Genomic DNA, 102,515 nt, shown 5'->3' with positions numbered 1-102,515 from the left:
ATGCATCCCTGTCTCCTGTCCAAGCTGTGAACCCAGCAGCAGCATGCAGGAACCATGTTGGGCTAAAGCCATGTGATAATGACAGGCTCAGAGAAAAGAGTCTTAATTACATGCCGCCATGCTAATTGTGTGTTGGTGTGTTCCTGGAACAATACACTTGGAAAGGCAAGGCTCAGCAGCATGGGATAAGCATGGTCTGTTAGCAGAGCTTAGGTTTAGTTTGGTAATGAAATCCTTTTGTGATGAGGTTGGATCTCCAGCCCTCCCACCTAGACAGGACTGTCCTGGCCATTGCACTAACCCCAGCTGCATGATGCCCTCTGCAGTGAGTTGGGGCTTTTGGAGGTACCATCGAGGGGAATCTACATGTGTGATGTTGACTAATAAACAGGGACGACGCCAACACGTATACCCACTCCAGCTAATATAAGGAGAAATAAATTATTAAAGACATTTTTCTACGATACTTATATATTTCCAAAGAGGTGTGCTATATTCTCAAAGATAAATAGATTGCTTCTTTTAAATGCACCTCCCCCTCTGACCATCACCTATTACGAATCATGTCTATCGCTGTGACTATCAGATGAGTTCAGAAATGTGGCAAAATAAGAAAAATTGTCAAATGATACCTGTCACTGTGCATTAATATTCTAGTACCTGTCTGTCGCATGCGATCTTTCCCTAACCCTGGAAATTGTGCATTTTTCTATGCTCAGCATTATATACTGGTGTAGCCTAGTGCATTTAAGTGCACAGCTGTGAAGCTGAAGCTGACCAATGAAAACTTTATATATTGATTTCAAATCTATATAGTCATTTTTCCCTGCATGGAATCTATGTACAGCATCTATTGATCTGTACTGAAAATAAAAATGGCGAAGTATCATTGAGGAAGGGCATAAATGATTATAACTGTCAGAAAGGGATCTGTCTGATCATCTAGTTGAAGTCAGAAGCAAGTTGCCCTCATCTGAGGCACATACTTCACTCTCTTGCACTGGCTCTATGCACACTCATTGGACTCTACCCACACACATACTACACTGACACTCCAACACACACACACTACATTCGCTTACACACACAAAACACACACATGCATATTGACACCACACTCACATAAACACACTTTCACACGGTTTATTATCTATCCTGATTGCCTAGTCACTTTTACCCCCACCTATATTGTATGTACTGTACAAATGACATCAATGACATCAATTACCTCGTACCCCTGCAGATTGACTAGGTACCGGTACTCCTTGTATATTGGCTCCCGAGTGGCGCAGCAGTCTAAGGGACTGTATCACAGTGCTAGAGGTGTTCGATTCCAGGCTGTATCACAATCGGCAGTGATTGGCAGTCCCATAGGGCAGCTCACAATTGGCCCAGCATCATCCGGGTTAGGGTTTGGCCTGGGTAGGCCGTCATTGTAAATAAGAATTTGTTCTTACCTTACTTGCCTAGTTAAATAAATATAGCCTCGTTAATTTATTGTGATACTGTTTCCTTTTTTTATTTACCTACTTTTTCTTACTTTTTAACTGCTTTGTTGGTTAAGGATTTCACCGTTAAGTCTACACCTGTTGTGTTTGGCGCATGTGAGAAATACAATTAGATTTGATTTACTGAATGATTCATAGTAAACAGATCTACAATATTATTCTGGAGGAGTGGCACAACAGAAAATACACTACATGACAAAAAGTAGTGGACACCTTGTCGAACATCCAAAATCATGGGCATTAATATGGAGTTGATCCCCCTTTGCTGTAATAACAGCCTCCACTCTTCTGTGAAGGCTTTCCTCTAGATGTTGGAACATTGCTGCAGGGACTTGCTTCCATTCAGCCACAAGAGCATTAGTGAGGTCGGGCACTGATGTTCGGCGATTAGGCCTGGCTCGCAGTTGGCATTTCAATTAATCCCAAAGGTGTTCAATGGGGTTGAGGTCAGAGCTCTGTGCAGGCCAGTCAAGTTCTTCCACACCGATCTCGACAAACCATTTCTGTATGGACTTCGCTTTGTGCATGGGGGCATTGTCATGCTGAAACAGGAAAGGGTATTCCCTAAACTATTGCCACAAAGTTGGAGGTACAGAATCCTCTAGAACAGGCCTGGGCAACTCCAGTCCCCGGGGGCCTGATTGGTGTCACACTTTTCACCCATCCCTAGCAAACACACCTGATTGAAACTAATTGCATTTTTAACTGAGGATCATGAATAGTTGATTATTTGAGTCAGGTGTGTTAGATGGGGCTGGGACAAAAGTATAACACCAATCAGGCCCCCGAGGACTGGAGTTGCCCAGGCCTGCTCTAGAATTTCCTTCTACGCTGTATAATTAAGATTTCCTTTCATTGAACTAAGGGGCCTAGCCCGAACCATGAAATACAGCCCCAGACCATTATTCTTCCTCCACCAAACTTTACAGTTGGCATTATACATTGGGGCAGGTAGCGTTTTCCTGGAATCCGCTAAACCCAGATTCGTCCGTCGAACTGCAAGATGGTGAAGCGTGATTCATCACTCCAGAGAACGCATTTCTCCTGCTCCAGAGTCCAATGGCAGCAAGCTTTACACCACTCCAGCCAACGGTTGGCACTGTACATGGTGATCTTAGGCTTGTGTGCTGCTGCTCGGCCATGGAAACCCATTTCATGAAGCTCCCGACGGACAGTTATTGTGCTGACATTGCTTGCAGAGGCAGTTTGGAACTCAGTAGTGAGTGTTACAACCGAGGACAGACGATTTTAACACGCTACACGCAGCACTCGGCGGTCTCGTTCTGTGATCTTGTGTGGCCTAGCACTTCATAGCTGAGCCGTTGTTGCTCCTAGACGTTTCCACTTCACAATAACAGCACTTATAGTTGACCAGGGCAGCTCTACTGACTCGTTGGAAGGGTGGCATCCTATGACGGTGCCACGTTGAAAGTCACTGAGCTCTTCAGTAAGGCCATTCTACTGCCAATGTTTGTCTATGGCGATTACATGGCTGTGTGGAGATTTTATACACCAATCATCAATGGGTGTGACTGAAATAGCCGAATCCACTCATTTGAACGGGTGTCCACATACTTTTTGCTATACTGTATAGTGTACATTTGGAGGGAAGAAAAGTTTCACCATCATCTTTTCTTCCATGCCCACAATTTCTTTCTCTCTGGCTTTTCATTCATTTTCTTCTCTTCTTCTTTTTTTACTCTTGCCCTCTTTCCTTTTACTTTAACTCTTCTTTCCTCATGTCCTCCCTCAGCCCTCCCTCTTCGTCTTTCTCACTGAAACTCCTATGGACTTCTGATCCCCTTCTCTTCTGATGCAATCTGACAGGCTTTTATCTGTTTGGGGAAAATATCATTGATGTTGTCGACCGCGTGTCAGCATGCAGAGGCTTGATTGACAATCCAGCAGTCTCCAAGGGCCTCATTAGAGCCCCACTCCCCCTGTGTGTGTGTGTGTGTGTGTGTGTGTGTGTGTGTGTGTGTGTGTGTGTGTGTGTGTGTGTGGTTCGCACATACGTACCATATCACTATGAATTGCAGGTATGGTGATCATGAACAATAGACCCAGCTTAGAGTTCCACACATGCAGATTCATTTTTGCTCCAAGGGCTACATCCCAGTGTCTTCTTGCCCTACCGCATGCCCAGCACATAACACAAAACCCTTTCCCCATGATGCACAGGAAACTCTTGCTCTATTGTATGTCAAAATGGATAACCTAACCACAACCCCAATACTTACTCCTACCGATTGTTGGCGCTTACACAATTTTTCAGGCATAGATTATTTTAGACAAGTCAATTATCATGAGGAAAGGTACAAATTATTTTCTATGTTTTATCCAATTGTTTTCAAGGATTTCAATTTCTAATTGAAGGGCACCTTGCATCACATTACATAATAGTCCTTTGACTCCTTCCAGAGTGTGTGGTGTGTGTGGTGTGTAGTGTGTGTGTGTGTGGTGGTTGAGCAAGCGTGAATGAATGTGTGTATGTGATTTTGATCCTGTGTCCCAGTAGACATAACCACACACTTATGAAGGATTTACCCAATCAAATATTTAATTAATTAATTACAACGACCTAGATTTTAGGTCTTAGATCGTCCTGAACCAAAAATCTCCAACACACTGACAATTCTCATGGATGCATCAATGTCACTGAGCTATGAAGTACTACTTCTGAAAAACATGCTGTTATACACGTAAGAACCAAAAGCAACACACTGCGACATAGCACTTATACCTGAACGATGAAGTGAAAACTCAAGGGAGTATACAGCAATGTAATGATTAATACAGTAGTGCTTCATTAATACGTACTATATATTCTTGAATAAATTGAAGGCTCTTTAACCCATTACAGCACTTCTACAGTTGATAATAGAATCCCTCTCTCTTCTAAATATCCACTCTTATCATGTTTTTCATCTCTCATTTTCTCCATGTCTTCCTTGTTCGTGAGGGATTTGTTTTAACTGGGAGCTCATGAGGGGTCAGGAGAGATGCGAACAGCCACAATCTTAGCCTGAGGGCAGATCGACTGGTGGCCAGAAAATGTATTCAGATGGTGCTGTCCCTGCATATGCCTTACTTTGAAGTTGTTCTCTAAACTCTGGCTTGTCTTACGTGACTTTATGCCCATTTTTCCTTTCTGAAGAGAGAGAGAGAGAGCAAAAAGTGAGAAATAGAATGAGTGTGTGTGTGTGTGTGCGAGAGAGGAAAAGAGAGAAGGGGTGGGATACTCTGTGCCTATCCATCCTTGCTTAAGCAAATTCAAGGTCATTCTATTAGGTTTTGCCGATCTTCACTCAGTTTTCCATCAAAGTAATGTTTAATTCAGAGCTAATTCCGGCCTCCTAGTCACAAATTTGCCTCACTGTTTTCTAGGTGCTCTTTTCTCTGCTCTGATCTGCAGTGTTATGTTGAGCACATTATGGCATGCAGAGCCCACCTAGTCACTGTGACATGTATGTATGGCTGGATAGAGACATGTCAGACTCCACACTGGCTGTCCCCTCTGTCTCAGTCCTTACAGGCTCAAGTCTCACTCCACTGTCCACAACTTCAAAGCTTTCCTAAATGTACATGTTGATCCACACATGAACATGACACATGTGTTATTAACCCTTAGGGCCATTCAGTGTGTCACAAATTGAACAATGAAGCCAGTTAGCAACTGTGAATATAAAGCAGGTTGAACTTATTCAACTGGTTTCACAGGTGGAAAAATTAATAAGTTGTTCTTTCTGTCATACTGATCTTTGATTTGATTTACTTCAGAACGTACAAGTTCTCTCTTCAAGTGGGATTTTTCCGTAACACCTTTATTGTTATTCAAAGATCTTGTTTATTAGAATTGTTGCTGGAAGTTACTCAAGCATTTTCCCTTAGTTATTCAGAGGCAACCACATATTTTTTCCACTTCATTGAGAATGTTTTCTGATGTTTTGTTGATTGACAGGACTACCCGCAACTCATACAGCCATGTCCCCATGTTTATTTATTTGTCTAACTCCCCCTCCTATCTCCTCCACAGACAGCACTCTGACTTTTAGTGGGAGTGCCTCATGCAATCATATGTTTTATTAAATAACTTCATATCCGTTTTCTCTAAAGAAAGGCCCCTTTTTCAAGCTGGTAGGGCGTACGTGGTAGTTAAGACTGTATGATGAGACTATATTAGATGACAGTTTTTACTGCCAAGAGGGTGTAACTGAAACACTAAACTGTGCAGAGAAGAGAAAATCAAATACTGTTTCAGCGTTTTATTCATTCAGTTTCTCTTGTGTTGCCCTTAAAGTATTCATTTTCAAAAGCTATATTTTTCAAGATACTGTAAGGTGTTTATTTCTACATTGATTTAAACTATGTTTTGTTCACACTCAAGATTCACATTATCTCTGTCTAAAAACAGTGAATCTTAACACTGAATATAATCCCAATTTAGCCGGTTTTAAAGCTCACATGAGCACGTTTGAATTGTTCATACTGATAATCCTGTCATACATGATACAGTTCTGCTTTAGAAGACTCCCCAAAAACACAGTCAAAAAGAAAAAGAGGAAACCTGTATCAGTGCATCTTCCATTGTGTGTTTACGGTTTACATGGCTCCCTAAAATTGTGCCCGGTCCTTTGATTTAAATACCTTTTTGTGTTCTCTGTAATGCAGAGGTTTCTTTTAAGGTGCATTATTGCCAAGAACTTCAAAGCCTGCCAAATGCACTCTCCTCTCCTCTTAAAAACATCCTTATATTTTCCAAATGGACAGGAAGAGGCACTCGCTGGTATTGAGGTAATGTTAATGCAGTGCAGCGCTTGTTTTCCACATAACCCTGTTTGTCCCCGGTGACTGAGCCAGTACTGTACTCTGCACTATTAAGATCATTCATGTACAACTCTAGATTAACCCTATTTTCACTCCAATGAAAACTGAAAAGGGAAGAGTGCCATACATGACAACAATTTTACTAAATTGCTTGAAGCAATTCAATATTTTAAAAACTGCAAAAAGCTCTGGTACACAATGTTAAGTTTTACAATCCATTACAAAATGTAAAGTTACAGTAATATTAACTATACGCTCTGGCTAGTTTATTCCCAATTAGTGCAGTTGGCATCCCAACGCAAGATTACTGTAATTTACCTAAATCACTGTTAAAAATGTAATATACTCTACTTTCCCCTGTATTGAACTGTGCAAAATAATTGTAGTCTCTCTCCAGATATGGGACTCTCCCATTCTGCCATCACACATTTTATTGATCCAGTTAGCAAGGCAAGCACTTCTGAACTGTCTGGTGTTTTGTCAGCTGAGGATGCACAGCAGAGCTCCTTGGAGGATTGGAGGTCCTTTCCTGTGATGTAAACCCTATACAAGTGAAAGAATGTTGACTCCATTTAATATGTCCGCCAGATTTGAGGAGTTTTACGTGTATGAGATGGTTTTCATTATGCATGAACCATACGTTGAGCAGAGGCATGCATAGCTGTAGACAGCTGGAAGTAACTCGAGACTCTCAGTCACTTATCAGTACTGGCATCCCTGCCATTTCCCATAGCCATCCTCAACCACGAAGAATCCACCCATTGTTTTCATCTCTGTGGGCCCTGTGTTAACCCAGCAATGCCTTGCTGATTGTTGCAGAGATATTTAAGAAAATGGCTTTGTCCACATAAACCCGCATCTTGTGACATTCAAGCTGTGTGTGCGTGTGTTTGTGTATGTGTGTGTGCGTGTATTGAGGGAGGTTAGTTGATAGGGTTTGAGGGAGCAGCTGCACCTGTCCTGTATGTCAACACAGGGGACTGGAGCAGACACTGAAGTAGAGAGATGGTTTTCACACCACTGCCCTCACTAAATTTGCTTACTTTGCAAAGACAACAATAACCATGGTGCTCTGCTGTAGAATGGCCAAGGCCATACTACAACACCATTAACTGGGCGCCTGGTCTGTGTGGGCCACGGATTATCTCTTGACTGAGCCCTGCTATGTACAGGCTTACTGGCCTTCCTCATGTCCCCTGATTCTTTTGGGTTTAGAGTTTCCAGGATGCTTTTTGACTGTCTGTTTTACACATAGAGACAGGATCCCCCGTGGGGGTTGTTTAGAGGTTACAGGGGTAGTAAAGAGGTCAGGGAGAAACTGTCAGACTATTTCCTTTCTCTGTCCTTGGGAAACAGCACCACAAGTCGTTTGCATATTTTTAGTGTCCGAGCTGTTTTTCTCAGAATGAATCCACAGGAGAAGTTGCAGTTATTCCCAGTTTATAGGATCTTTCATTTCTCTCATGGATTACTTTTTATAGTTTTTTCTTTCTTTCCCTTTTTCACATAAGATCCTGTCCAATATAATGGACAGTCTGGAAGCCATCATTTTTATGTGTTAGTGTGTAAAACTCTGGACCATAAAATTACTACACAACCTTCTACAGGCATTTGCCTCGTGCTCCTGGGTACCAACCGTGTGTCTACAGCTGTGATTTGGGTGTGGAAGGAATGAATGTTGTGGAAAAATAGGCCTGTGTTATTTCTAGGCTTTTCTCTCCACCTTCGGTGAGACTATACTAATGGGCACAGGAAAAATCTCTGTATGCTGATCTACGATAATACAGTATCTTTATTTATTAGCTCAGAGAGAAAACACTCTAGGTGAAAAATAGATACAGGGGTTATTTTCTGGTGATGTGGAATTATACTGAAGGCTCTCTTCAAATGTCGAGGTCATCATGTTTGAATGGACAACTTGTTTTTATTTTTCAGCGTTTAAATGCTGGCATAGATATTATGTTTTGGTAAAGAGCAAACCAGGATATTCAGTGAAAGGCTGACCCCCTTTCCCTCTGTGACGGATCAGTCCTTCCCAAGGCCTTGCCAAGTATCGAGAGGGTGCATTCAGATGTGAAGGTACTCATAAACCTGCTGAGCGGTCATGCTCATTCACATTCAACCTGTCTGAACCGTCTGACCAATCGCATGGAAGATAGTCCTACCTGCTGCTCCACATTCCTTCTTTGTGTTTAGGAATCACACATGCATCACAATACCTCCCACTAATTCATCATGTTCTGTCTTTATCTGATGATGGACACACTGACTAATCACCCCACAGTAATAGTTGATAGTGTTAAAAAGAGTAGTTGATTGTGTTAAAAAGAGCTACTGTAAAAAAAATTTAAAAAAACATATACATATTTATTTATATTTAAATGTATATATTTATTTACTAACAGCATAAAATACTCCAAAACGCCCCAAAACAGAAGACATATTTGCACACATTAAAATTGTCTTAGCCAGACTGTTGTTCTTTTCTCCACTACTTTTGCAACACAATTATCACTTAGTGAAAGGGATCATACGTGCCAATAAAAACAAGTAATTTCTGCTTAGCACTGGCCTACTTACTTTTAAATGCTTGGCTGTGCAGCTGCACCGTGCTCTGAAAAACAAACAGCGCTGTGCAGCTGGGCTCTTCAAGACACAGCAAAAGGGGAATTTTAATCCCATGTTTTTTTTGTTCTTTGGCACCGGTCAGATTTATTTGGTCATAAAGAGAGTAAAAGCACCCCACCATCTGAAGGGGCTGGGGAAGTGGGAAACCAAGTCATGCCAGACCCAGTTGTAGACAAAGAAACACAACGGGCCAGGAAATGTATTCTGAGGGGTCAAAGTGCACCCAGAATATTCAAACCATACATAGACTAATCAGCTCAGATAGTGGCACATTACTAGCATACCTGGAGATTTTAGGCAGATAGCCCAGACCACTCATGATGATGAATACTACTCTGGGTTTGTTATCAGTGTAGAACAGATAACATGCAGAAATACAGCTTTTATAATAGTGACATCAATGACAGTGTTGTTTGTCTCATTAAACATTTGACAAAGTACTGAAACCAATAGTAACATGTCTCTAAGATCCATTTCCTGCAGCCTGATATGAAACTAAACTATCCATGGCCATGGGTGAGGGCAAGAAGGGGTGAGGGTTGGAGACTCGAGGAAAATACAAGATATGTAACTCAAACTACAAGTACTATGCTCCGAATCGCTGTTGGATGAAAAACAAGCCGAGTGTAACACATACACTGAATCATATTTCAGTTGCATATAACTTTAAGCCTTCACACAGATACAACTACAAAAAGCACTCAGAATCATTTTCTGTACGCAAAAAGTTTGACTGCTTGTTCAAAGTAGAATTTCAATCTATTGAGTAGCAATTAGTTCATAGCAGTCAGAGCTTTAAGGACTTTGAGAGCTGCAGTATTATTACACAAATACTGTTAACAAACTATTTTGCATCTTTATAATTTACTGTAATGTACCATAACAACCTGTGTGTTGATGACACAACAGATAACATGTCAAGATAAACATGCAGTAACCTGACAATATCCTGACCAAAGAGCATCTGGAATATCACAGAAAGCTCAAGTCCTAGTACCATAAAAAAAATATGGATGTGTCTCTGAGAATGTCCAGAGACCGCACATAGACTCATCCAAATCCCTCAAGACAAGGTTTGAGGACAGACTGGAGGTCTTAAATCTCTCTTTGGTTAAAGTGCACTAAGCTCAAGGGCAAGAGCATGTGTACACTGAGCAATAGAGAAATAATTAACGTATTCCCCTGTAAAGCAAGCAGGGCATTTGAATCCCACATCAAGCTAATTTTAGATTAGGATATGCACAACAATTTATGATAAACAATTTAAACATTGTGCTCTACTGATTTAGATGTATTCTTAAACCTCTGCACCACAACCACTCTGGCTGTCATACACTTCTGCCACTTCTGTCTCTCTTTAGAAAATGACTCTTACCCTTGTATATTTGGCTTCCATTATTCTGATTTTACCTGAGGTACCCACTGTGGCTAAAAAAGCTCCTATGCACTTCTATCCCCCTGTACACTTCAGTTGAGTGCAAGCATAATAGCGTTGGCATACACCTCAGCTTGAAGAAAGGTCTGGGAGTATGATGTGTTATTGTTTAGATAAATGCAAATTATTGGGAGAGATCATTACATTATCATACTGTATATAGGTATGCATGACCGCAAGCAGTTACAGTCAGCTGCTGTGCATCAACCTTAATTTTGCAAAGCATAGCAGTTTCAAGAGAGAGCAAGTCTGAGACATTTCTCCGATTTTTGTAATGGTTGTCTGCTTCTTCTTTGTATGTACAATTCCAAGTCATACTACGAGATTCAAAAACGAGCTTTGTATACACAATGTCACACATTGTATTTAATATTCTGTTGATAAAGCTGTTAATTTATCAACTATTCAGCATGATTTTCAGACAGGACCTTCCAGTATAGACTTTGCCAGGCCTGTCGTTCTGTAGCTGAGGTATAAGCAGCATTGTATGCTAGAGAACCCAAGACACAAGCAGTCCTTTCTTAGTTGTTTTTTTCTATTTAATGATCTGCATTACCTCCAATTTGGTCAAAATGTAATTCCCATACTTTTGTGGGAAAGCATGTATACTATGTCCCCCTTTGAAGGAAATCCCTATATTGAAGTACCTAATTAAGACATACATAGAACGCGAAGAGGGAAGAGTGGTCTACTCAGATGAGAAAATAACTAAAGGCAGTAAAGTCAGGAAGTTTATTAAGAAATGGTCAGACGTTCTATTCTAACCAGAAACTCTACTTTAGTTCGAACAAAACTCTTGAAATAACGGTGTTTCAGAATAAAAGAGAGAAAGACAAGAGAGCAAGAAGAGTACATTTTAATGTTTTCTTTTCTCTAGAGGGGAAGGCTCTTTATCATGCTTCACATCCAACCTCTCACCTCCCCCTTTGGGCCTTTAGAAGCATCCTGTGACCCCTGACCCCTGGACAATAGAGGCCAGGACATTTCCCAGTGATCAGCGACGTAGCCAACAACAGGAACATGAGGGGTGCTCCTGGGAAACAAACTGTTTATTGTGCGACAGGATGGACAGGGCCCTCACTTACTTTCACACAAACCCATACACATACACACACACACTCACAAATGCCTCCTGTTGATTCATAAAATGCAAGAACAGCTCCACACGTCTTGTCAGCTGATGTATGCACCGTCCAAACCTGCTGCTCTGAAATTAGCTATAGATTACTTAATGTTTGGATGTGCTATTGTTACACTAAATAGGGACACGCCCGTCACTTATCTGTGGGCTTCAGTGTCTGCTCATATGGGGGATGGTCCCTGGTAAGGAGTGTGTGGGGGGTAGGGGTTAGGGGGACAGAGAAAGAGAGAGAAGAGAAAGAGAGAGAGTAATAGATGAGGACATGGCTAGGGAAGACATGTTGTCTCTACTCACAAAAGATTGCATCCGTCAGAGTGCATAATCTAAACAAGTTTAAGGATTTTAGTTATTTTCTTTTTTGTTTGCCTTTTGCCTTTCTTTTTGTATAGGTTGATTGTGCCCTTTTTTTAAGGTTGACTCATGAAGTAATTGGACTTTCTATCTTTTGTTGTTTTTATTCAACAAGACATAAAAAGCCCTCTGTCATGGACACAGTCAATGGAGAGGGTACTTCTTTTGTTGAGAAATAAAGCGCCTTTTCTTACCAACCCCCCTGGTTCATATAGAATATATCCAGTTGAGAACTACATTTGTCCAAGCACTACATTTGAATAAGTTGACGAATACGACGGCCAATACATATTTCAAAAATTCTGTCCACCCTTTTGAAAAAATATAAACATCATCAATAGGAAATACGAGTAAAGAAGTAAATCAAATCTTCCAAATTCCACACTTGTGTGGTGGTAGTATTCAGAAACAGATCTTCTCAGAATGGAAGGCGAGAGCGGCAGCATGGTGTCAATAAGCACACGGAAAAGTGTACTAGTACCGCCTTCTTTCTGCCTAGCACCAAAACATGCCTGAGAAAACGAAGATGAGATGTACTCTGGTCTCATGTTACTGATTTTTTTTATTATCACGTGGCTGGGTTGGCTCAGGTAGTCAACCGTTTACATCTCTGACTGATGTTTTTTCTGATTAGACTAGTACCAGGAGTACTTACTGTTTGAGAGGAAATCCCTTCTTTGTTTCTCAAGGAAGCTTAGCGAAATGAAAACCTGAATAAGACATCAGAAGTCAAACGGCTGGAAAGCATTTACTAATGCTCAGGCTGTGATGGTTCCAGATACAGCAACAACTGTCTTAGTTAATGCAAAGGACTATACCTTACCTAAGGCTCTGGAGACTACTCATAGCAATGGCAGTGTAGTAAAACAACTTTTCCAGCAGGCACGTTGTCAGCTTTGCAGTTAAAGACAGACAGAAAGACAGACACAGGGGGTACAAGGCTCCTCCCTAAAATGATTACCCCCCAAGGATCACTAGCTATGGTTGAGTGTGTTTAAAGTTTTCCTCCTTTCTCAACATGCTCAAAGTCTGCATGTGGTGGGTTGAATATCAACATTAACTACCGTTCAAAAGTTTGGGGTCACTTAGAAATGTCCTTGTTTTTTAAAATAAAAACACATTTATATCCATTAAAATAACATAAAATTGATCAGAAATACAGTGTAGACATTGTTAATGTTGTAAATGACTATTGTAGCTATAAATGGCAGATTTTTTAATGGAATATCTACATTGCCTACCCAGGTGGTGAGGGTAGGCAACAACATCTCCTCCCCGCTGATCCTCAACACTGGGGCCCCACAAGGGTGCGTTCTGAGCCCTCTCCTGTACTCCCTGTTCACCCACGACTGCGTGGCCACGCACGCCTCCAACTCAATCATCAAGTTTGCGGACGACACAACAGTGGTAGGCTTGATTACCAACAACGACGAGACGGCCTACAGGGAGTAGGTGAGGGCCCTCGGAGTGTGGTGTCAGGAAAATAACCTCACACTCAACGTCAACAAAATTAAGGAGATGATTGTGGACTTCAGGAAACAGCAGAGGGAACACCCCCCCATCCACATCGATGGAACAGTAGTGGAGAGCGTAGCAGTTTTAAGTTCCTCGGCATACACATCACAGACAAACTGAATTGGTCCACTCACACAGACAGCATCGTGAGGAAGGCGCAGCAGCGCCTCTTCAACCTCAGGAGGCTGAAGAAATTTGGCTTGTCACCAAAAGCACTCACAAACTTCTACAGATGCACAATCGAGAGCATCCTGGCGGGCTGTATCACCGCCTGGTATGGCAACTGCACCGCCCTCAACCGTAAGGCTCTCCAGAGGGTAGTGAGGTCTGCACAACGCATCACCGGGGGCAAACTACCTGCCCTCCAGGACACCTACACCACCCGATGCTACAGGAAGGCCATAAAGATCATCAAGGACATCAACCACCCGAGCCACTGCCTGTTCACCCCGCTGTCATCCAGAAGGCGAGGTCAGTACAGGTGCATCAAAGCTGGGACCGAGAGACTGAAAAACAGCTTCTATCTCAAGGCCATCAGACTGTTAAACAGCCACCACTAACATTGAGTGGCTACTGCCAACACACTGTCAATGACACTGACTCTACTCCAGCCACTTTAATAATGGGAATTGATGGGAAATGATGTGAATATATCACTAGCCACTTTAAACAATGCTACCTTATATAATGTTACTTACCCTACATTATTCATCTCATATGCATACGTAGATACTGTACTCTATATCATCGACTGCATCCTTATGTAATACATGTATCACTAGCCACTTTAACTATGCCACTTGGTTTACATACTCATCTCATATGTATATACTGTATATACTGTACTCGATATCATCTACTGTATCTTGCCTATGCTGCTCTGTACCATCACTCATTCATATATCCTTATGTACATATTGTTTATCCCCTTACACTGTGTATAAGACAGTAGTTTTTTTGGAATTGTTAGTTAGATTACTTGTTCGTTATTACTGCATTGTCGGAACTAGAAGCACAAGCATTTCGCTACACTCGCATTAACATCTGCTAACCATGTGTATGTGACAAATAAAATTTGATTTGATTTGATTTAGCCGTACAGAGGCCCACTATCAGCAACTGTCACTCCTGTGTTCCAATAGCACGTTGTGTTAGCCAATCCAAGTTAATACAGACGCCTCACAAGTCCTCAACTGGCAGCTTCATTAAATAGTACCCGCAAAACACCAGTCTCAGCGTCAACAGTGAAGAGACGACTGTGATGCTGGCCTTCTAGGCAGAGTTCCTCTGCCCAGTGTCTGTGTTCTTTTGCCCATCTTAATATTTTATTTTTATTGGCCAGTCTGTGATATGGCTTTTTCTTTGCAACTCTGCCTAGAAGGCAAGCATCCCGGAGTCGCCTCTCCACTGTTGACGTTGCCAGTTGAGGACTTGTGAGGAGTCTGTTCCTCAAACTAGACATTCTAATGTACTTGTCCTCTTGCTCAGTTGTTCACCGGGGCCTCCCACTCCTCTTTCTATTCTGGTTAGTGCCAGTTTGCGCTGTTCTGTGAAGGGAGTAGTACACTGCTTTGTACGAGATCTTCAGTTTCTTGGCAATTTCTTGCATGGAATAGCCTTAATTTCTCAGATACTCAGATACTCAACTAGTCTAAAGAAGACACGTTTTATTGCTTCTTTAATCACCACAACAGTTTTCAGCTGTGTTAACATACTTGCTAAATGGTTTTCTAATGATCAATTAGAATTATAAATTAAAATTAAAAATTAAAATTATAAACTTGGATTAGCTAACACAACATGCCATTGGAACACAGGAGTGAAGGTTGCTGATAATGGGCCTCTGTACGTCTATGTAGATATTCCATAATAAAATCAGCCGTTTCCAGCTACAATAGTCATTTACAACATTAACAATGTCTACACTGTATTTCTGATCAATTTTATGTTATTTTAATGGACATTAAATGTGTTTTTCTTCAAAAACAAGGACATTTGTAAGTGACCCCAAACTTTTCAACGGTAGTGTATATAGAGAGGATTTGGCTCCCTCTCTCCTCATCCAATGTCTAGGAGGTCTGTGTAGGGCCGTAATGTGCATAGCTCCTTGGGGGGGATGGGTACTCATGTCTGTCTGAGACTATGAGGGTCTGTCAAATAATCTTCAGGGAGGGTGGGGCGGCTGACTGGTCTTATTGTTGCTACAATGGTCTCCCTGATGAACATGCTGATGTAATCCTGTAGAGGACAATGGCCTCTTATTTCACAAAAAGGTGCTAAAATTGTTTCTGATGGCCTTGTTTGACTTGGCCCACCTCCTCTTTTGCACATCCCTTCTTCACTTTGTATTAGTCAGTTATGGTGTCATAGATTATACCTTTCAAGCAAATGGTGTGTAGGCTAGTTGTTTTTTGCATAACATATTTGTAACACTTTGAACTACCAATGTGTAATGCATTGCCATATTATAAAAGCCCATGAGTTGTTATGATTTGTTATAAGAAGTCTTACATTGTAGTGCAATATGGGTGCAGTAGAACGCAATATAGATTCATTAAACAAAGGCGGTTGGAAGAAAGTGTTACTTTAAAAAGTTATCGGAATGCTTTTGATTGATCCAATTATGAACGTGTAAGCACAAGAATGAATGAAAAGCCTTCTTAAGAAATGTCCATATTGGAATCTCCAAAGTAAATAACATACCCCCACTCCTACAGGGGGGAGCGGTCCCGCTGAAACTATGAAAATACCAGGGGCAGATAGCGGGTCTCACCCCTGAGTTATGTCTATAAATGGCATGTCTGGGATCATGGGCTTTTAACTATGTTAATCAGGGAAACAAATAAATGAAGTGTTATTGGGCAAGGACCCCTGCTTCTAAATGAGACACCCCCGCAACTGTTCACCAATTAATCCAATTAAACACTGCAGAGTTCACTCTGGTAACTGTTAAAGCAAATAATGCCATTTAATGAGTACATCCCTGAGGCCATAAATGTTTACACCACTGTATCATAACAAGATTTGAACATGCCCCTCACACAACAAACCAATGCAGGCTAATGCTTAGTCCTGCACCAGCTGGTTTGAATTTCCATTGTCTAAGATAGGGAGTAACTTCTGTAGACTTTTATATTGCACCATTAAAATGGATATTTGAAAATATATACAGTGCCACAAAAGTTGTCATCTATGCCTTGGAAATATTTGTTCTATTGTTTTGTCATTTTCATACTTCACAGTAATGTGTGGTATGATGTCCCATGGTCTTTATTAATATATCTGCTTAGTAAAAAAAAAACTATTGTGTGGATTGCTGGTCTGAGTCCATGTGGTTTATTGAGGTCAGAACCAGGCTCAATAAAGACCCGTCCTATTCATTATATTTCTATGCATTTAATCCTATCCGATAGATGAAATTTGGATAGGTAACTTTTTGTGCCCATGGAACTCTTGCTAGTCAGTCTGGTCTACCTGTCAGAACCTTTATAGATCAGGGAGGTTTAGTCAATCTGAGAAGGATTTGGTGTGTCGGATTGGTAGGTTGTGGCAAACATCATCCACACGAGTGCTTACACTGTCATGAGGAATAGTTGTGGGCTGATTCAGACCTCCTTTAGACTGGGTCAATGGGCCATCATCTGCCATCTAAACGTTGACAAACCAAATAAAATCAGAGTCAAGGAAATTGACCATGAATAAGTGATTGCACTGCACATAATTCCCTTTTTCAATAGCCTAGTCAAAGAAGGATGGGATTGTGCCCAAAGATGCTGACTTCGCTGCAAACATGAGAATTGACTGCACACAATTGAGAGTGTATAATCAAATCAAGAACATTAATACAGGGAGTGTACAAATATCTCTCTGTAAGTAGGAATTATGGATCTTTGTTCCATATAAGAACCTCTGAGAACAGCTATGGACTTGGTTAAGGTAGAGTACCTCGAGGGGCTCTCAGAGGCTGAGCTCAACTTTAATTGGTTGAGCGTTTATTGGATAATTCAGACATAAGCAGGACCTATTTGGAATTATTGTGAAAATTATTGTGAACCTATGTGCATTGTTACAGCAGATTTAGCTTGGGGTTCTGGCGGAGACTAACTCAATAAAGGAACATGTTAAAATATAGCTTGGGTATGAGAAATTAAATGACAAGAACCCTTCGTTCCTGATAGTGGGACAATCCTCTGATGAATCCTCTGACTCTTGGTCCGAGAGAGACATGTCATAAGAAACAGACACCGCCATGCTCTCAAATTACACCACTTTATTACATTGTCTTCAGTTGAGAGAGTTCAGCCATCCCGCCACCCTACCCATATCATACCTGTCCCCAGGGCATCCACACCAAGACACATACATAACTTTAGGTCTGGGGGCACCAACGTGTAACTAAAAACTCCCCACTACAAGGGATAGGTGGGGATTTCCCTAACCCCTTGGTAATGGGTTACCCAAGAAACAAGCAAACTGTACTTGCTCTCTGCCAAGAAAGTTATTTTTTTAATCCATATCACCCTGACAGACAGTCCTAGACTCTTAGAAAAAAGGGATCCAAAAGGCTTCTTCAGCTGTCCCCATATGAGAACCCTTTTTGGTTCCAAGTACAACCCTTTTTTGGTTCCAGGTAGAACCCTTTTGAGTTAAATGCTAGTCAATTATTTAAAAATCATGCAATGTGATTTTCTGGATTTTTGTTTTAGATTCCGTCTCTCACAGTTGAAGTGTACCTATGATAAAAATTACAGACCTCTACATACTTTGGAAAACCTGCAAAATCGGCAGTGTATCAAATACTTGTTCTCCCCACTGTAAATGTAAAACCCTTTGTGGGAAGGGTTCTACCTGGAACAAAAAATAGTTCTTCAAAGGGTTTCCCCTATGGGGACAGTCAGAGAAACCTTTTAGGTTCTAGATACTGTAGGAACGTTTTTTTTTAAAGAATGTAGATCTGCTATTGGTGCAGGATGTATGATGGGTTAGGGCTCTCTAGTGGTAGTCACCCAGATGATCTAAGTTTAAAGCCCACAGTAGCCAAACAGTGCACATTTAAATTTCTAAGAGGGAGACAGTGGTGGAATGACTGTGGGAGGTTTTTCGAGCTCAGTCTTGAGGCCAACAGAGAGTGTGGGGGAAACAACTCCATGCTGAATGTTCTTAGCAAGTAGGCAGAGTCAGCACACAAGGCCCCTGCTGCACAAGGCCTGAACTGCTACCTCTACTGCTGGGTTGGCTGAATCTGATTATAGGCAGGCCCTGAGGACAGGCAGGTCATTGAGAGCGCAGAGATGAGCAAACAATAGATATTATCTTAAGGAATCGCTAGCTTTCCAAAGGAAAATGGTCCTCAGTGTCACATTGACGATGGGATCATCAACCTGACATTGAATCAGCCATTTAAGAAGGATGAACACTGCCACCCATTCATAGATACTCACTAAAATAATGAGAGCTCTTTTTTCACCTTTGTTTAAGACATATAAAGGGAAACTCATAGAGCTTTGCAAGACAAGGCTGTGCAGAAATTGGAGGATGCAGCTGACTCACAGATGAATACGCCTTTACAATGATTGGATATTGACTGAACAATCCCTGGGTCTATCACCATTGTACTTGACAAAGCTATATAGAAAAATCCATTTTAAAGCAAATGTATACATTTAAAAGTTTCTGCTAATGAATGTGCGGGACTATGTAGTGTAGCCTATTGTTGGCTAAATGTTTCATACATTTCTTTAGAACCTAACAACTTGCATAACTGTTGTTTTGTATCATGCTGAAGAAATATAATATAATACATCTACATATTCTACTACATGGTTATAAATGGCAAAAAAAATATCAATCCAAGGTGTTTATGCAAACTCTGCAGAAAAATTACCTCCACAAATTTGGGATCCAAACATATTTTTCTCATCCCAGTCAAACTGTGTGAGAGTGCACCCCTATACTTTTGAAATATACACAAATATGGTTGACAAACTGATATAGCTGCTATGGAGCTTCTTAATAGCACTATCAGTATACTTCTGATAATGGTGGGCATGATTCATCAGCTGAGTGAGTTTACTGCAGGGCCCTTAGATCAGTGGGCCCTGCTTATCCTTGAAGTCAAACAGGGACATCTTGTGGTCAGAGGCTCACATGTGGTTTATGAAGTTTTGTATGTGCTGCTGTGTATTAACTGGTTGCAGATTGCCCCTGTAAATGTATGCTTAATATGGTCATTTTGTTTGAGCTCTCCATTAAAATGAATTGTAATGTCTTGTACCTACCACATCTTGGCAGGATCAGACTCTTTTTGGAATAACCGTAAATCATGTTGAATATCTTTGTGGTCCAAACAGGATACCCACTTAGAAACCAAAAAATGTTGGTTCTTCTCATCCAGCTAAAACACAATGATAATCTGCACCACACATGATCTAAATCAAATATGAATAAATATTAACCAAAATATGAGAAGCATAGATTTTCTTTACTTACAAAAGGGCAGTCAATAAATCGATGCTCATGTCTATAAAATAACTGCCTTCATTGTCAGATAGGTAGCTAGGCCAAAAAGCGTAGGCCTAATAGATTGTAAATGGCTATAAGGCCACATCTTACGCCCCAAGCCGATATTTCATTTCAGAATGTATAAAAATTTGTTTACGACACAAATATCTTTTAAATTGATCAGATACTTTAGTGGCCACTCTAAGCATGAAAATAAATGTCTTCAAAAATGGAACGGCAGTCGGGAGAATGTAAGACCGAAAGGTACCTAAAGTTTTTGTATGGAGGTCAATGAGTGTTTAATTTGGTTAACAAAACATTGAATAGCTTATTTGATCAAATAGACGTTTTGTAATGATTAGGTTGTAAAGAGTGTACCTATATAAGTATTTATCCCGCCAACCTTGAGAAAAAAAACACTATATCGTCGTTGTGCCTGGTCGTCACTAGTTATTACAGCCACAAAGTCATAAAACACGCATATTTCTACAATGTATCTTCTTAAAATGTGATTTCAAACATAAACCTAACCACACTGCTAACATTATGCTATCTGGGCCCTGTTATCCCTCTCGCTTCGCCTCTTCCTGTCTGGTTAGGGTCAGCTGTCCAATGCATTTCTCGTCTCGCGATATTCCGGAACTCCTCTCCAGCAGCAGTGGAAGGAGAGAGGGGGTGAGAACGTTCTTATATTATACCTCAGTGGATGAGAAAGCTAGCCAACCTTCTACCGTGGAAACTACAGTTATATTCGAAAGATCCCACGATAGTTACATTATTTATATACACAAAGTAACTGGTTTGAAAAACATCGTAATTTAACCCAAATTATCTGTGCCAGTGTATTAGAGAGACATATCTAATTAAACGAGCAATGGCGTTGAAAAGAATTCAAAAGGTGAGTGTTTGTTATTGTTTGCTTATTTCTTCCTGTCATCCTGCGTTGCAACTAACGGAAACGTTAGTCAACTAAATAGTTATGCTTACAATCAGAAACGTTATAGTTCTCCACATTTCATGTAACACACACTTATTTGTGCTCCCCTTGAATACTTCACATATAGACAAAGACGAGTAACCAATGGTGGCCCTTTGCAATTGACGCATTGCATGCTAGTAAGCTGTTAGCTAGCTAACGTTAGCAGGACAGTATTTTTTTTTTTGCTAGTTAGCGGTCCTCCCATCTAGTTAACGTTAGATAATACAAAGGGGCCTGTACCAATTGCATTTGGTTGGGGTACAAGTAATATGACTACATTTTGCGTGTATTTGTTATTTTTTTAATCACTAGTTAGCTAGTCATTTATTTGTCAGACGAACCCGGTAAGAGTACAATTTGGGGCTAGGTTGCTATTGCTAGCTAGCGGTAGCTATCTTTTGCCATCTTTGCTCCATCATGAATGAGTGTGCTGGAAACTAATGCGCACGCGTGACATATGACAGCTGTTTGCAGGTTGCCAAATACTGAACCCCAATGTCAATGTTGCCATATATGGAATGGCAAATGGGGCACTGGGGCAAGCAAGTGTATTTATAACAGAATGGACAGCGTTTGCATAAATAGTTAACTAACTAGTGTACTGATTGCTGTACAACAATAACAGTGATGTCATTCCATATAAACTCAAATGGTACACTGCTAGTAAACACCATAACTGCTAACATATGTGACTTTGGTGAACAATTGAAACAGCAGTGGGCTGGTTTTATTTTGTTTGTATTCTCACTGTAATGAAACTTTTCATTAGTAGGGATATTAGTTTTGTGAATTTGGCGAACAATTGAAACAGTGGTCTGTTTTAATTTTGTCTCTATTCTCACTGTAATAAAGGTAATACCATTTATAGGGTGTAACATTATCATCACTTCACAGTATGGTACAGACGGGGCCTGTATAGTAATTGGTCATGTTAGCCTAAATTTCAAATTTGAGAAGAGGCTTTGATAGTTAATTTGGCTGTTACATCTTTCACCCCCCCCACCCCCAAACTCAGTGCTCAACCAGACAACCGTTGTCAAACTATGTGGTGTAGCCTATTTCACAATATCTGAATAAATTTCCACATAATTTTCCTCAGTCAGTGTGTGACTGTGTCTGAATCAGGGTCGTACTCACTAGAAAACAAACAGAAGAGAACAGACTGAAACGGGTATGGACTACCAGTCCAAAAATACGACCCAGTGAACTCAACCCAGATGTGACTACCTATGCCAAGTTTTTTCCAAGATATGCAGAATTGCAGAGACAACAGCAGCCTGTTTAGAAAAAATATACGGTACTTGTCAATAGTTTGGACAACTACTCATTCCAGGGTTTTTCTTTATTCTTACTATTTTATACATTGTAGAATAATAGTGAAGACATCAAAACTATGAAATAACACATATGGAATCATGTAGTAACCAAAAAAGTGTAAACTTCTTATGGCCAGGGGTTCTGCTAGCGGCACCCCTCGACAACATTCCGCTGAAAAGGCAGCGCGCAAAATTAAAAAATATTTTTTAGAAATATGTAACTTTCACACATTAACAAGTGCAATACACCAAAATGAAAAACTTCTTGTTAATCTACCCATTGTGTCCGATTTCAAAAAGGCTTTACAGCGAAAGCACAACATATGATTGTTAGGTCAGAGCGAAGTCACAAAACACAGCCATTTTTCCAGCCAAAGATAGTCACGTAAAGCACAAATATAGATAAAATGAATCGCTAACCTTTGATGATCTTCATTAGATGACACTCATAGGACATCATGTTACACAATACATGTATGTTTTGTTTGTAAAAGTGCATATTTATATCAAAAAAATCTCAGTTTACATTGGCGCGTTACGTTCAGTAATGTTTTGCTTCCAAAACATCCGGTGATTTTTGCAGAGCCACATCAATTTCCAGAAATACTCATAATAAACATTGATAAAAGATACAAGTGTTATTCACAGAGTTAAAGATATTCTTCTCCTTAATGCAACCGCTGTGTCAGATTTCCAAAAAAACTTTACAGAAAAAGCACACCATGCAATAATCTGAGTACGGCGCTCAGACGACAAATCAAGCCAAAGAGATATCCGCCATGTTGGAGTCAACAGAAGTCAGAAATTGCATTATAAATATTCACTTACCTTTGATCTTCATCAGAATGCACTCCCAGGAATCCCAGTTCCACAAATGTTTGATTTGTTCGATAAATGTAATAATTTATGTCCAAATTCCTACTTGTTGTTTGCGCATTCAGCCCAGTAATCCATCTTCATGAGGCGCGAGCATTAGGTCCAGACAAAGTCCAAAAACGAAGTATAGAATCAATCTTTAGGATGTTTTTAACATAAATCTTTAATAACGTTCCAACCGGAGAATTCCTTTGTCTGTAGAAAAGCAATGGAATGAGAGCTACCTCTCACATGACCGCGCGTCATGAGCTCGTGGCACTCTGCCAAACCACTGACTCAAAGAGCCCTTATGAGCCCCTCCTTTACAGTAGAAGCCTCAAACAAGTTTCTAAAGATGGTTGACATCTAGTGGAAGCCTTAGGAAGTGCAATTTGACCCCATAGACTCTGTTTTCGATAGGCCAAAGCTTTGAAAAACTACAAACCTCAGATTTCACACTTCCTGGTTGGATTTTTCTCAGGTTTTCACCTGCCATATGATTTCTGTTATACTCACAGACATCATTCAAACAGTTTTAGAAACTTCAGTGTTTTCTATCCAAATCTACTAATAATATGCATATATTAGCCACTGGGACTGAGTAGCAGGCAGTTTACGCTGGGCACGCTTTTCATCCAAACGTGAAAATGCCGCCCCCTATCCCAAACAGGTTTTAAACAAAAAAAAAACGAATTATATTTGAGATTCTTCCAAGTACCCACCCTTTCCTTGACGGCAGCTTTGCACACTCTTGGCATTCTCTCAACCAGCTTCATGAGGTAGTCACCTGGAATGCATTTCAATTAACAGGTGTGCCTTGTTAAAAGTTAATTTGTGGAATTTCTTTCCTTAATGTGTTTGAGCCAGTCAGTTGTGTTGTGACAAGGTAGGGGTAGTATACAGAAGATAGCCCTATTTGTTAAAAGACCAAGTCCATATTATGGCAAGAACAGCTCAAATTAGCAAAGAGAAATGACAGTACATCATTACTTTAAGACATGAAGGTCAGTCAATCTGGAACATTTAAAGAACTTTGCAAGTTTCTTCAAGTACAGTGGCAAAAACCATCAAGCGCTATGATGAAACTGGCTCTCATGAGGACTGCCACAGGAAAGGAAGACCCATAGTTACCTCTGCTGCAGAGGATACGTTAATTAGATTTACCAGCCTCAGAAATGGCAGCCCAAATAAATGCTTCGGAGTTCATGTTAGACACATCAACGTCAACTGTTCAGAGGAGACTGTGTGAATCAGGCCTTCATGGTCATATTGCTGCAAAGAAACCACCACACTACATCCTTTGCACATCAGTATATCTACTTGCACGTACATGTTTTGCACATGTATCACTCCAGTGTTTAATTGTGAAATTGTAATTACTTCACCACTACAGCCTATTTATTGCCTTACCTCATTTGCACACACTGTATATAGATCTTTTCTATTGTGTTATTGACTGTTGGTTTGTCTAACTCTGTGTTGTTTTTGTCGCACTGCTTTGCATTATTTTGGCCGGGTTGCAGTTGTAAATGAGAACTTGTTCTCTACTGGCCTACCTGGTTAAATAAAGGTGAAATATAAAAAAATAAACTACTAAAGGACACCAATAAGAATAGACTTGCTTGGGCCAAGAAACACGAGCAAATCAAATCACATTTTATTGGTCACATACACATGGTTAGCAGCTGTTAACTTCTAGCGTCGAGCAATCCCGTATCCGGGAGCGTAGTTATAGCCTCAAGCTCATTACCATAACGCAACGTTAACTATTCATGAAAATCGCAAATGAAATGAAATAAATATATTGGCTCACAAGCTTAGCCTTTTGTTAACAACACTGTCATCTCAGATTTTCAAAATATGCTTTTCAACCATAGCTACACAAGCATTTGTGTAAGAGTATTGATAGCTAGCATTGCATTAAGCCTAGCATTCAGCAGGCAACATTTTTCACAAAAACAAGAAAAGCATTCAAATAAAATCATTTACCTTTGAAGAACTTCGGATGTTTTCAATGAGGAGACACTGTTAGATAGCAAATGTTCAGTTTTTCCAAAAATATTATTTGTGTAGGAGAAATCGCTCCGTTTTGTTCATCACGTTTGGCTAAGAAAAAAAACAGAAAATTCAGTCATTACAACGCCAAACTTTTTTCCAAATTAACTCCATAATATCGACAGAAACATGGCAAACGTTGTTTAGAATCAATCCTCAAGGTGTTTTTCACATATCTATTCGATGATAAATCATTTGTGGCAGTTCGGTTTCTCCTCTGAACCAAATGGAAAATTGCACCCAGCTGGAGATTACGTAATAATTTCGTCGGAGGACACCAAGCGGGCACCTGGTAAATGTAGTCTCTTATGGTCAATCTTCCAATGATATGCCTACAAATACGTCACAATGCTGCAGACACCTTGGGGAAACGACAGAAAGTGTAGGCTCATTCCTGGCGCATTCACAGCCATATAAGGAGACATTGGAACACAGCGCCTTCAAAATCTGGGGCATTTCCTGTTGGAAATTTCATCTTGGTTTTGCCTGTAGCATCAGTTCCGTGGCACTCACAGATAATATCTTTGCAGTTTTGGAAACGTCAGAGTGTTTTCTTTCCAAAGCTGTCAATTATATGCATAGTCGAGCATCTTTTCGTGACAAAATATCTTGTTTAAAACGGGAACGTTTTTTATCCAAAAATTAAGAGCGCCCCCTATATCGAAGAAGTTAATGCGAGTGCAGCAAAATGCTTATGCTTCTAGTTCTGACAGTGCAGTAATATCTAACAAGTAATCTAACATTCACAACAGCTTCCTTATACACAAATATAAAGGGATGAATATGTACATAATATATGGATGAGCGATGGCCGTGCGACATAGGCAAGATGCAGTAGATGGTATAGAATATACGTATGAGATGAGTAATCGAGGATATGTAAACATTATTGAAGTGGCGTTATTTAAAGTGACTAGTGATACCTTTATTAAATCAATTTATTAAAGTGGCCAGAGATGAGTCTATGTTGCAGCAGCCTCTATGTTAGTGATGGCTGTTTTACAGTCTGATGGCCTTGAGATAGAAGCTGTTTTTCAGTTTCTCGGTTCCAGCTTTGATGCACCTGTACTGACCTCGCCTTCTGGATGATAGAGGGGTGAATAGGCAGTGGCTCGGGTGGTTGTTGACCTTGATCTTTTTGACCTTCCTGTGACATCGAGTGCTGTAGGTGTCCTGGAGAGCAGGTAGTTTGCCCCCGGTGATGCGTTGTGCAGACCACACTACCCTCTGGAGAGCCTTGCGGTTGAGGGCGGTGCAGTTGCCGTACCAGGCGGTGATGCAGCCCGACAGGATGCTCTTGATTGTGCATCTGTAGAAGTTTGAGTGTTTTAGGTGACAAGCCAAACTTGGGGCTGAGAACGCACCCTTGTGGTGCCCCGGTGTTGAGGATCTGCAGGGTGGAGTTGTTGTTTCCTACCTTCACCACCTGGAGGCGGCCCATCAGAAAGTCCAGGACCCACTTGCACAGGGCGGGGTCGAAACCCGGGGTCTCAAGCTTAATGACAAGTTTGGAGGGTACTATATGGTGTTAAATGCTGAGCTATAGTCAATGAACAGCATTTTAACATAGGTATTCCTCTTGTCCAGTGTGATGGTGATTGCATTGTCTGTGGACCTATTGGGGTGGTAAGCAAATTTGGATTGGCCCTTAGGGTATCAGGTAGGGTGGGCGTGATATGATCCTTGACTAGTCTATCAAAGCACTTCATGATAACAGAAGTGAGTGCTACGGGGCAATAGTAATTTAGTTCAGTTACCTTAGCTTTCTTGGGAACAGGAACAATGGTTGGCCACGGAGGTGCAGATTCAATGCATGAGCAGCACAGGCAATGGGTGTGATGTGAGGGTAGGACTCCTCTGCTTTAGACCATGTTCCTCCTGGATGATGCATTTGGGGAAAGAGTGGTAAACAGCCTGAAACTCCTGAAACCAAAAGCAGTAGCCATTGCATGGATTGAGGGAGACAATGCCATCCTATCTGATGTTCAGACTCTGCTTGCAGATGTAAGAGAAGAAATCCATGCGGCCCTGCCCACTTCACTGTTACTCCAAGCAGAGGAAACGGCAGTTCTGAAATACATCAAAAAGCGTGAAGACTTCTGCCTGAAGCCCATACACGCCTCCGCGTACATGTTGGATCCCAAGTATGCTGGCAAGAGCATCCTGTCTGGTGCAGAGATCAACAAGGCCTATGGTGTCATCACTACCGTGTCTCGCCTCCTTGGCCTGAATGAGGGCAAGGTTCTTGGCAGTCTGGCGAATTACACTTCCAAGCAAGGGCTTTGGGATGGAGATGCAAATGGCAGTCGTGCCAATATATCTCATCAACCACCTGGTGGAAGGGACTTTGTGGATCTGAGGCTCTTTCCCCTGTTGCCTCCATCATCCTCCAAATCCCACCAACATCAGCCGTCTCAGAGCGCAACTGCTCCTTGTTTGGGAACACACAAATCAAATTTATTTATATAGCCCTTCGTACATCAGTTGATATCTCAAAGTGCTGTACAGAAACCCAGCCTAAAACCCCAAACAGCAAGCAATGCAGGTGTAGAAGCACAGTGGCTAGGAAAAACTCCCTAGAAAGGCCAAAACCTAGGAAGAAACCTAGAGAGGAACCAGGCTATGTGGGGTGGCCAGTCCTCTTCTGGCTGTGCCGGATGGAGATTATAACAGAACATGGCCAAGATGTTCAAATGTTCATAAATGACCAGCATGGTCCAATAATAATAAGGCAGAACAGTTGAAACTGGAGCAGCAGCACGGCCAGGTGGACTGGGGACAGCAAGGAGTCATCATGTCCGGTAGTCCTGAGGCATGGTCCTAGGGCTCAGGTCCTCCGAGAGAGAGAGAGAGAAAGAGAATTACAGAGAGCACACTTAAATTCACACAGGACACCGAATAGGGCAGGAGAAGTACTCCAGATATAACAAACTGACCCTAGCCCCCCGACACACAAACTACTGCAGCATAAATACTGGAGGCTGAGACAGGAGGGGTCAGGGGACACTGTGGCCCCATCCGAGGACACCCCCGGACAGGGCCAAACAGGAAGGATATAACCCCACCCACTTTGCCAAAGCACAGCCCCCACACCACTAGAGGGATATCTTCAACCACCAACTTACCATCCTGAGACAAGGCTGAGTATAGCCCACAAAGATCTCCGCCATGGCACAACCCAAGGGGGGGCGCCAACCCAGACAGGATGACCACATCAGTGACTCAACCCACTTAAGTGACGCACCCCTCCCAGGGACGGTATGAAAGAGCCCCAGTAAGCCGGTGACTCAGCCCCTGTAATAGGGTTAGAGGCAGAGAATCCCAGTGGAAAGAGGGGAACCGGCCAGGCAGAGACAGCACAACAAAGCACAACAAAGCACGCAACAGGCTGACCAATACAAGGCTTGAAAAATTGGTGGCCATCCTGGCAAATTTGAGGCTTTTTGAGCCTGACTGAGCCATCCTCAACAAGGTTGGAAAGTGACAGTGAAGACGAGGCCTCAGAGTCTGATGTTCAAGAGGTGGACATTGAGGAGGTCCAGGGAGAAGACATGGAAGCCTGAGAGGAAGACAACCAAAGCTTTAGTTTCTAGACTATAATTTTACAGGTGTATGTTGAAAACGTTTTTGGGAGATGCGATGGATCATTGGGGATCATTCAATATTCCCTTTTTGTTCAGTGAAATCATCCCATGTGAAGAGACAACTCAACTCAAAGTCCAATTCATAACTAAATAGTTTTTTTTCTATTGGAAGGATTTAATCATTTGCAATTGTCTCCATATGATATGGTAAATATATCCAATGCAAAAAATATCTACATTTAAATGGTATTAATTTGCATATATTTCTGTTAATTCCCATGTATTCCCTTTAAATCCCACAAAGTTTCCACCTCTGAATATTCCCCAAAATGTGCAACCCTAAACCCTAGAATGAGTATGTGCGTCCATACTTTGACTGGTACTGTATATCTGTAACATATGACACAGGTATATCCATGACAGAATTGTTTTCCTTATCTGCCACATCAGCTAGAAGTGGACTCAAAAATGTAATTGATCTATTATTGTTCATCTCTTTAGGAACTGACAGATTTGCAGAGGGATCCGCCTGCACAGTGCTCAGCGGGACCAGTTGGAGATGATTGTAAGTAACTATGGGATAAATCCTATATATTGATCACATGAAGGACATATTTGTCATGTTTTTAAAAACAGTCTGTGCCAGCCTGTTAGAAATTCAGTAGTGTGAAATGCACACCTACACTATACACACATTTAGGTAACTTTTGAGTGGGACCCATGCAATGGGCTAGGCTATGACATTGCATTGTTCTGTATTAATTGTAACCCATTTGAAATTGTATTTAGTGTTTCACTGGCAGGCGACAATAATGGGTCCGGTATGTGATTTAATTTCCCTTTTCTCTTATTAACATATAGCTTAGCAACAATTAAGCTTTTACAGGTATTCTTCTCCTTCTAAACATGTTTTTCTTCTATTCTTTTAGAATGACAGTCCTTATCAGGGAGGGGTGTTCTTTTTGACTATACACTTCCCTACAGATTACCCCTTCAAACCACCAAAGGTGAGTTTTAAAAGCGCATAAGATCAGTTTACATTAGGAAACAATTCATAGTGCTAGCAGTATGTGCTAGTTGATAAAATGTTTCAATTCAATTGCAGGTTGCGTTCACAACAAAGATCTACCACCCCAATATCAACAGTAATGGAAGTATTTGTCTGGATATATTGAGATCTCAATGGTCGCCTGCACTCACTGTATCAAAAGGTAAGCCCCTATGAATGTTTGTCTATAGTAGAGCTGGGATGATGAATAGAAAATTGATACCGATCAAACCAATTATTTCAGACATTTTACTGATATCGATGTATACTATAAACGTATTGTTCAATTTATCGTTATTGTGAAAATTCTGTCAATTTATCATGGACTTCTGTCAATATCGCCCAGCTCTAGTCTATAGGATCTGACATGAGGTTGGAATGAAATATTTCCAGGGATTACTTCAATATAACTTATTATGATGAGGGAAAATATATTTAAATATAATGCATAGGACCTTTTCAAATGTTAGCATTGATTTAAGGACAGAGACCGCATATCTCTCCTAACATGCTAATTTTAGAACTGTAGGCTTACACATTTAGTTGGTTTGTTTACAAGGCTTACCATTTTAAGAAACAATTGTTTGACCTAGTCAATGTCTCTCCAGGTATTTAAGTTTTATTATTCGAATGTAAAGGATACACATGGTATACATCATCCAACAAAATGTTTACTTGCAGGTTCCTTCTCGACAATGCAACAATAAGAAATAATAAAAGATAAGAATACGAATATAAAGTATATGGCTCAGTAGAATATCATTTTTTTTTTGCATAATTATAGTACAGGAAGGCACAATTTATAATCTAATATTTATATGTGTTTTGGGAAGGGGGTTTTGGAGGGCCAGTGTTTAAATTGTGCAGTATTTAGTAATAATAATAAGTCTGGCAGCAGCAGTTGTTGTGTGTATCATGAATGTACCGTACATGGGTGTGTGTGGTATAATGTACAAGACAATTAGTTCAAATTCAGCAATCCATTGTTATTTTCTACTTCAAATGGTTGTCAGAATAGTAAATATATTATTCTTAGACTTGAAGGGAAATCGTTATCATGTGCCACTTTGTCTCTCCGGTGAAGAGGTGGTCAACACAACAGCTGTCATAGCAATATGGATGAAAGCTGTGTGTAGAAGTATTAAAGGCTCTTAGTTCCCCTAAAGACAATGCATGGTTAAGAGCTGTTACAGAAGCATTTGGCCTCCTTTTTGCATAATAAAATATTTAAAATAAACATTTTATTGACATGTTGTGGGGGTCTGCAGGGTGAGGGGTTTCAGATGTAGTTATTGAATTTTGATGATTTTCTTGTCAATTTTTTTGTAGTTCTCTTGTCAATCTGCTCTCTGCTTTGCGATCCGAACCCAGATGACCCTCTTGTACCAGAGATTGCACACACGTACAAAGCTGACAGGGAAAAGTGAGTGTGCCATAGTGTTTGATTCCTTTGCTTTGAAACTCCAGCATACTGGTATTCCTGAATAGGGCCTACTCCTCAAACAGTTAAATGTATATTTTAATGCCAACATTTTGGTCAATAGACCTTCATTTGATACCAATGTTTGTCAACCGTGGTGAAGGTCTAGAATACAAGTGTGCTAGTTCTGTTTTTCAGGTATAGCGCAAACCTTCCATTTTGTTTTACAGGTACAACAGACTAGCAAGAGAATGGACACAGAAGTATGCAATGTGAGAATGCCTGTGAAATGAAAACACTAAAAGAAGAAACACATGTTTAATATTAACACAAGGCAAACGAACAAGAGGGGAAACATAACTACACACTCTGGTTGGAGAAGGAAGCGATAAAAAAGGGACAGTGCAACCTGGCTGCTAAGTGCCGAGCTGCTGCCATGTGCCATTCTTCATGACTTGTATGGATCAGCTGAGCAAGGCCTAAGGGACTCCTGAAAGCACTCCCTTATGGAATACTGGAACCTCCCCATAGTCCAGACCACACCCTGACTTTAACTATTACTACTTCTATTGTGACTATTATTATCAGTGTTCCTATTCATATTCTTATGATCACTTGTTATTATAATGATATCATTGTGTTATTCTACTGAATGCTGAAACATTGGGTTTTGAATTTGGAGGGGACTAGTTAGCAGCTTGGTTCGCACTCCTTTCAACGGTACTTTCTTTGCCCCTCTGAATGTCTTGTATTACTGTATGTTTATGTATTTCGTGGCCTTGCTGTATTATTGTAACAACCTCCTCTCAGACGTTAGAAGTGCAATTGAGTTGGAGTGCTCAGCACATAAAGGTGCATGGCTATATGCAGCAGCGTGGTTCAATGGCTCACTAAGACTCTGGAGATGGTTCTACCCAAACTCTCACACCCGGACATAATGTGAGACGATTCAGACAGTCATTCTGTATCCCCCTGAGCCAATTAATTTTATCCGTCAATGTATTTGGAAATGTCCCAAATGCAGTGACAGGTAGTCCTTGGAGAGCCTGGGGAGAGGTGCTATCAAGGTGAGTTGCCCTGGGTTGGACTGGCGTCTGTGCTCATGGGCAAGAGACCAGGGAGAAAGTTCTGGAACCTCCACCACGTTTCTCACCTGTGTCGTCTATGTCCCTGCTTCTTGTCCTAGATCCATCCAGGGCTAGCATCTTACTTCATAAAATCCTACTGTAAGGTAGCACTTAAACCCTGGTAAAGCTCATCTCTTGAGTTTAACTACTCCCAGCCATACAGTTGAGTACACGCATAGCGTAACAGAATGTAATCTTGTGAGATTGGGATGGTTCATGAGGCTGGCGTTAGTGCAACCCTGTAAATACAGTAGCTCAGGTATATATTGAACTCACCTGTCTGAAAGGGCACTGTAGTGGCCTGTGATGTGATGAAAATGACCAGATCTGTGTTGCACACTGACATGCTGCTTTAATCCAGAAGTTGTCTTTGGAGACTTTATCTGACATGGGTCATTCATTAGCTTTCCCTACTCAACTTCTCGCCGTTATCACAGATTGTTTTACTGTACAACACAATGATGTGAATGTTTTCAGTTTTTGTTCATACATGCTATTGCTTTGAATATGCCATTGGTTAAAACTGGAGTCATTTTTAATTTAGATGGGAGCTTGAAAATACATTCTTTAATGACAACTGTTGCAGATCTATGTTTTTTTTTTTTTTTTCCCTTCCCCAAGTGAGTAACTTGAACTCATCTTTTGTTTATTGTGAAGTTTCATTAGGTGTTTCACATGTTTCCCATGCCTTTTACATCTTAACATGAGCTGTAACCTGGGTCATGCCAGCTGCATATTTGTTTTAGCACATGTCTTGACATTTTGTTCTTATCATTGGAACTTTACTTTCTCTTTATTTTTAGAGGGTCCACAATAGTGCACATAGGCAATACATTTGTAACCTAGTATTCTGCAAGCTTGATTGTAGTTTTTTTTGTCACTAAAATGACCACCGTTGTGATTAATCTTGCATTAGTAATATCAAATTTGAAGTAAACATAATCCAGTGGAGGTGCTGGACTAGTTAGACTGCATCTGTCTTGAGCTATAAATTGTCTGTTGCTATGGAAAGGGAATAAAAAGTATGGGGGGGATATGAGAAATTTGGTCATCGAAACGCTTAATGGATTTAGTGAAAGATCATTTAGGTTGATTGGGGTGGAAAAGAGGTTGTATTCTAGTCTACACTATACTGTAGCCTGGTTTGATTTAGGAGCCCGATGCATACTGTCATTATGAATTACATTTAGAATTGTTCATGAGGCTATGATTTTGACACACTGCTTTTTCACAATTGTTCTACAATTTAGCAGCAACAAATTGAATATCCACTGACTACAGTCAATCATCTGGCAGTCAAACCATTTCTTAAAAAGACTGAGGCAGTGAGTAATGCCACTGGACACAACTTATTTCTTACTGCTTGCTTGATTTTGTGCCATATATTGCTTTGTTTAGTTATTTAGTTTTGTAATCTGTCTTCCAGTTGTCCGTTTTGTATGCAGTCAGCCTCAATCCATCAAATGTTTCTTTCAGTATGACATCCTTGTTTGAGCCAAAGAGATACAAACTGAATGATCTCATTGGTCCAATGGGTTCTCAATGGAGGTCAAGATAGGCAGCTTGGCATGCTTTGCACTCTGGAGAACATTTTCACAACCATTTGTCAGATATCAGGGATTTCTTTACATTTCATTTGCCTGACACCTCTGACAAAATCTTAGCCTTAACCATCATTTTGTGTATAGATACTGTAAATTGCTATCAGGGCTAGTTTCCCCTAAAGGGAAATCAATTTCATTTTATCACTAGAGACTTGCAATTAATATGTAAATGGGACAACTAATTTTTTTAATGTACAGCCTTGCTAACTTGAAATTCAGGACCAGCCTTCATAAATAAATGCATCTCAATTTTATAGGTATGTCATTAAGACTTCCCATCCCCATAACAAATGATCTCCCCTTGCATACACATGACAGAAAATAACAATTGGGTTGTCAATTTAAAAAAATAAAACTCCTTTTTGTTTTATGTTTCTGAAATTAATTCCATACTCATTTCTTGACTCATCTAAAACTATTGTAAAATATACATTACCTCATCTGTGTAGTTTTCAGTGTATATTTTTTTATCCATGTCTGGTCTGACGGGCTGTTATCAGGGTTTTATCAACTTTGAAACAAATAATGAAATATCAGAGATTGGGGGAGTTCAGGTTTCTACTCCATGGTTGCCTATACTGTGCAGACAAGATGGTTAAGAAAGAGTATGGCCAAAGAGACAACCAGCTGAAGGCCATGTTGAATTGTTAATTTTTTCAGAGACAAGTCAGTGGATTTCACGAAACACAAACAGTATGAAGACTTAGAAAATGTGCTTTGTGTTCTATGGAAAACAATGAATGATGTAGAACTGACCTTCCATGGAGTTGCATTTTCCAGAGAATGTATAGAGTTGATTATGCCTTTTTTACGATGCCTACAATTTAACACATTTGCCACTAGAAATGTGTTAAACATCCACTGAATTAGTTAGCAAGTTTACTAGATACCTACAGTAGTTGTTAATTTAGCTAACCAAACCATCAGTCCTTTCTTGCCATTATGAAAATCAAATTCAACAATGTGAATCTTTTCAATATGACTTTCATTCAAAACCATTTAATTCTACCGTGCAAATATACCATGCATTATAGGGAAAGAATGCACTCTAGCATGCCATTCAAGCCAATCAGAAACAAGTATTCAACAATGCCATGGTATTAAGTTAATTGAGCTAGCTGACCTGTGGCATGGCAGCAGCGGGCGATATTGAGTTTCCAGAAGTCCTACTCAGAGATGACTCTGACCCAGTGGGAATAAGATTCATGGTGAAAGTGGATCCATCCCTTTTGGCCGATCTGTTAGTTGTATCAGGCTGGGTAAAGAAGGAGTTGGGTTCTGTCAATTCAGTCAAAGTATCCAGAGATGGACTTGTGTAGAGTTTTTGCGTATCTGCTGCTCAGTGGGAGAGGACGCTGCATGTTTCGAGACTCGGGATGAAAGTGGTGTTATGCTTTGCTCTCCGGAGCAGAGCACTGAAAGGAGTGATGAAGGGTGGGGTTGAGTGTTAAGGTGAATCAACTGAAGTTGGGGATCCCTGCATTTGGTGCGACGCTGACCCGGTGCGGTGGTGAGCGCGAGACTGAGGAGAACCTGTCTGTTCTTTTAAGTTTTGATGCAGTGTTTTGATGTGCTTGCTGGATAAAGTCATGGTAGGGTATATAACATTGGAGGCTGCTGGGAGGACGGCTCATAATAATGTCTGGAATGGAGTCAATGGAATGGTATCAAACACATGGAAACCTCATCTTTGACGTGTTTGATACCATTCCATTGACTCCATTCCAGACTTTATAAGCCATCCTCCCCTCAGCAGCCTCCACTGTATTTAAGTTATCCCGTGAGAGCTTTTGTTCCGAACCCACCATGGTGTTTCATGTTCCGAGTTCATAGTTATGTTGCATCAGTATGTAGGAGGGCGATTGCGAGGTGTGTTGTTTTGTTGGAAAAGGTGGAGCGTTTCAATTGTGGGAGTGACCATGTTGCTGGGGATCAGAAATGTCCTGTGCAAGTAAGACAGATTTACATGTCCAGGGTGAGAGCAGTGCAGAAAGTGTCATATGCTGAGGCAGTGAGGAAAGTATAGGATGGTGGGCAAAGGGTGAGGGAGCCTGAGAAGATCCCTGTGAGAAGTAGCCAAGTACAGAGTGACCTGAACAGTTTGTGTAAGGTTGGCTTGTTGCCGTTTATTGCTATGGTTATTAATTGTACAGCACAGATGGAAAGGAAATACCAGAAGATTGAATTGGTTGCAGCAGCAGATACGTTTTGGGGAATCAGAGATTTTAGTGCAGAACAACTACAGGTGGTTTGGTTTTGAGAGAAGGGGTTTCAGCCTACTAGGCTGATGGCCTGGAGTAGGTTCTGTTGGGGCCAAAGTAGTGGGAAGGTATGGTGGGATGTATTGGGGATAGTGGAATATACACTGAGTGTACAAAACATTAGGAGAACCTGCTCTTTCCATGACATCAACTGACCAGGTAAATCCAGGTGAAAGCTATGATCCCTTATTGATGTCACCTGTTAAATCCACTTCAATCAGTGTAGTTGGAGGGGAGGAGACAGGTTAAATAATGATTTTTAAGCCTTAAAACAATTGTGACATGGATTGTGTATGTGTGCCATTCAGAGGATGAATGGGCAAGATAAAAGATGTAAGTGCCTTTGAACGGGGTATGGTAGTAGGTGCCAGGCGCACGGGTTTGAGTGTGTCAAGAACTGCAACGCTGCTGTTTTTTTTTTTCACTCAACAGTTTCCCGTGTGTATCAAGAATGGTCCACCACCCAACTTGATACAACTGTGGGAAGCATTGAAGTCTCCATGGGCCAGCATCCCTGTGGAATGCTTTCGACACTTTGTAGTCCATGCCTGATGAATTGAGGCTGTTCTGAGGACAAAAGGGGGTGCAACACTATGAGGAAGGTGTTGCTAAGGTTTTCTACATTCAGTGTAGATGGAGGTGCAGTATCCTTTTTTTCCCCCATTTCCCTTTTGCCTTTTTTTTGTGAACAAATATGTTATGCACTTTCCAAACTCAAAGGCAGCAATACGCAACATAGCGTCTAGTCTGCCGGAAAGCTACACGAAGAAGATGTCCAGTCTGCCTTGGTCCCTATGGCCACATTCACTTCAATCCTCCAGAAGAGGGCGCATAGTCATTTTATTTTTTCTTCGTCCCTAATGGGAAGAGTGGAGGATTGGAACGTTCTCTTCATGATGTGGCAAATCTGGCTGGCTGCTCGATCGCAGATTAAAAATAATGGAGTCCCCCTACATGCTAAATTTGCTCAACTTTGGGAATATACTTTTTTTTGCGCTCTATTGCAGTACAACTTTTTTTCACAGCATTGCAATCACATTTTTTTTCAATTATGGAAAGTTTGACGTATTTTAATATTGTATTATTTATACAGCATTTATTTTTAACTTTACACAAAGACTGGTGTGTTGAAAGCTATTGTGTATGCTATATTTGAAGAAATACACTTTTAAGTCTTCAAAACATAAATAGGTCTCTTGTGCTGGGCAATGGGTTTAATACTGGTTACTCCACCCACTCCTTTCAATCAAACGCAATATATGGGATACTTATTGGCTTGTAGAGAACGTTTCTACCTGTCTCAGCTAAAGTGGGGTGGGAAATACTCAGTAGGGTCTCTACTGTGACTGTGTTGTACATACCCAGCAACACTTCACCCCCCCCTGAACATGGGATACATATTGGCTTGTAGAATCTAACCACTGCCTGACCCTACCCTGCTGCCTGCCCCCTCCAGTCCCTCCACCAACACCAGACCTCAGTGACCAATTCCCTTCTCCTACTCTCAGCTTTCTGGTATGTGTTAGAAAATTGATTAAATAAATAACAGTTCTCATCAATCTACACACAATCTACACACAATACCCCCATAATGACAAAGCGAAACAGTTTTTTTAATACATTTTTGGAATTACAGAAATACCTTATGTAAATAAGTATTCAGACCCTTTGCTATGAGACTCAAAGTTTCCATTGATTATCTTTGAGATGTTGCTGCAACTTGATTGAAGTCCACCTGTGGTAAATTCAATTGATTGGACATTATTTGGAAAGGCACACACCTGTCTATAGAAGGTCCCACAGTTGACAGTGCATGTCAGAGCAAAAACCAAGTCATGATGTCGATGGAATTGTCCATAGAGCTCCAAGACAGGATTGTGTCGAAGCACAGATCTGGGAAAGGGCACCAAAACATTTATGCAGCATTGAAGGACCCCAAGAACACACATCAGTCTTAAATGGAAGAAGTTTGGAACCACTAAGACTCTTCCTAGAGATGGCTGCCTGGCCAAACTGAGCAATCGGGGGAGAGGGACATTGGTAGGGGGTGACCAAGAACCCGATGATCACTCAGGCAGAGCTCAGAAGTTTTTCTCATCTCTGCAGCACTCCACCGATCAGGCCTTTATGGTAGAGTGGCCAGACGGAAGCCACTACTCAGTTAAAGGCACATGACAGCCCGCTTGAAGTTTGCCAAAAGGCACCATAAGGACTCTCAGACCATGAGAAACAATAATCAATCAATCAAATGTATTTATGAAGCCCTTTTTACATCAGTAGATGTCACAAAGTGCTGTACAGAAACCCAGCCTAAAACCCCAAAACAGCAAGCAATGCAGATGTAGAAGCACAGTGGCTAGGAAAAACTCCCTAGAAAGGCAGGAACCTAGGAAGAAACCTAGAGAGGAACCAGGCTCTGAGGGGTGGCCAGTCCTCTTCTGGCTGTGCCAGGTGGAGATTTTAAGAGTATGTGGCCATTAAGGCACGATTGTTCTTAAAAATGTTCAAACGTTCAAAGATGACCAGCAGGGTTGTAGATTGTGCAACAGGTCAGTACCTCAGGAGTAAATGTAATTTGGCTTTTCATAGCCAAGCATTCAGAGGTCGAGACAGCAGGTGCAGTATGGAGAGAGAGGGAGTTGAAAACAGCAAGTCAGGGACCTGGTAGAACGTCCAGTGAACAGATCATGGTTCCATAGCCGCAGGCAGAACAGTTGAAAATGGAGCAGCAGCACTACCAGGTGGACTGGGGACGGCCAGGATTCATCAGACCAGGTAGTCCTGAGGCATTGTCCCAGGGTTCAGATCCTCTGGGAGGGGAGGGGAGGGAGGGAAGGAGGAGGAGGAGGAGGAGAGAGAGAGAGAGAGAGAGAGAGAGAGAAAATTAGAGGGAGCATACTTAAATTCACACAGGACACCAGATATAACAGACTGACTGCAGCACATAGACTATTGCAGCATAGATACTGGAGGCTGAGACAGGGGGTCGGGGGACACTGTGGCCCCTTCTGACAATACCCCTGGAAAGGGCCAACCAGGCAGGATGTAACCCCACACACTTTGCCAAAGCACAGCCCCCACACAACTAGAGCGATATCAACAGACCACCAACTTACTACCCTGAGACAAGGCTGAGTATAGCCCACAATGATCTCCTCCACAGCACAAGCCCGAGGGACCGCAAAACCAGACAGGAAGATCACGTCTGTGACTCAACCCACTGAATTGATGAATCCCTCTTAGGGATGGCATGGAAGAGCACTAGTAAGCCAGTGACTCAGCCCCCATTATTGGGTCAGAGGCAGAGATTCACAGTGGAGGGGAGCTAGCCAGGCAGAGACAGCCAGGGCGGGTTGTCGCTCCAGCGCCTTGCTGTTCACCTTCACACCCCTGGGCCAGACTACACTCAATCATAGGACCTACTGAAGAGATGAGTCTTCAATAAAGACTTAAAGGTTGAGACCGAGTCTGCGTCTCTCACATGGATAGGCAGACCATTCCATAAAAATTGAGCTCTATAGGAGAAAGCCCTGACTCCAGCTGTTTGTTTAGAAATTCAAAGGACAATAAGGAGGCCTGCGTCTTGTTACTGTAGCGTACGTGTAGGTATGCACGGCAGGACCAAATCGGAGTGATAGGTAGGGGAAAGCCCATGTAATGCTTTGTAGTTTAGCAGTAAAACCTTGAAATAAGCCCTAGCCTTAACAGCTATGTTTAGCACTAACTGAAGTTTATTTAGTGCTTTATCCGGCTAGCCAGAGATTACAGCATTGCAGTAGTCTAATCTAGAAGTGATACAAGCATGAATGAGCTTTTCTGGATAATTTTTGGACAAAAAGTTTCAGATTGTCTCCGGTCTGATGACCTGAATGCCAAGTGTCACATCTGGAGGAAACCTTGCAGCATCCCCACGGTGAAGCATGGTGGTGGTAGCATCATGCTGTGGGGATGTTTTTCAGCGGCAGGGACTGGCAGACTAGTCAGGATTGTGGGAAAGATGAACGGAGAAAAGTACAGAGAGATCCTTGATGAAAACCTGCTCCAGAGCGCACAAGACCTCAGACTGCGGCTAAGGTTAATCTTCCAGGGTGAACAGGAGTGACTTTGGGACTCGTCTCTGAATGTCCATGAGTGGCCCAGTCAGAGCCGTGACTTGAACCTGATCGAACATCTCTGGAGAGACCTGAAATAGCTGTTCAGCAATGCTCCCCATCCAACCTGACAGAGCTTGAGAGGATCTGCAGAGAAGAATGGGAGAAACTCCTCAAATACAGGTGTGCGAAGCTTGTAGTGTCATACCCAAGAAGACTCGAGGCTGTAATTGCTGTCAGTGATTCAACAAAGTACTAAGTAAAGGATCTGAATACTTATGTAAATGTAAGTTTTCAGTTTTTATTTTGTATAAATTTGCTAAGATTTCTAAACCAGTTTATGCTTTGTCATTATGGAGTATTGTGTTAAGTTTGATGACGGGGGGACATTTTAATACATTTTAGAATAAGGCTGTAACGTAACAAAATGTAGAAAAAGTCAAGGGGTCTGAATACTTTCCAAATGCACTGTATAAACCAATAGCAACATGATTTTACTAGATTACTGCCTAAAAATGACTTTTTGTCAGGCTAAGCGATTGACCTGATGCATTTTTTTGAATGTGTAAACATGCACCCATTACCATCACCATTAGGTTAATCTAGGTGGTTGAAAGGTATGCCAGTCCATCATTGTGTCTGTCTTTGTGTACATTTCATTTCACACTGGAAGTAAACAGGGTAAGCAAAAAAAATATTTGTGTTTTGTCTTTACAACTGATATTAAACACAACAGTACATTAATGTATTGTTTTGGAATGACTATAATGTATAGGACTAAATGCACATGTCTATAACACAGTCCCCCTCCAAAACTACACATATTTGGTAAGTAGAGACCCTACTGAGTATTTCCGACCTCAATTTAGCTGAACCAGGAATAATTGTTTTCTCTCTACAGCCAAATATTCTCAACATATCAGTGTTAACATTGCATTGATTCATTCATTACTGGAGGTAGAAAAATGTTTTTTTTTAAACAATATTTTTTATTACATTTTTTATTTTAATATATTTGAATGAGTTATCTACATTGCAATGTTTTGAAATGTGGGCTTTTATTTGGAAGTTTTCTTCATTACCGTACGAGTGACGTCATCGTTTCCGCTGCTGGAAGGCGAGCTTCCTGTGTGCTGAGATCTCAATCAGAAGTCAATTCGATTCGTTTTTACCGCCTCTCCTCCGCGAGTAGGACGGGTTTATCACGGCAATACACAACTGTTTCCGTGACTGAACGATGGCAGTGAACCTAAGCAAAAACGGCATTGCCCTGACAAATGCCTACAAGGAGGTGGTAGATGAGAAATCCAACACCAATTGGTAAGGACAGTAGCATCGCAGGAAAGCTCGCTAACGTTATCTAGCTATCTAATTGCATCGCCATCAAATGGTGCATCCGCTATTTTTAGTTAGCTAGCTACGTTAGCTCCTTGGTTAACAGCATTTAATTTATCTTGTCTATCATGTAAGTTAGTTAGCTGGCTTGCTTGTTGTGCAATAACGTATTTTGTATCAACGAAACAGTATAATTATTATTGCCATGTTCGTACAGTAGCCAATTATACAAATCGGATGACCATGTCATGTTGTCTGCCAATTTCCTTAGCGTTTTAGCTTGCTAGTTAGCTAAGTAAGGATGATGCTAGATAACATTAGTAGCTACGTCAGCGGTTTGTGGTTTTTATTTGGTTGATTTCTTAGGTTGTCGCAATGCCTAAATATTGCATGCACCTAACGTTAACCAGCTAATTTTAGCTAAAGAAAAGTACTTGGAGCAAATGATTTCACTCGTCATTTGAGGTTCAAATGAAACCTGTTGGTGGAAGTGTTTAAAGATCAAGATGACCTGAATTAATTAATTAACCTGGTTTACCTCTCAAGAGGTTTATCAAACCCAGAGGGTTTCATTCTTAGCACACTTCCTATTGCTGAATGGGGACCAGACTCTCAGAAGTGTTTTTTTAAAACCATATAATTACATAGTTCACTATTACAGGATCTCAGTTGCTCACGTTAATGGTCTGCTCCAAAGTTATGCAGTTCAACCCAGTGTCATGTTTTTGTTTGATCAGGGCACATCACCTAAACAGGATGCTATTCTGCAATAACTTTTTAAGCAGTGGCTAAGTGTTACATGGATGTGAACAATGATGTTGACAGTATGGTAGCCTAATAAGCAGTGTAAACAACAATCTACTATTTGCGATGCTAGTGTGATCCTGTAACCTGGCATTCTTCTCTGCAGGGCATTGTACACCTACGAGGGGAACACTAATGATATCCGATTGGCAGAGAAGGGAGGTGAGTGTGGTACACAGGAACTTAGAAAGGCTCCAACATTTAAATGTTTTCCGTTTGGAATTGAGTCTGCAATGTTGTCTAAGATTATCATCACCTTAACTTATGGTGTGCTACTGAATTGCTCTCCAAGCACAGTAAAGCAATTTAAAAGATGAAAGCAAAGGTAGTAAGTAGTTTGCAGTAGGTGCGTCTTTTATTGTTTCAATAAGAACAACTTTTATATGTGAAAAGATAGGTAGCAACCAAAGCATGTATAATGCAGGAAGAATCTTACAGCACATACCCTGTCAAAAACGGAACATGTTGAAAGTGCCTACGGGCATTATTGTCTGCCATGTAGCCATATTGTATACAAAATGTAAGCTTTACACAGTAATGTACATTACTTTGCATAGAACATACATTCTACAATGTGACAACATTATGATACTTTTTCAGATGGTGGACTGGAGGAACTGGTGGAGGAACTTAGCAGCGGGAAAATTATGTATGCGTTCTGTCGTGTCCAGGACCCAAACTCTGGCCTGTGCAAATATGTCCTCATCAACTGGGTGAGTGCTGTGGTACGCTCCCTTTTCTTCTGAAGGTGGCACTCCTCTGTATTTTTAAATTTAAATTGAATGATGCTCATGACTATTTGTGTTTCAGACTGGAGAAGGTGTGAAAGATGCCCGGAAAGGACTATGTGCGAATCATGTCAGCTCCATGGCAAATTTTCTCAAGGTATTTAATTTGGCATGTTATAGACATTTTCTCCACACAGACAACTTGTGGTTTAGCTAAGGAAGAAAATCCACTGGATGCAACTTTTTGTGTGTACACTTGTAACACTGGCCTCAACAGGATATGAAATGTATAGCTATTGCAGGAAAGGAATAGACACCTCTGTAAGTGCCGGTAATAGCATGTTGGTGTTTAAGATAGGTCGGTCAAAGTTAATGCGTGACATGTTTATTGGCACATTTTTTGACTGTGTTAAGCTATTAAAACATTCTGGTGTAGATCATTTTGTGTTTCCGTCTCTGACAATTAAACCATAGTATGCACTGTTTTTTAAATGGATAAAGGCCCAAATCGCTATGGCTGAAATTGAGCAAATCCAAACATTTTGATTAATCGCGATTAATGCCATTAACTCAATTATTTTAATCGTTTGACAGCCCTAGTTTGAGTTAAGCAGCAGCAGTTGGAGGCTGCTTTGGGTGAAGTTGTGGTTTCTAAATCGGCGCTTGAAGTAGTCCCAGTTATCGGTTGTTATCATGAAAGTCACCTTGCTAACTGCATGTCAACAAAATCTATGGGTGGTGGCTGTCAGATATCAAATATCCCTCATACGGACAGCCCTTTCATGGCCTTATCTGGAATTTGTGATGTGTGTTATTTGTAGCTAAAATGTCTGCTGTAATTCCAGGGCGCCCATGTCACAATAAATGCCCGTGCAGAGGAGGATGTGGAACCTGAGGCTATTATGCAAAAGGTGGGCAAGGCCTCGGGGGCCAACTATAGCTTCCACAAAGAGTCCAACAAGTTCCGAGACGCTGGTCCCCAGGGACCTGTGGTATGTACCAAAAAAACAGCATCTTATCCTTTTTAGAGATTAAAACATTTTAGTTGTGCATTATGAGCTTGTTTCCTCATTTTATCAGGATCTGTGCATACATTATGTTGGAAAGTGAGGCAAGTTGTGTTGTGGTCGAATGATATGCTCTCATATAGCTAATTTGTTTCGGTAATAACTTCTCTGCCTGTGGACGTTTTGGTTAGATTTACTGCACAAGCCTGCGGATGAACAGCCTCTGGTAAGACACGTGGCGGGGGCCTATGTGTATATGTAAACAACAGCTGGTGCACGATATCTAAGGAAGTCTCTAGGTTTTGCTTGCCTGAGGTAGAGTGTCTCATGATAAGCTGTAGACCATACTATCTACCCAGAGTTTTCATCTGTATTTTTCGTAGCTGTCAGACCACCACAGACCATAATTCTATCCTCCTGATTCCTACTTACAAGCAAAAATGTCATCAGGAAGCACCAGTGACTCTGTCTATACATTTTTTTTTTAAGTGGTCAGATGAAGCAGATGCTAAACTATAGGACTGTTTTGCTAGCACAGACTGGAATATGTTCCGGGATTCTTCCGATGGCATTGGAGTACACCACATCAGTCACTGGCTTTATCAATAAGTGCATCGAGGACGTCGTCCCCACAGTGATTGTACGTACATACCCCAACCAGAAGCCATGAATTACAGGCAACATTCGCACTGAGCTAAAGGGTAGAGGTGATGCTTTCAAGGAGTGAGACTTTAACCTGGAAGCTTATAAGAAAACCCGCTATGCCCTCCTCCGAACCATCAAACAGGCAATAACGTCGTCAATATAAAAGGTAAACAAGAAAGGCACTCTCTCTGGTCGCGCGCTTGAAAAAGCTCTGACACGGCAGGGTCAACTCATTCAGACTGCTCTTACTCCCTCATTTTTCAGAATACAAGCCTGAAACAATTTCTAAAGACTGTTGACATCTAGTGGACGGCATAGGAACTGCAATTTGTGTCCTAAGTCAATGGATACTGTAATGGCATTGAATAGAAAACTACAACAACAACAACAAAGTCCTACTTCCCGAATGGATTTTTCTCAGGTTTTCGTCTGCCATATCAGTACTGTTATACTCACAGACATTATTTTAACAGTTTTGGAAACTTTAGAGTGTTTTCTATCCAAATCTACTAATTACATGCATATCCTATCTTCTGGGCCTGAGTAGAAGGCAGTTTAATTTTGGCATGCTTTTCATCCAAAATTCCAAATGCTGCCCCCTACCCTAGAGAAGTTAAAGCTTGGTCGTAACTGGGTCTTCGAAATGGACAATTACCCTAAGCATACTTTCAAAGTTGTGGCAAAATGGCTTAAGGACAACAAAGTATTGGAGTGGCCTTCACAAAGCCCTGACCTCAATCCTATAGAAAATGTATTGGCATAACTGAAAAAGCGTGTGTGAGCAAGGAGGCCTAAAAACCTGACTCAGTTACACCAGCTCTGTCAGGAGGAATGGGCCAAAATTTACCCAACTTATTGTGGGAAGCTGTTTGAAGACTACTCAAAATGTTTGACCCAAGTTAAACAATTTAAGGCAATGCTACCAAATACAAATTGAGTGTATGTAAACTTCTGACCCACTGGGAATGTGATGAAATAAATAAATAATTATTTCTACTATTATTCTGACATTTCACATTCTTAAAATAAAGTGGTGATCCTGACTGACCTAAGACCGGGAACTTTTACTAGCTTTAAATGTCAGGAATTGTGAACAACGGAGTTTAAATGTATTTGGCTAAGGTGTATGTAAACTTCCGACTTCAACTGTATTTGAGAATGCTATTCACTGACTACAACTCAGCGTTCAACACCATAGTGCCCTCAAAGATCATCACTAAGCTTAGGACCCTGGGTCTAAACACCTCCGTCTGCAACTGGTTCCTGGACTTTCTGACGGACTGCCCCCAGGTGGTAAGGCACAACCACCATACTGATCCTCAACACTGGGGCCCCTCAGGGGTGCGTGCTCAGCCCCCTCCTGTACTCCCTGTTCACTCATGACTGCACAGCCAGGCCCGACTCCAACACCGTCATTAAGTTTGCTGATGACACAACAGTGGTAGGCCTGATCACCGACAATTATAAGACTGCCTACAGGGAGGTGGTCAGAGACCTGACCATGTTGTGAAAGGACAACAACCTCTCCCTCAACGTGATCAAGACAAGGGAGATGATTGTGGACTGCAGGAATAGGAGGACTGAGCACGCCTCCATTCTCATCGACGGGGTTGTAGTGGAGCAGGTTGAGAGCTTCAAGTTCCTTGGCATCCACATCGCCAACAAACTAACATGATCCAAGTACACCAAGACAGTCGTGAAGAGGGCATGTCAACTTATTCCCCCTCAGGAGACTGAAAAGATTTGGCGCAGGTCCTCAGATCCTCAAAAGGTTCTACAGTTGCACCATCAAGAGCATCCTGACGGGTTGTATCACTGCTTGGTATGGCAACTGCTCGGCCTCCGACCGCAAGGCACTACGGAGGGTAGTGCATACGGCTCAGTATACCACCGGGGCCAACCCTCCTGCCATCCAGGACCTCTATACCAGGCGGTGTCAGAGGAAGGCCCTAAAAATTCAGACTCCAGGCACCCTAGTCATACTGTTCTCTCCTACCGCATGGCAAGCTGTACCTTGAGCGCCAAGTCTAGGTCCAAGAGGCTTCTAAACAGCTTCTACCCTCCTCCCCCTTCTACGATGTTGCTACTCTCTTATTATCTATGCATAGTCGTTTTAATAACTCTACCTACATGTACATATTACCTAAATTACAACAACACCGGTGCCCCTGCACATTGGCTCTGTACTGGTACCCCCTGTATATAGCCCCACTATTGTAATTTACTGCTGTTCCTTTATTTGTTATTCTTATCTTACTTTTAATTTTTTTATTTTCTTAACTGCATTGTTGGTTAATGGCTTGTAAGTATGCATTTCACTGTTGTATTCAGCGCATGTGACAAATAAAATCTGATTTGATGAGTTTTTTTAGTGTGAGTTAGTTTTCAATGTGTTGGTTGTTGTGATGGTGCAGCTGGTTGTTTACAATGACTCGTCTGCAGTAGAATTCAGACGTTTAGTTGGGGCTCATGATTGGTGGCCAGGGCTGGAGCCAACGAAACCAGGCCAGACAAGGCAGGTTGTTTTAAAGCCTGTTAACTCCCCCATAATAAACCAACATGCTGCGTCAGTATTGGATCCGGGTAGGGGTTGGTGTCCAGGAGTGACAACTTGTTTGGAGCATAGGAGATTTTTGTTGTTCTCTAACACATTTTGTTATGACAGGGCTCTGTCTATCAGAAGACCAACGCTATGTCTGAAATCAAACGCACCAATAAAGACAACTTCTGGGCGCAGGCAGAGGTAAGCCAGCTTCAACACCTTTCTCCCACTACAGGGACTCACTGATCCTCTACAGACTGGTTATATTTGTTTGATCATAGCTCAGCGTGTTCTGGTGTCATGTGGCCGTTATGACACATTTTACATTACCCTAACCTTGTGCTCATGGCCAATGTGTCTGTCTCAGAAAGATGAGGAGAAGCGGCGACAGGAGGAGCGCTGCAAGGCAGACGAGGAGCGCCAGAAGCTGGAGAAAGACAGGAAGGATCGAGAGGCCAAGGAGGCAACTCTCAGAGAGAAGAGAGACAAGGAAAGGGCCTCTATGATCGACCAGCAGAAGTGAGTAAAACTGTGGTTAGTTCACTTAGCTGTTGGTTATCTAGCTGACCTTATTGACAGACTGGTTTGCATTGTCTACTTCCTTCTTTTAACAACCATTTGTTTAACAGGAAGTACCAGCAGCAGCAGGAAGCTGAGAGCAGAGAAGATGAGAAACAACAATGGGTGAGTTTTCTGCTGGCTTACAGCAGGACATGCCTGCAGTCTGAGGAGAATCAGTTCAAATCAGTTCTGTTATGTTTAACTGGTAGTTTATCCTCATGTGGGAGGCAGTAGGTCAGTCTGCAACATGCACCCCACCTCAATTATGTTTTTAAATGTCAAAGCACAAATTTAGGACATAATATTAGCACAAGAACAAACTAAACAGAACCATTAGGTGTAGCCTCTGAGGTAGTGTTCAATTATGTGTGATGCACCATCAGGAGGAGCAGGAGAAGGACTTCCAGGCAACTCAGAAGAAAGGGATGAAGCGTGGTGAATCTGTGGAGAAAGCCAATGTGAGTTCAAATCAAATCAAATTTATTTATATAGCCCTTCGTACATCAGCTGATATCTCAAAGTGCTGTACAGAAACCCAGCCTAAAACCCCAAACAGCAAGCAATGCAGGTGTAGAAGCACGGTGCCTAGGAAAAACTCCCTAGAAAGGCCAAAACCTAGGAAGAAACCTAGAGGAACCAGGCTATGTGGGGTGGCCAGTCCTCTTCTGGATGTGCCGGGTGGAGATTATAACAGAACATGGCCAAGATGTTCAAATGTTCATAAATGACCAGCATGGTCGAATAATAATAAGGCAGAACAGTTGAAACTGGAGCAGCAGCACGGCCAGGTGAACTGGGGACAGCAAGGAGTCATCATGTCAGGTAGTCCTGGGGCATGGTCCTAGGGCTCAGGTCCTCCGAGAGAGAGAAAGAAAGAGAGAAGGAGAGAATTAGAGAACGCACACTTAGATTCACACAGGACACCGAATAGGACAGGAGAAGTACTCCAGATATAACAAACTGACCCTAGCCCCCCGACACAAACTACTGCAGCATAAATACTGGAGGCTGAGACAGGAGGGGTCAGGAGACACTGTGGCCCCATCCGAGGACACCCCCGGACAGGGCCAAACAGGAAGGATATAACCCCACCCACTTTGCCAAAGCACAGCCCCCACACCACTAGAGGGATATCTTCAACCACCAACTTACCATCCTGAGACAAGGCTGAGTATAGCCCACAAAGATCTCCGCCATGGCACAACCCAAGGGGGGGCGCCAACCCAGACAGGATGACCACATCAGTTAATCAACCCACTCAGGTGGCGCACCCCTTCCAGGGACGGCATGAGAGAGCCCCAGTAAGCCAGTGACTCAGCCCCTGTAATAGGGTTAGAGGCAGAGAATCCCAGTGGAAAGAGGGGAACCGGCCAGGCAGAGACAGCAAGGGCGGTTCGTTGCTCCAGAGCCTTTCCGTTCACCTTCCCACTCCTGGGCCAGACTACACTCAATCATATGACCCACTGAAGAGATGAGTCTTCAGTAAAGACTTAAAGGTTGAGACCGAGTTTGCGTCTCTGACATGGGTAGGCAGACCGTTCCATAAAAATGGAGCTCTATAGGAGAAAGCACTGCCTCCAGCTGTTTGCTTAGAAATTCTAGGGACAATTAGGAGGCCTGCGTCTTGTGACCGTAGCGTACGTGTAGGTATGTACGGCAGGACCAAATCAGAGAGAGAGGTAGGAGCAAGCCCATGTAATGCTTTGTAGGTTAGCAGTAAAACCTTGAAATCAGCCCTTGCTTTGACAGGAAGCCAGTGTAGAGAGGCTAGCACTGGAGTAATATGATAAAAAATTTTGGTTCTATTCAGGATTCTAGCAGCCGTATTTAGCACCAACTGAAGTTTATTTAGTGCTTTATCCGGGTAGCCGGAAAGTAGAGCATTGCAGTCTAACCTAGAAGTGACAAAAGCATGGATTAATTTTTCTGCATCATTTTTAAATGTGATTGTCCAAATTCTCCCTATACGCTTACTCAGAACTGCTTCCCTTTTCAATGACTCGATCAAACCTGTTCTTTGCTTGAATCCAAAGTCTCCACAGTTTAACTTAGTAATTTTCCTGTCTGTACATTCTTTATCTTCTACATTTTCTTTAGACATAATAAAGAAATTGTACATGTTTTTTCATACTGTAGGATCAGGGGTAAGCAACTAGTTTCAGCCGGGGGCTGATTTTTGTTTGAGGGAATGATTTGGGGGATGGAAAATAATTTGTATAAGAATTTGGACACTACACATTGATCACAACTAAAAGCAACAAGATTGTATTTCAAATCAAAGTTTATTTGTCACGTGTGCCGAATACAACGGGTGTACAGTGAAATGCTTACTTACAGGCTCTAACCAACAGTGCAAAAAAGGTATTAGGTGAACAATGGATAAGTAAAAAAATAAAACAACAGTGAAAAATAAGTTGCAAGGCTATATACAGTAGCGAGGCTATAACAGTAGCGAGGCTACATACAGGCACCAGTTAGTCGGCCTGATTGAGGGAGTATGTACATGTAGATATGGTTAAGGTGACTATGCATATATGATCAAGAGAGAGTAGCAGCAGCGTAAAAGAGTGGTTGGGGGGCATGGGCACACAATGCAAATAGTCCGGGTAGCCATTTGATTACCTGTTCAGGAATATTTTGGCTTGGGGGTAAAAACTGTTGAGAAGCCTTTTTGTCTTAGACTTGGCACTCGGGTACCACTTGCCATGCGGTAGTAGATAGAACAGTCTTTGACTGGGTTGGTTGAGTTCTTTGACAATTTTTAGGGCATTCCTCTGACACCGCCTGGCGTAGAGGTCCTAGATGGCAGGCAGCTTAGCCCAAGTGATGTATTGGGCCGTACACACTACCCTCTAGTGCCTTGCGGTCGGAGGCCGAGCAATTGCCGTACCAGGCAGGGATGCAACAGTCAGAATTCTCTCTGTTGCAGCTGTAGAACCTTTTGAGGATCTGAGGACCCATGCCAAATCTTTTTAGTTTCCTGAGGGGGAATAAGCTTTGTCGTGCCATCTTCACGATCGTCTTGGTGTGTTTGGACCATTCTAGTTTGTTGATGTGGACACCAAGGAACGTGAAGCTCTCAACCTGCTCCACTACAGCCCTGTCGATGAGAATGTGTTCGTGCTCAGTCCTCCTTTTCCTGTAGTCCACAATCATCTCCTTAGTCTTGGTTACGTTGAGGGATAGGTGATTATTCTGGCACCACCCGGCCAGATCTCTGACCTCCTCCCTGTAGGCTGTCTCGTCATTGTCGTCAGCAAACTTAATGATGGTGTTGGAGTCGTGCCTGGCCATGCAGTCATGGGTGAACAGGGAGTACAGGAGGGGGCTAAGCACTACCCCTGGGGAGCTCCAGTGTTGAGGATCAGTGTGGCAGATGTGTTGCTACCTACCCTCACCACCTGGGGGTGGCCCGTCAGGAAGTCCAGGATACAGTTGCAGAGGGAGGTGTTTAGTCCCAGGATCCTTAGCTTAGTGATGAGCTTTGAGGGCACTATGGTGTTGAACGCTGAGCTGTAGTCAATGAATAGCATTCTCACATAAGTGTTCCTTTTGTCCAGGTTGGAAAGGGTAGTGTGGAGTGCAATAGAGATTGCATCATCTGTTGATCTGTTTGGGTGGTATGCAAATTGGAGTGGGTCTCGGATTTCTGTGATAATGGTGTTAATGTGAGCCATGACCAGCCTTTCAAAACACTTAATGGCTACAGACATGAGTGCTATGGGTCTGTAGTCATTTAGGCAGGTTGCCTTTGTGTTCTTGGGCACAGGGACTATGGTGGTCTGCTTGAAACATGTTGGTATTACAGGCTCAATCAGGGACATGTTGAAAATGTCAGTGAAGACACCTGCCAATTGGTCAGCACATGCCCGGAGCACACGTCCTGGTAATCCGTCTGGCCCCACATCCTTGTGAATGTTGACCTGTTTAAAGGTCTTACTCACGTCGGCTATGGAGAGTGTGATCACACAGTTGTCCGGAACAGCTGATGCTCTCATGCATGCCTCAGTGCTGCTTGCCTCGAAGCGAGCATAGAAGTGATTTAGCTCGTCTGGTAGGCTCATGTCACCGGGCAGCTCGGAACTGTGCTTCCCTTTGTAGTCTGTAATTGTTTGCAAGCCCTGCCACATAAGACGAGCATCGGAGCCAGTGTAGTATGATTCAATCTTTGCCCTGTATTGACGCTTTGCCTGTTTGAATGTTCGTTGGAGGGCATTGCCCCTTGAAAGGGGCAGCTCTGCCCTTTAGCTCAATGTTGCCTGTAATCCATGGCTTCTGGTTGGGGTATGTACGTACAGTCACTGTTGGGATGACGTCCTCGATGCACTTATTGATAAAGCCAGTGACTGATGTCGTGTACTCCTCAATGCCATCGGAAGAATCCCGGAACATGTTCTAGTCTGTGATAGCAAAATAGTCCCGTAGTTTCGCATCTGCTTCATCTGAGCACTTTTTTATAGAACGAGTGCTTCCTGCTTTTTTTAAAATTTGAAAATAACATTTTCATACCATGATTACATTGAGACACGATCACAGACACTGCATGACCAGAAGTGTGTGGACATCTGCTCGTCGAACATCTCATTCCAAAATCATGGGCATTAATATGGAGTTGGTCCACCACTTTGCTGCTATAACAGCCTCCACTCTTCTGGGAAGACTTTCCACTAGATTTTAGAACATTGTTGCAGGGAGTTAGTGAGGTCAGGCACTTATGCTTTATATACCTGTCAGCAACGGGTGTGGCTGAAATAGCCGAATCCACTTATTTGAACGGGTGTCCACATACTTTTGTGTGTGTGTAACACACATACACAAATCAGATTACTTCGAGGTAGAAAGGAGTTGAAGCACTCAACAAAAAAAAGCAGGATTTGATTTCATTTAGCTCCCTCTAATCCATTGTACAGGATGTGAACAGGTGACTGACGTTTTAAGGTCAAGCTGACGTCGTCCTCAGAGTGATCTAACCTTTGTGCTTAGCTCCTATTTATAGCCTAGTGGCCCATTGAGACACAACAATGTAAGAAAATAATGATGACGCTTTGGATTTACCACCTGTTCCCAGGTGGTAAACTTTTTATTATTGGCTGACCAATACATATGTTTTTTACCACCCGAGAACAGGGAAAGAATATAAAATCCAGAGCGTCATTAATTGTAGCACAACAAATGTTATATACATGCTCAAATGCATCTGTGGTGCTGCTTATATTGGTCAAATTATACGAGCATTAAAACTCTGCATTGCACACAAGGCTGACAATAGGCCGGCCCTCCATGTACTGAGTCTTACACCCCTGGGCTTAACAATGAGTTTTCACTGTCCTCGTTTCTTTAATGTTCTTGCTTAGATTTTTGGTGTCGCTGTGTTTCCGGATTCACAAACAAATATAAATGTATATTTTGACATGGCCTATTTATTAACGAGACACACTATTTCTCTTATTATTTGTAGTTTTTTTGTGCTACAATTTGCCATTTACCTTATGTTTCAATTATAATTTTCTTACATTGTTGTGTCTCAATGGGCCACCAGGCTATAAATGGTCAGGCCACTCTGATGAAGACTTCAACTTGACCTCTGTCAGTCACCTGTTTGCGTCCTGTACAATGGATTAAAGAGAGCTAAAATATATAAATCTTGTGCTCCAACTAATTTCTACCTAGAATTTGGGACGTTTTTCTTGTTAAGAACGTCTCATGATTTTTGTTGTTGAGCACCCCTCCTTTCCTTTGTTTGCTGAAGCGTGAAAGCCCACCTGAACTAATTTTTGCCTGAATTCCGGGCCAGGTTTTGCTAACCCCTGCTGTAGATCATGCCATTTTGCTTATCAGCAGTGAATTTCACTGGGGTGTTAAACTACTAAGAGTTCTGAGCTGAGAAGGTAAAAATCCCATGAGCCCCTGAGCGATGCAATTAACCCTGGGGTTGGGTTAAATTCCGGAGACACATTTCAGTTGAATGCATTCAGTTGTACAACTGACTAGGTATCCCCCATTCCCTTCCCTTTCTATAGCTCTACAGTGGCCAGTGTGCATGTCTGACTCTCACTGTGTGTTTCAGGAGGCAGCCAATCTGATCTCACAGCGCTCTATGAACCCCAGAGAGATGTTCAAGCAGAGAGAGAAGGGCATGGACACCCCTGCTGCTGCCCACGCCACTGCCAGCCCCCAGCCAGGTAGGCTACTAATTCAATACAACTGTTTGCTATTAATATGACAAGTGTAGTTCCTAATGAGGATTTTAGATTATTCTGTCAAATGTTTCTGCCATGGGTGTTTCATAAATGTACCTGCTAGCTATCTGTCAGGTGTGGGGGAGATCAGGGGATTGTCTGGGCCATGTTGAAACATGCAGGAGGAGATTTTTATTGTATTACTCTGCCTTCATCAGCTTTAACTCATTGTCAGACACAGACTGTCTCGTATCACATCTTGTCTCTAGACCACATCTGCTTTGTGTTGTCTACTCTGCTGGGTAACCTCTCCGGCCAATGTGTATGTCTGTCTGCTCTGGTGTGTGTTTCTCAGGGCGTTTGCAAAGCCCTTTTCTCTCTAAGCAACCATGTGAGCCTGAGCCATCCCGCTCGCCCCTGCGCCAAGCCTCCCCACTTTCTGCAGGCTCTGCCTCTCCTGTCCCTGCTGCAGGTCTGAGCTCACTCATACCACTGACACAAACTGACCCTGCCCTATCTCACACACACACACAGAGAGAGAGAAATACTTCACACATGGGTGACTGTGTGACATACAAGAGATGTTTCGGTCCAATCTCTACCTGATGCTGCTCCCTTTCAATCAATCAGTCCAAATTATTGACCTAATGCTACTCCATTTGCTTTCTTGTTACTGCAATTTAACGTCACCCTGAGGCTCATGCCCATGATTAGACCACTGTACCTCATCATGCCCACATTAGATCACTGTAGCCAAGGCCTCCCGAGCATCGTATTGCTAGCTGTGCCACTAGAGATTCTGGGTTCAAGTCCAGGCTCTGTCCCAGCCGGCCGCGACCGGGAGACCCACGGGGTGGCGCACAATTGGCCCAGCGTCATCCGGGTTAGGGGAGGGTTTGGCAGGCAGGGATGTCCTTGTCCCATCGCGCTAGGACTCCTGTGGCGGCCCATGGGCAGTGCACGGGCCAAAAGGTATATCTCACTGGTCATCCCCAAAGCCAACACCTCCTTTCAGTTGCCAGCCAGCCTCTCCTTCTAGTTATCTGCTGCCAATGATTGGAACGAATTGCAAAAGTTGCTGAAGCTGGAGACTTATATTTCCCTCACTAACTTTGAACATCAGCTATTTGAGCAGCTAACTGATCACTGCAGCTGTACGTATCCCATCTGTAAATAGCCCACCCAATCTACCTACCTCATCCCCATATTGTTTGTATTTACTTTTCTGAAATTTTGCAAACCAGTATTTCTACTTCCACATCATCATCTGCACAGCTATCACTCCAGTGTTAATTAGCTAAATTGTAATTACTTCGCTACTATTTATTGCCTTAACACCTCATGCCATTTGCACACACTGTATATAGACTTTCTTTTTTTCCCCATTGTGTTACTGACTGTACGCTTGTTCATTCCATGTGTAACTGTGTTGTTCTTGTCGCACTGCTTTGCTTTATCTTGGCCAGGTTGCAGTTGTAAATGAACTTGTTCTCAACTAGCCTACCTGGTTAAATAAAGGTAAAATAACATAAAAAATTAACACCGAATGGTTAAGGTTTAGAATAGGCTTAGAACAAAAATATTAAACAACTTTCTATCACTGGAATCGAACATGCAACCAATGGAATCAGAGGCAGATGCACCCTATCAAAACCGAAACCTACTTGAAGTTAACAGTGCTCACAGTGGCTGGTTTCCACGTCATCTCCTGATGTCCTCAGCCATGGATGAATGTTGACTTCTGACTTGTATCACGGGTGACCTGGCTGATATATTCAGTTTCTGAATATTTCTGAGTGCATGCCTTAGTATATGTGTACATTTGTGGCCATCTGTGTGTATCTGTGCTCCTATATCATGTGTGTGTATATCTTAATAAGAACCCAGTGTGGATGAGCTCGTTGTGGATGAGTCATCCCAGTCTGAGTGCTTGGATGAGCAGGATGCAACCCCTGTTCAGGATGCAGTCCCTGAGGAACAGTGGCAAGATGAAGGTGGGCCCTACTCCAAATGCACCTCAGTCTGAACACAGAACAGTCATTCATCTCATCTGTGAATCATCATGACCATTTCTCTGGACACATTTCTAAGTTACTTTGTATTCTGGATCCCTGCTGCTGCTGCCACCTGTTGGTGGAGGGAGATGGTCTTTAAAAAAATACAATTGACCTTTTTCCCTTTTTCAGTGAAGGCACCAGCTCCTCCCACTCAGCACAACCATCCCACAGAGCCACCCCAAAATGATCTCTATGAGGAGCCCCCACAGGTGAATATTTGTCATTGCACATGTGAGAATCATTCCGCAAGGGTGAGGATTTAATTATAAACGGAGACAACATACGTTTTGTAATCTGAAAATACTTTCTCATTATTCAAATGCCATTCATGTCAAAAGAAGATGTAATGGGTAATATTTGCAGTTGAACGTAACACTTGAAGGGCATTCTCAGAGGTACAGCACCCCTTGTTGTTCCCTCAGGTGGAAGAGAACACATTTGAGGTGCCTGCAGGGGAGAAGATGGACCGAGGTGTCTGTGCCAGGGCTCTATACGACTACCAGGCTGGTAAGCATCATCACAGCCTACACAAAAATTTCAGCTGATACTCGGTCCACTGAACTGGTTCTGTATGTGACAAATGTGTAACCGTGACGTTTTGCCCCAAAACGGAGAATCGATATGGGTGGAACTGCTAGTAGGAAACTGGCAGTCTGTGAGGGAATAGACACCGTCAAATAATACCATAAGTATATCTGAATGGGCATAGTGACCTGAAGTATTGCTCCTCTTTTCATTCCACAGCTGATGACACAGAGATCTCCTTCGATCCTGACGACATCATCACTGGCATCGAGATGATTGACGAGGGCTGGTGGCGGGGCTACAGCCCAGACGGGCATTTTGGAATGTTCCCAGCCAATTACGTGGAGGTTATTTAGGTCCATACCTCACCCACTCACTAGATCAGCATATTGGAGGCAGAATAGAAAAGACCCCCCCCAGAAGAATTTGGCAGTAGGAAAACTGCTTGGTCCAGAACACAGCAGGACAGAAGTAACTCAACAGTGAACCCTTTAGAATAGTTTGCTGAACTGAATCTGCCACATTATGGACCAATATATGAACAATAACCATGGGACCAGGGGTCGCGCAAATCTATCCCTGTTGAAGGAAGCAATTCAATTATGTTGTTGATGTTGTGAGGCGTTAGATGGCATAGTTTAGGTTTTGATGAAAACCCATATACTGGCCAACCCCAAACTGAATCTCTCACCTTTTAATGTGATGCAGTAAATTGTCAGGCTTTTCAGATTTTCAATTCAAGTTTCCATTGCGAACATTAATAGCACTTGTAGATCACATTCCTTAAAAAGTGAATCCAGTTTTGTTCCAGATATACTATTTTTGTTATTTGTAGCATTCACTCCTGTTGGGTTCAGGATAATATTTCATAGCTCACATAATGGTACCAACTATGATCTTTGGCCTTTTTTTGCCTTTTCCTCAGACTAATATTTTATGTGAGTATTTCTTTGTCAGAAATGATTTTGCTTGAAAGGAATCCTGTGTGAATTTCCAACAGTAGTTTGGTATTGCAGTGGAATTGATTATTAGAAAACCAAAAGGTTCTATATTTGCTATGCTCTCTGGGTGGCTGAACTTGAGGGAAAATAGGGGTGTAAATAATGACAATCATATTCTTGTGAAATACTTTTATTTTTTTAATACCGCTGAAGTCCGTAAGTTTACATACACTTAGGTTGTACTCATTAAAATACAGTTTTGGCAAGTCTGTTAGGACATCTATTTTGTGCATGACACAAGTCATTTTTCCAACAATTGTTTACAGACAGATTATTTCACTTATAATTCACTGTATCACAATTCCAGTGGGTCAGAAGTTTACATACACTAAGTTGACTGCCTTTAAACGGCTTGGAAAATTCCAGAAAATGATGTCATGGCTTTAGAAGCTTCTGATAGGCTAATTGACATCATTTGAGTCAATTGGAGGTGTACCTGTGGATGTATTTCAAGACCTTTCTTCAAACTCTGTGCCTCTTTGATTGACATCATGGGAAAATCAAAAGAAATCAGCCAAGAACTCAAACTTGTAGACCTCCAAGTCTGGTTCATCCTTGGGAGCAATTTCCAAACGCCTGAAGGTACCACGTTCATCTGTACAAACAATAGTATGCAAGTATAAACACCATGGGACCATGCAGCTGTCATACCGCTCAGGAAGGAGACGTGTTCTTTCTCTTAGAGATGAATGCACTTTGGTGCAAAAAGTGCAAATCAATCCCAGAACAAAAGCAAAGGACCTTGTGAAGATGCTGGAGGAAACGGGTACAAACGTATCTATATCCACAGTCAAATGAGTCCTATATCGACATAACCTGAAAGGCCGCTCAGCAAGGAAGAAGCCACTGCTCCAAAACCGCCATAAAAAAGCCAGACTACGGTTTGCAACTGCACATGGGGACAAATATTGTACTTTTTGTCATCTGGTCTGATGAAACATAAATAGAACAGTTTGGCCATAATGACCATCGTTATGTTTGGAGAAAAAAGGGGGATGCTTGCAAGCCGAAGAACACCATCCCAACTGTGAAGCACGGGGGTGGCAGCATCATGTTGTGGGGGTGCTTTGCTGCAGGAGGGACTGGTGCACTTCACAAAATAGATGGCATCATGAGAAAGAAAAATTATGTGGATATATTAAAGCAACATCTCAAGACATCAGTCGGGAAGTTAAAGCTTGGTCGCAAATGGGTCTTCCAAATGGACAATGACCCCCAGCATACTTCCAAAGTTTTTTGCAAAATGGCTTAAGGACAAGAAAGTCGAGGTATTGGAGTGGCCATCAGAAAGCCCTGATCTCAATCCTATTGAAAATTTGTGGGCAGAACTGGAAAAGGTGTGTGCGAGCAAGGAAGCCAACAAACCTGACTCTGTTACACCAGCTCTGTCAGGAGGAATGGGCCAAAGTTCACCCAACTTATTGTGGGAAGCTTGTGGAAGGCTACCCAAAACATTTGACCCAAGTTAAACAATTTAATGGCAATGCTACCAAATATTGAATATCTGACCCCCTGGGAATGTGATGAAAGAAATAATTCTCTACTATTATTCTGACATTTCACAATCTTAAAATAAAGTGGTGATCCTAACTGACCTAAGATAGGGAATTCTAACTACGATTAAATGTCAGGAATTGTAAAAAACTGAGTTTAAATGTATTTGGCTAAGGTGTATGTAAACTTCTGACTTCAACTGTATATGATGGTTATGCTAAAGAGCTCATCCCCATATCCTCCCTGCTCTCTTCAGCCCCTGGAGAATTTGTATAATGGACTATTTCAGGGACCAGTTACACAAAACAAAGCAGAAGTCATATTTCCTCTCTCGTGCTGTTGCCGTTTCCATATGTATCCTGGGTAGGGTTGCAGAATTCTAGGAACTTTCAATAAATTCCCTGGTTTTCCTGAAATCGTGGTTGGAGGAATCCTGGAATCAGGAAGGGCATAAACAGGAAATCTGGGATCTTCCAAACAGGAATTCTGGAAAACCTGGGAATTCATTGAAAGTTCCCAGAATTTTGCAACCCTGGTCCTGTGTACAACTAGTCTCTGCTTAACCAGTCTTTCACAGCCAGGTCCAGCTTCCATCAAAATACAGGTCTGTGATTGGCTTAACCAAGCAGAAGAGCCTTGATCAGATGCTGTTATTATCTTGTGACAGTGCCAAAGGAGGGGAACAGGATGATGTCGTCCTCTGGAAAGTGCTTTCTCTCATTTTTAATCTGTGTTGAAACTCCATAACCATTAGGCTATGCAGCTTCACTGCTTTTTAATTTATAATGAAATCGTTGTGGAAGAAAAAGTTTAAGACATTGTCACTTTAATTAATGATAAAGGAATTAAAGAATGATTTAAAACCGGTCATGGTCATTTCAAGGTGTGATGTATTCATGTTTTTGTTTTTCAAGAGTATATTGTAATGCAAATATGTTCGTCATAATTAAAAGTGTTAAAGTAAAATGTGTTCCTGTCTTATAGCATCTTTTGTAAATGTTGGTTGTTGTGGCAGCAGTAAGTCGATTTAAACATACGAGGGCGGTATGAGCTAGCTGATAGAATAGGAACAGAATTGTGTAAGGTGGCATATTGATTATTCTGAAATCTGTTTGGAGTGAAAGCTTTGGAGACTTTCAAAGAGCAGTAACTGTTTGATATTGATGGCACAGTTAGGACTACCCCTTTGTCTCGTACAGTGCATTTGGAGAGTATTCAGCCCCCTTCACTTTTTCCACACTGTTACGTTAGACTTATTCTAAAATTGATCAAATTGTCCCCCCTCAATTTACACACAATACCCCATAATGATAAATCAAATAACTTTTCAGACATTTTTGGGAAAAACAGATTTAGCTAAGTATTCAGACCCTTTAATCTGTACTTTGTTGAAGCACCTTTGGCAGAAATTACAGCCTTGAATCTTATTGGGTATGGCGCTACAAGCTTTGGGGACTTTCTCCTATTCTTCTCTGCAGATCCTCTCAAGCTCTCTCGGGTTGGATGGGGAGTGTCGCTGCACATCTATTGTCAGGTCTCTTCTAAGATGTTCGATCAGGTTCAAATCCAGGCTCCGGCTGGGCCACTCAAGGACATTCAGAGACTTGTCCCGAAGCCACTCCTTCGTTGTCTTGGCTGTGTGCTTAGGGTTGTTTTGCTATTGGAAGTTGAACATTCCCCTCAGTCTGAGGTTCTGAGCACTCTGGAGCAGGTTTTCATCAAGGATCTCTGTACTTTGCTCTGTTCATCTTTCCTTCAATCCTGACTAGTCTCCCAGTCCCTGCCGCTGAAAAACATCCCCACAGCATAATGTTGCCACAACCATGCTTCACTGTAGGGATGCTGCCAGGTTTCCTCCAGATGTGACACTTGGCATTCAGGCCAAAGAGTTGAATCTTGGTTTCATCAGATCAGAGAATCTTGTTGTGCATGGTCAGTCCTTTAAGTGCCTTTTGGCAAACTCTAAGCGGGATGTCATGTCTTTTACTAAGGAGTGACTTCTGTCTGACCACTCTACCGTAAAGGCCTAATTGGTGGAGTGCTACAGAGATTGTTGTCCATCTGGGAGGTTCTCTCATCTCCACAAAGGAACTCTGGAGCTCAGTCAGAGTGACCATCGAGTTCTTGATGACCTCCCTGACCAAGGCCCTTCACCCCCGATTGCTCAGTTTAGCTGGGTGGCCAGCTCTAGGAAGAGTCTTGGTGGTTCCAAACTTCTTCTATTTAAGAATAATCGAGGCCACTGTGTTCTTGGGGACCTTCAATGCTGCAGACATTTTTTGGTACCCTTCTCCAGATCCGTGCCTCAACCCAATCCCGTCTTGGAGATCTACGGACAATTTCTTCAAACTCCTGGATTTTGTTCTGCCATGTGACCTTGTATAGACAGGTGGGTGCCTTTCCAAATCATCTCCAATCAATTGAATTTACCACAGGTGGACTCCAATCAAGTTGTAGAAACCGCTCAAGGATGATCAAACAGGATGCACCTGAGCTCAATTTCGAGTCTCATAGCAAAGGGTCTGAATACTTATGTAAATAAGGTATTTAAAAAATATTAAAAATATTTACAAATTGGTCTAAAAACCTGTTTGCTTAAAAAAAAAGGCTAACGTAACAAAGTGGAAAAAGTGAAGGGGTCTGAATACTTTCCGAATGCGCTGTACATGAACCTCAGCTGTGATGTGTTCTATAAGCAGTTTCCTGGAATGAGAGCATAAAGGTAACGGCTGGGGATTTTTATTGTTATTACCTCTGTTTCAGTTTCACAAGAACAGCGAGATTTAACATTTCCCCATCCTGTAAGATAAGATCTCACTTAATTTTCCCTCAACTAAAAAAAACATGCCTAAAAGCCTTCCATAGTCCTCTTTTTAAAAAGTAATTTAATTGTGTTACTGAAAATGGTTGAAACTTACAAGAAACCCAAAGTCACAAAATGACAAAGAAATAGAAAAGATGTAGGCCTATAGTGGTTTTCTAATGGTAGTATGCAAACTGTGACTAGAAGGCCATTAGATGATACGTTCCCAGGATTGTGAGTCAAACCTGTTCTGATTGGAATGACAACATTTCTTTTGAACTGGTTCAGTTTACAGTCTGCTGACCTCATCACAACCCCCTCTGTCACTGGAAGACTGAGATGAATAGCAGGGGGTTTTCTTTACATCGCATTTCTCATCTATTCTCAATGCTCAGTTTATCTTGGTATTAACTTATAGGTGTCATGAATTATAGATCTTTGATTTTTACGTATACCTATTTGAATTACAATTCCATAAGTTTCCAATTTCAGGGATAGATTGACAAATACAATGTTCGTATATTTTTTGTAAAGAAACAGTTAATCTGGTGGTTTGTAGAATAATTTTGCATTCTGTAAAGATTCACTATGACTCAGTGTGAACAGAACCCTCCTGCGAGGTCCAATGTATACTGAACAAAAATAAACGCAACATGTAAAGTGTTGGTCCTGTCTTTCATGAGCTGAAATTAAAGTTCCCAGACATTTTCCATATGAACAATACGTTTATTTATTTCAAACGTTGTGCACAAATTTGTTTACATCCCTGTTAGTGAACATTTCACTTTTGCCAAGGTAATCCATCCACCTGACAGGTGTGGCATATCAAGAAGCTGATTAAACAGCATGTACATAACACAGGTGCACATTGTGCTGGGGACAATAAAAGGCCACTAAAATGTGCAGTTTTGTCACACAACACAATGCCACAGATGTCTCAAGTTTTGAGGGAGCATGCACTTAGCATGTGGACTGCAGGAATGTCCACCAGAGCTGTTGCCAGATCATTTTATGTTCATTTCTTTACAATATGCCTCTCAACGTCGTTTTAGAGAATTTGGCAGTACGTCCAACCGGCCTCACAACCGCAGTCCACGTGTATGGCGTGGTTTGGGCTAGGGGTTTGCTGATGTCAACGTTGAGAACAGAGTGCCCCATGGTGGTGGTGGGGTTATGGTATCGACAATGAACACAATTGCATTTTATCGATGGCAATTTGAATGTACAGAGATACCGTGACGAGATCCTGAGACCCATTAGGTCATTCATCTGCCGCCATCACCTCATGTTTCAGCAAATGTTTCATGTCGAAAAGATCTGTGTACAATTCCTGGAAGCTGAAAATGTCCCAGTAATGTTATGACTTGCATACTCACCAGACATGTCACCCATTGAGCATGTTTGGGATACTCTGGATTGACGTTTATGTTCCAGTTCCTGCCAATATCAACCAACTTCGTACAGCCATTGAAGAGAAGTGGGACAACATTTCACAGGCCGCAATCAAAAGCCTGATCAACTCTATGCGAAGGAGATGTGTCGCCCTGCATGAGGGAAATGTTGGTCACACCAGATACTGACTGCTTTTCTGATCCACGCCCCTACCTTTTTTTAAAGGCATCTGACCAACAAATGTGTATTCTATTCCCAGTCATGTGAAATCCATAGACTAGGGCCTAATTAATTTATTTCAATTGACTGATTTCCTTATATGAACTGTCACTCAGTAAGATTGTTGCGTTTATATTTTTATTCAGTATATATTCCTGATCTAACAACCACTTTTACATCGAGCTAAAAGTGCATGTTTTCATCAGCTTAATACAAGTAAATTGTGAATTCAAGTTGTGATCACAATCTGAGTCAAATTAAATATTTTATCAACTCATATCAATATCACAATTGCACGAACCAAGAAGAACAGTAATATAGTTATGACGTTTTTAACCAATGCATGTGACAAACTGTAAGTTCTGTGAAATTGCTCAACACCTGCCCAAGTCATTAGTATATCAAATGTAATTCTATTTCACCAATCCTTATTTCAAACAGCAGTGAAACGGGTGTTTTGTCTTTAAAAAAAAATCCCTCTGAGATCCGGCCAGCCAACTGATAGGTTTGTTATTTTGACATTTAAAGGTTAAACATATATTTAAATGTCATACTCTATCTGCAACAAGTGGAAGAATTGCACTGACTTTTGAAACTTCTAAAGCAAAGCTGGATAAAATAGTTTGCTGCACCAATATTGACAGTTGCATTTGATTTGATAGGTTTTTGTTATATACATCCTTATTTTCCAAATTCAAAGTTCATGTACAGATTATGATTGGCTAAATTATTCCCATGGATGAAATGCAAATGTGTGGTTTTGTTGAAAAGATCAGAACGTCAGATAATCATATTGTGATGACTATCTAGACAAGATGTTTCTATTGCTATTAGTTCAACGTGTGCACTTATATAAAGATAAAATATATAATTCGTTTTTACATCTTTGTAGCCTAGTCTAGTGAACTCATTACAAATTGCCTCAGGTCATACATTTGAGAAAGGCTACATGAAAGTAAACAATTATTAAAACTGATTCAATGTGCCTTGAGACTACTACTGGGTGTTCAGAGAGCTGCAATTCCCAGAGTCAAAAACTTCAACTCCCAGACTCACTTGCTGTATTGTAGACATGATCAACCAATAATAATCCATTGACAACGTCTTATTTCGAGGTGTGCTAAATTAGAGAAGCTTCTTCAGTAAAGTGGTGCTGAAACAAAGTAAACCTTCTTCAAATCGCGAGTCAAGGGATTATTTTGCAAATGGGTAAGTTGTTTTTCTTAACATTTTGGAAGTTTACTAATCATGTTAAGCACCATCAGCTTTTATTATTTTAGCTGGAGAGGAATCAACATGTCTTGTCAAAAGCACACACTTAGTTATAATGGTGACGTAGGCTGCAAATTGTGGCACTGTTTAATCATTTATTTCAACGTTTGCAGTTAAGACAACAGCCTACTGTTTTTTGTAACCTCGATCACACATTTATGTTTTCATTATACGAAATAAACTGTGATGGGAAGTTGTGAAATGGCACTTACATTGGGTAGGCTATTGTAATTCATGCATGATGCAAGTTAACTGACAACGTTTTTAATAGAGGCATAAAAACATACATACATATAAACATGACATCGTTTTCTATGCAAAGGGTACGATTCTTAATGTTATTTGTATTTTAAATACATTTTATAAAACATAAAATATTTACAGTACCAGTCAAAAGTTTGGACACACCTACTCATTCAAGGGTTTTCTTTATTTGTACTATTTTCTACGGTGTAGAATAATAGTGAAGACCTCTTCGGTAGGCCGTCTTTGTTCCCGAGTGGCGCAGCGGTCTAAAACACTATCTCAGCGCTTGAGGCGACACTACAGACACCCTGGTTCGAATCCAGGCTGTATCACAATTGGCCGTGATTGGGAGTCCCATAGGGCAGCGCACAATTGGCCCAGCGTTGTCCGGGTTTGGTCGGTGTTGACCGTCAATTGTAAATAAGAATTTGTTCTTAACTGACTTGCCTAGTTTAAAAAAATAAAAATGTAAACTACGAAATAACACATGGAATCGTGTAGTAACCAAAAAAGCGTTAAACAAATCAAAATATATTTTATATTTTAGATTCTACAAAGTAGCCACCCTTTGCACACTCTCATACCCTCAACCAGCTTCATGAGGTAGTCACCTGAAATGCATTTCAATTAACAGGTGTGCCTTGTTAATTTGTGGAATTTCTTTCCTCCTTAATGCGTTTGAGCCAATCAGTTGTGTTGTGACAAGGTATGGGTGGTATACAGAAGATAGCCCTATTTGGTAAAGACCAAGTCCATTTATGGCAAGAACAGCTCAAATAAGGAAAGAGAAATGACAGTCCGTCATTACTTTAAGACATGAAGGTCAGTCAATCCGGGACATTTCAAGAACTTTGAATGTTTCTTCAAGTGCAGTCACAAAAACCATTAAGCGCTATGATGAAATTGTCTCTCATGAGGACCACCACAAGAAGGAAGACCCAAAGTTACCTCTGCTGCAGAGGATAAGTTCATTAGAGTTAACTGCACCTCAGATTGCAGCCCAAATAAATGCTTCACAGAGTTAAAGTAACAGACACATCTCAACATCAACTGTTCAGAGGAGACTGCGTGAATCAGGCCTTCAGGCTCCAATTGCTGCAAAGAAACCACTACTAAAGGACACCAATAAGAAGAGACTTGCTTGGGGCAAGAAACACGAGCAATGGACATTAGACCGGTGGAAATCTGTTCTTCAGTCTGATGAGTCCACATTTGAGATTTTTGGTCCCAACCGTCGTGTCATTGTGAGATGCAGAGTAGGTGGGCGGATGATCTCCGCATGTGTGATTCCCACCGTGAAGCATGGAGGAGGAGGTGTGGTGGTGCTTTTCTGGTGACGCTGTCAGTGATTTATTTAGAATTCAAGGCACACTTAACCAGCATGGCTACCACAGCATTCTGCAGCAATATGCCATCCCATCTGGTTTGAGCTTAGTGGGGCTATCATTTTTTTTCTCACCAGGACAATATCTCAACACACCTCCAGGCTGTGTAAGGACTATTTGACTAAGAAGGAGAGTGATGGGGTGCTGCATCAGATGACCTGGCCTCCACAATCACCTGACCTCAACCCAATTGAGATGGTTTGGTATGAGTTGGACCTCAGAGTGAAGGAACAGTAGCCAACAAGTGCTCTGCATATGTGGGAACTCCTTCAAGACTGTTGGAAAAGCATTCCAGGTGAAGCTAGTTGAGAGAATGCCAAGAGTGTGTAAAGCTGTCATCAAGGCAAAGGGTGCCTACTTTGAAGAATCTCAAATATAACATATTTTTTGATTTGTTTAACACTTTTTTTCCCATGTGTTTTTTTCATAGTTTTGATGTCTTCACTATTATTCTACAATGTAGAAAACAGTAAAAATAAAGACAAGCCCTTGAATGATTAGGTGTGTCCAAACTTTTGACTTGTACTTTAATTCGTCACTAAGCAGAAACACTTGACATGCATATTTCAAGCCAATATAGAAATATAAGGAGCATTCCTAATTACTGGCTTGGAGAGAGTAAGTAATTAAATAACTGATGGGCTGATAAAACTGGAACACTGGTCAATTGCAATGTATCATGACTTAAAGCTGGAATCCTTAGTTGCTACACCATTTTTGGACGTATACATTAATGATATATACCCATTGATTCTTGAAGAGTATAAACTTCTAAATTGCTCATGATCTTAGTTCAACCTTTGCACCACATCAGAATCCAAAATTCAAGTTATGCCCCAATATTTGTAAACAATGTAAATATAAACTCACACTGTATAGCCTCAAAACATGATTAAAACTAAGGTTGATATCATGGATGTCAGTCCTTGCATCCATAGCTCTGCTTATGAATTTGAGTGGCTATATTTCTCCAAGGCCATCCTACAGCTTTTTGCCAAAACGTAGATGGAGTGACCACTGCTATTGTTTCAATGAAGGATTCTAGCTTTAAGCAGGTTAGTATAAACTGTAGATTAATGTGCATGAGATATACTAAGTACTTCAATTTACTGTGTACACAATAACAATTTACTCTGCCACGATGACATCCCTTTTCCTTCCAAAAATGTCCTTTGTACATTGACGAATGTACATATTTGAACAAATGAAATAGGGAAGTCGAGAGCTTGGGAATATACATTTCTATCTGCAAAAAGATTATTCTGAGATAATTGGCTTTAAAGTTCTGAACCCTCATTGGTTTGAATGGTGTCAGCAATTTTTGTCTTGTATTATTTTGAAAATAACAACATGCATTTGGGTATTTAGAGTACTTTATAGGTAGAGAACATGGAAAAGAACAAGGCTATGTCAACTAAATTTTGACAAATTCAGATATAACCTTATAGTCCAAGGTCTCAAAGTTCTATGGAAAGCATGATTCAAGCTGATTTCGAAAGAAAATTATATATTGGGTTTGCAGACAAGTGATATCAATTATGTTTGGTGGGCTACTGAAGAGACTGCTACTCTCCTTGAGGAAGAATAGAATGTTAAAAGGTTAGAATGTGGGTGTTCAATGACAATTACATTTGACTTTCAGTTGTCATGGCTGTACATGGATCCATTCACTTTCAACTTCAGCCTTTAAGTCTTTTAAATTTGTATCAGTACTAAGGCTATTCTCAGGCACTTAACATGTTATGCCTGAAAATGATGTGTGTGTGTGTGTGTGTGTGTGTGGGGGGGGGGGGTGAATGGTACAGCCATGACAACTGAAAGTCAAATGTAAATTAAATACTGAAAATAAAACAGCCTTTTACATTACATTTTGCATTTTCATTCACATGTTGTAATGCTTTCATATCAGGCAGGGTACCACATAACTGCGGTTAGACTCATAAGCAGGAAGTGGTGTTGTAACCATGTGGCTTTATATTAAAACTGCGTTTTCTTTCGTTGTTACTGGAGTGTGTGTTAGCTTACAGAATATTCAGTGATAGATCACACGTATACTTGTTCTTGCTGCTTGCACAGGACTGGAAATGCAATCATAGGTGAACCAAGGCATCAGCTTTTCACATATGTAGGGTTTCATTGCATCTTGTTCTGGGTTAAACTGAAGATGCATGGGACATACACCATTCTTTGCTTATGGTAAACAAATTGCCCATATGGAGTGGAGGGTGTGTGCTCTGGCCTAGTTGTCACTGTCTTTTCTCTGTGCCTTGTGGCAGTATTTGATCCTGAAGGGGGGCGAGACACCAGTCAGAGACCAGTCATGGAGGAGGGCAGAGGTGTGGAGGGGACACTGAACCAGGTAAGATAGGACAGGTCATTTATGACTCATTGTCTCCAGGCAGCTTGAGACACTTGGCTGTCTTTTTCTGCATGAATTTAGAATGTACATCCACATTGGAAAGAGAGAGTTCAATTTTGATGTGCGTCTGCAAGAACACATTCACTTCCAGTATGTTTACATTCTTCATTTCTTGTGTTGTGTGTTTCATTTCCCCCTGCTTTCAGTTCTCTATTTCTTCAAACGTCAAATTAGCATGTCAAGTATTAGGCTCCTATAAAGGGATTAATTTTCGTAGAAGAATTGTGTGTTTCTTCATTACATACAGTAAGTTGTAAAAGAACAAAACCACATGTAACCTTAAGTCACATTCTTTACATGTCTGACATATGTCTGACTTCATGTGTGGGCATACAATATGATAACTGAACTATATGGAAAAGGGAATGAGTTACATTATACAAATAACACATTTAATTGAAGTTGTTGTTATTGAAGAGTGTACTTCTATGTTTACCCTTTGCACATGTTCATTGTTGCATACACTTCTCAAAAAAATCCTCATCATATGAAATAATATTACTAATCCCCTGGTCACACACTGGTTGAATAAACATTGTTTCCAGGTCATTTTAATGAAATTACATCGAACCAACGTGGAATAGATGTTGAATTGACGTTTGTAACCATTGGGAAGTGACGTCATGCAATATCACATCTGATCGTTTTATCTTATTTCTCAGATCAGTAATCAGCAAAATGATTATTTAATGTTATAGTAAGTAGGCGATGTCTCATAGAGCGTGAAAGAATATACATTTCTCTCTATTTGCACTATCTACACAAACAGAAACAGGAATTCCACTAGACACAGTTCTGGTAATTGAAGATGAGAAAATAAAAGTTAGTGCAGAGATGCATCAAATTTCCAAGACATTGCTGTGAGATGAAAGCCCAGTGGTTTCTGTGGTGACAAGTGGCCTGTCGATAGCATCAACCCGGGCACGCCACCAACAATCATAGTGAGAGTCTTATCGACACATTGACGACAACATTTCCTATGCCCTTTTCCAAAATGTGAATGTGGTGGAAATTTAGATGCTGTTTACTGACAGTCTTTCACAACGATATTCATGCCTTATTTTTGTGTGGTTAACTATGATGAATATTATATGTTGGGCTTTATGACTCGGACTACAGTCGTTTCCTGTATGAAACCTATGTCGCGTAGAGCTGACTGACATCTCTCTGTTTTGTGGTCCAGCCATGAATACGTTTATTCAGTATAGTATACAAATAAAGCAGTAGGCTTATCTTCTAATATGGACTGCTTACTGTAAAAATGGTTTCATCACATTGTTCCGTAGTCATATGCAACACATGGATTAAGTTTTCAGAAAAATACTATTTCTGCTTTTCTGGAAATATGTTGCCCTCTATGACTAATCCATATTCCAGTCATACATGCTTTTGCTTTGTTCATAAGAACTTTGCATTGTATCTTTCATCTCCTTGATTAGATGTGAAGATGGCTGTGTGTGGAACGATTATTCTACAAATTTGTAAAGCACTTGTCCTAAAATGACTTTGAAAATAACCTACTACCCAACGTAAGTCATGGAAATGTATCCATAGCAAGAGAGAGAGAGAGAGAGAGAGCTGGCGAGAGAGTAGCAGCTGGCCAGTCAAGGCAGGAAGAAGACGAAAGCGAGAGAACATTGCATGGTGCTGGAGGAGGCCCATTGATAAAAGATAGGGTGTTATAGCTGGGAACCGTGTCTATGGGACAGCTGTATAGAGCTGTGAGTCAGTCAGGGCTATCCCAAATAGGGGCCCACATCTTCACTATTACTCACCACTGGGTCCTGCTTCTCGGAACCAGTAACCACAGAGAGGAACCTGATTCAATATGAAACTCTGCTTGACAGTTGCCTACAGCTCAGCATACGCCACAGAAACAAAATAGTCTCTGTATTCAGTCATTTGGATTGGGATATTGTATTGACATACAGTATTTCATTTTCCACTTTACATATTGTAATATAAATTGTAATAAAAAATATCAAACTTCTACACTATCAGTCCATAGCTCTGTGCAAATTCAACCTGTATGCTTGTGCACAAAACTGATATAATCAGACATTGTCCCTTTGTGAATTTTGCCAAAATAATAGTTTTACTTTTCAAATATTTATAGTACAAATTATGATGACACGGTGTCTGCAGTTTTGTGAATCCTATACTTTGGTCATTTTGTGTCAGCTTGACCTTTTTTGAAGTATCATAGACTTCTCATCCAAATGAATGCATTGAATGTAAGGACAGTAATCTGTTCAGGGCTTAATTTCTGCATGCCTCTACTGTTTCATTTCTCATTTGGTATTCACCGCATTTTGTGACTTTTCCCTTTTCTACTCATTTGTGTTTGATTTGTGTTTGCTTAAACAACGTTCTTACAGAGTAAGCTCCAAATTCAACATAATAATCAAATCCTGAAATATGCCTCTGAAAACTACTGGACCAAGAGCTCTACTGATCATTTCAAACAGATAATTGCAATTGAATTTTAACCTCACTCTTTTTGCATTCTCATGGAACATATTCTAATCATGTGAACTACTTGCTAGGCTACTCAGTCTTTTGTAAATTCTAAATTACATTCATGACGTTCACTTTCATGTCAGTGGAAAATAAATGTATAACAGAGACCTTTTCATGCTGTATAAAGAGCTCGATATCTTCATATTTATTATTCAACTAGACATCCTTGTCACCAGGCTGATAATCAGGTCTAGACCGAAAACCCCATATGTCTGTTGGTTTCCCTTTATACAGGATGTATGGTTACTTATTGAAAGTGGTGAAGCCAACTCTGTCATGTTCTGAATGTTTCACTTGAAATTCTAGTTGCCCAAGAAAAGACATTGAGATCATTAAAAAAAAGTTTCCTAATGTATGATTGGTTTATTTTCTTCTTGCAGTTCTGTTTTGAAGACGTATATGTTCGGTAATAGTATGCATCCATATCATTTGGATTTACATCTATCTGATGGTCTCTACCGTAGAATTCTGCAGCGATGGAGATTTCTGACTCAGCTAGTGAATGTGAGGAGCCTCCCAGGTCTAGCCCAATGGAGACAGAGGAGAGGTCCTTCATAGCCAATTTGCACTGTTTCATGAAGGACAGAGGCACACCCATAGAGAGGATACCACACCTGGGCTTTAAGCAGAGTGAGTCCATGTTCAAAGGATTTAGCCGTAGCTTTATTACTCAATCTCTATTACATAGATACGTTTTCCCTGCTCCCCAGATCACCTCGATCTTTGGGGTAGTTTGTAAATGCATGTGTTAAGACAATTCATAGGTAATGATACAATATAATAGTAATTATAGAACTGTGCAATGTCCCCAATGTTCAAATGCATATGGTTTCTCCTCACAGTTAACCTGTGGAAAATCTACAAAACTGTTGAGAAGCTTGGCAGTTACGACTCTGTGAGTACACCCATATAGTACAGTTACGACTCTGTGAGTACACCCATATCGTACAGTTGTATATTTTTTACACTTGACCTGGTTGTTGATCACACAGAGATGGCAGTGGCAGCTACTCAAATTTTTTTTATGTTGCGAAAGACACCATGCAGCTTAGCTTCTTGTGTGGAACATTATCTTTAGTTGACAGGATGTAAACATGACCATACCCACCACATTAAGAGCAGAGTCCACACTGACTGCTGAATGAAGTTTCCACTCTGTGGCATGTGTACACGCTCAATGCGCTGAGAGAGGAAGGGTTTCTATGAAATGCCAATTCAGTTCACAGGAGCTTAGCCTATAGTAAGACGTTGTTCTCTATTTTAGTAATGGGCCAATCATCTCCCTCCATATAATCTATTCTTTTTTTTGTGGTACTTATTTCCCCATTTTCTCCCCAATTATGTGATATCCAGTTGGTAGTTAGTCTTGTCCCATCGCTGCAACTCCCGTACGGACTCAGGAGAGGCGAAGGTCAAGAGCCGTGCGTCCTCAGAAACACAACCCTTCCAAGCCACATTGCTTCTTGATACACTGCTCGCTTAACCCGGAAGCCAGCCGCACCAATGTGTCGGAGGAAACACCGTACAACTGACAACTGAAGTCAGCATGCATGCGCCCGGCCCGCCACAAGGAGTCGCTAGAGCACGATGGGACAAGTACATCCCTGCCGACCCGGGTTGTGGTGACACCTCTAGCAATGCAGTGCCTTAGACCGCTGCGCCACTCGGGAGGCCACTCCATATATTCTTCATATAAAAAGACAGATTAGACAGTCGTATACTTTACCTCAAATTAATGCATAATGGTTCTGGATGAGGGATTTAGAGGGGTGTGTTTGCTCACTATGGTGTGTTTTCCAACAGGTGACAGCACGACGGCTGTGGAAGAATGTGTATGATGAGCTGGGGGGCAGCCCAGGCAGCACCAGCGCTGCTACCTGTACCCGCAGACACTATGAGAGGTGAACACTGCTCCAGATAATCTGTCTTCAACTCACTCCATCTCTGCTTGTTTTCATTGTGTAATTTATTTTGTCTTCAATACAGGCTTGTTTTACCCTTTGAGAGACAGTTGAGGGGAGAGGAGGACAAACCTCTGCCTCCAAGCAAACCACGCAAACAGTACAAGAGGAGCCCTGAGGGAAGCAAATCTGAGGGCAAGAGGAAGAGGCCCCATCTGGAAAAGGAGACGGACTCTGAGGTACTTCACTTTTCACCTGTTTGTGACTATTGTCATAAAAGTCACTGGCTGTTTTCTATTACTCCAGCCTATGATTGTCATACAGTTACTGTACCCCAAACTGTACGACTGGAAGTGAACTCTCCATGTTGTATTATTTCAGGGCCAGCTACACTCTACTCCATCGTCTCCATGGACCACTCCAGCTGAAAGGCTCCACCCAGACCGTCCTCCACCAAACAATGAGACTACCGTCAGTGACGACCTCTCTTCCTCAGCGTACTCCCTATCCCAGCCAGGTCAGGTCCAGTCTTCTGCTTCAGACATCATCTCCCCTTTGGAGAAGAAGAAGCGTATGGCCCAGGCCAGCCTGAGTCAGTCCCAGGACTGTCAGAGCCCCAGACAGGAGGACCGTAAGGGCAGGCCCTCTGTGATCCACTGCTCCCGGTCCCCAGGGCTGGTCCGTTCTAGCCGGACACGCACTACCTCGGAGGGCTCTCCTCTCCCTCCGTCGTCCTCCTCTTCCCGTAGCCCATCCCCCTACTCCATCTCCTCTGAGGACTGTCCAGCACTAACTGAAGAGAGGCCCCCAGTTCCAAAACCAGAAGTACCTCTTCCTTTTTCCAGCAACCCAATATCTGCCTGCAGTGGGGTCCACAAGCCTCAGAGCTGCAGCCCTGATGTCAAGAAATATGTTGGCTTCCCTGGAGGACAAAGCGATTTCCCTCAGGTCAGCCCACTACTGGGTGACACAGTTTCTATCAAAGGTCAGAGTAAAAACTCTGTATGGAGCCCTGTCTGCAATGGGAGTAACAGACGTCCAGCTCACCAAATATCCCCACCAACGTCCTGCACGTATACTGTTAGGTCTTGCTTGGTTCCATCCACCTCCAGTTTCACTAAAGTTTATCCCAAATCTATGGAGCCTTTGCGGCCTATACCCTTTCGACCAGGTTACACATTCCATCAGAACCCAAATAGGCCTATGTTACATGATAATGATCTGATCTATACTAAGAAACTACATATGGTCCCTCGACATTATCAGACAGAGAAAAAGGAGAAGTCCACGACAATGTTGCCCAAGCCACTTCCAACGCAACAACCTGTATTCCACTCTAATGTCAGCATACCAGTGTCCTACCTCGTCCCAGCCTATGACAGGACAAGGGGAGACTCTGGACAGAAGCCACCTGTACACCCATTCTTTCTATCCACCAACAGACTGCCTCAGTCCCAGATCAACCCTATGTACCGTCATGCCCCAACGGGACACACCAATGCTTCCCCTTATGAGCCTGCTCTCTACTCCTATCCCTATTCCATTCCTATGTTGAATCCCCATACTGGATACAGCATCACTGGCGTGCATTATCCTCAAACTAGGCTGTGATAGCCCAGCCTACCTCTCGCAGAGCTTATAGACAATGTGACAAGTCAAATGGAGATAATGACAGTACCTGCTTCGTTCTAGACATTTTCTAAACTTGACTCGAACACAGCTGCATTCTATGTGAGTGATCAACAGAGAAAAGTTGTGTTGTGATTATTATCCCGAGATGGGCTCCCCACTGTGGCAACTGATAGAATTGCACTAATACAAAGGACTCATCTTTCTGTATTTGTAACAATAGCCCTCTGGTTTACTGCTATGCACGTTTTTTTATTGTATGATAAAATCATTTTGCATGGAAATAATATGAAACAACAAAGATGTAAATGTTTATTCTGAATTAAATCTAAAATAATTCCTGTCTGATCCAAGTCTGCATTCTTTGGTAAGTAAATAACCATGGTCATTTGTAATTTTCGACATATATTTTAATTAGTTGAGGGGACGTGCAGCACTTAATCCATGGAAAGTAGACCACTGTATTTCATTAATGCTAATGCCAATAAACACATGCCTTTTTGCAAATAATAATAATAAAACATTATTTTGTAAACCAAACACTAGGGCAGAGATTACGGAGGGATTTGTTTACCGTCTCTGACTGCGCATTTTTTGCGCATGTTTGAACCTCTACAGACGTCACACGCACTGCTTTCGGTTGGCGCGAACTTTAACCGGAAGTGTGCGACTTGTTTCGGAGGAGGTTAATGAGCTGTCGACGTCATTTACAGTGTTGTCTAGATATAATGTAAAAAAAGTAACATTCTGCGTAGCTAGTTTAATAGAGTACCACATTTTGTGTAGGCTAAGCAAGTATAGGATGTCGGATACGTTGTCTGATGATGCCAGCGGAGGAGATGATGGCCAAGAAGATGTGATGACTCCAGCGGAGCTGATTGGGAAATTGGAAGAGGTAACGTTAGCTAGCTAGCTAATTAGCCATGTTCACTAAAATACTGTAGACAGACCGATACGTTTTGCAATGCACGGATCCTGTCAAAACAAAAAAACGTATTTAGCACTGCTGTTGCTCCTATGTCAAGTGGACTTTGTGTATTCCTCTGTCCCCCAGGCCTGGCTGAATGAGAGGTTCTCTCCTGAGCTTCTGGAGAACAAGTCAGAGATGGGAGAGTGTGTGATGGAGCAGCTGACTCACATGGTAAATGGTGGCGGGGTTCCTCAAATAACTGAGGGGTGCAGCAGCTGTCTCGGTGAGCAGTGAGGTACCAGTAATAACAGGACTTCTTCTATGTTGTGTTGTCTCCATTGACAGGAGGCCAACCTGCAGCGGGTTTGGAGGGGTGATGTGAAGGCAAGTGTCCACCGCATGGAGATTGACAGGATCCGCTTTGTCCTCAGCAGCTACCTCCGCTCTCGCCTCCAAAAGGTAATGCCAACAACAACCCAGCATGATATGATCATCTTCTAGTGAGAGGGACTATAAATCAGTGCTCAGACTGACACCTTTCTCTCTGGTCCTCCGTTGCCTGTGTAGATTGAGAAGTTTTTCCCACATGTGTTGGAAAAAGAGAAGTCTCGAGTGGAGGGAGATCCTTCGTTCCTGTCTCCAGAGGAGTTTGCTTTCGCCAAAGAGTGAGTGTTATAGTGACGTGTTGTGGCTTGCAGTTACAATGACCATCCCTGGAGGAAGATCATTGAGTTGCTTTTGATGTCATATTTACTTCTATTATTATAATAATATGTTTGCAACATTAGTGATGTGTTCCCTGTCTTCCATTTAGATATCTGGCCAACACAGAGACCTATCTGAAGGCTGTAGCTCTGAAACACATGCCCCCCAATCTACAGACAGTGGATATGCTGAAAGCAGGTGAGTCCTAGCACAATGTTTAGATGAGCTATTCCAATATTCAAATGACTGCTTGTAAAAACTAATCAGTGGCATAATGTTCATGGATGGAAGCATTGCATTCTCTTGTCATGTGATTAACTTCAATGTCAAATGAAATGTTCCCAGTACCAGAGCCTTGTCTGGACTCCTTTGTGTTCCTACGTGTGAGGGAGAGACAGGAAAACATCTTGGTGGAACCTGAGACAGATGACCAGAGGTACAGTATCACATGATCATTGGACTGATTGATTGGTGCTACAGCTTGGAATAGGCTTACTACCTATCTCACTTTGATGATAATATGTCAAGAATATAAGTTTTGATTCCTGTTGTGAAGAGGAGCACATTGGAAGTTATTTTGCAGTATTCTGTAGATCCAGAAGGTGGCAGCATGTGTCTGTATATAACATGTTTTTTATTGACTGTTACTATCCTCAAGAATATTGTACAAGCTTACTCCACGGACAGTGTATTCTTATTGATTGAAATGCCCGGTTGTTTGCTAAGAACTCCATTGAATTTTCTGGTCCAATATTTTCTTTCAGAGAGTATGTTGTGGATCTTGATGTGGATTCTCAGCATCTGATGCGGTATCGCTCTATAGCACCCCTGGTTTCAAGTGGAGCAGTACAGCTAATTTAACTGTCAAGGTACTCAATTTATAGGCCACACTGATTTCCCTCATGTCTTTATCCATGACACACACACTAATCCATACTATGTTTTTGAATATGTTGAAGTGTGCATGATTCAAATCCAAATCTTTCATACGACTGTTTTGTACTGTCATCATTTTTATTTTTTTGCCATCAACATGGTCTCTTGGGAACTAACTAAGCTGGAAATTCTATCTTAGAACGTTTGCTTGAACAGCATATCACCTGTTAAACAATGAGGCAATTTGCCAGTGAACTGCAGGAAAATCGTCACTTAGGCCGTATATTATGTTAACACGTTTGCACAGATCGGTCTCTGTAATAATATACCTACTCTATTTGGGCTATGTTTTAGGAGCCTCCTGTCCTTGGTTCAGATGGGGTTATTAGTCTCCAACTGTGATGGTGGATGACCGGAGGAACACTGACTCCCTTCATTGAACATTAACTACACTGTTTGCAGTACATTGAGGAAGGAGTTATGGACATTATTTGTGGACTACCAACTCGCCAAGGGCGGGGCATTAACTAGAATGTCTGCAAATATATTACTGACTTCTTGAAATGTTGTGTACCTGAGGACATATCTCTCTCACATGAAGCCTGCTTATAATTGTAATGATGATCATTGGATCACTAAGGCTACAAGTGAGAGATATCTTTGGTGTGAGGATGACACAGGAATACATGAATGGCACTTCATGGTGTCTACATGTATGTAATAAGGTTGAGGGATACATGCATGTCATTGACAAGCATACATTTGTATTTTGCATGCTGTTGCTGCCTTGACCATATATGATTTAAATTCTGGGTTTGTAAACCATATCAATTGTTGATACCAAAGGAAATAAATGTGTAGATTTATGTTTTAAAGACTGGTATTAAAAACTTCTTAGGGCTGAGATCCCGCTAACGGGATCGATATGACAACAGCCAGTGAAAGTGCAGGGCGCCAAATCCAAAACCACAGAAATCCCATAATTAAAATTCCTCAATCATAGAAGTATTTCACACCATTTTAAAGATACACTTCTTTTTAATCCCACCACAGTGTCCAATTTCAAATAGGCTTTACGGCGAAAGCACCACAAACGATTATGTTAGGTCAGAGCCAAGTCACAGAAAAACACAGCCATTTTTTTCAGCCAAAGAGAGGAGTCATGAAAATCAGAAAGAGAATTAATCACTAACCTTTGATCTTCATCAGATGACACTCATAGGACTTCATGTTACACAATACATATGTTTTGTTCGATAAAGTTCATATTTATTTAAAAAGATCTCTGTATACATTGGTGTGTTCAGTAGTTTCATTTTGCAGAGAGACACATCAATTTACAGGAATACTCATAATAAATGTTGATGAAAATACAAGTGTTATGCATGGACTTTAGATACACTTCTCCTTAATGCAACCGCAAACCATGCAATAATCTGAGTACGGCGCTCAGAGACCAAACAAGCCAAAAAGATATCCGCCATATTGTGCAGACAACAGAAGTCAGAATTAACATTATAAATATTCACTTACCTTTGATCTTCATCAGAATGCACTCTCAGGAATCCCAGTTCCACAATAAATGTTTGTTTTGTTCGATAATGTCCATCATTTATGTCCAAATAGCTACTTTTGTTGGTGCGTTTGTGTTTAAATCCAAACTCACGAAGCGCGTTCACTAGGAGCAGATGAAATGTCAAAAAGTTCCGTTACAGTCCGTAGAAACATGTCAAAGGATGTATAGAATCAATCTTTAGGATGTTTTTAACATAAATCTTCAATAATGTTCCAACCCGAGAATTCCTTTGTCTTCAGAAATGCAATGGAATGCGAGCTAACTCTCCCGTGAACGAGCGTCACGAGCTTGTGGCACTCTGCCAGACTACTGACTCAAAGAGCCCTTATGAGCCCCTCCTTTACAGTAGAAGCCTCAAACAAGGTTCTAAAGACTGTTGACATCTAGTGAAAGCCTTAGGAAGTGCAACATGACCAGTATCCCACTGTATCTTCAATAGGGAATGAGTTGAAAAATGACCAACCTCAGATTTCCCACTTCCTGGTTGGATTTTTTTCTCAGGTTTTTGCCTGCCATATGAGTTCTGTTATACTCAGACATCATTCAAATAGTTTTAGAAACTTCAGAGTGTTTTCTATCCAAATATAATATGCATATATTAGCAACTGGGACTGAGTAGCAGGCAGTTTACTCTGGGCACCTTATTCATCCAAGCTACTCAATACTGCTCCCAGCCATAAGAAGTTAATATTTTTGACACCATGGTATTTAAGTCTAAGAAATAGGACCTTGTCCCACATTGCCCCTAGTTAAGTTATGGTTAATCAGCCATAAACTGTGCACCAATGGTCCACAAAGACACCAGCTGTTCAGGAACACGCCTGCATCATTACATGTATTACTTTTACACACATCCAATGACCCCCCAGTATACCTCTTTCTTTTCAAGTACATCAGTAAAAACATAGTGACCATTCATGATAAGACATACATTTTTATAGTTTAACCAATTATGATGGAAGTATGTTGAATCATAAGTTGTCATTGTTGCTGATAATGAAGGGCTTGTGATTGAGAACTGTACTTGATGCAAGATAGAATGGATTTAATAGCCCCTTTTTTAGTAGTCATGGTTCTTTCCCTTATTAGGCTACATCCGGTTGAGTCAATGTCAGGTCAGGGTTGGTTCTTTATGGCTCGTTGAAAACAAACAACCCCGGGTAGTAATTGCATCAGGGTCACGGTATGGGGAATTGCAGCTCATCCTCTTCTAAATAACTAGGTCATTGAGTCATACTGTGTACGTGAGAGAGTGCATTCATTTTGGTGGGAAAATTTGCTGCATCACTTTGTTTTTCTCTGAAGCAATTCAAAAGTGAAAGCTGTACATCACATCCTTAGTTGAACTATTCACCTTACGATATGCCATAGCTGGCGAGAATGGTTATGGCATGGTCTGAATGATTCGATCATAATAATGATAGGATGGCTTACACTTGGCTTACCAAGTTTAACAGCTGAAACGAGTGCTCGCATATGCACACACTTGCCATATCAATGAGCTCATGGTCTTTGAGACATTTAGCTATTTAGCTACAGCATCTCATCTGATCTGTGCACTTGTGTTTATATACTGAACAAAAATATACTGAACAAAGATAAAACGCAGCATGTAACAATTTCAAAGATTTTCCTTTTCATATAAAGAAAATTAGTCAATTGAAATACATTCATTAGGTCCTAATCTATGGATTTTACATGACTGGGAATACAGATATGAATGTGTTGGATCAGAAAACCAGTCACTATCTGGTGTGACCACCATTTGCCTCATGCAGAGCAACATCTTCGCATAGACTTATCTGGCTGTTGATTGTGGCCCGTGGAATGTTGTCCCACCCATCTTCAATGGCAGTGTGAAGTTGCTGGAAATTGTCGGGAACTGGAACATGCTATCGTACACGTCAATCCAGAGCATACCAAACATGCTCAATGGGTGACATGTCTGGTGAGTTTGCAGGCCATGGAAGAACTGGGGCATTTTCAGGTTTTAGGAATTGTGAACACATTTGTGCTTCTACATTTGCATTGCTTGCTGTTTGGGGTTTTAGGCTGGGTTTCTGTACAGCACTTTGTGACATCAGCTGATGTAAAAAGGGCTTCATAAATACATTTGATTGATTGACTTGCGTCATGGGGCTGTGCATTATCATGCTGAAATGTGATGGCAGCGGATGAATGGCTTGACAATGGGCCTCAGGATCTCGTCACGGTATCTGTGCGTTCAAATTTCCATCAATAAAATGCAATTGTGTTCGATGTCTGTAGCTTATGCCAGCGCAACCATGGGCACCATGTTGACATCAGCAAACTGCTTGCTCACACTACACCATACATGTGGTCTGCGGTTATGTCGGCCGGTTAGACAGACTTCCAAATCCTCTAAAACGACATTTGAGACAGTTTATGGTAGATAAATTAATGTTCCGTATTCTAGCAACATCTGGTGCCAGAATTCCGCGCTCCCTCAAAACTTGAGACAACTGTGGCATTGTGTTGTGTGACAAAACTGCACATTTTTATTATCCACAGCACAATGTGCAACTGTGTAATGATCATGCTGTTTAAGCAACGCTAATGATAGGCCTAACCATACTCTAGTACTGTAGATGGAAAGGCTTTCCCAAAAACCTTCTCAATTAAATATTAACTAGCTACAAAGAAGCCTATGCCTACCTGGCAGAATGAAATCATGATAATTTGCATCGATCCAGTGGCCATTTGTTTGGCAAACTCCATCTCATGTGCTACAGAAACACCTCTAACCAAACAACAGTGCTAGGTGCCTGTGCACTTTAATTAAAGGTTAATAACTACACAAAACAAATTCCCAGTGGTCTCCTGATGTGGTTTAAGCATTGTTATGGACTTACAACATCCAATTTTGTTGTTGTACTATCAACAAAGTATGACTTTGAGGTAAAAAAAGGAACAAATCAGAAGCTTGTGAATTTCTGACCCAGTTGACTGCCTTATTTATCTGTTTCAATAGTAGACCTACTAAACTCGGCAAAAAAAGAAAAGTCCTCTCATTGCTGAAAATAAACGCAGTCGACAAACTTAACGTGTAAATATTTGTAGGAACATAAGATTCAACAACTGAGAAACAAACTGAACAAGTTCCAGACATGTGACTTAACAGAAATGGAATAATGTGTCCCTGAAGAAATGGGGGGGGTCAAAATCTAAAGTAACAGTCAGAATCTGGTGTGTCCACCAGCTGCATTAAGTACTGCAGTGCATATCCTCCTCATGGACTGCACCAGATTTGCCTGTTCTTGCTGTGAGATGTTACCCCACACTTCCACCAAGGCACCTGCAAGTTCCCTGGACATTTCTAGGGGGGAATGGCCCTAGCCCTCACCCTCCGATCCAACAGGTCCCAGATGTGCTCAATGGGATTGAGATTCCAGGCTCTTCGCTGGCAATGGCAGAACAATGACATTCCTGTCTTGCAGGAAATCACGCACAGAACGAGCAGTGTGGCATTGTCATGCTGGAGGGTCATGTCAGGATGAGCCTGCAGCAAGGGTACCACGTGAGGGAGGAGGATGTCTTCCCTGTAATGCACAGCATCGAGATTAACGCACAGCGTTGAGCCTGCAGTGACAACAAGCTCAGTCCAATGATGCTGTGATACACCTCCCCAGACCATGATGGACCTCCAAATTGATCCCACTCCAGAGTACAGGCCTCAGTGTAGCGCTCATTCTTTCGACGATAAACGCGAATCCGATCATCACTCCTGCTGAGACAAAACCGTGACTCGTCAGTGAAGAGCACTTTTTGCCAGTCCTGTCTGGTCCAATGACGGTGGGTTTGTGCTTATAGGTAAAATAGTTGCCGGTGATGTCTGGTGAGGACCTACCTTACAACAGGCCTACAAGCCCTCAGTCCAGCCTCTCTCAGCCTTTTGCGGACAGTCTGAGCACTGATGGAGGGATTGTGCGTTCCTGGTGTAACTAGGGCAGTTGTTGTTGCCATCCTGTCCCACAGGTGTGATGTTTGGATGTACTGATCCTGTGCAAGTGTTGTTACACGTGGTCTGCCACTGCGAGGACGATCAGCTGTCCGTCCTGTCTCCCTGTAGCGCTGTCTTAGGCGCCTCACAGTACGGACATTGCAATTTATTTCCCTGGCCACATCTGCAGTCCTCATGCCACCTTGCAGCATGCCTAAGGAACGTTCACGCAGATGAGCAGGGACCCTGGGAATCTTTCTTTGTGTTTTTCAGAGTCAGTAGAAAGGCCTCTTTAGTGTCCTAAGTTTTCATAACTGTGACCTTAATTGCCTACCGTCTGTAAGTTGTTAGTGTCTTAACGACCGTTCCACAGGTGTATGTTCATTAATTGTTTATGGTTCTTTGAACAAGCATGGGAAACAGTGTTTAAACCCTTTTACAATGAAGATCTGTGAAGTTATTTGGATTTTTACAAATAATCTTTGAAAGATAGGATCCTGAAAAGGGGCCGTTTATTAGCCTATTATTAGCCTAATGCTCAGCACAGCTTTTAGGTCATTCATATTGTGTCACTGGGAGCCTTTATTTATTTATTATTTAACTAGACAAGTCAGTTAAGAACAAATTATTATTTAGAATGATGGCCTACCACAAGGCAAAAGGTTTCCTACTGGGATTATTTTTTAAACACAACATGACAACAACACGGTAGCAACACAACATGGCAGCAGCACAAAATATGGTAAAAGAAAAACATTGGGCACAGACAACAGCACAAAGGGCAAGAAGGTAGAGACAACAATACATCATGCGTGTCAGCCACAAGTGTTAGTGCGTCCATGATTGAGTCTTTGAATGAAGAGATGAAGATAAAACTGTTTTTTGCAGCTCGCTCCAGTAGCTAGCTGAAACGAACTGAAAAGAGGTGCGACCCAGGGATGTGTGTGCTTTGGGGACCTTTAACAATGGGAGAGTGGGTGTTGTATGTAAAATATATCACTAGTCACTTTAAACAATGCTACTTAATATAATGTTTACATACCCTACATTATTAATCTCATATGTATATGTATATACTGTACTCTATATCATCTACTGCATCTTTATGTAATACATGTATCACTAGCCACTTTAAACTATGCCACTTTGTTTACATACCCTACATTACTCATCTCATATGTATATACTGTACTCGATACCATCTACTGCATCTTGCCTATGCTGTTCTGTACCATCACTCATTCATATCTTTATGTACATATTCTTTATCCCTTTACACTTGTGTGTATAAGGTAGTAGTTTTGGAATTGTTAGGTTAGATTACTCGTTGGTTATTACTGCATTGTCGGAACTAGAAGCACAAGCATTTCGCTACACTCGCATTAGCATCTGCTAACCATGTGTATGTGACAAATAAATTTGATTTGATTTGATGTGGAGGATGAGGGCTGCAGTAGGCATCTCAGATAGGGGGGAGTTATGCCTTAATAGTTTTTTTTTCTTCTTCAAAATAAGCATCAACTAGTAGGTCTGGTTGATACACCCAGACCCACTTGTGGTCAGGTATACAGAGATGACCAATTTACAGAGGAGTATAGAGTGCAGTGATGTGTCCTATAAGGAGCATTGGTGGCAAATCTGATGGCCAAATGGTAAAGAACATCTAGCTGCTCTAGAGCACCTTTACCTGCCGATCTATAAATTACATTTCCGTAATCTAGCATGGGTAGGATGGTCATCTGATTCAGGGTTTGTTTGGCAGCTGTGGTGAAAGAGGAGCGATTACAATAGAGGAAACCAAGTCTAGATTAACCTTAGCATGAATAGAATGACAGTGTACCGTATAGCCATACTCCCAGGTACTTGTATGAGGTGGCTACCTCAAGCTCTAAACCCTCAGGGGTAGTAATCACACTGATGTGGAGAGGGTTAATTATTCTTACCGAACCACAAGATCTTTGTTTTGGAAGTGTTCAGAACAGGGTTAAGGGCAGAGAAAGCTTGTTCGACACCAAGAAAGCTTTGTTGTAGTCATTTAACACAACATCTGGGGAGGGGCCAGCTGAGTATAAGACTATCATCTGCATATAAATGGATGAGAGAGCTTCCTAATGCCTGAGCAATGTTGTTGACGTAAATTGAGAAGAGCGTAGGGCCTAAGATCGAGCCTTGTGGTACTCCGTGGGTTTCAGGCAGTGGCTGAGACAGCAGATGTTCTGACTTTATACGCTGCACTCTTTGAGAGAGAGAGTTAGCAAAATTAGAGCTAAATTAATTTATACTAAATTAATTAGTATACTCACTTCTCCAGGCACCACTACATCACTGGGTCGAAGTCCAGGTACGGCCCAAAGAAATGGGGTGTTGTCCAGCATTTCTGTGTGGTAATAAGGCATTTTAGCACAGGATATTTTTCATGCTTATTGTATTTTTCTTTCATGTAATTGGGAGAACCAGGAATAGACGATTGGAGAAAGTTTAGCCTATACACATCTCCTTTAACATTCAATCATCTTTATAGTGCAGTGTAGTTGCCCTACACACAGAGTACAAAACATTAGAAACAACATCCTAACATTGAGTTGCACTCCCCTTTTCTCTTAGAACAGCCTCAATTCTTCGAGGCGTGGACTCTACAAGGTGCCGAAAGCTGGCCCTTGTTGACTCCAATTCTTCCCACAGTTGTGTCAAGTTGGCTGGATGACCTTTGGGTGGAGGACCATTTGTGATACACACGGGAAACTGTTCAGCGTGGAAAAACCCAGCAGCGTTGCAGTTCTTAAGCCTTTTGTCTTGCCCATTTACACTCTGAAGGATAAATAATGTCATCAAGACATACTGATCCTTCTGTAACCTGATCCTCCTCTTCATATACACTGATTGAAGTGGACTCAACGGGTGACATCAATAAGGGATCATAGCTTTCACCTGGATTTACCTGTTCAGTCTATGTCATGGAAAGAGCAGGTGTTCCTAATGTTTTGTACACTCGGTGTAGTTCACCACTGATAACATTTACATTCATACTTTGTTTCCCAGTCAATAACAGATCTAGAACAGTACCCTGTGGATAGTAGAACACTAGTATGTTATGAATGTGCAGTAAATTAGAAAAACATACAATGTTATCTCGTCAACATATTGTTGTCTGTTGAACAGAGAAACTGTAGGTGACCTAGTTTTCTTTGACATGTAAATATATTCTGAAAATCAGGTGTGGAAAGTGTTATGTGACATGATATGTCTCTGCAGGTCCCTGCTGACTACTGGCATCCTAGAGGAGGAGGGACTGGGGGGGAGACTTAGTCTGGAGAGTTCACTGGCAGAGGAAAGCTTGGACCTGGGCCCAGGTCTTGGTGGAACCATGGGTCGATCACCATGGCCAGGAGTAGAGGCCAGGATTATTGGAATTGTTTCCACAATATCAGTGAAGGTTTGAATTTCTGAAAGCAGCTCGAGCTTCAGCACCACATCAGCAACAATCAATATCTCTCTGCAGCCTCATAACCGACTGACTTTTATTCATGACTCATAGTCTGTGCTTGACCATTTTTGTATTTGTATGTTTTTATTGTTAGGTTTTGGGCTGAGTAATGACTCCTATGACTTGTTCCAATTTAGGTCTGAATAGAAAAGGTGATTGGTGTTAATAACATCCAGTGTTATGAATAGTAGTAAGGACCAAATTAAGTAACTCCTCACACAAAATAAAATGTGTCCATTATTGACAGGCCTAGAGTGCTACCATGTAGAAATTGTAGGCTACGACTATTGGCTAAGAATGATGAGTAAGGTTAACTTCATTGGTCAGGAGAGTAGGGAAGGCGGGATACACCAGATATCATGATAATTAAGGAGGTATATAAACGCAGACACTACTGATACTAGGTCAGCACCAGTAAAGAGAGAAGGAAAAGATAACAACAGGATGATTTCAACTTTTTCGAATAAACTGTAAGTTAGTGTTTTTAAGTTGATTGTTGCAATTACTGGTCAAATGTTATTTTGATAGCGAGACAAGTCTTGTTGTAACTCACCATATAGAGGCCCAAGGCTGTTCCATAAAACAGTTTTTCTAATTGCATTGTAGTCTTGACATACTGTATATGTTAGCAAATACTAGAACCGATATATCCATGCAGATCAATGTCTTAGGCTATGTATCTCTGAGACTCAATGCAGTGTTTACCCTATTTTCAAGAGTGTCCTTCAAGCTGAAGTCTATGCCTGTATGATCTTCTTACTACAGAAGATATTCCCAAACAACAGATGATGGCCTGTACAACGTAAGAATGGTTATATGATCATGATGCATATGATTTATCAGTAAGCTGTAGAAGATTGTTCTTTGCTTATTGACCTTCATCTTTATCCTTCAAAGGGTATTACAGATGTTGGGTCCTCTGGACATGGCCGTAAGGCTGTGCTGGAGCCAGTGTCCACCACTGTGCCAGCTGTTCTGTGCATCCTCTCCGAGACCCTGCATCAGAACCCCCGTGCCAGAGCAGCTCTCCCAGAGCAGCTCTCCCAGAGCAGGCTAAGTCCTACAGCACTTACCCCAGACAGACATGTGCCTCTGAATGAGAGTGGTGAGGATGAAGTCAAGGCTAAGAGAAAGCATGTGATTTTCACTGACTCTAAGGTTTGTCCCTAACTGCAGCCAACATATACTATTAAATGGTGGAGTGGATGTACCCACGGTCATCACGCCCAGAGAGGCGGCGCAACACGACAGAGGATGGTTCTAGCTGCACTGTCAGCAAATCTATTGAGGAGAGCAGGCTGCGACTGGGCTTCCCACAGCCCTCTGCAGACTTCCAGTGTTTCCGTGCCAGGTTGAGGGAGGGAATGGTTCTCCTGGGGAACTGCAGTGTGAAGAACCAGACCTTCCAGAAGGCTGTGTGAATCCGCATCACCTTTGACTCTTAGCACAGCCAACAAGACGTGCCCTGTGCTTTCCTGAAAGGGCGCTATGGTGGAGCTGACACAGACATCTTTGAATTTGACATCACCCTGCCCATGCTCGATGAGAGGATTCAATTCTTTGTTTTATCTACCTGATGAATACAGCACCCCATTCTGGGACAATAGCAATGGACAGAACTACAGCATGTTTGTCTTTGACAAGCCTGGGGCATAACGCTGTGGGGCATAATCTGGACAACAGAAAGACTGCAATAGGCTACACTGAACTTCACCGTAACATTTTATGCTTCGACCCTCATCTTCACTAAGTTCATCTGAGGTGAACTGTAATATGCTCAAATGTCAGCTAAAATAAACTATTGTTCTGTTTTTCATATTTTCCATTGCTTGTACTGCTTGCTCTGTAAATTGCATTCTGGAAGAAGAGTCAGTAGGATAGAATAGTCATTAGGAAATTGAAGATGGGTCTGGTTATTCAGTTTCAAACATGCTCACCGAAAGCTAAAATATAATAATATTTACAATATGGCTGGAGGGAAAGCCTGAGATTCTCTACAGTCTTCTATAATTCTGTCAGTGTGCAGTGCACTTCCTCTCTGACCAAGTGTTGAGTAACAGAGTTGAGTATCTGCCAGGTTTTAACCAAGAAATAGTGCCTCATAAACACTTACGGTTGTCTGACTGCTAATTTCAGTGTCCATGTGACTGCTGTAGACAGGATATCCCAGAAATCTTTGATATCCTGAGTACATCATGGAATACTGAAGTGAAAAAATTATACAGAACAAAAATATAAACGCAACATGTAAAGTGTTGGTCCAATGTTTCATGAAGGGAAATAAAATATCTCAGAAATTAGTTTACATCCCTGTTAGTGAGCATTTCTCCTTTGCCAAGATAATCCATCCACCTGACAGGTGTGGCATATCAAGAAGCTGATTAAACAGCGTGCTCATTATTACACAGGTGCACCTTGTGCTGGGGACAATAAAGGGCCACTCTAAAATGTGCAGTTTTGTCACATAACACAATGCCACAGATGTCTCAAGTTTTCAGGGAGTGTGCAATTGGTATGCTGACTGCAGGAATGTCCACCAGAGCTGTTGCCAGAGAAGTAAATGTTAATTTCTCTACCATAAACCACCTCCAAAGTCATTTTAGAGAATTTGGCATTACGTCCAATCGGCCTCAGAACTGCAGTCCACATGTAACCACGCCAGCACAGGACCTCCACATCCAGCTTCTTCACCTGCGGATCGTTTGAGACCAGCCACCCTGACAGCTGATGAAATGTGAGGAATATTTATATCTGTAATAAAGCCCTTTGTGGGGAAAAACTAATTCTGATTGGCTGGGTCTTGCTCTCCAGTAGGTAGGCCAGTCTCCCAAGTGGGTGGGCCTATGCCCATGGCTGCGCCCCTGCCCAGTCATGTGAAATCCATCGATTAGGGCCTAATGAATTTATTTCAGTTGACTGATTTTCTTGTATGAACTGTAACTCAATAAAATCATTGAAATTGTTGCATGTTGTGTCTATATTTTTGTTCAGTGTAGACCCCTCAAAGGAGAGTGAGTGTGAGCTAATCTTATCCCAGTATTGTGTTCTCTGGTGCCCACATGACTAAAGCCTGTTATCAGACACTATAGGGAGCAGGCATTGTTTCTATTTGAATTATGCTTCCATTGATCTCGACAGCCAAAGACATATCATTACTTATCGACTAAAAGACAAAAGGAAAGATGACAGAGGCAAGCTGTGACTGGACATCCTGACCACTGAGAATGGCTCCCTGTGTACATGATTCACAGCTACTGTGTGACTTTCACAGGAATCATGACATTCGTTGAGGGCATTGGTATACCAAATGACATCCCACAGTCAAATAACATCTTTATTATTCACTTATGAGATTTAACGGAATAACATCATGTTTGAAAGTTTTCAAATAGAAATGAAATTGACTGTGTTTTTAGGTATAAGACATCTTGGAATCCTCTTAAGACCAACAGGTACTGTAAGGAGAAGACAGAAATGTATATCTTACGTAATGTTATTTGACAAACACAACGTGTACATCTCAGCTTTCTCTAGCAGTGGAGGCTAATACAGAGGCTAATGGAGATTTGCAATTCTAGGAAGTGATGGGGAGGGATGGGGGAAGCAGCATGCACATACTCCAAGAGATGGGCTGTCCCAGTTGTGTTACTGTCCCTTACACTACTAGATGGATTAAATCACTCAGCCCATTTATCAAGTTATTTTTGTTGTTGTTGTTGCAACGATGGCGATATACATCCTCATTGTTCTCTAAACCCTGTCAGTCCAGTCAGTTCTCTCAGCGGCCCACACTGATGTTGCACACCTTGCAACTGGGGTCCTTCTTGGCGTTGGCCGTGGTCTGGCTCATCTGGTGGTGGCCACTGATCTCCAGCACACTGCCCTGCTCCAGATACAGCGGCTCTGTGTAGAGCACCTCCAGGATGACATCACTGGCGTGGCAGAACAGGGGGTCTTCTCCCTGCCTCTGGGGTGGGATGTATGTCAGGAAGGGGTTGGCAGTCAGGTCCAGCAGGGGGAGACTACTACGGCAGAAGTTATCCCCCTCTGAGCCAGAAGGGGCCAGTACCAACACCACATAGTGATAGGCTGTGTACATACAGTAGAAGTCAGCAAAGTAAAGATTGGTGTTGGGATTCAGCAGGTTCCCGGCCGGGATCTGGAAACGCAGGGGGCCGTAGGGGGAGTCGTTTGGAGGAAGACCTGTGTCAAACTCAGTGTTGCAGCTGAGGAAGACTCCCTGCAGTTTGCTGTTGATAGGGGAGCCGTGACTTCCACTATTGTCTTTCAGGGCTGGGCGCATCAGCCCCCCGCACTCAGTTCTAACAGAAAAGGAGAAACATTTTGTTATTGAACTTCACAAGTACATCCCTATACGTGTGTGTATTTACAGAGTATGGTATAGTACTGACCTGACATAGTGGAAGTAGTCAGGGTGCTGGTTGCGATAGAACACAGAGAACCGCAGCAATCTTCCAGCAGAACCCTGTGCTTTACCAAGGAGCTGTTTGAGGTGGTCCATGGCATAATCTGTTTCATACAAAAGCAGTCAATTATGAAGTTCCTTGTTCAAATCCTTTGTAGGCATATTCAATTGAATCAATACGCTACAGCAGGTCATAAGACCTGCATTACATTGGTAAATGTCCTACTATAGAAATCGATGTACAGTGCCTTGCGAAAGTATTCGGCCCCCTTGAACTTTGCGACTTTTTGCCACATTTCAGGCTTCAAACATAAAGATATAAAACTGTCTTTTTTTGTGAAGAATCAACAACAAGTGGGACACAATCATGAAGTGGAACGACATTTATTGGATATTTCAAACTTTTTTAACAAATCAAAAACTGAAAAATTGGGTGTGCAAAATTATTCAGCCCCTTTATTTTCAGTGCAGCAAACTCTCTCCAGAAGTTCAGTGAGGATCTCTGAATGATCCAATGTTGACCTAAATGACTAATGATGATAAATACAATCCACCTGTGTGTAATCAAGTCTCTGTATAAATGCACCTGCACTGTGATAGTCTCAGAGGTCCGTTAAAAGCGCAGAGAGCATCATGAAGAACAAGGAACACACCAGGCAGGTCCGAGATACTGTTGTGAAGAAGTTTAAAGCCGGATTTGGATACAAAAAGATTTCCCAAGCTTTAAACATCCCAAGGAGCACTGTGCAAGCGATAATATTGAAATGGAAGGAGTATCAGACCACTGCAAATCTACCAAGACCTGGCCGTCCCTCTAAACTTTCAGCTCATACAAGGAGAAGACTGATCAGAGATGCAGCCAAGAGGCCCATGATCACTCTGGAGGAACTGCAGAGATCTACAGCTGAGGTGGGAGACTCTGTCCATAGGACAACAATCAGTCGTATATTGCACAAATCTGGCCTTTATGGAAGAGTGGCAAGAAGAAAGCCATTTCTTAAAGATATCCATAAAAAGTGTCATTTAAAGTTTGCCACAAGCCACCTGGGAGACACACCAAACATGTGGAAGAAGGTGCTCTGGTCAGATGAAACCAAAATTGAACTTTTTGGCAACAATGCAAAACGTTATGTTTGGCGTAAAAGCAACACAGCTCATCACCCTGAAAACACCATCCCCACTGTCAACCATGGTGGTGGCAGCATCATGGTTTGGGCCTGCTTTTCTTCAGCAGGGACAGGGAAGATGGTTAAAATTGATGGGAAGATGGATGGAGCCAAATACAGGACCATTCTGGAAGAAAACCTGATGGAGTCTGCAAAAGACCTGAGACTGGGACGGAGATTTGTCTTCCAACAAGACAATGATCCAAAACATAAAGCAAAATCTACAATGGAATGGTTCAAAAATAAACATATCCAGGTGTTAGAATGGCCAAGTCAAAGTCCAGACCTCAATCCAATCGAGAATCTGTGGAAAGAACTGAAAACTGCTGTTCACAAATGCTCTCCATCCAACCTCACTGAGCTCGAGCTGTTTTGCAAGGAGGAATGGGAAAAAAATTCAGTCTCTCGATGTGCAAAACTGATAGAGACATACCCCAAGCGACTTACAGCTGTAATCGCAGCAAAAGGTGGTGCTACAAAGTATTAACTTAAGGGGGCTGAATAATTTTGCACGCCCAATTTTTCAGTTTTTGATTTGTTAAAAAGGTTTGAAATATCCAATAAATGTCGTTCCACTTCATGATTGTGTCCCACTTGTTGTTGATTCTTCACAAAAAAATACAGTTTTATATCTTTATGTTTGAAGCCTGAAATGTGGCAAAAGGTCGCAAAGTTCAAGGGGGCCGAATACTTTCGCAAGGCACTGTACTTCTATGACATACCCCCTGTGCAGAACTCGACCACCTGGCTCCAGTCAGACACCAGGTACTCTCCGTCTGCCTGTCTCACTGCAGTCTGCACAGCAACACAGTACTCTGTCCGTGGGCTCAGGAACCAATGACCTCTCACTGCCATGGGTAAAGGCACTGCCTTGGCCACCAGTTTGGTGGGCACATCCTGATGGGTGAAACAGGGATACATGTTAATTCAAGTGACTCATCAGTTGAATTACTACAATACAGCATTTCATAGGTAAAACAATGGGATTGGCAGTAGGTCTAAATGTTTTATGTAAACACACTCATGGATTATACATTTCTTTAGCATATTCTGGTACAAACTGGTCTAGTTAAGCTACTGTATATCTAATCAAATTGTTTTGGCCAGGGCCTCTAAGAAGCACAGCTAATTAAAACAAGCTCACAGGGCCCACATAACCATGGCAACCACCCTGGTGCAAGTTTGTTTGTGTTGCTTTGATTTCCAAGTGATAGAAACACACTTCCAATCAAGCACAACCCTGAACAGCTCTGTACAACATAAATCAGGGGCTTTTGTAAAGGCATTGGAAGATTATATTAAATAGAGAACTGTACCAAAGTAGTTATTCAAGTATATCATGTGTGGCTAGAGTAGGGTTGATGTAAGAAAGGCTCAGAAACACCCATCAGGAATGACTGAACATGACATCTTTCATTTCCATTATTCAAATTCTCCCACTGTCATAACTTTCTATTTCATGGGTATTACGATAAGAGCTAACCTCAAGTAATAGCCCAAAGTCCTTCCAACAGTAAACAGATTGAATCTGTTTTAGTAGCAGATTGAATCTGTTGTAGTCCCATGTAGCTCAGTTGGTAGGGTATGGTGCCAGGGTTGTGGGTTCGATTCCCACAGGGGACCAGTACGAAAAAAGTAATAAAATGTATGCTCTCACTCCTGTAAGTCACTCTGGATAAGAGCGTCTGCTAAATGACTAAAGAGTAAATGTTATAGTGCATAATTTCAGTCTGTTTTAAAGGATCCCATTGTAAATAACAAATGGCCACTTAATTTTCTATTTCAATCGTTCTTGTATTTCAAATACTGATTGCAATTAGCTAGGTCTATATTTTTGAACATGATGCTGAGAGATAGAAAATGAAGAAACAAATGGGTAGTATACAGAAAATCAGTTCAGTGACTGGTCTGGAATAAAATTGCAGTAAAGAGAACAGAGCTGTAGTTTTTAGGCTTTGTCCGTTTTCTGGCCATTTAAAAAGGAAGCGAATGTGCCCATGAGTCACTTGCCCAAAGCTATTTTGCAGCACAAGATTCTCATTCTCCTCCACTGGAAGTGACTTAAAGGGCACTGCTCTCTGGGTTGTAACTGCTGCAGAGTCAGATACACTCATTACCAGGCTTTTATCTATTGTTCTGCATAGACACTGTCTAATGTCTATGCTATCTTGGGTTATATCAAAACATATTACATCACATTGCAGTGAAATGTCTATTATTGGAGAACAGGACATGGAGGGATTAGAACAAGCGGTTTGGTGGCACCTTAATTGGGGAGGACAGGCTCATAGTAATGGCATGAATGGTAACAAAAACATCACACACATGGTTACCATGTGTTTGATACCATTCCATTCACTCCATTCCAGCCATCACTATGAGCCGTTCTCCCCAGCCACCTGTGATGAGAAGTAAAGAACATGGATCTAGACAGCGGGAGTCAGAGTCACTATCGGTGGAAAGAGTAATAGTCATTGAGTCATGGGGGAAGCCTGGGGGGGCCTGGGGAGGTTTATGAGGGGGAAAAGCAGTGACAATCTGTCAGACACACCCTGTGTTTGAAGCGGTTGGGATCCCTGCTCTCTTTGCGGCTCAGGTCTATGAAGAAGTGTGTGGCCCTGGCAGTATCCTCAGGGGTCATGTCCCAGGCGATGCGGAAGGAATCGCAGGTCACCTCACATATCTGGATATTATTGGGGGTGGAAAGGGCTGTATCCATTGTTGTTAGATGCTGAACAAGAAGAGAAAGGAGGGTCATATGATGGGATCAGATTTGAACATTTTTGTAAATGTAATTTATTTTGGGTAACAGACATATACAACAACATGTACAATGTGGACCCTGAGGATATCCCTTAAAATATTTAATTAAATTGCTTGTTTCCAAAGTGGTCCTCGGTGGTAAAAACAATAACACACATAATGATTAAAAGGCAAGACAAAATGACAAACAACCATAAATACATTCATTTATATTAGACATCCTAAAAAGTGGCACTATTCACTGCACTTTTCCCGAAACCTTAAAAATCACCCATATTTATTTGGCATTTCGATCTAAAAAACAATCTATTCATTGCACATCATACCTATCATTCAAATGAATACATCTGACCAGCAGTAGGGGAGGCACAAGGGGCAATGCAGTGGTTTCTCTTACTTAGACAACCTTGTCCAAATGAAAACCTTTGCCTTTTTCTTTGCTTGATCACCAAGGGGAGGATATGCCATAGACCTGTATGGTAAATACCTCTGGGTACAGGACTGGCAACATTTTACATCATAAAATAACCTACCGTTAGATAGCTACATTGCAATATTGTCCCATGTCCGATCTCAATTCCTTCCTTTTGAATCATTCTAAATCCATTGGGACTTTTAGTACTAATGGATGAAACAATATGTCACACAGCTTGGCTGTATCGACTGTTGGATTAGTTACAATTTGTCAAGTCCCTGTTCATGCCTGGGAAAATGTAAAGCATTGAGACTTATTTCATAATCCACCAACGGCAGTCTCCTGGCAACCAGGCAGATTTGACTCCTGTGTTCACTATATCCTCTAGCTTCACATCACCTAATTTTCCTAATCTGCAAATCTGAGGACATGGTCCTACAGTCATAGAGTTTTCCTTAAGGAAAGTTAAACTAAATCTGACTCATAAGTTCTGTTAATCACCTTTGATGTAATTTATTTCCAATGGTCTTCAGAGCACAATGAAAGCTGAGTAAGCAGGAAGAGTGCAGCTCAGGGAAAATCTCAAAATGTTTCATGGCCTCTGAAGTGTTGGGATAAATAGAAAAAGTGAGACGTAACACCACACGGTTCCCTATGGTCTTATTTATGCCAATAACAGCCAGGGGATCCAGGCTGGTGCACATAGCCTTGAAGACTGGACTGTGTGTAATCTGTGGGTCAGCCTATTGTGTTTGATTAGCTGTCACCTTCCCTTTTCTGAATTGATGATGCCATGGATGTGCCTTCCAGGGGGGAAAATGCATCTTCCTCACCGTTCTTGCCTGCTGTGAGTATGAAAGACAGGCATGGGAGGCATCAACTTGTCTACTCTTGCTGTTTTTACTCTCTCAGTCTCTCTCTGAGAGGAATTATCATTGTATGTATATATATATATATATATATATATATATATATATATATATATATTTTTTTTTTTTTTTTTTAAAGTGCCAATATTGCTTATAATACAATATAGCTCTTTTTAATAACCCTCTCATCCTTCATTACCTTCTATGTACTATTTTACTCCCATTTCATAATGACAACAGCTTTGCACCAACAACAAATAGCCCATTCCCCGATTATAAATCCAAACACACATAACATATGGCCCATTCCCCGATTATAAGCCCAAACACACATAACAAATGGCCCATTCCCCGATTATAAGCCCAAACACAGATAACATATGGCCCATTCCCCGATTATAAGCCCAAACACACATAACATATGGCCCATTCCCCGATTATAAGCCCAAACACACATAACAAATGGCCCATTCCCCAATTATAAGCCCAAACACAGATAACATATGGCCCATTCCCCGATTATAAGCCCAAACACACATAACAAATGGCCCATTCCCCGATTATAAGCCCAAACACAGATAACATATGGCCCATTCCCCGATTATAAGCCCAAACACACATAACATATGGCCCATTCCCGATTATAAGCCCAAACACACATAACAAATGGCCCATTCCCCGATTATAAGCCCAAACACAGATAACATATGGCCCATTCCCCGATTATAAGCCCAAACACACATAACAAATGGCCCATTCCCCGATTATAAGCCCAAACACAGATAACATATGGCCCATTCCCCGATTATAAGCCCAAACACACATAACATATGCTGTAACAGTAAGATGCTCAGCAGTATGCTGCTAGCAATAAACAGTAAGTTGTACAGCCAGTATCTCTGCTATATTGTGTGCTTAGTGAGAGTGGATGTTAAAGTGAGTGGATGGTGGAGAGACGGAGTGTGTGGTTTGTGTTAAATTGGCGGTGTCACACATGGGTGAACATGATGGGTAGTGCTGTACTGCATCTGCGCACTGTATGTGGCCTGGAGAGGTGTTATGTTCTGGACCACCTCATGATGGACATGCTGCAGCACGGCAGCTCATTAAAGCCGCAGAGCTGTGAAACGTTTGAGCTATCTCTTTTACACAGGGCTGGGGAAGCTGGTTGTGGCAGCACGCACATTCCCTCCCTGGGTCTCCTGTGTTACCCAGCTGCTGCCTGCTCCTCTCCCTCTCCTTCCACACACAGCATTTATGGCAAAAAGAGATTCTCATAGGACAACCATCAAAGCCTCATATTCCCTAGTCGTGCTTGTACCACTTTCTGACTGAATATGTCTGAACACAGTTCAAACGCAAGTTCCCCACATCGTTTAAATAGTCCTGCTTGCACTCTTAATTATTTATCAGTATGCAAACAGTGAGAGGGAATTCATGGCACTGTGAGTCCACTCCAAATCTAATTGGCCATAAATCAGCTATTTAGATTTGTAAGAAGAAAACAGACTACTGAGCTTTACATAGATCAATTTCATTATGGGTTAAAGCAATTTAATGTGAACATTCATATTTTGGCCTCTGATCTTTGATAGTACCACATTTGACAGTTTTGCTCACTTTGTTATGTAAAGCTGTAATGTGTTCCCAGAGGGAACGACAAAGGGCATACTACTCATTCTCCATTGATGTAGAACCCTGATACATACATTACACTCAGAAAAAAGGGTTCCAAAAGGGTTCTTTGACTGTCCCCATTGGAGAACCCTTTTTGGTTCCAGGTAGAACTCTTTTGGGTTCCATGTAGAACTCTCCGGGGAAAGGGTTCTACATGGATCCAAAAAGGGTTCTTCAAAGGGTTCTCTTTTGGGGACAGCCAAAGAACCCTTTTACCACTGTGCTGTGACAGTGTTGTGATGAATGCTGCTGCATACAGGGGAGGCAGGTAGCGTAGTGGTAGAGCGTTGGGCCAGTAACCGAAAGGTTGGTGGATCGAATCCCATAGCTGACAAGGTAGAAATCTGTTGTTCTGCCTCCTGAACAAGGCATTTAACCCACTGTTCCTAGGCCATCATTGTAAATATGAATTTGTTCCTAACTAGTTAAATAAAAATACACTGAATAGTGTATGCACAGAAAGCAGCTCCATGCCTGCGAGACATTTTTCTACTAGTGCAGTGGTTATCAGATAAGACCAGATAAAAGTCAGATAATGCAAGGGGGAGTGTCATACATAAGTGACAGTCAGTTGACTGAGGTTGAGGAAGTGAAGCGATGGAGAGGCAAGTGGAGCGTGCGTTCTGCTCTGGATCAGATCATATGGAAGAGGGAATGTATGATCTCAATTGAATTGTATCCTCCTATGATCTACACTGAATCACTGTGTGGTAATCATCGTGTGGTAATCATTATCCTATCAACAAAAATAATCACACCTGCATTGCGAACGGAACAACATTTTCTTAAATTCTAAATACCTGTACCACAGCTGAGTTCATTGACTAGACATTATAACCCTGACAAATAGCCATTTCCAAGATATGCCTTATCGCATAATATGAGGATTCCTTATACCTCAATAATAAGAAACTCAAACAAGCATTCTAGTATTAACCTCACTCACATTATCCGTGGATCAATGGATCTACATAGTGTCAAACAGTACCTGGCGAATGCCCTGGTAATAAGCATGGAAAAATAGACTATGCCATTTCAAGCATATAAACAAACATACTGTAATTCTTCTCACGGTGGCTCAACAATAGCTGTTGTTTAACTTCTGAACACTTGATGCACGAGGAGACTGACTAAATATATAGCCTTACCTCTGTGTGGTGAATAAGTGTCTTTGTAAAAACTGCAATAGGTCCTTAACCAGAGAAGATAAGAGCAGAAATCTATTCTATCATACCTCTTTCTTTTCTTCTGCAGTCGATGATAGATCCCCAGGAAAACCGATTAGGAAGTGAAATGAACACTCTCACTCTCTTTCCTTCTCTCCCTCTCACTTGCTCTTTCTCTCCTCGTGCTCGCTCTTCCTCTCTGTCTCCTTTCTCTACCTCACTCTCTCTCTACCTCACATGCTCCCCCTCTCTCTCTATTCTCCTCCTCCCCTAGCTGGGTTCTGAGGAGGATGTTTACTTGCCTGCTGTACAACTGCATCGCCTAAAGTGGAGCAACTGCTGATGCTGAGAACACAAACAAGAGATTTGTAACTGAGGTGCACGAGCAATTGTTTCTCACCCATATTAGCAGGAACTTGCTGACAAATGGTAACAGAATTACACATCACTGACCAGCATGCTCCTAATCATGGGACAGCAGCATTATGTAGCAGACAGTATTAGCTGACATTCGGAGAAATCATCCTACATCCTACTACACTGACTCATGAGAAACACTCTTTTCACGTCACTTCGATACAGCTATGACCGGAAGTTACTATTTTGTAGCAGGTTGGGAGAACTTATGCAGCAGGTTAGGGGAATTAACGTAGCAGGTTAGGCGAATTAGGTTAAGGTTAGGAAAAGGTTTAGGGTTAGCGAAAATGCTCTCTTAACCTGCTGCGAAAATGCTCTCTGAACCGTCTAGGAAAATCACGTACGGTCGTAGCTGTATCAAAGTGCTGTGAAAAGAGTGCGTCTCCTGACTCGTTCTGGATATCAGAGGACTCCAATGCTCCCATTGCCACACTTTCAGGAGATCTGCTGAGGATGCATGTAGCTCACAATATGCTACACCATATGGGCATCCTCCACAGGACATCCACCCTTGTCCATCGATGGGACAGGAAGAGACTGGTACTGGATGCCTGATGTAAGTGAAAATAGCAACCTAATTGTTTGATTAAATAAAATGAAAAGACTCATATTGCTGCAGGTGTAGGCCTATATTTTGGTGATCTAAGGCTTAAATAACACATGTGGTCATTGAATCAAAGACAACATAGGACAAAAGGGCATGTGGAAAAAGCTGTGTAGACAGCCTTGGGTGAGGTGATCTGGTGCATGTTGTACATTCATAAAAGCTGTTCATCCTCTCTAGGGCATTGGTGACTGAATACTCTGTTTGCTGGAGCATTGTCTTTAGAGATACCCCCTGAGTTATTACCTAGCACCAGAGTTTTTTATTGGGCTAGCCAGCCACAGTTCACTGATTCCATCAAAATGTAATTAAAATACAAATCATCCATCATTAGATATGCCAGGCAAGGGCAAGATGGAGGTGGCGGAGACAGCAGGGACACCTAACAACTAATTCAGCTGAGCCAAGAACATTTTATTTGTTCATTTTGTAGCTACATCCCAGCTAAGAATTATAAGGGAGAGAAAACGTTACCTGGAATATTCCCTTAATGTTTGAGTGTCCAGTTGATTTTGATTTTTTGTACATGTTTTGGTTTTAAAGTTAGGAGGACATTCCCTTAATGTCAAGCAGAACTTATCTAGAACATGCTTACAGTGTTCTTAGAATATAGAATATACAAGTTCTAGATGTGTTTTATGGGATTGCAAGAACATTAACGTGTCCAGTTTTCTGAGGTTTAGGAGAATATTCCATCAACGTCCCACCAAACATAAACAGAACATGGTTGCCATGTTCTCAGAAAATAAGATAATAAAGATAATGTTCTAGACACGTTTTTTATGTGAACGTTGCAAGAATATTTCTGTGTATCAGTTGTCAGGACGTTACCTGATGGTCCCAAAGAAACGTTCTCTCCCCCCCAAAAATGACATTACACATTATGCCTTGTTAATGTTGCCAAGCCTATCAAGGCCCTGAATGGTGATCCGCTGATCCATTCAAAACTCTTTTTGTCTGTTGGCAATGTTAGGGATACTCACACACACAGTGCTTTTAATATGCCACACCAACATTAGACAAATAGAGAAAGCCCTTCATTTACTGAAATAAGTCAATAAAATCAATGATGAGAATAGTCAGATTAACTGATACCTGATATGGCCTTGGTGGCATAGCAGGAAGATCGGCGGACAGTAAACCAAGAGTTTTGTGAGTTCAAATCCCAGGTGATGATATGCAGAATAATAATTACTGTATACATGCACAATGTAATCATCTATGTCAAATACAGTGTATATAGGTTGAAAACACTATGTTAAAAGCACTGTATGTGTATCCCTAACCTTGCCAACAGACAAAGAGCTATGAATGGATCAGTGGTTCACCAATCAGAGCCTTGCTTGGCAACAGTAATAAGACCTGATGTGTAATGAATTTTTCTTTGGACATATAAACGTTCTCGCAATGTTCCCATGAAATGTGTCTAGAACGTTAATATGTTCTGTGTACGTTTGGTGATACGTTGATGGAATATTCTCTTAACCCACAAAAAACTGGACACATGAATGTTCTCTAAAGTTGTGAGAATGTTTGTTGTCAGCTGGGAAAAGCCGACTGCAAATTTAGTAGTATGCTTGTCAGGCTATTATTATGTTTTCATGCAATTCATAAACAATATAAAAATAACACACCAATTAAAAAACAAATAGTTTGTTTATAAATAGTATATTGATCTATGGCTGTGTAAATCTATATATCCATGTTGTGTCCATTTAATTAGGCTCACCAGATGATTGGACAGTAGGCTACACACACCTCTATGCAAAACACGAAAGGTGCAGCACGAGGTCATCCAGCGCACGCCCGGATCCTGTTGATCTAACCCATGTGAAATAAAAAGACTGCTCAGAAGTGAGTGATATACTGTAGGGGGACTGGTTGACAATTACATTGGTACAGTCATGGCCAAAAGTTTTGAGAATGACCCAAATATTAATTTCCACAAAGTTTGCTGCTTCAGTTTCTTTAGATATTTTTGTCAGATGTTACTATGGAATACTGAAGTATAATTACAAGCATTTCATAAGTGTCAAAGGCTTTTATTGACAAGTACATGAAGTTGATGCAAAGAGTCAATATTTGCAGTGTTGACCCTTCTTTTTCAAGACCTCTGCAATCTGCCCTGGCATGCTGTCAATTAACTTCTGGGCCACATCCTGACTGATGGCAGCCCATTCTTGCATAATCAATGCTTGGAGTTTGTCAGAATTTGTGGGTTTTTGTTTGTCCACCCGCCTCTTGAGGATTGACCACAACTTCTCAATAGGATTAAGGTCTGGGGAGTTTCCTGGCCATGAACCCAAAATATCGATGTTTTGTTCCCCGAGCCACTTAGTTATCACTTTTGCCTTATGGCAAGGTGCTCCATCATGCTGGAAAATGCATTGTTTGTCACCAAACTATTCCTGGATGGTTGGGAGAAGTTGCTCTCGGAGGATGTGTTGGTACCATTCTTTATTCATGGCTTAGGAAAAATTGTGAGTGAGCCCACTCCCTTGGCTGAGAAGCAACCCCACACATGAATGGTCTCAGGATGCTTTAGTGTTGGCATGACATAGGACTGACGGTAGCGCTCACCTTGCCTTCT

General features: G+C 41.6%; 5 protein-coding genes and 1 long non-coding RNA gene across 14 annotated transcripts; 5 read left to right on the top strand and 1 right to left on the bottom strand.

The window, feature by feature from the left end:
- Positions 1–20,499: 20,499 nt before the first annotated feature.
- On the top strand, positions 20,500–34,275 carry ube2d4 (ubiquitin-conjugating enzyme E2D 4 (putative)). 3 transcript variants are annotated; one of them, XM_024417566.2, is made up of 7 exons: positions 20,500–20,581; positions 29,197–29,260; positions 29,485–29,516; positions 29,625–29,702; positions 29,801–29,906; positions 31,073–31,166; positions 31,394–34,275. In XM_024417566.2, exons 1-7 carry the CDS (start codon positions 20,519–20,521, stop codon positions 31,437–31,439), a joined length of 483 nt encoding a protein of 160 aa, XP_024273334.1. In that variant the 5' UTR covers positions 20,500–20,518; the 3' UTR covers positions 31,440–34,275. The 3 variants fall into 3 exon arrangements, with proteins under 3 accessions (XP_024273334.1, XP_024273335.1, XP_042176519.1); XM_024417567.1 differs by lacking the exon at positions 20,500–20,581 and adding an exon at positions 20,588–20,804; XM_042320585.1 differs by lacking the exons at positions 20,500–20,581; positions 29,485–29,516 and having other exon boundaries at positions 29,237–29,260.
- Positions 34,276–41,364: 7,089 nt separating this feature from the next.
- Positions 41,365–57,836, top strand: dbnlb (drebrin-like b). 5 transcript variants are annotated; one of them, XM_024417562.2, is made up of 15 exons: positions 41,366–41,566; positions 42,492–42,547; positions 42,986–43,098; positions 43,196–43,270; positions 43,959–44,105; positions 47,431–47,508; positions 47,675–47,826; positions 47,937–47,991; positions 48,252–48,326; positions 53,936–54,050; positions 54,403–54,519; positions 55,928–56,041; positions 56,234–56,313; positions 56,527–56,611; positions 56,849–57,836. In XM_024417562.2, exons 1-15 carry the CDS (start codon positions 41,484–41,486, stop codon positions 56,983–56,985), a joined length of 1,482 nt encoding a protein of 493 aa, XP_024273330.2. In that variant the 5' UTR covers positions 41,366–41,483; the 3' UTR covers positions 56,986–57,836. The 5 variants fall into 5 exon arrangements, with proteins under 5 accessions (XP_024273331.2, XP_024273330.2, XP_042176518.1 ...); XM_024417563.2 differs by lacking the exon at positions 48,252–48,326 and having other exon boundaries at positions 41,365–41,566; XM_024417564.2 differs by lacking the exon at positions 54,403–54,519 and having other exon boundaries at positions 41,367–41,566.
- A 6,764-nt stretch (positions 57,837–64,600) lies between these two features.
- On the top strand, positions 64,601–75,258 carry LOC112248491 (AT-rich interactive domain-containing protein 5A). Of its 3 annotated transcripts, none has more exons than XM_024417560.2 (7): positions 64,601–64,747; positions 68,718–68,800; positions 71,845–72,010; positions 72,223–72,275; positions 73,184–73,281; positions 73,367–73,520; positions 73,663–75,258. In XM_024417560.2, the coding sequence occupies exons 1-7, from the start codon at positions 64,744–64,746 to the stop codon at positions 74,890–74,892; spliced, it is 1,788 nt and encodes a 595-aa protein (XP_024273328.1). In that variant the 5' UTR covers positions 64,601–64,743; the 3' UTR covers positions 74,893–75,258. The 3 variants fall into 3 exon arrangements, with proteins under 3 accessions (XP_024273328.1, XP_024273329.1, XP_024273327.1); XM_024417561.1 differs by lacking the exon at positions 64,601–64,747 and adding an exon at positions 68,448–68,537; XM_024417559.1 differs by lacking the exon at positions 64,601–64,747 and adding an exon at positions 68,548–68,637.
- Positions 75,259–75,558: 300 nt separating this feature from the next.
- Positions 75,559–78,276, top strand: LOC112249687 (DNA replication complex GINS protein SLD5). The gene is made up of 8 exons (XM_024419469.2): positions 75,559–75,805; positions 75,965–76,051; positions 76,166–76,279; positions 76,388–76,485; positions 76,635–76,723; positions 76,871–76,961; positions 77,290–77,394; positions 77,756–78,276. Exons 1-7 carry the CDS (start codon positions 75,713–75,715, stop codon positions 77,384–77,386), a joined length of 669 nt encoding a protein of 222 aa, XP_024275237.1. The 5' UTR covers positions 75,559–75,712; the 3' UTR covers positions 77,387–77,394; positions 77,756–78,276.
- A 7,808-nt stretch (positions 78,277–86,084) lies between these two features.
- Positions 86,085–88,245, top strand: LOC112249686. Its single transcript, XR_002953384.2, has 2 exons — positions 86,085–87,224; positions 87,320–88,245. It is a non-coding gene; the product is annotated as an uncharacterized LOC112249686 (long non-coding RNA).
- Positions 88,246–89,738: 1,493 nt separating this feature from the next.
- On the bottom strand, positions 89,739–99,109 carry LOC112248490 (phytanoyl-CoA hydroxylase-interacting protein). The gene is made up of 5 exons (XM_024417557.1): positions 98,973–99,109; positions 94,566–94,745; positions 92,737–92,911; positions 90,835–90,952; positions 89,739–90,744 (listed from the first exon to the last, which is right to left on the bottom strand). The coding sequence occupies exons 2-5, from the start codon at positions 94,731–94,733 to the stop codon at positions 90,201–90,203; spliced, it is 1,005 nt and encodes a 334-aa protein (XP_024273325.1). The 5' UTR covers positions 94,734–94,745; positions 98,973–99,109; the 3' UTR covers positions 89,739–90,200.
- Between the last annotated feature and the right edge of the window lie 3,406 nt (positions 99,110–102,515).

The sequence above is a fragment of the Oncorhynchus tshawytscha genome, linkage group LG04, assembly GCF_018296145.1.
Source record: "Oncorhynchus tshawytscha isolate Ot180627B linkage group LG04, Otsh_v2.0, whole genome shotgun sequence".
NCBI lineage: Eukaryota > Metazoa > Chordata > Actinopteri > Salmoniformes > Salmonidae > Oncorhynchus > Oncorhynchus tshawytscha.
The sequence above is the reverse complement of the archived record's forward strand: the minus strand, read 5'-3'. Positions and strand labels throughout refer to the sequence as shown.

Excerpts from the sequence above, each read along its gene's own strand:
- ube2d4 (XM_024417566.2), top strand. The coding sequence starts at position 20,519 with ATGCATTTCTCGTCTCGCGATATTCCGGAACTCCTCTCCAGCAGCAGT. Across the intron at positions 29,261-29,484 it reads GGGACCAGTTGGAGATGATT|TGTTTCACTGGCAGGCGACA; the intron begins GTAAGTAACTAT and ends AATTGTATTTAG. Across the intron at positions 29,703-29,800 it reads ACCCCTTCAAACCACCAAAG|GTTGCGTTCACAACAAAGAT; the intron begins GTGAGTTTTAAA and ends ATTCAATTGCAG.
- dbnlb (XM_024417562.2), top strand. The coding sequence starts at position 41,484 with ATGGCAGTGAACCTAAGCAAAAACGGCATTGCCCTGACAAATGCCTAC. Across the intron at positions 43,099-43,195 it reads AATATGTCCTCATCAACTGG|ACTGGAGAAGGTGTGAAAGA; the intron begins GTGAGTGCTGTG and ends TTTGTGTTTCAG. Across the intron at positions 54,051-54,402 it reads CACTGCCAGCCCCCAGCCAG|GGCGTTTGCAAAGCCCTTTT; the intron begins GTAGGCTACTAA and ends TGTGTTTCTCAG.
- LOC112248491 (XM_024417559.1), top strand. The coding sequence starts at position 68,610 with ATGGGACATACACCATTCTTTGCTTATG. Across the intron at positions 68,801-71,844 it reads TGGAGGGGACACTGAACCAG|AATTCTGCAGCGATGGAGAT; the intron begins GTAAGATAGGAC and ends TCTCTACCGTAG. Across the intron at positions 73,521-73,662 it reads AAAAGGAGACGGACTCTGAG|GGCCAGCTACACTCTACTCC; the intron begins GTACTTCACTTT and ends GTATTATTTCAG.
- LOC112249687 (XM_024419469.2), top strand. The coding sequence starts at position 75,713 with ATGTCGGATACGTTGTCTGATGATGCCAGCGGAGGAGATGATGGCCAA. Across the intron at positions 76,052-76,165 it reads TGGAGCAGCTGACTCACATG|GAGGCCAACCTGCAGCGGGT; the intron begins GTAAATGGTGGC and ends CTCCATTGACAG. Across the intron at positions 76,280-76,387 it reads TCCGCTCTCGCCTCCAAAAG|ATTGAGAAGTTTTTCCCACA; the intron begins GTAATGCCAACA and ends TTGCCTGTGTAG.
- LOC112248490 (XM_024417557.1), bottom strand. The coding sequence starts at position 94,733 with ATGGATACAGCCCTTTCCACCCCCAATAATATCCAGATATGTGAGGTG. Across the intron at positions 92,912-94,565 it reads CCAACCGCTTCAAACACAGG|GATGTGCCCACCAAACTGGT; the intron begins GTGTGTCTGACA and ends TTCACCCATCAG. Across the intron at positions 90,953-92,736 it reads GGTCGAGTTCTGCACAGGGG|ATTATGCCATGGACCACCTC; the intron begins GTATGTCATAGA and ends TGTATGAAACAG.